General features: G+C 46.2%; 5 protein-coding genes and 1 long non-coding RNA gene across 10 annotated transcripts in view; 5 read left to right on the top strand and 1 right to left on the bottom strand.

The window, feature by feature from the left end:
* PSMB4 (proteasome 20S subunit beta 4) overlaps window positions 1-646 on the top strand; it is a 5,507-nt gene extending 4,861 nt beyond the window's left edge. Inside the window, exon 7 of the mRNA XM_035097987.2 lies at window positions 492-646. Coding sequence (XP_034953878.2) covers window positions 492-504 — 13 coding nt within the window. The 3' untranslated portion in view covers window positions 505-646. The remainder of the gene's footprint in view (window positions 1-491) is intronic.
* Window positions 647-707: 61 nt separating this feature from the next.
* Window positions 708-45,200, bottom strand: POGZ (pogo transposable element derived with ZNF domain). Of its 4 annotated transcripts, none has more exons than XM_060269599.1 (20): window positions 45,069-45,129; window positions 27,493-27,873; window positions 24,031-24,155; window positions 20,259-20,417; window positions 19,068-19,243; window positions 18,082-18,190; window positions 16,404-16,706; window positions 14,841-15,035; window positions 14,317-14,426; window positions 13,625-13,959; window positions 12,863-13,017; window positions 12,208-12,308; window positions 11,470-11,616; window positions 10,647-10,781; window positions 9,939-10,111; window positions 9,122-9,262; window positions 8,813-8,872; window positions 7,148-7,260; window positions 5,843-5,867; window positions 708-5,379 (listed from the first exon to the last, which is right to left on the bottom strand). In XM_060269599.1, exons 2-20 carry the CDS (start codon window positions 27,840-27,842, stop codon window positions 3,747-3,749), a joined length of 4,545 nt encoding a protein of 1,514 aa, XP_060125582.1. In that variant the 5' UTR covers window positions 27,843-27,873; window positions 45,069-45,129; the 3' UTR covers window positions 708-3,746. The 4 variants fall into 4 exon arrangements, with proteins under 4 accessions (XP_060125582.1, XP_034953875.2, XP_060125584.1 ...); XM_035097984.2 differs by having other exon boundaries at window positions 16,527-16,706; XM_060269601.1 differs by lacking the exon at window positions 27,493-27,873 and having other exon boundaries at window positions 45,069-45,200.
* A 157-nt stretch (window positions 45,201-45,357) lies between these two features.
* On the top strand, window positions 45,358-49,570 carry LOC132591339 (uncharacterized). Its single transcript, XR_009556916.1, has 4 exons — window positions 45,358-45,460; window positions 45,733-45,914; window positions 47,273-47,484; window positions 48,453-49,570. It is a non-coding gene; the product is annotated as an uncharacterized LOC132591339 (long non-coding RNA).
* Window positions 49,571-53,504: 3,934 nt separating this feature from the next.
* Window positions 53,505-81,298, top strand: LOC118076253 (methanethiol oxidase). Its single transcript, XM_035098885.2, has 12 exons — window positions 53,505-53,802; window positions 58,908-58,961; window positions 62,126-62,238; window positions 64,115-64,300; window positions 65,061-65,181; window positions 71,361-71,543; window positions 74,142-74,320; window positions 76,991-77,069; window positions 77,383-77,504; window positions 78,500-78,592; window positions 79,373-79,491; window positions 80,420-81,298. The coding sequence occupies exons 1-12, from the start codon at window positions 53,799-53,801 to the stop codon at window positions 80,580-80,582; spliced, it is 1,416 nt and encodes a 471-aa protein (XP_034954776.1). The 5' UTR covers window positions 53,505-53,798; the 3' UTR covers window positions 80,583-81,298.
* A 9,201-nt stretch (window positions 81,299-90,499) lies between these two features.
* Window positions 90,500-114,510, top strand: LOC118076033 (methanethiol oxidase-like). 2 transcript variants are annotated; one of them, XM_060269523.1, is made up of 12 exons: window positions 90,500-91,357; window positions 97,272-97,331; window positions 100,345-100,492; window positions 103,121-103,306; window positions 106,423-106,543; window positions 108,382-108,564; window positions 109,171-109,349; window positions 110,861-110,939; window positions 111,396-111,517; window positions 112,373-112,465; window positions 112,554-112,672; window positions 114,013-114,510. In XM_060269523.1, the coding sequence occupies exons 2-12, from the start codon at window positions 97,288-97,290 to the stop codon at window positions 114,173-114,175; spliced, it is 1,437 nt and encodes a 478-aa protein (XP_060125506.1). In that variant the 5' UTR covers window positions 90,500-91,357; window positions 97,272-97,287; the 3' UTR covers window positions 114,176-114,510. The 2 variants fall into 2 exon arrangements, with proteins under 2 accessions (XP_060125506.1, XP_034954422.2); XM_035098531.2 differs by having other exon boundaries at window positions 90,501-91,357; window positions 100,380-100,492.
* Window positions 114,511-120,496: 5,986 nt separating this feature from the next.
* On the top strand, window positions 120,497-138,237 carry RFX5 (regulatory factor X5). Its single transcript, XM_035098527.2, has 11 exons — window positions 120,497-120,859; window positions 122,445-122,512; window positions 125,989-126,125; window positions 127,458-127,491; window positions 129,408-129,490; window positions 130,460-130,579; window positions 132,108-132,224; window positions 132,701-132,782; window positions 134,043-134,241; window positions 135,183-135,262; window positions 136,312-138,237. The coding sequence occupies exons 3-11, from the start codon at window positions 126,001-126,003 to the stop codon at window positions 137,548-137,550; spliced, it is 2,079 nt and encodes a 692-aa protein (XP_034954418.2). The 5' UTR covers window positions 120,497-120,859; window positions 122,445-122,512; window positions 125,989-126,000; the 3' UTR covers window positions 137,551-138,237.
* The last annotated feature ends 3,998 nt before the right edge of the window (window positions 138,238-142,235 follow it).

Raw genomic sequence — 142,235 nt, 5'->3', positions numbered from 1 at the left:
CACTTGGATAGATGGGCCATTGGCCTGATCCAGCAGGCTCTTCTTAGCTTCTTGCATGTGCCCTCAAGTGTGTTTTCCTGGCCAAAAGCCATCCCTGAACTGTAATGAGCCCCTAAAGCTCCCCACAAGGGAATGTGGCCCCCTGCCTCATACCCTCCAGATTAGCTAGGTTTTGGGTGTTTATAAATAAACCTTGAAAGGAATATGCAGGTTTTTAGATGGAATGACTGGCTCCTAGCAAGAGGCACGCACACTTCTGCGACCAGACTTCCTCGTAAGCAACGTTCTGAACATGGTTAAATGTCTTATCTAGTATCCCTGGACCCAAAGGCTATAGTAATTCCATATTCATTCCCCAAAATACTGTGCTTCATTTTGTCTTAAAAACGGTTTCCTGCTCTGCAACCATTTCTAGACATCATGCAACTCTTGCCTCCTGCTAATTTGGGTACTGCCAACCTAATTTTTCCCCATTCCTCCCCTCTCCGCAGCGGTTTTGAATGAAGCTCAAGAGCTCGTGGGCAGTCTCTGTTCCTGTTGAGAGATAATCCCAAATCCCTTGCAATGCTGTTTGATGCCTAACATTTCGGCAGCAACTCAGACGTTTTCTTTTTTTGTAAACAGAATAAATGAGGTTTAGACTCTCTGCCTGTATGTACATGTCATGATTCTTATACTTGAAACATTCGCTGTAACTTTCCATTTTTCTCTGCTATCAGCTTCGTGTTGACCTGAATCGGGCATTCCTGATACTGTGTCATCTTAAAGCATTGCTGGCTTCTCCCCTTGCTGAGCTTGTCAGACTAATCTTGTGATGAGGCTGTTTGTGTGTGTCGGGGGTGGGGACTGACACAATTAAAGAAAGTAGGGTGGGAGGTGCATTTTTTTTTATAAAAAAAGCTTCTCCATCTACAAAAAGCTCCCAGAAAATTTCCTGCATTGTAGAAAGCTGGCACATCAAGGAAGAAGCCTGCAGTCCAGCCTTTCTTGACATTCTGATTTTCTACCACCAGGGTAATGTATTATTTGATGTAGGGGGAATTGATCAGACTCGGGCTGAGGGCTAAACTGAATGTGCCGTATCAGTCATGCAGTTAGTGACTGTGTGAATGGGTCCGTCCTTTAAGGGGAAATTAACGTAATCACTAATGAATGGTGCTGTTTGGGCCTGTGTGGTTCAGTTCCAACACAGATCCAGAGAATGCACATGGACACTTCGCTTGCCAAGTGGAAGAAAAAAGGGGCAGGAATTGGCAGCCCACTTTCTGCAGTTTGACAGGCAGATACAGGCTCAGAGTTTGCCACCCCTGCCCTCGGTGTACCCGACGCCCCTGCTGTTACCAATCTCATTCTTAAACCCCTGATGCGCTCAGGAGCAGCAAGTACAACTACCAACGCATGGGACCACTGAGAGCCAGGCGTTCAAAACATCTGAACAAGCACCATGTTGGCTATCTAATTTTCAAAGCACCCCGGCACCAAGTTTGAGAGCTGCTTACAGTCTTGAGGGGAGGGTGGGATAAGGGGGCATGACACTGTCTGCAGAGAAGGAGGAAGAGCAAGAGAGGAAGAAATGTCAGCTAAAGTGGTTGGCACTGGGGTGGGAATGAGGAGGAAGATGAGCCCCTTGGACTGGAAAGGGAAAAGATGATGGAATGGCAAGATCCACTTTGTGCAGGGGCTGGGGTGGTAATCTGTGCGTCCAAGGAAGGAAGGAAGGGATTCTAGTGTTGTTTAACAGAGAGAAACACTCTCCATTTGCTCCAGACCATGCTAATTTTATGCTTGTCTACAAGGCCACCTCTTGGTGGACCTTTTCTGAACCTCTTCCGACTCTATAATATCCTTTTTGAGATGTGGCAACCAAAACTACACAGCATTCCAAAGGCACAGAAGAGAAAAGTCTCTTTGGGGATCTGGCCCAAATAACACTTTCCTCCGGACCCCACAACTGAAAATGCAGTTGAGTGCTCCCTTCACCAACTTGCTTGACCACAGCTGCTTTACGTTCTGTCAGCACCCACCAGCTGACACAGACCCCCCCCCGCCGCTGACCTCAGCATCAAACAGCTGTGCTACCTTGGGCTGATAGAAGATGAAGTACAAAACACCTGGATGGAGGACACCAGGTTGTATCGGGTATCCTGCCTGAAGCGCCTGTTAATTTACAATAGGCACAAAACTTCTCCCCTCCCTGTCCAGCTGTCATTCTCTGTAATAAAAACACAGCGTTTATAAATCCATTTCCCTGGCTTTATTAAATGTTCCACGTATGTACATTTTAGAGATTAATCATTTACAGGTCAGCCCACCCTGTTTCCTTCTTCCCTTGAGTCACTGGGGTGGGGAGTGGGGTGGGCATATTGGGGGCTTCGAGGGAAGGGAGGGAAGGCGTCGGCCACAGAGGCGAGTCTTAAAACTTCAACGGAAAAAAGCAAAACCAGAAGTGGCATGAAGGGTGGGGGAGGGAGGAGGCTCCCACGTTTTTTCGTCATGTCAAAATGCTTTTCATTGTTCAGAGCATAATACGTTACGATTTTTAAAAAACTCTCAAACATGCAAACAGTAGAAAAAACACCTCTTTTTGTCTTTCTTTTGTCTCTGTTTTTTACGCTGGCAGTGAAAAATAAAAACAAGTTCTCCCTTGTTTTTGTGTGTGCAGCTGGGTTCAACTGAAGCAGCAAATTTGGGGGACGTAGTGTGTATTGGCGCCGTCAGAGAAAGCAGGATTCAGTAGCTATCGATAGTTTTCAGAAGATTTAAAGTCAATGGTCCAGGAGAGGATTAGCTTGCAACCAACAAGCCAACCAGAAAGGATGTTGCCAACTTGAACGGAGCTGTCAAAAGGCTTGAAGCTTCCACAGTTTATACTCTTGCTAGGAATCAGAAGGAGCAGGTGTCCAGTAGTTTAGCCAACGGACGAGAAAGTGAGGAAGTTACGGCAGCTGCCTGGAAGTCCAGGTAACTCTCGACCAAAGTGGATCATCAGTCAACCCAAAGCATGGCACTTATATGTCTATAAAGATCCATTTGCTGGTGACCAACAGGTGGGATCAACCCCTTTCCTGTCCCTAAACAATGATGTCGGCCTTTAATTGCTGTCCTCTTTGTTAATAAGGAAACCTCAAATTTTCAAAGGGTGGCTATAGAGCTTTCAATGTGTTAAAGAAAACATTCATACCTTAAAAGAAAGAAAAGATGTTATCACCTTGAAATCAACATTTCTGAATCCACGTGTTAAAATGGGGAGGGTGGGGGAGGTCTGTGTTATGACATTTTTTTAAAAAAAAAAGTGTGGGGGGGTGTAGAGATTTTCATTCTTTAGCTACATATTGGTGTTCCTTGGTTTTTCCAAAAGAAAAAAGGTCACATTGATGATGTGGTTTAATTAAAAACTTTGTTTGCACAGTATAAAACAAACACAACCCAGAAACTATAATACAGTGAGGTAAAGAAAATGAAAAGCAAAAAATAATTCACCCACAATATATCTTCAGAAAAGAGCAACACAGTGATTTAAGAAAAAACAAAAACAAATTAAGCACATTTTTTCTTTTTAAAGAAATGAACAGACAGCATAAAATGGCTATTAGTCTGCATGTTCACCTACTAATCTCCTGTACCCACAGATCCACAGGGAAGTGAAAATGGTCTCATCCAACATTGATTTTCTTTTATATATATATCTATATATATATAAAAGAGAGAGGAAAAGAACTCTTTCTCTGGATCAAGTGGGAAAGCACTCAGACTTCCATCAGATCCAAGTCAGCATCCTCAAAGCCGTAGAACGATTCTGTCTCGCTCTCCCCTTCAAAGAGCTGGTGGAGGATCTCGGGGTTGGTGGATTCCTCGGCTGGCGCAACCGATGCCCCGTCCTGCAGCTCTGCCTCCTCCTCCTCCTCCTCCTCCTGGGGCTCGTTGTTGAGCTTCAGCTGTTCCTCCAGCGAGGCAATGAGCTCCTCCTGCATGTCAGCATTGCGGGTGGGTGTGTTGGCCGTGCCATCGGGGCCTGGGAGCACACTGGCCACCAGGAAGGACTGCTGGACCAGTTCGGGGCAGTCGCTGATGACCTCGAGCGCCTCGGCCAGCCAGCACAGGACCAGCTGGAGGAGGATGTCCGAGTCGCATGTGGAGTCAGCCATCTCCTTGGCCTGCTCCTTCCACTTTTTGTGCAAGAAGTTTTTCACGGTCCTTTTGATGCAAACATCCAGCGGCTGGTTTTTGGAGCTGCAGCCGGCGGGGACAACCGCCGGCAGCGTGTTGGAGGAGCTCAGCACGGAGAGGACCTCTTCAGAGAGGTGCGTCCGGTGGCAATCCAGGACCAGCATGCCTTTGCTGTTCTGGCTCTTTATGTGCTTGTGCCACACCGTGGAGGACCATGACTCCATGATTTCATCGTCGCTGTAGCCGCCCTCCTTCACCTCCAGGACAATCGTCTCCGGGACATTGGCGGCCTGCTCCACCCGGCCCCGGTAGAAGACGAGGGTGGGCAGCACGCTCCCGTCAGCCAAGATGGCCAGGACAACGTCACACCAGGGCTCCCCCGTCCCCACTGTCTGCAAGGCGTTCTCCTTCCGGTCATCGCTGCAGAGCACTTCCACGTCCAGGAAGAGGGAGATCTCGTCGATGGCGGCTATCATGGATAGAGGCAGGTCCTGGGTGTGGATCTGCCGCTGCACGAACTCAATGAAGCAGCTGGCACTGCCCTCGACGTCCTTGGGGAGAGTGTGGGCCACCGCCCGGCGGTTGTGTGTGCTGAGGTTGTGCCGGAGCATGAAGCGGACGGCCCACTCATAGGAGATCTTGAAGCCGCCTTCCAAGGACCGCCCAATCTTCGTGGCCTTCTGGAAGAGGGTCTCCTCGTTGACCGGCAACTGCTGCTCCCGCTGGGTGAGCACCCACTCTGCCAGCTTCTCCTCCGCCTCGAAGCTCAGGTACTTCCCCTCTGACAGGGAGGCCACATTCTCTTCCTGGAAAGCCTGGAACCGCCGAAGCCAGCGCCGGATCCGCCGCGGGGGGTTCTTGAAGTGCTCCGCCGCCTGCTCTGTGTTGCAGCACAGAGCGAAGAGGACCACCCGTAGCTTCTTCACTGAGAGCTGTTCCTTTCGGCTTGCCGGCTCAGGTGCTTCCTTCACCGGCGGCTCCTTGTCCTCATCTTCCACGTTCAAGCACTCGTCTTCATCCTCCTGGATAGTGGCGGGAGCTGGAGTGGGAGCGACGACAGGGGGTCTGTTGCCAGCTTCAGGTGCTTCCTTCTCTTTCTCTTTCTCTTTCTCGTCCTCAGGCAGAGGCGAGGCCGTGTTCACGGTAGCAGCTTTGATTGGCGGGTAGGTGGAGCTGGGGGCATTCACGCCTCTGTCAAAGGGCTGGGCAGGCCTGAAGGGTGGGAGAAAAAGAGAAAGAAAGACCAGGAAGGTCCCTGAGTATTTCTTTCTTTATCTCATCAAGCTTAACGGGGGGGGGGGGGTCCTCAAAAGCAGTTTACAAAGAGAATAAAGCAATAAAATTATCAGTAAAAACCATGCAAAACAACTCACAAGACGATTCAAAAGAGAAAAATCACAGCATTAACTAAAAGCAGATTAAAACATGCATCTACATTCTGCACGTCTGGGGAGGCAGCAAGAAGAGTACAGTGAAGTCACCTTCCCTGTCAATACACAGGGAGTCTTGGAGTGTGGGTGCTGCCACAATAAAATATTTCTTACAAATGTGGAATGGGTATGATGTGGCACTTGTAACAGGGCCAGTTTTGCAGTAAAAGAAAGATCCCTCACACGGGGTGAGGGGCAGAAGAAGAGAATCTGCCCAGATGGGAGGAAAATTGGGAAAACTTTACCTTGAATGCGAACTCCAGGTGGAACCTGTTAGAAAAAAGAGGAAATAAAAGTATTGAGAGGCTGAGCTTGCCCCCAGGCGGCTTGTTAATAAGGGACACACAAAGGGACTGGACAGCCAGCCAGGGTCACTGGCAACAGGTGGAATCACAGCACAGGGGCAGAGGAAAATTCAGGGGCATTCTGGGAACTATTAGCCATACCCTGAGTCTGCACAGCAATCCATCACTACCCTTTCCTATCAGCATATAAACTGCCTCTTAGGAAGCCAAAGGAGAACCAGCTGCAAGCAGCTCACAGACGCCATGCCATGCTTTGCCGCTCCCTGGTTCCCATACGCACCAGACTAGCTCCCCCATCCTCTCCCTGCCTATTCTGCCTTCCTGAAACTGGCCTTGGTCTCCTGATGGCACCTTCCTGTTCAAGCCTGCAAATCTGTCTAGCCCCTCAGTCAAGTACCGCTGTGGCCTGGTGATCTTCCTGGAAGAGTTCTGGACCTTTCTGTACTTATCTAGTGGGCGACACCATTGCCTTCCCTTTATTTCCTCATCCCTTGTTGATACCCCAATGTGTGTGGTCTCAAGGACAAGTTCTGTGCACACGTTCTGAGCATTAAACACAGATCCATTGCTTTTTGAACCCAGTGTCTCCTAGGCAGCTGCTCCCAAGGGCTTCCATCGTAGTCTCTGAGCTTGTCGAGAAAGGAAGAGCAAAAAGGCAGGAAGTACCAAGGCAAAGGGAATGGTGGGGTCAGGAGAGGGAGTAGAACTGCAGCAAGGGCAAGAGTGAAGTGCTCAAACAGGCTTGCAATAAAATAAGAGAGGAAATGCCTCTCTCTCTCCCAAAAGAGAGTCTCAGTTTGAAACCAAGGGAAGCAGCTACTAGTCAGTGTGGGCAATACTGAGATGGACCAGTATAAGGCAGTTTCCTAGGTTATAATTACAGGTAGGTAGCCGTGTTGGTCTGCCATAGTCGAAACAAAACAAAAAAATTCCTTCCAGTAGCACCTTAGAGACCAACTAAGTTTGTCATTGGTATGAGCTTTCGTGTGCATGCACTTCTTCAGATACCTGGGGAAGTGAAGAAGTGTGCATGCACATGAAAGCTCATACCAATGACAAACTTAGTTGGTCTCTAAGGTGCTACTGGAAGGAATTTTTTTTATTTTTTAGGTTTTAAGACACATGTGGTGGTGATGATTCTTTTAGGTGAGGAACTCTGTTTGAATGTGCAAATGCTAGGAATGGAGGACTTGGGAGGAGCCATGCGACATCACCCGATTTCCACCTGCCCCCTCCAGCCCTCACCTCGTAGGAGTACGTTGCTGAATTCGTGCGAGGGGTTGAAGACAAGGTGCTTGGCCATCGCGTCGCCTTCTGATGTGGCAAAGAGACAAGCCGAGCAAGCCAATCGCACCCCACTGTGAGGGAGAAATGAAAAGAAGGAAGGTTATCCCTTGTGGTAAGATCTTGCCACCAGCAAGCATACAGTCATAGCGCGGTTTAAGTACGCTTCAGTTTGAGTACTTTCAGTTTAAGTACTCCACAGTCCCGTCTGGAACGGATTAATCCACTTTCCATTACTTTCAATGGGAAGGTTCGCTTCAGGTTAAGAACGCTTCAGGTTAAGTACTCCGTGGACCGTCTGGAACAGATTAATCCACTTTCCATTACTTCCAATGGGAAAGTTCGCTTCAGGTTAAGTACTCTTCAGGTTAAGTACAGACTTCCAGAGCCAATTGTGTACTTAAACCGAGGTACCACTGTATTTGATTCCCAAACATCTTCCCTTGTAGACAAACAACAACACACACACACCCCTGCCCTGGCATTGTACATCTTGATTTAGCTGTTCAAAAGATAAATCACATCAGGGTAGGGAACTTGAAGCCCCTTGATGTGATCCTTTGGGGATCTTGTTATAAGTGCCGAGAATTCCAACACATTCATTACACACAAACACACAGGAAAACTGTCTACGCCTCACTGATGAAGCATGTCAGAAAACAAGGTTTTTAAAACAACCACAGACCTTGGAGGGCTGGTTTAAAAAGTTATTAATTCAATGTTTGAAGAGCCAACCCCACAAAGTGCTCTCTCCACTAAGGCTGGAGTCAAGTGAACACATTTTGAGCTGAGGTTCTACAGCAGGCATGTCCAACAGGTAGATTGTGATCTACTGGTAGATCACTGGTAGATCACCGGCTCCCCCTAAAGAAGCTCAGCAACTTTGGCTCCCTCTACATCTTTGCCCTGAAGCCCCCAAAACAGGGCTTCCTTCCTAAAAAAAGCTCAACAACCTCGACCTGAACCCTCCTAAAGGTGGTAGATCACTGTCAGTTTTTAACTCTGTGAGTAGATCACAGTCTCTTGGAAGCTGGCCACCCCTGTTCTACAGCATTCGTCCTCCAGACCCCAGGAACTGCCATTTGCGATAAGCACAAAAGTGATGAGATAAATCACACACAGGAAAGCTCATGGGGCAAATCTACACTACAAAAATACAAGTAGTAACACCAGCTCAGCTCACAGACTGAAAATAGTCTAAACCAGCATTTCCCAACCTGAGGCCCTCCAGCAGAGGCTTCAGGTGACTGATTCATGGTTTGCTTCTCTCCAAACAAACCACATGCATGCGGGCAGAGCAAAGTCCTCATTGTCATTGCCATCACTTTCTTTAACATAGCGAGGTTAACCTTGCACATGAACCGAATCTCTCTCGTTTTAATTGTCATAGCTCCAGCCACCCTGCAAGGAATTCTGGGAACTGTAGATTGCTGAAGAGGCTGAGAATGCATTCTTGGCTTGACTACCCCCAACTGGGCCAGAGTTACAAATATTAGGTGTGAGAGAAGGATTATTAAGGCAGGTTTAGGTCCATAGTGTAGACGAACAACACATCAGAACATAAAAAAGGTGCTAGCTAGCAGGTCAAGAAAGGAAATTATCTTTCCAGGAAAATTTCTGCCTTACCAAGCAGTGTAGTTTTTGAACAAGGCCAAGTACTTCGGACTCTTGCGAGGAACGTGGTTGCTGGTAAAAAGAGAGCAAGCAAACAAACAAATGAGGAAAGAGAGCAACTCTTATGGACTCCCACAAGCCACCCACTTCCTTAACCAGGCCCAGCAAATACTTCAGCCCACCAAAAGTGGGTGCACAGGCCACAGAAAGAGAAGAGCAGGCACACTCTTGCCCCCTCCCGCTTCAGCCGGAAGGGAAGAGTTAGCTGCTGCACCAAAAGATCAGAAGAGAAGGAAGAGAAAACTGCCTGGCCTGACTTACTTGATCATGTGGTTAGCATAGGCGCGGGAGCAGCAGGTGCTGTAGCGGCATAGCGAGCAGTGGACATAGGTGGGGAAGTGGTTTGGGAAATCCGGGATTTCGAAGCTGCACTCCAGACACGTTTGCCGACCAAGGACGCTCCTACAGAGAGAAAGGGGGCAGCTGGTCAGGGACTGGGTTCCAACAAATGATGCGGCTTTCGCTAAGAGGGTTGCAAGATGCTTTGGCAGGAGTTGGACCATGGTTTACGAAGCAGCAGACTAGAGCCGCAACTGTGGACTCCTTCCTGGCTTGTTGTCCTGTATCGCCTTAATCCATAAGGACCAGACAATTGGGTTAAGAGAAAAACCTTGAAAATGGAGTCCTATTGCTTTAACACCACCAAATTAAATGAGCAATTATGTAAAGGACGTTTGGGTTATTGTGCACCCAAGTCAAAGTGCAGGATTTGGATTTTGTAGCTGGAATCCCACAACTAGCCAGGCGTTCAGCTCATAGCAGAGAAGGTTTCCTCCTTGCTTTCCTGGCTAGGACAGTGCAGGGAAGCATCTATACCAGAGGTTGGGAGGAACCTCAGGCCGAAGGGCCAAATGCGGCTCCCAAAACTCCCTCCAGGAACCGTTCTTTCCAAGCTGCCCCTGCCTCCATGTCAAGTCACTTTCCTCACAAAAGTGATGTAAAGCAACAGCTGTTGAATGTAAGGAGGAAGCTGCAGAATCTGAACCACTGAACTGTACAATTTCCCCCACCCATCCGCCACAGATTGTTATTATTTCTAAGGGATATTTTAGTGGGAAATTAAGTAATGAGCTCTGACATCTTCCTGACGGCTTTCTTTTGGATGTTCCTCTGGTAAGGTGGGCACAGGAAGTTGGGCTGGGGGTCCGCTGAGGCTGAGAGCAAGGTGGTGTCTTGCAGGAGGCCTGGGGGCATGTCGTTGGCAGACAAGGGCACAGTCCGCGGCTGCCCTCGGGAGGCCCTGATGGTGACCTGTGGCACAGAGGAGAGAGACTGCAATGAAAACACTTGAGTGCTATACAGATACAGATGGGGTTTCAAAAAGAAAAAAAATCTCCAAATGATGCCTGTACCTCATTTGCATAACCCCACCCCTGGGAAAAGTAGGAGGGGTTACCCACTCCCAAGTAACCGGCCAGGATCACATCTAGTGAGCTTCATGGCTGAAGGGGGAGCGGGAGGTGGAGAGAATTTGAATCCTGCTCTCTCTCAGGACCAACTCCAGCGCTCTACCCACTACAGGCAGGTGTGGAGCCCAGGGAAACTATGCAAACAAGTCCACGCAAGTTTCTGGTCCACAAACATTTCAACCAGCCTGCCTGTTGCTTTGTTTGTGCCTTGAAAAGAAAGTGGCGTGGGGAACCACATAGACGGGGAACTTTAGTAATGTCTGCCTGCTAGATTGTGCAGTGAGGACTGCATGTCTGTTTCTGAGGCCTGGCTTGATTTAAAAGAGAGGCACAGCTGCTTCTGCCCCCCTCTCTCCCCCAGGTGTCCCCATCTGTACCTTGGTGCCTGGTTTTAGCCCTTCCAGCTGCTTGGGCTTGCGGAAGGTTTTGTGGTGCTGCAGCTTGTGCTCAATCTTGTCCTTGGCAAAGAGGAACTGCAGCCGGCACTTGTTGCAGTGATAGATGCTCTTCTTCTGCGGGAGGAATTGGAGTGGCATGGAAGCGGCGTTGACACAGCAGCAGGCAGTGGCTTTTGTTGTAAAGGGAGGGTGGGGAACCCACGGCCCCTCCAGATGTCGCTGACATGGCCAGTGTGGTCACCACTTGGCTGGTGTTCTTACCCACCATTAAATACCCACAACAATCCTGTGAGGTAGGTTAGGCGAAGAGGCAGTGACCGGCCCAAGGTCACCCACAGGGAGCGCCATATGGCCAAGCAGGGATTTGAACCCTGGTTTCTTCCAGGTCCTAGGTTGACATTCTAACCCATGGGTAGGCAGCCTAAGGCCGGCGGGCCAGATCTGGCCCAATCGCCTTCTCAATCTGGTCCGTGGACGGTCCAGGAATCAGCGAGGTTTTACATGAGTAGAATGAGTCCTTTTATTTAAAATGCATCTCTGGGTTATTTGTGGGGCATAGGGATTCATTTACTCCCCCCCCCACTAAAAAAATATAGTCCGGCCCCTCACAAGGTCTGAGGGACAGTGGACCGGCCCCTTGGTTTTTACTTTTTGTTACATTCTCCAACTACCTCTATGGCCTGAGGGGTTGAGCTGAGGAGGAGGAGGGCTCAGAGGAAGCCCAGAGAATTTAGCTGGCCTGCATGACATTCCCAGTCACCAAGGGGACCAGGTGAGCGCTTCACCTGCAAGACGAATTTACCTGGTGCCTCATGAAATGCTGCTGGAAGGCGTTGCCGTTCTTGAAGACCTTGAGGCAGTAAGGGCAGAGGAGGTGCCGCGTGTCCTCGTGGACCATTCGGAAATGGCTGTCTACTTCAGAGTAGAGTGACGAGCGGTACTGGCAGACCTGGAGGGAGCCATGAGCACAGAAGCATGGATAGACGTTTTTGTTTTCTATTGCAGATTGCAGTACAGTAAAAAACAACAACAGCAATGCTGAAATGAACCGTCACAGATTTCTCATATGTCACTGTTACAGCATGTTTTTGGAAAGAAGTGATAAGCATTAAAATCAGGTGAGCAATAAGTAAAGTAACTATCTGATACAAGCCCTCCAAATTCCAGCACGGGTAGCTGGAGGCTGTGAACTCTCAAGAGAAGGATCGGACCATTCTTGTCTGGCATTTTGCCTTCAGCAATGGGTTAATGTGGGAAGCTCATAATTATTTTCGTAAACAACTTTGAGGCTGTTGGTTTTTTAAAAAATAATAATTAAGTGATATATAAATAAATAAGGAGCGTGCGAAGGCCATGGCTCTCCCATATCACTTTCTCCCCCTGCACAGAAACTCCCATACATCAGAAACTGGTATTCAGGGGTGGACTGCCTCTGTGCATGGAAGTTCTATTCCCAATACAATGTAGCTAACCAAGGGGAGAGCAAGCTGGCCAGACCCAGTGTGAATTCTCAGTTTGTTGAGGAGGGTGTTCTCCATACCTGGCAAACGTAGGGCATCTCCCCTGGCTTGTGAGTGTCCTTCATGTGCTGCAAGAACATGGGCTCACTCTCGAAAGCCCATTCACAGATCTTGCATTTCGCTGTAATGCAAGAGGGAGTCTGTCAAAAAGGGGGATGCCAGGAGGATTCAGATGCCACCCCAAACTGCAGAAGGCTTGCAGAGCCTGGCCCGGGAACAAAGTCTGGATTGAACCTCAGATTACCATCCCCACGCCTTATTAAGGGTCTCTGTTGGTCATGAAACAAAATCAGGCAAAGCAAAAATGTGTCTGCAAAATAATTTAGTTTTAGTTTTAGCTTCCCATTCTCCTGGAACCAACTAATTACATGCATCTCAAAAATGCAAATCCTTCCCCTTTCCTGCAACCCCCTTGGGGCAGGGAGCAGCTCCTGGTACTCTGCAAAGTCAAGTGGTCACCCTATAAATAATGCCACTGTTTCCTGCCCCTGTCCCTGGTGAGCAGAGCGGACAGTCCTCCTCTGCACCAAAGGAAGCGGGAACCTCTGAAGGAAGCCATTTTTCCAGTGCAGGATGTGACCATCGTGGAGACCCTTCCCATCTCCCCCTGCTGAGATGTTTCGTGGTGGGCGGACGGACGGACAGACGGGGGAGACACTTTGGGGTAGAGCTTACTGGTTGATTCGTAGGGGCTGTGTACATTCTCCAAGTGGCACTGAAGCTGGAAGGGCGTAGAAAACTGCCGGTAACAATGCTGGCAGATGGTGTGGACGTCCACCTCACCGTTCTGCTGATCCAGCTCAACATGGTGCTTCATGTGGTTCATAAACCTGGAAGGGGGGGGGGAGGAGAAGACATTTCTGTGGTTACTTCAGGGCGGCGGCGGCGGGGGATGACGACGACGACAAATCTCTTCCTGCCTGTTTCCCCTTGCTGCTCACTGCAGACAGCAGCTCCGAGTGCGAAATGTGCCTCTCTGAATATTGGTTGTTAGGGAATGGTGGCACTGGGCTTGTGTCCTGCTCGTGGGCTTCCTGGAAGAGGCACCCTGGTTGGCCACTGTGGGAAAGGGGATGCTGGAAGGAGATAGGCCCCCTTTGGCCTTTGCAAATCCTCAAACGGGACCCGAGCACAAGAGCCTTCTTCCCTCCTGCAGTTCCCAGCAACTGGAATCCAGAAACATTACTGGCTCTGTCTGTGGAGACAGAGCATGCCCATCAAGGCTAGCAGACAAACACAACAGATAAACCTCCTTAAATTGGGCTGGCTCTATCTAAGACCAGAGGGGGGAGTCTGTGGCTCTCCAGCTGATGCTGGAGTCCCACGACACACACACCCCAGCACCTTCCAGAGGGCTACACCTCCTCCTCTGGCTGGCTTTGCAGCAGCCCTTCCTTCCTCCCCTCCCTGACAATGCTTCACCCATCACCATTTTACCGGATGTTGTTCTTGAGCCTCTTGGTGCAGTGCGGGCAGCGGAAGGACGTTGGCACCTTGGGGAAGTTGAGCAGCTGGTTCACCTTCCCGCCGTCCCGGCCGTAGTAGAAGTCGTCCACCAGCATTATCAGCTTGCTCTGCGCCCCGTCGCCCGTGCCGTCGCTGTGCTCAGAGACTTTGGCTGGCGGCGAGAGGGCGGGGATGGGGGTGGAGGAGGGGGGCGAAGCGACGGCGGCTGCTTTCTCCGGGGAAGGGGGCTTGGGGGCTTGGATATTTGGTTCAGACTCCAGGGGCTTCCCTTTCTTCAGGAACTCCACCATTTCAGGGCAGCAGTACTGAGGAAATAAGGAGGAGGTCCTTGAGTTAAGGTTAATATATGAATGTAAGCCCAGCATCCTGTTCTCACAGTGGCCAACCAGATGGGAAACCCATCCATTCCAGCAACTAGTATTCAGAAGCATCCCTGCCTCCAACTGTGAATTTGCTTAAACAAAGGTCCTTTCTCCTTTCAGTCCTGAATCTCACTGCCTATCAACTTTGCAGCGTGACATCACCACAGCCCCACTCCCTGAGCTCCCAGTTTTTTAGCAACAGCCATCTACCTGAGCTTCTGCTCTGGGCAGACAGCATAGACCTTTGTCTGTTTATTCTCAGCTGCCTTGATCTCATAATTCAGGAAGGGGGTTACTTACACACATATGGCCTCTTAAAGCTTCAGTGACTCTAAACTGGGCATTGCACCGGGGACAGACTTTCCGCCCGCTGTCCTGCAGGTCGAAGGCGGGGATGGGGGAGGAGCTGACTGTAATGGGAAGAAAAAAGGAGAAAAGGTCATGGCTGGCATCCAGAAGCCCTGCAACTCTCCACTACCTTTTTGAACTTCTCGCTTGGGCTGGTCACATTTTTCCTTTCCTTTCCCCTGGATCTCCCTTCCCACCCTACGTAACAATGGAGAAAAGAGCTGTCCAGGCTGGTCTGCCAACCCTCCCATAGTGCACCCCTATCTCTTTCATGCGCATAGGAGAGGAATTGGGAGGGCATATTTGCATGACACCACCTCCAGAGTGAGTGGGAGGAGTCACACACCTAATACCCTCCTCTGTCACTAGGGAATTCCTGTTTTCTGTGCAATGGGCGCAAGTGAAGCTTGATGCTGTGATTTGGGACAAGGCTACAGCCGGAATCTGCCCAAGCCCAGGCTGCTGGCAGAGCTTACCTTTCTGCGACGAAGACTCCGAGATGCCTGCTCTCTGAGAGACATGGGCCGGGCTGTTGTTGGAGACCACAATGGGGCCCGAGCTCTGGCCAAGGGAAGGGACCGTGTTCAAGGTGTTCACCAGCTTTGCCACCTCATTGCTGTTCTCCCCCGTCACCCCGGGCCTTTTCACTGTCACGAAACTTGCAATGCTCACTGTCAGGGAAACAAGGATTTTTAAGTTGAAGAACAGGGAGATGGAGCAGAATGTTTTTATTATTATTGTTAGATAGAGAAAGCAGGAGAGGGCTGGCAAGCTTTCAAGGCATGTTATAGGGCAGACAAAGCAGTTAATAGAAAAACACACATTCCCTTTGGAAATATAGACCCAAGCAATTTCTGCGTTTTGGTGTGCATTCCTTACACACACACACCCTTTCAAAAGAGATGAATCAGTAGACAGAGCATCTGTTTTGCAGGCAGGTCGCAGGTGCAACCCCAGGCATCTCCAGGCTGAGCTGGGAAAAAGACTCCCATCTGAAACCCTGGAGAGCTGCTGCCCATTCTGAGATAGGTGGAGCAATATAAAGCATATCCTATAGGTGGAGCAATATAAAGCATATCCTAAGTTTTTTAGAATGAAAGACAGATAAAGGCCTGCAAGAGTGAGACACGTATCCTGTAAGTCTGCTGGAAATGGCAGGGACAGGAAAGCTGTGGTCTATCCCTTCCCTCTTGTAGACTGGATTTTAATATCACTTTATTTCCCTCCTTTGACTTGACATCTAAGGACTAGTAATAAGCAACTGAAGAACATGGAGCCCATTGGTCATCGGCCTTCAAATGGATTGACTTTTGTATATATGGATTGACTTTTGTATATACCTTTTGTATATATATGTAAGCAAGGTGTTATTAACAGGGATGCTACAAGGACAATGTCAGAGACTGTATCATTTAATAAGCAGGAGATACTGGGCTGGGGTGCCCCAGGTTCAAATCCTTGCTTACTGGGTGACTGTGGCCCAATCTTTTCTCAGCTTGAATGATCTCACAGGTTTATTGTGTGAGGGATGAAATGGTGGCAGTGGGATCATGTATGGTATCCTGAGTTCTTCAGTGGAAGGTTTTCTTCTTCCTGCCCCATCCCTTTTTCCTTTTGTGCTATACCTTTTCAGATTGTAAACCTGAGAAGCAGGGATTGTGGCATTTTTTTAAAAAAAAATTGTCACCTGTTCCAATTGAAGAGTAAATGCAGAGATGCTTTGAATAATTAAAAAAATGTAATTAACAAATAGTCTTGTAATGCACTGGTTAAAATTAATCATTAATCGACACAAGCTGTTCTTCTTATCTTTGCATACATTCACATTTTGCCCTTCCCTGGAGTAGAGCGGGAGTGTTTTTCCTTAGCCCACCTCCCAATCAGATGGACCAAAGGAGGGCATTTGCTGTGCCATGAGCCCCACATAATGCAGGGGCTGCAGCAAAACCCAGGGGCCACAATGTTTCCCAGCTCCTCCAGACAAATGAGGTTTTTCTTTTTCTTTCATTTTTAGTTTCCCTCTCCACGGGAAGTCTTACCTAATTTGGGGTTAGTAGCTTGAGTGGACTGCCCTGGCTGCTGTACAGTTAACTGTCCCAGTGCGGTTGGCTGTGCTGGAGTAGGAGTGGTGGTGGTGGAGGAGGTGCTGGGAGAGGACTTACTTTGCGGTTGGACCTGCGACTGTGGTACCGTGCTCCGGATGGTAAGGGTGGCTGGAATGACCGTCGTGAACGTGTTGGAAGATGGCCGGACCGGCATGGCCGGACCAGGTCTCACCTGGGCCATTTGCGAGAAAACCTGAGGGACGCCGACTGCAGGCTTCACAAACTGAGTGCCTGGGGCTGCAAAGGAAAGGAGGGCACCATTACCGTCCCATCGATCCTTGAGACTCTCCTAAAACAAAACTATTAAGGAGGTGCCATTCCTCCGACGGATCAAATCAGTCAGCTTGTTCATTTCCATTACTTCTAGTAATTCTAATCAGTCCTTGAGACTCTCCTGGAAAAATTATTACTGCTGTTATAATGAAGTGCCCTTTCGCTTATGGGGCAAATCAGTCAACTAGCCCATTTATGCTAACTCAAGGCACTTTTGAGCCATCTCCATATAGATGGAACAGGAGTCTCTCAATTTCTGGCTGCGATTAACCAGGGTTTTTGTTTTGTGTGTTGTTGTTTTTTATTAAATGCATCTATCCTGCAAACATATCTTCCTCGATCCAATACGTTACAGACATTGGTTGAGAGATGGCCATACTTCGTAGATCATTCCAACAGGAATCTAGGAAATATTAAGCTTGGAAGACATTTATTACCTGCCCTTCACCCTAAGGTCCAAGGGCGGGTTACAACACTAAAACACAATATTAAAAACAGTTTAAAACAACTCGCTCATATTTGCATAAACATGATTTGTACAATTCTCTAAAACAATTACATATTGGGCTGTTGATGTTTGATAGATTTAAAAATGGATTTTAATGATCTTATTTTTAATGTCTGTATGACACAAACTTCACAGGCCGCAACCAGGGGTGGGGGGAGATGGCCTGTGGTCCTCTAACTGCTGTTGGACCACAACTTCCAGCAGTGAGAATGGCCATTGGGCAGGGATGAGGGGTTGGGAGTCCAGCAACATTTGGAGGGCCACAGATTTTCCCCACCCATAATCCAAAAGAAGGCAGTCTTTCCTACCCCCAGCATGGAAAATGCCCTTTCTCTTGCTTTTAACAGAAGTACACAGGAAAAAAACCCTGCAGACTTTAAGCCATGACTTTGGTAAGTCATGAATCCTGGTTTACCATGCAGTGCAAACTGGTTTTGTGGCTGAGACCTGGTGCGGCTCCACTGTCCTCCACCTCCTGTTACCCTCCTTCTGCTCCTGCACTTTTTGTCCTGCCTTTGATAAGCCTTTGTCTTGCCTTTGATAAGCTGCATTTTTGGTAAACCCAAATGAGGCAGAAAGATGCTAGATAAGCGAACCTCTAGGATTATATATATGAAGATAATATAGCCATCACACTGTCTTTGGCTAGAGAGAGACAGGTGCATAGGAGCTCTGTACCTTCAAAGTGAAGCTTTTTGCATAGCCCTGCCTCTGCAGCCCATACTCTGGTGCTGGAGGGAAATTTCCTGGGCCTCTTTTCTTCCCTTTTGACACCTACTGGCCCAACAGCCTGACCCCTCCTCACTTTCACAGTTCCAGCCTCTGCCTTACCTGGGACAAGGGTAATGGGCCGCACTGTCTGGCCTTGCTGTACATTCAGGACAATCCCAACCTGGTTCATCGCGTTCTGCACAGGCCGGACGTTCCGCACGGGGAAACCCTGCAACGTGCATGCAAAAAGAAGTGGCTTTACAGGCTTATCTCAGCAGCAGACTTGGGTGCAGACAATGAGAACTGTTGCATGCTGCAATTCCACAGGAACTAAGGGACCTGGGTAGACTTGTCTAAACACAAATGTTTTTAGCAGTTAAATGGAATACAAATTGTACAAATAAATAGTGCAGAAATGTTTAAACACAGCATTGTGCTGACTGGCACAGAGGTTTCAGAATTATTATTACAAAGAGTAAAAAGTGTACACAGCTCTGGGGATGAGTGGCTTCTCTTAGCATTTCAGTCAGCTCATTGATCAAGGTGTCATCCTGCTATCCCAATCCAAGTCTACCATGGAACACAGTGACAGGCCAATGGTACCATCCACCAGCTCCAAATGTGAAAAAGAAATAAATTAACTACACACCTGCATATAAACAAACCAGGAATAGGCCAGGTACTCATAGAGAGTTATCAACAGAAGAAGAGCTCTGTTGGATCCTCAATGTGGCAACATGCAGAGTGCTCCAACAGTCTACTGCTTTAGAATCCACTTTCTTTGTTCTTGATTCAAGTTCGCTGTCATCATTCACAATAACAGTATAATAATCCTTTTATCTGACTCCACTATTCTTTCCAACTGCCAGCCTGAAATTTAACTGCCACTTTGTTGTGTGTCAGCGATGTGTACCCATATAATCTCTTGTGATGAATTTCACTGATTCAACTGTATACCTACTTTGCGGCCACCCTGTATTTCCTGCAAGAGCCAATGAGATGCCTTTGGAAAACCCATAAGCTGGGCAAGAAGGGGGGTATACCCTGTTGACTGCCCCCACAGCAACTGGAATCAAGAGGTAGAAGAGATGCTGCCCCTCCCTCACCTGAGTCGTGATGAAGATGGGCTGACTGGTTACCGGGGAATTGGTCACATGGTTGGCGTTCTGCATGACCTGCACAGGCCGGAGGACTGGTTGGGTCATCACCGTGCTGAGGCCAGAGCCTGGGTTCTGTGTGAGGATCAGAGGCTGCCCGCCTTGCTGAACAAGAGGAGTGCCAGCTGGACAAAAGAGAAGGACAATTGGGCAAAATCATCACTGTCACTTGCCCTACAACTTCCAGCTCTTGTGGGATCAGCTTTGTCACTCCAGGGCCAAACAGTGGCTTGGAGGACTGGAAGTGGAGTCAGATGCAAAATGGCGCTCCAGCAGGGATTCCCAGGATTATTTGAGGGAAACCAGAACTGCTTAAAGTGGCATCATAGCATGAATGTGACAAATGGGAAAGTGAGTCATTTACTTAATTGGCGGGATTTGTACTGGCAACAGAATCCCATTTTCCTTGGCAAAGTACCGTATTTTTCGCTTCATGAGATGCACTTTTTTCCTCCTAAAAAGTAAGCGGACATGTCTATGTGTCTTATGGAGTGAATGCATGGTCCCTGGAGCCGAATTGCCCAGAGGCAAAAGGCAGATTTTGATATATATATATAGCTAAAGGCTAACAAGAGGGAAAGGGAGTATTGAAAGGACCTGCTCAGCATCTGATTGCAATAGATCGGGGAGGGAGATAAGGGAGCTATCTCTCTTCCAGCCCCTTGCCCAGGCCTGTTGTCTGCAGAGAGGCTGCTTGTTTCCCCAGTGACATGTGACTAGCTGATTAGATTATCTGTCTGGAAACTGTAGAAATGGGTCCTTTTCCTTTCCTAGAGAAGCTGAAGAACTGTGAGTTGAACCCCATAAAAACAGGATTTTTTCCCTTTGCAAGGTAAGCTTAACAACTTTGAGCTGATCCTCAAAAATGGAGCTTTCCCCCTTTGCAAAAAAGCTGCACAACTGTGAGCTGACAATTGGGGGAGGGGAAGGCACCTAGGCCTCTAGGAGTTGGCTGCTATGACTAGGACAATTTAAGAAAGCAAGATTTTTTTTCTTGTTTTCCTACTCTAAAAACTAGGTGCATCCTATGGAGTGAAAAATACGGTATTTGGGTGAGTGGGATGTCTGAAGTGTGTGGCCTGCAGATCCTAACACTTGCCCCCAAACCAAGATTCTCCCTTCCAAAGCCTCTCCCCTTACCGCTGTTGTTTGCAAAAAGTGTCACCAGCGTCTTCTTTGTGCTGTCGCTGTTGGGTCCCCCGCTGCCGCTGACAGATGTGGAGGTTGTGAGGCCGCCACCAATGGATGCGTGAGCAACGATCGGCATTGGGGTGGCAACTGGCTGCACGCTCACCGAAACTGCCGGGAAGGAAACGCAAAATGGTTTACTGCCTGCAGGTACGAACAGAGAGGATATCCACATGGCTTAGCTCCTCGTGCAGTGACTAATTGACACCAGGAAGGCACCTTCACTCTATTCCTTTCGGCACCTGCTAAAGCAACCATTTTTGTTTATGCAAAGCCTATCTAGACATCTGGTATTTAGCTTGTCATTGATTCTAATTACAGTGGTCCCTCGACTTATGAATTACTTGACATCCGAAGTTTTCGACTTACAAATGGGACAAATGGCCGCACGCTTACGAATTTTTCTACATCTGAACGGAAACCATTGGCGGTTTTAAATGCGGTTTCCTCGACTTACGAATTTTTAAATGTGGTTTCCTTGACTTACGAATTTTTCCGAATATTTTTTTCCTATGGGAATCCGCTTTTCGACTTACAAAATTTTCGCCCTACGAATGTGCATTCGGAACGGATTAAGTTTGTAAGTCGAGAGACCACTGTATTGTTTTAATGTTTTAAACAGTTCCCTTTAACTATTCTTACTGATAATTTCATTGTTTTATTATTTCTGTAAACCAGTTTGAGATTTTTTGTTCTTTCTTACAATGAAGCAGTACATAAATTTTGTGAAAAGTATTTGCCAACAATGAAAGGCTCTGGATCTGAAAATCAGTGCAGCAGCACTGCAAGGGAACTAACAGGATGGAATGATCCTCCATACCAAAGCAATAAATAAATAAATAAATAAATAAATTTACTGAAAATAAAATAAAAATCCCTGCAGTCAGAAAATCAGTATATGATGGAGCCTTATCTCACCCTTTTATACTAGTTGCCTATATGCAAGGATTCATTCTTTATTAGAGGAGAATCCAATCAGATGAATGAATCCCCACCTTCAGCATGAAGAGTGATCCTCCACTGAAAGTAAACAAACCAATAATCCCAGCGCAGAGAAAATTAACATGTCATGGCTGAGGGTGAAAGGTGATAGCTTTCTACGTGCAGGGACATATTGGGTTTCCTGTGCAGAAGCAGGATGGGAATGTCCCTACCTGAAACTCTGGAGAGCTGCTGCCAGTTGGCGTAGATAATACTAAGCTAGATGGACAAATGGTCTGGTTTGGTATAGGGCAGCTTCCTATTGACCTTTCCAGAACCATGGGGTTTGGAATCTTGCTATTATTTTTAAGGGAAGGTCCATAGTTTGGTGGTGGGTCATCTGCTTTGCATGCAGAAAGTCCTAGGTTCAAACTTCCGCATGTTCAGGTAAGGCTGGGAAAGGCATATTGTCTGAAACTCTGGAGAACTGAAACAGTCAGTGTAGATGATACTGAGCTAGATGGGCCCAAAGGTTTAGAGAATAGCTTCTCTCTCTCTCTCTCTCTCTCTCTCTCTCTCTCTCTCTCTCTCTCTCTCTCTCTCTCTCTCATAGCCTTAGAACTTGGGGATATCCAACGAGTCAAACACTGGACAGATAAAAGAAAGTACTTCTTCATGCAGTGCATAGACTATGGAACTCGCTCCCACAGCAGGCAATGATAGCCACCAAGATGGATGGCTTTAAGAGAGGTCTGGACAAATTCTTGAAGGACAAGGACATCAATGGTTACCAGCCACAATGACTAGGCTCTGCCTGCACAGACAGAAGCAGCAATGCTTCTTGAATACCAGTTCCTGGAAGCCACAGGAGGGGAGAAGACTCTTGTGTTTGAGTCTTGCTTGCAGGTTTCCCATAGGAATCCAGTTAGGCACCGTGAGAACAGGCCATTGGCCTGATCTAGCAGGGTTGTTCTTATGTACCTGCAATCATACAGCCCAGAAAAAGATCAAACATCTCATCAGCTGCTTCTCAGAATCTAAGACCTAAGTCTCACATATCAATCTCAAATTGAAGCTATTCTTTATATCAGCCAGAAGGCAGGGAAGGAGCAAATCAGAACAGCCAGACAAGAAGACAAGCTATTAAATGTGCCAATCTGTTACACCCACAAGGACATTAATAGCTAGGGAAGGAATAATGGGTTGTTGTTTTTTGTCTTTGCATGTAAGACTAAAGAACAGAGACTGAATTCCATTGGTAAAGGGGTTGAAGATAAAACTACCAATATCATAGCATTCTTAAACAAATCTATAATGGAACCACACTGGAAACACTGTGAAACAGTTCTGGTTAGTTACCACACCTCAAAAAGGATATTGTAGAGCCAGAAAAGGGCAAGCAAAATGGCCAGGACTATGTGTGCAATACTGGACAACTCTCTTTCCAGGAAAGGTTATAACATTTAAGGTTTTTTAAGTTGAGAAAAAGGGTGAATAAGGGGCATGATACAAGCTGCATAAAACAATACATGCTGTGGAGAAGGGTAAGTTTTTCTTGATATCTCATAATACTGAAACTCAGGGCCATCCAAGGAAGCTGCATTGGGGGAAGGTTAAGGACAGACAAAAGGAACGACTTCTTCAAACAGCACATAGTTTAACTGTAGAGTTCACTACCACAAGAAGGGGTGATGGCCACCAACTTAAGACAGCCTTAAAAGGGGACTGGCCAAATTCATGGAAGAATAATGCTATCAAAGGCCCGCTAACCACAACAGCTTTGTACAACTACCCTCCACTGCTGGAAGACAGGATGCCGTTGAATACCAGCTGTTGGAAGTTATAAATGGGGAGAGGTGCTGTCACACTCAGGTGCTGCTTGTGGGCTTCTCAAGGGCACCTGGCTATGGCTATTATTTATTAACTGTGTGCATTGCTCCCACCAAAGTCTTTAAGGTGAATTACAAGATACAAAATAGGAAATACAATTTAAAAATCCATAAATACAACCACATAGCCATTTTATGTGGTTTTTATGTGGTTATAGCCATTTTATGTAGCCATTTTATCAACAGCCATTTTACAAAGCTGTGCGAAAAGGGTTCCCATAAACAACATTAAAATCTGTCAGCAGAAGAAAGATGATAACTCCCCAAACCCTTAAAACCACATCACTGTTGAAATTAATAGAATTGCTAACATTTAGTAAAAAGCCTGGTCGGAGAAGAGTACTGGAACTCTCTGCTTCGTCAAGACTTGAGAAGTCTTTTGCTAGTAATAAGGATAATTCGGGAAGGACCACAGCTTAGTGGTATAACATCTGCTTTGCATGCAGAAGGTCCCAGGTTCAATCCCACCCCCACCATCTCCAGGTAGGGCTGGGAATGTCCCATCTGAAACCCTGCAGAGCAACTAGAGTCAGTGTGGAGTTGGAGTTATACAGATCAATTCTGTCTGGGTATAAGGCAGCTGCCCATGTTTCTCTTATGAATTAATTGTCAAATTCCAGGAAACTCTTGTTCCATGCCCACCTGCAAGGGACATACATAAAGGCTCAATTCCTGTATTATGAAAATGGCAAAACACAGAAACAAAAAAAAGCAAGATTTCTTTTTTAAGCATTTGGAAAATGAATGCTGCAGTACATCAGATTGGAAGGCAGATGAATTATTTAAAATGGGTATGGATGGCATACCACCCGAAATGAAAACTGCCATAAACGTAATGAAGAATTTGTGTATCATCTTACACGAGTTTTGTTTGATTTGGTTTTTTAAAAGAAGGAAAGGAAGAGGATCATTACCTGTAGCAGTTCTGTCAACTGAATTGTAATCTTCAACCACAGAGTCCTCGATCACATCGCTGATCTTCTGCCACGGCTCCAGCTCCTCCTCCTCACATTCCATAAATAGGTCTGTGTCTGCCATCCTGGGGGTGGGGGAGAAGAAAAGAGAATTTGTCAAACTGTATTTTGTGCGGAAATGAAGAACTGAGGCCTAAGCCAGGAAAATATATGCTATTGGTCCAATCTCAAACTTCCTCCCCTCTGGGAACTCTCTCCACATTCAATAAATGTAAGAAGAGCCCTGCTGGATCATCGTGGTGGCAAACCAGATGCATGTAAGAAGCCTGCAAGTGGACATGAGCACAAGGACACTCTTCCCTCCACCCACCCCCACCCCCGTTTCCAGCAACTGACAGGCATAATGCCTCTGACAGTAGTGGTTTCCTTATGCATTCTAGCGGCCCCCACTCCTTGATCATGCTTGGAAGTGTTCAACACCTGCCTAAGGCTGGTCAAATACCAGCCCTGCCTGTGTACCGAGATTGGAAGGTTCTCTTCTCTGCATTCTACCGCTGTGGGAACGTGGCTATGTGGTAGTGCATGGCAGGGCCTTCAATGTGGTGACTTCCCAAATGGGGACAGCCCTTCCCTTACAGGTACAGCCAGTTCCAAGAGCATTATCATTTCACCCAGGCCTTTCAAGTTTTGTAAAGTTGATGGTTGTTTTAACCTGCTCTAATGTTCAATGGTGTATTTCAACATGATGTTTATTATTTGTTTGTTTTTATCTGTGTCCTAACTGAGAACAGATGAGAGGACAGATGATAAATATTATTTAATAACTAAAGTAAAGAGTAAATATTGTCAGATCTTCCACAAAGCCATGATGCTGAATGTGTTTGAGGAATTGGCCCACTGCCTATTTAGAACAACTGCTAAATTGAAAGTTTAAAAACTGGTTTGTTTGTTTGAAACACTTGCTATTACTTTGCTTTTCTTCAGTCATTTAAATTGTAACTGTACGTTGGCTGTGATACATGCTATCATATTTATACAGTATTGCTTTGAAAGAATTATTGCTAGTACTTCATTTCATGAAGATTACAACAAAATACACATCAAACCAAATTATGACACTGTGGGAACTCTTTAACTGGTGCCATTATAACATTCCTTCTATCTAGTTCTTATTTTCAACAAATGAGTACAGAAAAGAAGAAATGTTCCTAAAATGACACTTTGAAAGAGCGAAGGTGATCAAGGAAACACAAGGATTTCACAGCTTCCCCCCCCCCCAATCTCTAGCCAGTATAACAGAAATTGTGACTGAGGTGTACTCCTTTAGCAATGAGAGTGAGAAGTTCAACACTGAAGGAGCAGCACCGTAACCGCTGAACCGAATTGCATCAAATTTGGACACATCGTTCCATGCCCATCAGGGAGGGATCTGGCATAAATAATTTTTCAGAAAACCACACCTAACATAATGATTAAACACAAAAAAGTGGCGCACCTATTAGACGTCAGCAGCAAAAGCTCTGAAGACTCCAGCAGCATCCAATAGAAAGAAGCTGCGTCTTTGAGGGCAGGACGACGTCACACACCCCACGACAAGCTATAACCGCCAAAACGGCCGTTACCTCTAAAAGTCAGACGGCGGGAGATACGCCGAGTCCAACAAACGCCCGCAAACACCCCACTAGCCAACCAACAACTCTGGCACCACCCCCACAAACCTGACCTCCGCTGCAAACCCCCCACTAAACAACCCCCCCTTGCCACCCCCACAAACCGCACCTCGCCTTCCAAACAAAAATTCTGCAAGGCAGGCCAAACCCCCATGGCCCCCGCTGCTGCTGACACAGCCCTCCCTACAGACCACAGACCAACCCCACGGCACTTGCTGGTGGTGGCGTCTGGTGGTGGCAGCGGCTGCTGCGCTGAGAAGGAGGAAGGTCGCCCAGCCGGCACCGCGGAGAGAGAGGGAAGGAGAGCTGCAAGCGCCGCCACCGCCGTGCAGCGAAACGCCTCGCCAAGCCTCTCACTGCTGTTGCTGCTGCTGCTGCTGGGAGCCCTTTTCTAAGCGCGCTGTAAGAGCTTCCAAAGGGAAACCCCCCCGGTTTCCCGCGCTGTTCTCAGCCGCCTTAAATGAGACGCGGCCGCAGCGCAGGGCACTTGCATGGGGGAAAGGCTTCTTTCCGCACAGTTTGCCTCCGTGAAGGCATCGGAGCGCTTCCGATGCCTCCATGGAGGCCTTCATGGGCCTCGGAAACCTCGGGTTACTTACTTCCGGGTTTTGATGGTTCGTAAACCGAGGTGTTCGTAAACCGAGGTACCACTGTATATATAAATAAAAATGTAAATATTCGTTTGTTCAAAATCTTAATCGCCAAAAGTTCTTCACCAATTGCTTTGAAATTTTGACACAACGTTGCAATCGAATACGTGCATGTTTTTATATACCTATATTATATAGATGTCATACCTGTGACAGGTAAAAACATGCTGTTTTGAAAAACAGTGCCATCTGTTGGATGTCAAAGCAACACATGCTATACTAAATATTTTACTCCCAGGATGCCTTGGGGCACAGGGTGGCGTCCTTCCAGCACGAGTGCGCAGAGGCTGCTGGGAGCGGCTGGCTGGCGGCTCCTTCTGGGAGGGTGGGGGCCGGATCCTGCCCCTTCGCCACCGACGCCTCGCCCCTCCCTGCCGCCCTTGCCATGTCCGCCTTGGAGAAGCAGCTGCAGCTGGGCCACCTGCCCCCTCGCCCGCTAGGACCCGCTGGGGGAAGCGGCCAGGCCCTCTCCAAGATGTGCATGAGGTATGCGAGGGGGAGAGAGAGAGGGGTCGAGGTGGCGGGTGATGTCACGTGGGACGTCACACGGTGGGGGGACCAGAGAGAGGGGTGTTGTGACATCATGCGGCTGGGGAACAGGGGCGCTGAGTGGAGGAGGGGCATGGCTTTGGGGAGGATGAATTGGGCGGGGCGGGGCTTGTCCATGGTTTATTTTGGAGGTGAGTGGGGTGGGGAGCTTTTCCATAACGCGTGGGTGGGGGAGTCTTTTGGGGGGGGGGAATGATTGTCTGCAAAATGAAGGGGAATTCTGAGGGTGGGGGGGAGGGGCAGTGTGTGTGTGTCTTATCTATCAACAAACCTCAGGGCCAATCTTTGGAATTGAACGGTTTGGAATGGATCTAGACACGGATTACTTCTCACATGGACAATTCTATGTTCCCTGTTCTAAAATCAGCAAACCAGACAATCTCTATATCTCCACAGACAATTCAACAACAAAAAATATTGTATACCCACAACCATTGTGAAATTAAACATATTAGAAATGTGTACTTTCTCTTTTCTTTCTTTTCCATTTAACCGACTGAGTCATGCTCAGAGCCTTGCAATAAGGATACACTTCAGTCATAGTGCTGATGAGAAACTGCTAGCTCAAACTATAATCATCAGCTGGGTTGTACCAGAACGCAAAGCGATTGTAATCCCGTGATTGCTGAGCACGGAGTTGTGTTTGACGCTGATCTGCTGTTTCTCGTTGACGTCTTTCAGCCACTCTCAGTCTGTTGCGTTCATTCTGTTGATAACGAAGCAGTTTTGAAGCTGCAGAACGCACTCGCCGTGTTCGCAACCGTGCATCCTCAAGTCTGGCTGCACGTCGCTCTGCTGATTCTTCGGCACGTCTTTGAGCCTTTCTTCGTCTGTTTCGCTCATTCGCTGATGCCCGTTCTTCCTCAGTTTGATTTGCAATTACTCGTCGCTTTGCTTCCGCTCTGCGAGTACGACGACCTAAGTCTGATCTTCTGCGAGGCATTATTTTGATGAACTAAAGCAGACTGATTGCACTGAAAAAGAAAATAAGAATGTAACTGTTCATTTGCTCAAAATCTTAAATATCCGAAAGTTCTTCACCGATTGCTTTGAAATTTTGACAGGCTGCATTCGAATACACGCGTTTTTATATACCTACTCGAATACGTGCGTGTTTTTATATACCTACTATTATATAGATGTCACACCTGTGATAGGTAAAAACATGCTTTTTTGAAAAAAGCGCCATCTATTGGAAGTAAAAGCAACACACGCTATACTAAATATTTACCGATTCCTATTCAATGTTTCTGATTTACGATGCATTTACGATTTCCAAATTTTTAATTTTACGATTCCATGTTTTCGATTGCATTAAATTGAATTTTCATAATTTTGATTATTTTAATTTTGATTTAATTATTTCGTGTGACATTGCGTTGGAATTGAGCTGTGTCGTTTACGATACCGTTCATTTCGTTAGTATAGATTATATTTATATTTTTTCATTGTTTTTCATTTCTATTTAAACTGTTTTTCTTATTTTTCAGTGCAATTGGTGGTGAAACTGAGCTGTGTCGATTGATCTGGTTTGAATTGAAATATTTCGTTAGCATTTTTTTAGTTCATGTTTTTTCCTTTTTTAATGTTTTGCAATTTTATATGTTTTTGTTATAGCTTTCTTTCTTCTTTTTCTGTTCAATCGATCTGCTTTAGTTTATCAAAATAAAGCCTCGCAGAAGATCAAACTTAGGTCGTTGTACTTGCAGAGCGGAAGCAGTGCGACGAGTAATTGCAAATCAAACTGAAGAAGAACGGGCATCAGCGAATGAGCGAAACAGATGAAGAATGGCTCAAATACGTGCCGAAGAATCAGCAGAGCCACATGCAGCTAGACTTGAGGATGCACGCTTGCAAGCATGGCGAGCGCGTTCTGCAGCTTCAGATCTGCTTCGTTATCAGCAGAATGAATGTGACAGGCTGAGAGTGACTGAAAGACGTCAACAAGAAACAGCAGATTAGCAGCAAACATGACTCCGTGCTCCGCAATCACAGGATTATATCTTAAAATATTCTTAAAATTCTATCCTTTACTATTAATTCCTCACATCTTAACATTAGCGATTATCTTATTTAATCTAAACTATCACCTCTAACCCTACATCCTATATCCACCTCCACTGATATCCATAATTCCAATATTTCCATATTTTAAAATTTACTTATTCAAATTTTCTTGCAATTCCACTTCAAATTGGCTCATTCCATAAAAATTAACATGTTTAAACATACTTATATCTATAACCATCCAATCAGTTTTCAATCCAAATTTATCCTTTAGAAAAAAGAAAATAACATAATTTTAATTTCAGCCCACTCTCAGTCTAAAATGTTTTCCAACCCAAAAATCAGCCTTTCCCCCCTGCTGCCCCCAAACACCACCAGTTCCTTGTTCATCCCGCCTCTGCTAGTAACCTTTTCAATTTCAAAGTCCAAACTCCATCTCAGATATACTCCTTGCTCTCTCTTCTGGGTGAAACCAAAGTCCTTTGCTGCTTTTTGGCAGATTTTTCTCACATCCCAATCTTCTCCTTCTTCATAAATTGTTACTTTCTCAGCAACACTTAAATCCTCAATTTTCATCTCCTTTTTCTTCATTGCTCCATTTTGCATTCCTTTTTCTGAGTCCTCAAAGCAGTCCTTAAACTTTTGATTCTCCTCTTTAAATGCTTTCACCTCCTTTTTGATTTCCAGCAACAAACTGATAACTGTCTCATGAAAGTCCGATGTTGTGTTATTTGTTAGCATCTCTCCGTATTAGAGGACACAGGAGGGTTTAAAAAACAGGGAATGGTGAAGCTTGTATTTCCCAACTTGAAAAATGAAAGTTAAGTATCAGTTCCAGTCTCCACAATAGCATCAAAACCTCCACCCAGGAAACGAAAGTTAACAGTATCCCTCTATTGTGATGTCACAATGGCCTCTCGCTGATCTGAATAGGGTACCGCTTTCAGTCCAAATTTCATAACTTCGCAGGGATTTAAATGAATTTAACCTGTTCCCCCTTACCCTGCCTCACGGGGGAAATTTAACGTTCAATATTAGGAGGTTTAATTGCTTCTAAATCTTTTTTTTCTGGCTTCGGTACACGCAACTACCTTTTAATTGTTTCAGTGGATAGGGATCAACTTCTGTTTTTAAATCCCTCTCCCGTGGCCAGATTTTTACAATTTAATCCAGTAACCAAAAGGTACAGTCCTTATTTTGATATTCAAATTAGAAGAATTGACTGATGTTGCCATTCAAGCCTGCAGCTTAGTGTCATCAAAGGGAGTGTTGTATCCAATGCACTGCGGCTCAGACCGCCTCGCTCTCGGGGCTCAAAACAGAGCTTGCCGGGGAGGGGGGAGCTCGCTTCTTGTGCCCGCCGGATCCCAAGTCCCCAAAACGCCCGATTTGGGGTTCTTTTGGTGGTCCGCTGCGCTGTAGCATTTCCCCCTGCCTTTGATGCATCGCAGTCCCTTCAGCTGAAGGGATCTCTGCCTGAAATGGCCGCACGGTCAACTCGAAGTCCTGAACCGGCATGTTCCTATCGACACTATGAGTGTGTCCTTATTGCAAGGCTCTGAAATTTAATGGAGAAGCAAAAGGAATGTGTTGCCTTGCCAGAAAAATTAAACTGCCTAAACTTAGAGAACTGCCAGAGCCATTAAAAACTTTGCTTGCCGGATATACCGCCAAATCAAAGCATTTCCAATCTAACATCAGGAAATACTGTACAACTCATGCTTCCAAATGACGTCGTTCGGCGCAGAAATCGTAACAGCTCAATTCATGCCAACTTTCAAAGTGAAAGGACAAATTTATCATAAAGCCGGCTCCCTGCTTCCGTTCCCAGAATGTCAACATAAATTCCTACAAATGTATTTCATTGGTGGTGGCAATGATGAATTGAATGTGCGCTGCGGAATTTCTACCAGCATAAAAAGGTCCATCGTTTCCCAACTACAAGAACTTATTCACACACAAAAAACAATTTAGTGCATTTTGAACAAACAGCAATTGACATGATGCCATCTGATATACACAAGATTGTTATTCATGCTGACAAAACACCTGATGGAGAACATGTGCGAAGATTCAATGCTCCAACTATAGACGAAGTGCCAATTGTTATAGTCGGAGATCAATTCCAACCTAGAGATATTGTTCTTCATCAGAGAAACGATCAATTGAAAAAGTTCCAGAAACTCATCGATGCTACGATGCACTGCAATATCCAATCATTTTTTGGGATGGTGCAGGTGGCTATCACTTCAACATTAAGATGATAAATCCAGTCAGTGGCCAAGAAACAAATATGAAATGCTGCGCAATGAACTATTATTCATACCGATTAATGATTCGAGAGAATGAAGACAATCACATTTTGAAATGCCGTCAATTGTTTCACCAATACATCATAGATATGTATGCAATAATAGAAACAGAACGTTTGATATTAATCCGTTTGAATCAGACCAAGCTTCGCTCTGAAGAATACGTTCATTTGCGAGATGCAGTTGTAAATGACGGTAATACAAGTTGGAAGACTAACGATTTTGCCATCTTCATATATAGGCAGTCCATGTCATATGCATGTGTACGCTCAAGATGCAATTGCATATGTTCGTCACTACAGTCATCCAGACCTAGTCATTACATTCACATGCAATCCAGCTTGAGACGATATACAACAGCTCTTACTTCCTGGACAATCGCCGGCGGATAGGCATGAAATCACAGCACGTGTTTTCAGACAGAATCTGAACATATTAGAAACGTGCGCTTTCTCCTTTCTTTTCCATTTTACAGACTGAGCCACAGCAACGCGTGGCCAGGTACAGTTAGTTTTAAATAAAAGGACACATTCTACTCATGTAAAAACACACTGATTCCTGGACTGTCTGCGGGCCAGATTGAGAAGACGATTGGGCTGCATCCGGCCCCTGGGCCTTAGGTTGTCTAAGTAAAGACTTTAAAGCTCAACAACTTTCAGCGTGTCCTGGTTTTTTGTTTTTGAAATATGGTAACCCTAGTAGTCTCAATTTTAATGGGTTGTCTGCAACCAAATTTTACCCAAAGTAGACCTACTGAAATTAATGGACCTAAGTTAGTCATGTCCATTAATTTCAATGCGTCTACTACTCTATTGTTATATTATTTCAACAATTTGCATACCGCTTAATCACAGTCATCTCTAAGCAACGTGCAAGAGAATTTGAATGGACTGTTTCCATTTTAGCTGGTTGTGTTAGTTTGCATGATTCATTTTATTATTCCTACTAGCTGACCCGGCCACGCGTTGCTGTGGGTTTTGAGAAATGTTGGAGGGTATGGACCCAGCCAGATGGGTGGGGTAATAATAATAGTCGTTGTCCCCCGTAAATATAAAGAAGTATAGAAAAAATAGACTTCCCCCCTGAAAATATAAAGCAGTATAGAAATAATAATAATAATAATAATAATAATAATAATAATAATAATAATAATTTTTCCTTTAAATTTTAAAGCGGTATAGAAATGAAATGAATTATAATAATGAAATGGGACATCCCTATTTTCAATGGAGAAATGTTGGAGGGTATAGATCCAGGCAGATGGGCGGGGTAATAATAATAATAATAATAATAATAATAATAATAATAATAATGTTTCCCTTGAAAATATGAAGTGGTATAATAATAATAATAATAGGGTTTTGCCAGCTGTTCGCCCGTCTGGCTTCCTCTGCCGGAGCCTGTTGTTAATAAAGCAGCCGCTTTATTTTATTTTCCTTTCTTTTATTTGGCCCCTTTTGATTACCCCTGGAAGAGAGAGAGGAGGAGGGGAGTGAGGGAAGGGGAGGCGCCACGGCCGGCCATCGCTGCCGCCTCCGAGGAAGAAGGCATTTCCCAGCCCTGCATCCTCCTCAGGAGCCCAGGAAGGAGCAGAATTAAGGGGGGGCATAAATATCTAAATAATAAACCAGAGAGAGAAACAGAAATATCTTTTCTTCCCCCCTCCCCGCCCTCCAGGCTCCCGGGGAGGGCGAAGGAGAAGGGCAGGCTCCCTAGGCTGGGTGAGTGGGTGATGGATCGATTACCTCTTGATCGATATCAGGGGGGGAGAGGAGGTGGTGTAGGTCCCCGTGGGGTCGGAGACGGCCGCTCCCTACCCTCAGAGGAGTCCTATCTGCGCGCTCACCTTCCTCCGCTTTCCCGGGGCCAAAATGGCAGCGGCGGCCCTGAGGGGAAAAGGGGAGAGAGAGGAAGGCGCAAAGGGAAGTAAGTAAGGAAGGAGCAGCTCCTGCAGTGTGAGGGCACAAATGGGTCCTGGCCTGCCGCAGGGTTGGTGGTTTGGCGGTGAGGTCCGGCTTATGGCGGCGGCGGGCACAGGTCCTGGCCTGCCTTGGGGTTGTTGCTTTGAAGGCGAGGTCCTGCTTCAAGCCACGGTGGTGGCGGCGGAGGGTCCTGCCCTGGCTGACGTTATTTTTTCAGCAGTGGCGAGGTGGGTTTTTTAGCGGCGTCGGCAAGCGCCGTGGGGTTGGTCTGTGGTCTGTAGGGAGGGCTGTGTCAACAGCAGCGGGGGCCATGGGGGTCTGGCCTGCCTTGCAGAATTTTTGTTTGGAAGGCGAGGTGCGGTTTGTGGGGGTGGCAAGGGGGGGTTGTTTAGTGGGGGGTTTGCAGCGGAGGTCAGGTTTGTGGGGGTGGTGCCAGAGTTGTTGGTTGGCTAGTGGGGTGTTTGCGGGCGTTTGTTGGACTCGCGTATCTCCCGCCGTCTGACTTTTAGAGGTAACGGCCGTTTTGGCGGTTATAGCTTGTCGTGGGGGGTGTGACGTCGTCCTGCCCTCAAAGACGCAGCTTCTTTCTATTGGATGCTGCTGGAGTCTTCAGAGCTTTTGCTGCTGACGTCTAATAGGTGCGCCACTTTTTTGTGTTTAATCATTATGTTAGGTGTGGTTTTCTGAAAAATTATTTATGCCAGATCCCTCCCTGATGGGCATGGAACGATGTGTCCAAATTTGATGCAATTCGGTTCAGCGGTTACGGTGCAAGGCTGGGGCATCCACGCATGCAGTGGGAACATTTTTATTTATATAGATATGCTTTTCACCAGCTCGAAACTGACCTGAAAGTCGCCACTGCAGATGCTGCTTGGTTGGAAAGATGTTGTAGCAAGCAACTAAAAGTGAATACAGAGACTTTTGCCATTCGGCCTCCTGCCTTTCAACTCTTCAGATAACACCTCTTGGCTTAAATCCATCTTCTTGCGGATGATTCCATTTCCTACCTCATTAAACTTTTATTCTCTGTCCATTGTGCTATTTGCCATCAACTTCTTGGTCACCTTCTGAAAACGCCCTTTGACTTCCCATCATGACTGATCCTCTTTTCCTCACAACCCCCGTGGGTCCCCTAAAAAAAAGCTCAACATTTTACCTTCCCTGGAAAAACCCAACAACTTTCAGTGGGTCTGCTCTGAGCAGAAAGCTGGATGCTGCTGGGTCCACATTGATCAAAGCCACAGGCCTGGAAACCAAATACAGCTCTCCAAGCCTCTCTGTCTGACCCTCAATATTCTCTCCAGGCCACACACCTCCACCAGCCTTACTTAATAGCCTACTTGAGTCTTTTTGCTTGGTTGGGATGTCCCATTGAACTCTGATAATTCTCTTGGTTGTCTGCATCAACATCTTTGAAGATTGAGAACAAACATAGCCTGGCATCAAGATTCACTGGTCTACCTACAACCCCAGCACATTATTTTAAACCTCCAGAACTCTTCAAGAACTGTAAAGAGACAAATTATAAGCAGGCCACTGTGTCCAGCCTCAAGCACAAATTTGTACCACTTCCACACACCAGTTCAACTAAGTAGAAATCTTCCCCATTTCTTCTTCCCTTCAGTCTTCCTCCCAAAGCCTTTGCTGTACATCATTTTGAGACCCTAAGGCTTCCCTGATTCAATCCAATGATTTAATCCATGTGATAAATAATGCTAACATTTTGCTTTCTGCCACCTCACAGGCAGATGCTCATTCGCAAACATGGACCCAGAATGTGCTAAATATATCATGAGATGTCTGTTTCTTTTCTTCCCTAAACCACATTCGAACATATTAGAGGTTTGTTCTATTAAAATAGACCTTTGTGGGCACTAAGTAATTAAGTTACTTAGTGTACTGTAGTTAATTGATTATACAACCTGGCACAAATAATACCATAATAAAAAATGCAGACCACTTCCTTAACTTAAGCAGCCAAACCAGTTTTAAATTTTCTTACAACAAGGAAAGGAATCATTCAATTATTTTCAAACTGAGTGCCATGAAAAATGAAAACAGTACAATAAAATCTTTATCAAGTGATTTGTAAAACAAATATATAAACAATATCCATACATAAACACAGTACTCACGTAAATGAAATCGGGGAGCACTACAAGGCAGCACAACGTAACATTTCAACCAGCTAAGACACATTGTTCATACACCCACTCACTTGGTCCACTCACCTTCCATGAAACCACCGCACTCCTTCACTACCTCAACCAACCATTCATACATAAAGCACTCATACTCAATATTACAATACTATAACCCACATACAAAGGATATGATGGATGTACCCACTAACCAAGCCTTCACCAATCTGGAACCCTCCAGATCTGGATGGCTGTGGATGATGGAAGTTATAGTTCAAAACATCTAGAGCAGGCATGTCCAACAGGTAGATTGTGATCTACTGGTAGATCACTGGTAGATCATTGGCTGGACAACTGTGGCTCCCCTAAAAAAAAGCTCAACATTTTACCTTCCCTGAAAAAAACCAACAACTTTGACCCGAACCCCACAAAAAGGGGGTAGATCACTGCCAGTTTTTAACTCTGTGAGTAGATCGTAGTCTCTTGGGAGTTGGCCACCCCTGATCTAGAGGATAGCACATTGGTGAGGTTTCTGCTAATCTATATCCCTTGAAGGAGGGAGGCCATGGAGTGTTGATCAAAGAGGATTGGACAAATCCCTGGAGCAGGCTATCAATGGATACTAGCCACGGTGGCTATGCTCTGCCTCCACAGCTGGAGGCAGTAATGCTTCCAAATACCAGTTGCTAGAAAACCACAGAGGGGGAGAAGGTTCTTGAGCTCAGATCCCTCTTGCAGGTTTCCCACAGGCATCTGGTCAGCTACTGCGAGTACGGGATCCTGGACTAAATGGGCCACTGGCCTGATCCAGCAGGCTCTTAATGTGTTCTTAATCCCACTCTGCTAATATAGACAGGTGCTATGACCCTGAAAGAGGAAGGACACACAGGCTGACTCAGTTCACCTTACAACTGTCAGGTGTATGTGTGTATTGGGGGGTGTATCCCTGAAGCATCTGACGCTGACTGATGCTCCCTTGTTCCTTTCACATCAACACTATTAGGTGAAGTTCATTAACTGCATTTCTATTTTATTTTCCAACCTGCAGCATCAAACCCTGTGTGCCACTGTTAGCAAATCATACAAGATTAACAGAGTTAATACCCTGTTTCTCCAAAAAAAATAAGACGTAGCCATAAAATACGCCATAGCAGGATTTTTAAGCATTCAAGGAATAAAAGCCATACCCTGAAAATGAGCCATAGTGACAGGCAGTTTAACCTTGTAGGTGGGTGGGTTAAACTGTACCATACTTAATTTTTTTTAAAAAAAGACATCCTCTGAAAATAAGCCATAGTGGGGGTTTTAAAGGAAAAATACATATAAGACGGTGTCTTATTTTCGGAGAAACACGGTATGCCCACATAATATAAGTGCTATGGTCCATGGGGTCACGAAGAGTTGGACACGACTAAACAACAACAACAAATATAAGAAAAGTCCCCAAGCGTTACAACGCTCCGCGCCCCGCCCCCCCAAAAAGAATGACTGAAAAATTGCTGAGGAAAATGAGAGGTTAAAACCATCATACTCATATTTAGGTTATTGATTTGGTCCTGAACTTTTTTTAATTAAAAAAGCAAGGTTCACATGGAGATGAATCTCCTTCACCATGGGCGATCAGATGTGTGGCTATTTAAAAGCCTGTGTAGAATTACAATTACATTGTAATGATTGCAACTGGAATAAACACATATTATTCCGCTCCTTGCCAACACACACACACACACACACACACACACACACACACACTTCCCATTTAACTAATTTTAGAACACAGTAGATGCTTGGGTTGCGAACGTGATCTGTGCAGGAGGTACGTGCGCAACCCACAGCGCTGTGTCTGCGCATGCACAGGTCGTGATTCAGCGCTTCTGTGCATAGAGATATTTAGTTCTTCTGCACATGCGCTGAAACCCGGAAATAACCCGTTCCAGTACTTCCGGGTTCAGTGCGGTGCGCAACCCGAAAACGCACAACCTGAAGCGTCTGTAACCTGAGGTATGACTGTATAAGTCCCCTTGGGACAGCCACCTCACCTTTTATCTAGAAAGAAATGCATATTCTTCCTGTAGTTACTCTGCTGCTTTCTTCTTCCTTTTATTGCTCTCCTCCTTTTGTTGCCTCTTCCACCAGGGTTGGCCCCAGTGGTTGAAATGGTTGGGAATTTGCTGGGGGCCCACACTCTGGTGAAGCATGTGTGTGTGTGTGTCTGTGTGTGTAGCAACAGCACCTCCCCGCAAGACCTGCTCCTCCTCCTCTCCACCATTGCAACCTGCTTGCTTGTTTATCAGCCTCTTCACTCTGGTCCAGAAAGTGTTAGTGGTGAGAAAGTGGATCAGAAATGACACTCTCGGGTCTTATTCGTTCTCTGCTTGTCAAGCAAGCAGCCCAGTTGCCATGAAGAGGAAGAGAAGGAGATAGTGATGATGGTGGAAAGGAGGTAGATTCGCTGAGGGGAGGAGGTTCTCTGAAACCTGAAGCCAACACTATCTCCCATGTTAAATTTCACACTGGACCTCTTGTACATCATAAAGCATCATGCACATTGACAATGCTACTAGCAAGTAAATACCCAGAGATTGCTACGGTGTCACCTCTCTCAGAAACCCAGTGCACTCAACAGCCAGTATTTAACAGAGACCTCACAACACCCACACAGGCTGGCAAGGATACACACTTGATCAACAGTAACAGAAGCACGGGGGGAGGCTGCACAGGGACTGTGCTCCAATAAGAAGCAACTCAGGAGCAGCCAGCCAGCCAGCCACTCTGTCTAGGAAACCGGTCTTCCTCTTCCAACCAGGAGCACATAGTGCCAATCTGCTTCTAGCATATTAAAAGTCAGGATGATGAAAACAGATTATGCCTGGGTGAAACACAGTGAGTGGCTTGTTTACTGATGGTTGTTATCAAGGGGTACCACGGCCATAACCATACAGTCAACGGTTGTGGATATTTTGACAGAAATTGTTGTTGTTTAGTCGTGTCCGACTCTTCGTGACCCCATGGACCATAGCACGCCAGAAAAGCAGTATGTAAAAGATACAAAGTGTGTAAAAACCCTAGATGCTGCAAAGCAGCCTGAGAACAGAGGATAGAATGAATTTGTTTACAGCAAAGGTGGATAAAGCTTTGCCCCCCCCAGGAGTTGTTGGACTCCAACTTCTATCAGTCCCCACCTAGCATGGCCAGCCAATGGTCAGGGAGGTTGGGAACTTAAGTCTAGAGATATCTGTAATGCAGACACCTGCATTACAGCAATCACAAAACTTTTCAGACCTTTAACCCTAACACACAACACAGGACCAATCCGCTTAATAAAAACACCCTGCACACACTTGTTGTTGTTGTCCCCCCCCCTGCTTTTCTCTCTACTTCCTGCCTTTTTCTAAACATTTCCCCTTCTCTTAAAAAAAATCCAAGAAGAAAATATAGTGATGTCACAGTTGTGCATTCTAGCCCACTAGTTGAATCCAACAATTAATTAGACCAGGGCTGGGAAAACTTTGCCCCCCCCCCCAGATGTTGTCTGGCTCAAACTTCCATCAGCCCTAACCATCATGGCCAATAATCAGGGACAGTGGGAACTGTAGTTCAGCAACATCTTGAGAGCCACAGGTTACCCATCCCTGAAACAGAATTAGGCTTACAATTCCAGAGGGCTGACCACATTTTTTAAGACTAAAAAACCAAGGATCCAGTGGCACCTGAAAGATTATCACGTTTCTCGTGCTATAAGGTTTCTTGGGCTAGAGACCACTTTTTCAAATCTGACCAAGTGGCCTGTGGTCCTCTGACATGAGAGTCTTTTAAGATGCCACAGGACTGTTTGAAGGTACAGGGTGGTTAAAGGGGGAGCTTATTTTTAGCAGAAAAGAAGAAAGGGAGGTATTGTCCTGGGATTGGCCGGTGTGGAATTTCCAGGCTGCACATCACTGACAAATTTGGTTATAGTGCTCCCAAAATCAATTAACTGATTGTTAAATTTATTGCCTACTCTTCACCAGCAGGTCCCAGGATGTGGTTCCAACAATTTACAAATGGCACCTAGGAACATGTAAGATTCCCCCCTGCCCTCACCCCAGCAGCAGCTTGGAATATTGAAGGTGTACATGGCACAGAAAGCTGCCTGATATTGAATCAGATCCTTGATTCATCTAGCTCAGTACTGTCCACACTGACTGGCAGTGGCTCTCATGGAAGTGCAGGGAGTTGAACCTCGGACCTTTTACATGCAAACTATGTGCTCTAAGTAAAATAAAAAAATTCCTTCAGTAGCACCTTAAAGACCAACTAAGTTTTTATTTTGGTATGAGCTTTCGTGTGCATGCACACTTCTTCAGATACCTGAAGTATCTGAAGAAGTGGTATCTGAAGAAGTGTGCATGCACACGAAAGCTCATACCAAAATAAAAACTTAGTTGGTCTTTAAGGTGCTACTGAAGGAATTTTTTTATTTTACTTCGATCCAGACCAACACGGCTACCTACCTGTAACCAGAACTATGTGCTCTAAAACAGAGCTGTGGTCCTTGCCTCAAAAATAAAGCAAGATTCCAGTCCTCGGGATTCTGAATGATCAGCTGATTTGAACAGGTGCATAGGAAGCTGCTGTACTGAGTCAGACAGTATTATCTGCACTGACTGGAAGCAGTTCTCCCAAGATTTTAGGCAGGAGTTCTTCACAGCCCTAGGTGGAGATGCTGGGGATTGAACTCAATATCTCCTGCATGCAAAGCAGCTGCTCTACCACTGAGCTTCAGTTCCTCCCCTCACATTTTCATCAGCACATTATTCTTATTATTTTTTAAGGGTATGTTAATAATGTCGTACTGGCCAGAGGGATTAAGGCAGGATGGTTCTGGAATGCAACAAAGCAGTCCCAGATCCAATTTCTCGTGACACATTTTTCACGCCAAAGAGTCTATGACTTCCTCAAAGTACAGTTAAGAGAAGAGAAGCTTTCCAACTCAAAAGGTCCATTTTCCTAGCAGGAGATTCTGATTCAACAAGAAGCATGGTACCTGGGAGAACTCCTGGGAAGAGTGGGGTAGAAACAGTCACCTGACAGACAGTAGAACTGGTTTAAAACACACACTCAAAGGTTAGTATTGAAGGAACTGACAAGATACTACACATTGTTCAATTACATGCATGTTTGCAGAGAAATTCAGTCAGACTGCAACCTTAAACAGAACAGGATTCTGCAGAGGTGAGATTTAGGGTCATGCACTATTCAAAATCCACATTAATTACATAAACTAGGGGTAGAGACTTTTTCAGCTTGAGACGAGCATTCCCTTTCAGGCATACTTTTGAGGGTGACATGCCTGCAGTGGGCAGGGCCAGAGGGGAAAATGAGAGGAGCAACAAACACCAATTTTACCTATATAAGTAAGTTAGTTTCTACACACACTCACACACCATTCTGTATCCTCTATCCAGACAAGCAAGAGGCATTATCAGACTTCAACAACACATTCCAGTCAGGCAAAAGCACTGGGGGTGTAAAGCAGGGCTACTGAGGAGTGTTGCTTGGGAAGCAGGGTGTGTAATCTCAAGAAAGTTTATGAGGGCCAGAAAGAGAGGACTGGAGGGCTACTTTCACCTCCTGTACTTGAGGTTCCCCGCCCCTGACATACATGCTTATGAAAATGAGACAAAAGTAGGAGGAAGTGCAACCATTTCTGAGGATACATGAAAAATTAAAAATGATCTGAAACAAAGGAGAAATGAAGTTGCAATTGAATGGAAGTAGAAGTTAATTGTCACACAGAAGGTTATCGAATACGTTAACTTTGTGGCGGGGCAAAACTCACTAGCTACTCACACTTCAAAAAGAAGATTCAGGAATTACAGTGCAACAAAGTGGACATGAGATTAAGCCAACAATAGGTTGCTATGATACAGAAGGATGTTGCATCAATGAAATATCATAGCCAAGATTCTGGAAGCAATGGAACTGGTCTCTTTAGGATCAGTAAAGCGTCTCTTGGGCAACCCAAAGAAGTTGGAAAATAGTCAGGAAGAGAGTCTGAGAAATGTCTGAAGACACAGGGTGCATTTAGCATAAATTAAGGAAGAATAACAGGGCTGGCTTACTGTTCGTGTTTTCAGATAGATAAAATGATAGATACAGTAGATGGATAGATAGATAGATAGATAGATAGATAGATAGATAGATAGATCTGAAGAAAGTGAATGGATGGTCACCCTTCAAAGCATGTTCAAATCCCAGCTTAGTGAAGAAATTCACTGGGTGATGTTGGGCTACTCTCAGTCTTTCTCTCTTTACAGAGTTGTGAACACTAAGTAGCTAAACTCTGTGCACACTTTCCTAAGCACATTGGGAAATGGTATACTAAAAATGTGTCGAAATTAAATGCTGACTAATTTAAGTGATAGTTCAGAGCATGGTATATTTAGAACCAGCTGACCAATTCAACAGTTTATTTATTTATTTATTTATTTATTTATTTATTTGTTGTTGTTGTTAAACAATGTGGCAGAGTCCTACCTGGACAATACCATCCTACATTGAAGAAGAGGGTGTCCTTCTTCCTCACAGAAGTAGGATTGCCAACTTTTGAAAGAGCCTGTGTATCTATGACCTCAGTAGCAATTTGAGCTGCAGTTAGCAGCAAGTACATTAACACTCATCTCAATGAGTTTCCTATGCAGAGAGTGCTTTGTTTGTTTTAAAAAAATACAGCCTTGACATTGAAAACCTCCGCTAAATATGTAGATAATTTAATCCATTATGGTGCTCATGCTGGTGTCTTATATTACAACAGGAACAAGTGCTAGAAGAACAGTGATATATGGCATTCAAATAAAAACAACCTCCTTAAAGGACTACAGTATTTTGTTCTAGGCACATAAAGGTAGGGGGCACTGAGAGATTGTGTCCTAAATTTATGCAAACTATTATCCTAAATTTATCACCAAATTTATTTATTTTTCTTATAGACCTGGGTGGACTGCTTGGATTATTCCCCCAGACCTTGTAACTAACAAAGGATGCCCAAATCCTGTGTTTCTAAGAACTCACTTATTAGGGGACAAATCCCACAGAATACACTAGGATTTACTTCAAAAGGAAAACACTTAGAAATACAGGAGCCTTCTAGTATATCAAATCTGGGGACGTTCATCACCTTTCCACAGTAGGGTTTACACATCACAATCGTTAAAAGGTACTACCATTTCAACTGTTTGACACTTTGCAAAATCCCTACACAGCAGGCAATTCCTTCACAGAATTTGCCACCATGTATACAGGTGCCAATTTGCACTGTGATCCGTGAGCTATAAGTTTATACCACCTGCCATGAATTCACTGGATGCCCTAACAGCAACAAATATGTCTGTCTCAATGCCCACCTGTAATTTGGAGTTAAGAAAAATGGGCCAACTTACTGTCTTGTTATATAAGCACATGGAGATAATGGCCCGGTTCACACTTAACTTGGTTCGTTTAAGCCACAGTTTAACAAGCGATGAGTTGCCCCACAGACAATCAAAGAAGCCATGGTTTTTCTCCAGCGTTTGGTTTGTTTCCCAGCTGCTCTTGCCTAGTGCCTTTGTGGGTTACTGAGCATCTGAGGATGGGTGGCCAAACAAACCATTATTATTATTTATTAAATTTATATACCATCCTTCATCAAAAGATCTTAGGCATGGTTCACAGAGAATTAACACATAGTACCCAAGATATGGTTAAAGCAAACCAAGTTTTGCAAGCCATCAACAAATCAGGGTTTCAGATCACTTGTTGGGCAGTAAACAAACCACAGTTAAGCAACTGGCCTTTGCATGCAACGCTAAGCCATGGTTTAATAAACCATAGTTTAAGCACGTAAGAGTCTAGACCAGCATGCTATTCTTGCAGGGGGTCAACCAAATCCCTCTGGAAACCACACGCTGGACCTGGGCACAACAGCACTCTTCCCTTCTGGTATAAAGAGGCATACTGCTTCTGACAGTGGATAACACAGCCATCATGCCTTGTAGCCACTGATACCCTAATCCCCCATGCTCATGCCATTTATTAAAACCAGGCCACTGTATACAAATGTGACATATCCCTGAAGCCATAAAAGTCTCAACCCACCAGTTTCCTTGCTACACGGATGCAGAGTTGGGAAATGGTGGCTTTCCTACCCACGTTGAGCGGACGGTCATTATGTTATAATGCACAGAGAAAAATTAATGGGAACCTCACCTGTAGCTCCTAGCCCAACAGCTGAACGGAAGCACAGGGGAAGTGGGAAGCCCCGGCCGCGACTGTCACATGGCCGCAAACTCCCTGTGTAAGACTTTGGCAGTGAACAAAAACAGCCCTCAGTGTGAATTAGTATGGAAAGGGTGGGTTCCCCCTTGCAACTCTTACAGAACTCACATCGGCAACGGCAAATGCGGAATTCTATTTAATGCAGAATAAAAGGAGCTGTGTTGCCTTGAGGTGGTTGACATGACAACAAAGTCAGGTCAAGGGATGAAGCTTCCTTTCTTAATTCTGATGAGGGGGGTGGAGATGGAGGGGGTTGTCAGAATATTCTTTAAAAAACCAGCGAACATATTCTTTATTCTGTTCTAATTAGTGAGGGGGAGGGAAGTGGTTTCTGAAGTGAAGCATCTCCCTTACTCTTTTTTTAACTCTCAAAGTGAAGGAAATTCAAAACCAGCTAGTTCCCACTGAAGAGGACCCCAACAAAATATCATTATTCCTCCCAATATGAATTTAAAAATCACCTTAGAAAAGCACAAAACCTCATGCTTTAGTGGGGGGGGGGGGAGAGAAAAATAATCCCTTTGCCCAACATGGCCGCCCACCCAGTAACTGAGTTGCAGCTTGGGAAGGATAGGTGCATTAGATTAATATATTAATAAATTGGTACTATATGTGTGTGTGTGTGCGTGGATGGTGTGTAGATACATGGAGCCCATAGGTTTATTCTGATTTTACACCGTGTAGTGTGTATTTATGATTCTACTTAGTACCTCAAACGAGACTTGGGGGGTTTACGGTAGCAGGGAGGAAGAAACGGGTTCTGTTTGAGGGACGAAGATTTGGAGTGGGCGGAGGGAGTCAAGGCCACCTCACTCCTTTTTTCCCTCTCTTTCTCGTCCCGCCCCTCAGGACGAAATAGTCCGATATCACTCCGCGCGCTCCACACACAGAGAAGAGCGAAGGAGGGCGGAGGGACAGGAGGGGGAAAGTAACAAGGCCCCCAACCCAAGCGCGAGCCGAGGTATGCCGCCGCCTAGCGGGGCGAAGGGAAAAGAGCGAAGCCCCGCCCCTTCCTCCCCCTCTAGAGCGAAGCCCCGCCCTCTCCCCACCTCCCTCCAATCGCCGGCATTCGCTTCGTCCCTCGCGCCGCCTCGCCTGCCCTCCCCCTCCGCGACCCCTCCCCCCACGGAACGTCTCGCTTTGTGTACGGCGCGCGCGCACTCGCTCGCGCTCTTTCTCACTCGTTGCCCCCCCCCATACGCGGCTGAGGTAAAAAAAAAAAAGCAGGCCGGTTGGGGGGGGCTGAGAGAGACGAATTAGGGGAGGGAGACCCGGGCGGTTCGAACCGGTTTCCAACGGTTTCCAACCGCCACCTGCGTTCCGTTGGCTGGCGCCCGCGCGCCGCCACCGTCATGGCGCACGCGCGCTCCCCACACCACACACACACATTCTCTTCCTTCTTGCGCTGCCTCTCCCCTCCCCCACCGCAAGCGGGTTGACTTCTGCTGCGTCCGCCTCTCCCCTACATAACGGAATGGCGCCAACTCACCTTCCAGTCTCTGGCCGCGGCTACCGCCGCCACCGCCGCTGCTGTGCCTCCTGTCTCCCTCCTCAGCCTCGGAGGCTTGGCGCGTACACACTCTTAAAGAGACACACACCCCTCCTACTCCGGCGCCTCAGAGTAGAGCGACGCGAGCGGACTTGCATGAGCTTCCACACACACACACCTCCCTCAACCTCTGATTTATTTTATTTTTTGTAAAAAAAAAAAATTAAAAAAAATGGTTGCGGGCTGATACAGAAGGAACAACACACACAAAAAAAAGGGGTCCTGGCTGGCGGATGGATACGGTGACGTCATTTCCTCCGTCCCGCAAACCGAGAGGCTGATTGGCTGGGGAGTGACGTCACTGGCAGACTGGCACACCCTAACCCAACCTGGTAAAGTTTGTCTGAGGCATAAATTATTTTGGGTGATTCCCCCCCCCCTCTGGTTCCTCCCAGTGTTTGGGGGTGTGTCCTTTTTTAAAAGGTATTTTCAAGCTAGAAAGGGAACAACAGGTGGTGGGAGAAACATGGGGTCAAGGTTGGCCATGCCCCATTCAAGCAGACATTGTGGTGTTAGCGCATAAAACCAAATATTCTGCTATTGTTGCAGTTACTCTGAAATATGTTACTAATTTTTAATTTCATTTTTTCCTCTTTTCCAACAGATGCAAAAGTTCTGGAGGTTTAATTTGGCTCCGCTGTTGGGAACTCTTTGGTACTCAAGTAGAAGCATGGAAGGCCGCACCATTCCATCAAACAAACCAGTGTTAAAAAGAAGCGAGTCATCAGAAATAATCCTGCCACTGGGATTTTGAAGACTGATTATTTAAATTATGCATACATACATGTAATTTTTTTTATAAGCATTTGAGATTACTCAACTACACCGAAGTCCCCATGGATTTCAACCTGTTATGTGGGCAGTCTTACTTTTCCCCGCTAGACGATCAGTTGTCTATTGGGACATTTAATTAATTAATAACTTATTTAATAATTATGTAATAACATTCCAATAATGCCTTTGCACTCAATGAACTTATAAGACAGCTCACATCCATAACTTTTCATAACAGGATCGCCTAAAAAAACTGCAGATCACAATAAAATCATCATTCCAGTTGAAACCAGGTCCAAACAAAGCATGTGTTAAACAGCCCGCCCACCCCCACCCCGAAAAAAATAATGTCCAAATGGCCTGGTGGAGACAAAAGTGTTCTAAAAGTCAAAAAGAAGACCCTAATAGCATAGTTATCAACGAGAACAGCATTTGATACAATGTGATCAGGAAAAATAAAACATGCTCCGTCACATCAAGCCAAAATAGTTGATGGCTACATTAACCTTGACTATAATGAAGGATTATGTAGGGTTTTGGAGGATTAAAAAAAATATCAGTCATTAGTTTACTTCATCATTGGGATTGACCCAAACACTTAAAGTCATCAAAATGGACTGAGGCCTAAGACTTCCCAGTGACTTGGGCAGAAAATCAAAATGGCACCCTCTGCTACTGCAGAGGCGGACTTAGGGGAGCACCACGGGTTCGGTCGCCCTGGGCATGGAGCGTTGGGGGCACCTCAACTAGGAGGTAGAATGGAAGGTGAGATGCACTGAAGGGGGGCACTGAATTTTGGCATTGTACAGAGTGCCTCAGAAATTTGAGGCTCCCAAGTTCTGCCACTGGCTACAGTAAGTATATAATAAATGAAATACTGTAGTTGATGATTGGCTGACTTTTTCCAGAATCTGTCTTCTTGGAACTGGGGTCACTATGCTTAATGATAGGACTTGATGGTAGAAATCAAAATGAGGAACATCCCTTTGTAAATAGTTTGTGGCTCCTGGGATTCTTCCTCTGAATTAATACGGTACCTATAATTTCCACTGTCTTGTTGACAAGTCACTGAACACAGTTGTTCCTGTTGTATACATAGAGCAAGTGCCCAGAGGCTCCTACTTCACTAAGCGTTTTAACACTCAAGGTCTTTAGCTAGTAGTTAATTACAGCTGGATATGTAGGTGGCAAAGTGTGCTGGCTTAACACCCGTGTCTCATAACGACTTAATGGTCCCCTAGTGCAATATTACTTGGGCTGCTTTGCCACAACAGATTCTGTTAGTTGGAAATTATGAATGTAGGGCCAACAAATTTCTGTAGCTCTGGGCATTATAAAGGTGTTAAAGGTGTTTTATTATGTTTCCACAGCCAGTGGGCAATGCCACAAAGTCAACAAGTCAGCAAATTCCAGTGGATACCCAAAGTTTTATTTAAAAGCAACAACTTCCCAGCATGTTTCAAGCAGAAGTTACACTGTATCTGGAAATTCTTCTCCGGTTTCCCCTCAAACTAGATGGATCAGAATCACAACTCGTTTTGATAAAGATGTTGCATTGCCAAGACCTGAATTGCAGCCAAAGGTAATGCCAGCTGGCAGCAGGATTACATTATTTATCATATTGATTGCAATATGTGTAGCCCTTTATGAAAATGGCAAGAAGTTATTGGCAGCTTTAGGAGAGGCAATAAGTATTCATCAGAACAGATAAATATTGGTTCCTTTAAAAGATACTATTTCAAAAGCCAGATTCCAACCTCCTGTCATGCTGTCATGTGACCAACAGAATTCAAGATGAATTCAAATGAAGGGGCAGTCTTGATTCTTAATAGATGGTGTCACATAAGCCGTCTCACTTACCACATCCATCAAAATGATAGCATTGTGCTAGTTAAGCAAAATATGTCCCCTGATACACACATAATAAATTTATTTTAAAAACATTTTTCCTGACAGGCCACTAAGAAATAATTCAGAGGAAACAGTATCCTGTAATGTGCTTCAATTAAAATAATTGTTAACAACACACAATCAGAAGCAAATAATAACATACAGAATTTTACAATTAATTTATATTTATTTGCTTAAGTTGCAAACTGTCCTTCGGTAACAGGACTTCTGGGGGGCAGAGAATTTAAAAATTTTTTAGCTAATTTATTTTAAATTTGTTTAATTAACTAAAATAAGCTACCCATAGCTGAAGGCTTTGACTATTGAAATGGTTCCCCAAATTTATACTGTATATCCTATAGTGGGTAACAGATTTATTTAGTTCAACAACAACAACAGCTTTGTTCCTGAATGCTTCAGGTGAGATAATAATATTTATGAAAGTGATATTGTTTCTGATATCCGTCTGTCGCGGGAGACAATGCTGGAGAGTTGCAGCGCCTACTGTGGCTGTATAGACCAATGCGGGAGAAAGATGTTTTATTGCCGATAGGGCTGCTGCAGATGCACCATGACATTACTTCTCTCTGCCTCCCAGTGCTCGTTCCTCCTCTGGGTCACTGCTGTAGCTACACAACCTGTCTGTCTGTCTGTCTCCAGGCACTGCAATCGCCTGCAAGAGCTTCCCATACGGCAGGGTTAATGTGGGTTGCCCATGACTCACTTCCATAAAGCAGTGTGCTCAACATGCAAGCCTGGCAGACCTTCTTCATGGTACTGGTGGTTGTGATGATGATGATGAGTTGTAGCAATATTTATTTATTTATGCCCTTACATTTAGGAGAAGCCTTCATAATGCAGCTTACAATAAAATTGTTAGAATGATTGGCTAAACATATAACAAAAAAACAGCATAAGATAAAATTGTATATGGTGCCAGCAATAAAATCAATTAACAGCTTGGTGGATTTTTAAAAAAGCATTTAGAAGTCATAGTAAAGGGGTCCAGATGAAACTCCCGGGGGATGAAATGCCTCACAGTATGTTAAAGTTACATATAACTAATATCTAAAATAAAACAGTAGACCAGGCACCCCCAAACTGCAGCCCTCCAGATGTTTTGGCCTACAACTCCCATGATCCCTAGCTAACAGGACCAGTGGTCAGGGATGATGGGAATTGTAGTTCAAAACATCTGGAGGGCCGAAGTTTGGGGATGCCTGCAGTAGACCATAGTATAGATCTGGGTTGGCTAACATTGCCCTCCATATATTATTGGACTCCAACTCCCATCAGCCCCAGAAAGCATGATCAACAGTCAAGGGTGATGTGAGTTGTAGTCCAGCAACATCTGGAAGGACACAGGTTCACCATCTCCTGGTCTAGATTGGTCTAGAAATAGCACAGTTTTGTATTTGATGTTTGTATCTGATTGAAATCAGTGGGGGGGTGTGCTCTCAGCTATAAAATACACTTTACTGAAAATAATTTTACCTATTCAACATATGGATCTACTAGCTTCTAGTTGGGAAGGTAACAACCTTAAGTATGCCTAATTGTAAACTGCAGCCATCATGAAATATAAATGTATTTAGTTAGTGCTCCTGCCTGCTCATCATTGATGATGCAATGTCTGCTGAAAGTGAAAGATCTCTGGAACTGACTGGCTGACTTACTGATTGATTGAATTTCTTCCCCACTTTTCACTGTGAGGTCTCAGGGTGGTTTACAGCAAAAAACATGCCATGACTTATTTTGGTGTGACTGCCAGCCCTTGGTTACCTAGCTGAGCTTGCAAATGGAGCAAATGTGTAGGATCTAGGGTTGCCAGACTCAATAGAGGACAGGACTTCTGTGCCTTTAATTGCCCTGCTCTCTTTTGAGTCTGGAAACCTTAAAGAGAAACCAGCAGACCCTTTGCTTGGAAATTAAACAAAGGGTCTGCTGGTTTCTCTTTAAGGTTTCCAGACTCAAAGAGAGCAGGGGAATTAGAGGCACAGAAGTCCTGTCCTCTATTGAGTCTGGCAACCCTAGTGGGATCTACAATGAAATGTCATGGTGTACCCACACTCACAGTAACAGGAGTGCAAACCTCTGGAGCAGGGGTAGCTACCGTATTGGCCCGAATATAAGCTGCACCCGACTATAAGCCGCACCTTTAAAATTGGAGGGTGGGGGGAGAGAGAAAAAGAAAAAAATACCCCAATATAAGCTGCTTCATTCCTCATTGCTCCTGGCTGCATACTAGGTGGGAGGGGGAGCCGCGCTGCAATGCCGGCAGCCTTTCCCTTTCCTCGCTCTCTCCCTTCCCAGCCTTGAGGGCATGGGGCAGGCGCCGCTTTGCTTTGCGTGCTCCTGGCGCTGTTTGCCCCATGTTCCTGGCTGCATACTGTAACATCGCGAATATAAGCTGCACTTTAACTTTTCACAGTTGGAATTTGGGGGGGAAGTGAGGCTTATATACAGGCCAATAGGATAATTTGTGACCCTCCAGGTGTTTTTGGATTCCCATCTCCCATCACCCAAGATCATTGGCCACACTGGTTGGGGCTGAAAGGAGCTGGAGTCCAACAGCATCTAGAGGAAAAAGTAACAGAACGAAAGAGCAATGTCTGGGAATACTTACAAAGTGATGGAACTCTCTTTTTTAGCACACTGTGAGTCATATGATTTCTGTTTGATGCTGGGGATCACTGCGGGCATAACAAGTAGTGTGTTCACTTACCACTTTAATGCATAATACAGTCATAATTAATGTTTTTAAACTAAATTAAATGAAACACAAATCATCTTTTTATTCACACATATGCCTAAAGCATTATGACACATCTTTCAGGTTCATGAAGTGTAGGCAAATAAATCCCATTCACATAATTTTGATAATGTTGATGTTATTTGTCGGAAACAAATGTTTCCAGGAATTTTCTTCTACAGTATCAACCCAGCACATAGCTATCTAGTAGTGTACAATAGAATAGCCACAAATCAGTGCACAGTTAGGCATGCTTGTCCCATGGAAGGGAAGATTAATCCAATAAAACTGATGTATGAAAAGATGTCCAGCATCAATTGGATAATAGTACAGTAATAATAATAATAATAAAGACAGGAGTGTCTGGCATGCTCTGGACCATGGGGTCATGAAGAGTCGGACATGGCTAATGACTAAACAACAACAACAACAACAACAACAACAATAATAGTAATGATGTTGAGGTAAGTATATAGACTAGTAGAGAGAGGCTGGGCAACTCAGCTAGTTTGAGTGAGAGATTTGCAGCAATACATTTCCTAGAATCTTTTTCATTCCATTTTTCATTTCATTGTTATAAGAATTTTGTGACTAAGGACTAGTGTCTGAGTTTACTTTCTTCTTTTCTACCAGTGCCTTTTCTTCCTGTGTTGTATCTTTCAAATGGTAAGCTTAAAACAACGACTATCTTATTTCCAATCTTTGTAAGTCACCCTGGGTGCCACTTTCAGTCGAAAAGTGGAATATGAATGCTTTAATTAATTATAAAAACAACAGATAGCAAACATGATCTTTTCTGCCATGCAGGAGGGTATATCTCTTCTAAGAGTTTGCCTTCAACACATACCGTACTCTGATAGTGATACAAAATAAGCTTTCTGCTGTAGATCAGCAATGGATTAAAGAAGCCTGTAAAATTAGAAGCCTTTATAATGTATATCCCCTTCTACAAGCTTCCCTCAGTCAAAGGCCCTGTTCGCAGATCACCTAGAATCCACCACGTGTTCCCATGGTTTCCCCTAGAAAAATAGGTGCTTGATGGGATGCCTTTCTTGCTTTTTGGGGACTCTGGTATTTTCTAGCTTATTTTTAATTGTTTTCCAAATTTAAGCCTAAACCCCACAACAAATTCTATTATGTGCTATAGTCCAATTTATTCCCAATCTTAAAACTGCAAAAAAACCAACAACCATAAAACATGGAATGATTAAGTAGTTCCAATTTTTTTACATACATTTTAAAATTGATTTCAAATATTTTTGATTATCTAAAGTAAAAATTGGCACTTTTAAAAATATATCAGAAGGGCATTCAGAGCTGTTGTTGTTGTTGTTTAGTTGTTTAGTCGTGTCCGACTCTCTTTGTGACCCCATGGACCAGAGCACGCCATGGACTGCTAAAGCCATTAAATAAGTGCACTTGTATGAGCATTTACCACCACAAAGCATTTAGGTTTTTGTAAATGGAATAGAAAACAAGACCCCAGAAGATGACAGTTAACAACAGAGAGATTAATAAAATGTGTATCACATATTCTTGCCTTTAAAAATTAACATAAGAAATGAAGAGATGCATGAAAGAAGACATGACAAATAAAAGGATAATATTATTCCTTCTTTTAGGTGTGAAATCCTAGAGGACATTTGTTCCTCGGCCACTCGAATCCAGAGATAACCAAATAGTTGTGTTTTGTGCACAACGTTTGTCATGGACATATTTAACAGGATTTCCTTTGTTAAATAGAAAAATTGTTAAATAAGAAGAGCAGGCTAGGTCAGGCCAGTGGTGGCCTATGTAGTCCAGCATCCTGTTCTCACAGGGGCCAGCCAGGTGCCAAGGGGAAACCCAAAAGCAGGACCTGAGCACAACAACACTCTCTCTCCTCCTGTGGGTTTCCAGAAACTGGCATTCAGAGATGTATTGCCTCTGACGGGGAGAGAGAGCCTAGCCATTGGGGTTAATAACCATTGATAGCTTTACCCTCCATGAATTTGTCTAGCCCTCTTTTAAAGCCATGGCTCACTTGGTAGAGCATGAGACACTTCATCTCAGGGTCATAGGTTCGGAGCCCCACGTTGGGCAAAAGATTCCACGTTGCAGGGGGTTGAACTAGATGACCCTCGTGGATCCTTCCATCTCTACCATTCTAGGATTCTAAATTGGTGCCCACCAGTATCTCTGGTGGGAGCATATTCCATAGTTTAACCATGAAGTGTGTGAAGAAGTGCTTCCTTCTGTCTATTCTGAAATTGTCTTGACATTCAGATTCATTTGATGTCTAGAGCTTTGAGAGAGGAAGAAAAACCACCCGTTCACTTTTTCCATGCCATGCGGAATTTTATATACACCTGTCATGCTGCCCCCTCCTTGCCTTTTCTCTAATCTAAGAAGTCCCTCCACCAAGTTGTCACTTTGCCTCTCTGGGGAGTTGCTCCACCTCCTTGATGGTTTTAGGTTGCCTTTTTCAGAAACTTTTCCCAAATCTGCAATGTTCTTTCTCAGGTGAGGCAGCCAGAACTGTACACACCAAGAGCACATCATAGATTTCTATTGTTATGAATTCAGGGAACCCCTGGAATCTTGCACCGCTCGGAGACTGGGGTGGCACGCAACCATATGTTGTATTGAGGCAGAACTAGGCATCCTTTGCGCTTCTTGGCACAACTCACAACTTGGCTGCAATCGCAACCCCTCTGGAGCCTGCCAGCAGCTGCTTTGCACCTGACATGCAAGCAAAATGGTTTAAAGAAAAAACAAACAAAAAAACAACTACCCTGTTTGCCTGTTAGTTTCAAAGCTGCGCTGTCAGCTCATGCATGCGCTGGCTGGCGGGCTGCATTTTGCAACACCACCTCGAGCCAAGAGTTTTTGCTAAACTCCACTTGCTTCCTTTCCTCTCCAGCCCAGGAACCCAAGGTGTTTCTCTGCCTTCTGAAGCTAGAGTTGGATCTCATCCTGAACTGCATTTGTGTGTGGGAAATAAACACAATCCAAGCCAGAGAACAACTCTGTCCTTTGTGGCTTACTGAAAATGAGGGAAACCACTGGATTTTGACCCTGAATCCCTCCTCCCACTTCAGCCTCTCCTCCTTCCAGTTGCTTCCTCTAACAGCTTCTTTCACTCAACACGCCCCCTCTCCGCCCATTCAGCTGGTATATATAGCCCTTGAGAGCAGACCTCAGAGTCTGTACGCCTCCTTTTTGCTGCTGAATTCATCAGAATCTGGAAAAAGGGAGAAGCAGAGGACTCCAGTATGGGTAAGAGAATAACCACCTTTCCCTGCTTTTCACCCCGCTGTGTGCTCTGTAGGAAAGCTGAGCTTGCCCTCCTCCTCCTTATGTAGCTTCCTGCTCTAACATGCTCTGATTTTTACGTTTTTTGCTCTGCAATCCTGTACACACAACCCACATGCCTCCAAGTTTACATCTCGGAGAGTTGAAAGCCTGTGTGTGTGTATGTATGTTCCTTTTCTTTTGCAGCTTAACCAGCCAAGCTTATGGCTTCTATCGCAAAACCTTTCCATGTGGTCTCTGCTTTGGGTTGCAAGTTAATGCATGTTTCCTTGGGAGTAAATCCTCATGGAACTCCAAGAGAGGTTTGCTTTTAGGTAAATGTGCCCGTCTAAGCGGGCTGTGCAACTTTTATCCCTTTAGGGGCAGTCTGGAGAGTACAGTACATTCCATAGAAATCCATGGGGCTTCCAGGAAAATATGCTGTCCAAGTACTGTAATTTATTATAAATATACAACCTCATTATTTAATATGCTGATGACAGGAAATTAGCTGAAAGGCTAGTGATTACCTTAAAGGAACTGATTTAGCAGGTTTTTTGGCATCCGTCTGTCTCAGGAGACAGCGGAAGAGTGACCATCAGGGTGAAGTCAAATTGTTGGAGAGTTACAGCGCTTGCTGTGACTGTAGAGAACAATACAGGAGAGACATGTTTTATTGCAGCTGGGGCAGATGAAGGCACCCAGTTTAGGTGCACCATGGCATTTATTCTCTCTGCGCTCCTCCCAGTGGTCATTCTCTGGTCACTGCTGTGGATTCAGCAAGTTTACTCTTATGGATTCTAACCTCACAGATACAGAATCAGAGGCTTGAAAGAGACCCATGAATATCATTTAGCAGGTTTCCCCAAATTTAATAATAATAATAATAATAATAATTTTTATTTATACCCCGCCCTTCCCAGTCAAGACCGGGCTCAGGGCGGCTAACAACAAATAATATCAACACAAATATAAAAGAAACATTTCAGTTAAAACAACAGAATAATACAATGTTAAAATTCAATTTTAAAATTAAAAATCTACGAATAAGATAAAACCATTATAAATAAAACCTTAGGGGAGGGTAACCGTGGGGTCAGACTGCGTCAGTCCGAAGGCCAAACGAAACAGCTCTGTCTTGCAGGCCCTACGAAAAGATGACAAATCCCGCAGGGCCCTAGTCTCCTGGGACAGAGCGTTCCACCAGGTCGGGGCCAGTACTGAGAAGGCCCTGGTCCTGGTCGAGGCCAGCCTAGCCACCTTGTGACTCGGGATCTCCAATATGTTATTATTTGTGGACCGTAATGTCCTCTGTGGGTCATACCGGGAGAGGCGGTCCCAGATGTTTTTGGGTCTCCAGATGTTTTTGGACTACAGTTCCCATAATCCCTGACTACTGGTCCTTCTAGCTGGGGATGAGGGGAGTTGTAGTACACAAACAGCAGGAAACTCAAATGTGGGAAACTCTGGTCTAGACCGATCCACCAGAACCTATGACATTTTAACTTTAACATAAGTGTGTGTGTGTACACAAACACACACACATCTTCACACATGTAGGTTAAATAAAACATGTTTCCTCAAAAATACATTTTTTTGTTGTTTTTGTTTTACTGAGACTTACTGAGTGCGCAACCCCAGAGTCGGTCACGACTGGACCTAATGGTCAGGGGTACCTTTACCTTTACCTATTTACTTCCAAGTAAGTATGTTTAGGGTTGAGCTTTAATATTTTTCATAGCCTGTGAGCAGTAATTCCACTTTGAAACTCCTGCCCAATCTTGTGCATGTTTACATGGAGATAAAGTTTCAGTGTGTTCTCCTTTTTTGCTTCTATCTTGCATAAAGAGAACTATGGGCAAATCTGCATAAGTAGTGAGATTTTAGGTCCAGCAAATGAATTGTGCAAGGTGCCAGTAGAATGGAGAGACGGGCCTTTTGAAAGTCCAAATACAAAATCTGGAAGATCTGGAAAGTGCAGACTGGTCATGCACCATTATCTTTTTGTACTCTGCTTTTCCAAAAGCCAGCCTAAAACACCCAACAACACGATATAAAATTGTATTCAACAATATCAAAAGAGAATCAAACAATCTGAAAAGTTAATAAAAGTGATACAGTAAGCCTATAAACAATTCACAGACTCACAACAGTGGAGGGGACCTTAAAGTTAACCTTGTCCAACCCCAGCCTGACTTTTTGATACTGGGAAAGATGGCAAAACAGGTTATAAATGACCAGTTTGTTCATGCTTGATTAGTAGGAGCAAGCATGGATTTCTTAGGAATAAATCCTGGCTGATTAATCTTGTCTCTCTCTTTTCAAAAATCAGGTTATTGTACGAATGCATCAATAACCTGATTAGTGTATTGTGGGAAGGCTGTGGACATAATTTATCTATGCTTCAGCAAAGCATTTGACTAAGACCACCATAATATTTTGTTTAGCAGACTGGTTAAATGTGGGCTAGATGGCTGTGCTCATCAGTGCTTCTTCATCAAACTGGAGGGAGGTTTTGACTGAGAGTGCCCAGGGCCGGCTCTAGGGGAAGGCTGGGTGGTGCGGGGCAAGCAACGGGGCGGGGTGGGGGCGCCGGAGCGATCTCCGCACCACAGCGCTAGGGCGCCGGACATGCTTAAGACAGCCCTGGGAGTGCCACACAACTGTCCTGGGCCCAGTACTTGTTAACATTTTTGTTAGTGACTTAGATGAAAGGGTGAAGGGAATATTTATCAAATCTGTAGATGACACAAAGGAGTAGTGAATGCTGGGATAAAATTCTGGTATTACTGTACTTTGATAGAATGGAAATTCAGCAGTAGTAGATGCATTTAGGCAAAAGCCAAACAAGCAAGTATACAATGAAAGATACCTGGCTTGGAAGCAGTACATGTGAAAATGATCTTGGGACTGTAATCAATCGCAACCTGAGCCAGCCATGTAACGCTGCAGCAAAAAAGGCAAATTCCATTTTAAGCTACATTGATAGAATCATAGTTTCCAAGGCACAGAAAGTAATCACTCCACTTTAGTCTATGCGACTGGAGGGTTGTGTCTTTTTATAGGCAATTAAAATATATCCAAACTTAAAAGTGAGTTCCTGCAATTGGGATATATCGCTTTAGTTTATTGCTATGATAAGGCCACATGACACCAATCATCTCCTCTTTGTCTTCTTTTGCTTAATCTGTTACTTATTAAATCAAATATGCTGCTGTGGGACTGGTTCAGCCCAAATTCCAGTTGAGCCCAAATTTCAGCTCCACTGGCCTGCTGCAGAAAATCCAACTCAAAAAGCGTCTTTTACAGGACAGTTCTAGACATGCCTACTTTGAGTTCAGCCCCACTGAGTTCAATGGGGCTTACTTCCAGGTAAATGTGTGTAGGCTTGCAGCCTTGAATACTTAAAGATAAGCAAAAAAGACAGAGAAAAGCCTGCCTGGTTTTTGCAATAGATATGCAGCAGCTCATAAAACTTGATAAGCTGAGATGAAGCAAACACATTACAAGGCAACATGTTTTTATGTATCATAAAAAAGCATTGACTGCACTAGGGAGTTTTGAAATCTTGAAGAAACCCAAGAGGGAAAGAATGTTGTGATACCGGTATTTGGGGCAAAATGTTGACAGACCCAAGGCCAAAACGATGGGCACGTTTACCCACTTCTTAGCCTCATGTTTAACTGTGACCAATGGCCATTAACCAAGATGTGTAGCCACCCACCATATTTTTATTTATATTTTGCAACAATTTCCATGCATTAATTTGGTGTTGGGTGAAAAAAAAATCCATCCTTTGTTTGTCCAGAATCTGTTGCAAGTTAATTTTGTAGACTTCTGGAGTCAGGTAGTACCTTGGCAATCATCTGGTCTAAACCTCTGTTTAAGGCAAGATCTGAAATGCAGGTTCTCACAATGCTGGCAGCAGGGGCAGGACATTTTTGAAAACTCTTATCTTTGAATAGCTTCCCCACCCTGACGACCCCCAGATACTGTTTTGCTGCAACTACAGCCGCCACCCTAACCATTGGCCATGCTGGCTGGGGCTGATGGAGTTCATCACCATCTGGAGGGCACAACGTTGGGGAAGGCTGGCCTAGGATGTTTTACAATGACCCCGGGTCAGGCTCTTTGGGTCGGCGCCTGATCTCTTGCGTGACAGCAGCTGCCTAGGAGGCTTAACAGGAGGGAAACTCCTAAAAAATACAATTTACAGTGTGGGGCGTGTTTAGCACGAGTAGCTGTTGGGTGCCAAAAATTCCATTTTCACTCCAGTGCTAAGTTTGTCCATTCCAGAGCTTCATATTGTTTACGCCCATTTCTTGGATCTCAACCAACCTTAAAAGTGGAACTGCTGTGTGGATCTACCCTAGCTGTGAGCCTACAGCCCTGTCTTGGCAGCTTTCTCCAATGTAGCTGTGCAGAGGGCTAGCAAGAAGAACCTCACTAGGTCAGGCCCAAGGTTCATAGAGTGGCCTAGTGTCCTCTTTCCCACAGCGGGGTATTCCCAGTAGCCAGACCTTCCATTACAGTGTGAGAGGCGGAAGATTCTCAGGGAAGGTGGGAGTAAGAGCTCCATCATGCTTACTGATCAACCTAATCTAGTGTTTCTGCTTAAAGTCATAGAATCATAGAGTTGGAAGGGACCCCGAGGATCATCTAGTCCAATGCCCTGCAATGCAAGAATATACCATTGTCCCATACAGGGATCGAACCTACAACCTTGACATTATCGGCAGCATGTTCTAACCAGCTGAGCTATCCAGCCTTAGCACTGAAGGAAGGTTCAGCTGCATGTGCAAAGGGGTGGGAAAGCTAGTTGATACAAACTTTGGAGGATCCTAATGGCTACAGTCCTGAGAACTAGAAGCATGGTTTTCTAATTTTAAAAGAGAGATAGTTGAGGTGCACAAGAAACTGAATTCTGCACTGGGAGTCATTCTTTACTCCCTGCATCCCCCTGTCTCAAGATAGCAAACTAAAGACTTTCAATCAAAAACATTGGGAGTATACCCAGGAAAAGCTTCTGCAGCCATGCTGGGACCAGCAAAACTGTCACCTGCTGATCTTTCAATCATTTCAATTTGCAGCAGAATGCGGAGAGTGTGGCCCTGGATACAAAACACCATTGGATGCTATGAAAGGTAAGTAGGGGGTCTTTGTGGCATGAATCCCATGCCACTTTTTATTCCTTTTGTTTACAATCATGTCTGTATCTTGCCAACTTACCCGATCAGCACAAGGGACCCACAATTATTATTATTATTTTGCCAGTCCCAGTTGCTGTTTGTGTTTGCCACCAACCCTGTACTGGGGAAAAACAGTGCCTTGTCTGTGACATCGAACTGAGAATTGAAGGTAGTGCTTGCTCTACTTCCGCACTGCCTTTTCCTTTTCTGTAGTTCTGTAGTTCTTATTCTAGGTTGTAAGTCTGTGCGCTGGGATCCCCTTGTTTATAACTTGTGTGCAGCTCAGTAACTGTTTCTAAATGAGAAACAAGAGCCTTTTGAAATGCCTTTTGCCCAATCTGCCCATTGAGTTCAGTGATGTTTATATGCTGATTGACAGTGGCTCTCCAGAGATTCAGCTGGGAATATTTCTCTTTTATATATAGTCTTTTTATTGATACTTGTACAAAAATGCATACCTATCACAAAAATATCTTTTTATAATACACCGAAATAATCTAAAAAAGAACAGAGGCAGGAAGAATATTAAAAAGAAGAAAAAGAGAGTCAGAAAGGAAAAGCATGGGAAAAGAGAAAAGAAACAAATATATAAAAAGATTTCTAGTTCTCTGTCCTGCAGCTAAACATATTATTCGCTCATTCTGTCATCTATAAACCAGTACTTTTTCAATCTTCAAATCCAGATATTACAAGTTCATTTTCTCTTTCATGCAAAAAGTCCATAAGAAGTTTCCAGTCCTGAGTAAATGTCAATAATGATTTTTTCTCTTAATTAAACACATTAACTTTGCCATCTCAGCCAAGTCCAATAGTTTTATCAGCCATTCATCTATAGTGGGTAGGGCTGTATCTGTCCATCTTTGTGCATATAACAATCTCGCCTCTGTAATCTTACATTGGCGTGAACTTCCATCCTTTTCCAGTTGTGTCTTCATTAAGCCTCAAAGAAAGAGTTTTGGCTTCAACTGAATATTAAGCTTTAAAATCTGCTGCATCTGTGTATGTATTTGTATCCATTTTATTTAGCCTTTTTTCATGTCTACCAAGCATGATAAAACGTCCCTTCGCGTTCTGGGCATTTCCATTAAACATTTGAAACACCTTTATGTATCTGAAGAATTCTGCATGCACACAAAAGCTCATACCAAGAACAAACTTAGTTGGTCTCTAAGCTGCAACTGGACAATTTTTTTTCCTTCTGCATGAGACCAACATGGCTACCTACCTGAATCTGAAACACCTTTATACATTCTAAATAGTTTATTGAGAGTTACATACCAATGGTCAGCCAGGAGACCTACCTGCAGACCTTCTGAGACTCCAGAGTCCTGGGACCTATGCATTGCAAAGCAAGCACTGTACCATTGAAGTGGGCATGATGATCAGATTGCCTCTGAAGCCATGCACAGCATAGGAAGGACAAAGGAAGCTTCCTTGATCCATCTAACTCAGTATTGTCCACATTGGCTGGCAGTGGCTCTTCAGGGTGCCAGGCATGGGACATTCCCAGCCCCATCTGGAGGTGCCAGGGTTTGAACCTGGGACTCCGCATGCGAAGCAGCTCCTCAACCACTGAACTACGGCCCTGCTCTCTCTTGGGACTGGTTGCTTACTAATGTTTCAGTTTTCATTTTTGCACAGAAAACCCTTGCCCTGTTTGACTTGAATACATTTAAGAAATTTAATGAAATTTGCACACACCCTCCCAGGGTTTCCTGAACTGCAGTCGCAGCCTCCATCAGGGAGTGGCAACTGTGTCCTAACACTCAGGAGAAGCACCAGGAATAGTGAGGAAACGCTTTCAAGCTAAAGAAACTCCCTCTTTCATTTTTCATCCATTTCTGGGCACTCTAGATAACAGGCTGTGGTTTTTGAAATGATCCTGGACTGCTCTCTTCTGCAGTCTTCAGGCCTTCATACCCACCAGTATGTGATATGTTAAAAGAAATATAGACGTTTTCATGTAGGTTTTTACATTATGTAGGGCTGTCACTTTCCCCCACCCCAAATCTATTTTTATTGAGTTTTTTACAGTACAGTAATTGAGTTTTACAGTACAGGAGTCCTGTAGTGACTTCATGCTCTTTATTGCAGCTTGTAAAACAGTGAATGAATTGCCCCCTTCCCCCCCAAAAAACTCAGGCTTTTATATACCTATTTACACAATGAGTCCCATCTGATTGGCTGATTCTGCTTCCCTCCTGGGGCGTGATTGGTCTTTTCCTGCAGGCCAATCAGTTGTTGAATTCTACAATCCTACCAGCCTAATAGGCTGATTAACTTCTTCCTGGAGCCTGATTGGTCTTCTCCTGCAAGCCAATCAGTTGTTGTATTCTAGGATCCTACTTGCCTATTGTTCTAGGATCCAAGCTTAGTACATAACATAGGGGTTGCGGGAAGAAGACCTCTTCATAATATGGTTTTCCCTCCAGTGTGTGAGTGAAGGTGGAAGACCTCTTAGAGGAGGCATGAGGAGAGATAACTCATCTCAAATAGCATTAGAAAGGGCATTCCCTCTCATGAGAGAGAATGCCTCTTCTCAGACGATACTAGAAGAAGCACTCCCTCCTGTGTGTGAAAGAAGAGGGGACACCTCTTTTTAAATGAGGTACAAGAAGGGGAGGAATGGCACAAGATGAGTCATTGCCTTCTTGTATGCCTCTTCCAAAACTACCCCTGTTGTGATGAACACCCGCATCACCAAAAAGCAAAATTTCTTCCCTTCTACCCTTTATAACTATTTCTCCCCCATGTGCAAATTCATGCATAAATTAATAAACTAAGCTTTTTAAAAATTGGCCTCATTTCATGGCAAATCAGGGATGGCCAGCTTGTGGCTCACATGAGGGATTTGCCCCCAGGCGATATTATCTCACGTTGTCCCCCACCCCTTTGACCTTGCCAAAGTCTAATGGAAGTCTTGCCCAGCATTTCATTCATGAGCAAAGCAGAGATGTTCCAAGAAAGACACTGTTTGCATTGTTCGTCACATCCAAATGCAGCGGTGAAAGTGTGAGCTTTTCTCCTTTCTTGATCTGGCTCCCCTTAATACTTCCCTGTGTTTGCTTCCCTGTCCCTTGGCTCCCAATGGCTCATGCAAGGTTTTTGCTTTTTGGCAGGCCCCCGGGAAGAGATTGTATACCTGCCCTGCATCTACAGGAACACTGGAATAAAGAAACCAGACTACCTGGCCACTGTGGATGTGGACCCCAAATCTCCAACCTATTGCCAAGTAAGTGTCCTTCAGCGTGCGAAGGCTGGTCATGCAACAAGGCTTGGCGTACACTGATAACTTCAGGGTCATATTATTGCACCACAATTGTGTGAGAAGTCCTGTTGACTTTCCAAGGATAATTCTAAGTTGTATCTTGTAAAAAAAAACCAAAACAACCCTGACACATCCCCATAGCAACACCCCACCCTACAAACATTTTTAAAAGTGTAAACATCTCACTCCGCCTCATTCAGGCTGTTGCAGAAGTCATTTGTGACAGCTGCACACTTTAAAACTGGAGAGTGCAATCTTGCAGAACATAAGTGTGGGTGTGGTGGTTTTTCCAAAGACTTCCCTGTTAATTCTCAAATGGTTCAAATTGCTAAATCTTTTGTTTGCTTTTGTACAGTTAGCCACACACTTTGTGGGGCAGTTGATCTGGTCCAGCAAGATATCTTGTCAAAGTTTGTTCATTTCATTTTATTGTATATTTTCAAAGACCTTAAATTGTAAATAAATGTTGCAAGTTGCCACATTAGTCTATGAGAGGGGTGGGGTGGTGGGAAACCTCAGAGTGATAGTTGTGTTCAAATTTCTAAACAACTAAGGGTCCAGATATCTGAGAGACCGCCTCCCCCTCCTTCCCTACAGACACTCCCAGGTGTTAAGATTGACAGAGGTGACCCTCTTGAGAGTTCTGCCACTCTCAGAAGTACAGTATAGGGAATAGCCACCCAGGAGAGGGCATACTCTGCAGCAGCCCCTAAATGAAGGAAGCTCCCTTCCTGCAGAGAGGCGTGAAGCATCTTCATTGTACAGCTTTCACCGCACACCAAAGGCACACCTCTTTACACCTGAGATATATTTTTATTTAACAAAATTGTATGCACCTCTAAGTCTACAAGAAATGTGAATATCAATAAAAACAGTTAAAAGCAGATAATTAAAAGCATGTAAAAGATAATTAAAGTTAAGCAGTTACAGATTAAAGATCAACATGTTGGGAGAGGTTTGCTTAAACCAAAAAATGTTTTAAACTGGCACCAAACAGAACAATAGAATCATATAACTGTAGAGTTGGAAGCGATAGTAAAGATCATCTAGTCCAACTCCCTGCAATGCAGAAATATGCAGCTGTCCCGTACAGGGATCGAACCTGCAACCTTGGTGTTATCAGCACCACGCTCTAACCAATTGATCTAGTACAGCAAAAGCACTTGCCCAATGTCATAAGGCATACACACACACACACACACACACACAGAGAGAGAGAGAGATTGTAAATTGTTTTAACTTATTTTAATATTGTCATTTTATATGGTTGTAGCCAATTTAATTTTCCTTTCAATCCACTGATCTAAAACAAAACATTCCTTTAAAGCCAGTTGACATCACATTTGAGATCATGTGGCTTGACCAAAATGGTCTCCTGGGCCACATGGGGGGGCCTGGTGGGTCTAAGTTCATGTTGAAATGGAATGGTATGTAAATAATAGCAGCAGCAGCAGCAACAACAACAAATGATAAAGACCAGAGGCTTCCCACCTCCAGGTTAGAGGTTTCTACACCTACACTCAAAAACATATATCTCTCCATCAAGCAGGCAGCATTACCATTATCCCAAGGACATATTGGGATAGCTCAGTTGTTAGAGCACGAGACTCTTAATTTCATGGTCATGGGTCTGAGCCCCACGTTGGACAAAAGATTCCTGCATTGCAGGGGGTTGGACTAGATGGCCCTTGTGATCTCTTCCAACTCTATGATTCTATGAAAAGTCCTTGAGGAGGAGCAGGGCCAGTGAGTGTTGGGGTCTGGGGAGAGACCTAGAGATAGTCTGGAGGGTCTGAGGTTTCCCACCTCTGTCTTCACCTGCCCCTCTTCTCTTTCATAGGTCATCCATCGCCTGCCCATGCCAAATGTCAACGATGAGCTCCACCACACTGGGTGGAACGCCTGCAGCAGCTGTTTTGGGGACACGACCAAGAAGCGAAACAGGCTCATCCTTCCCAGCTTGATCTCTTCCAGGATTTATGTGGTTGATACAGGCACTGACCTGCGAGCTCCCCGCCTCCATAAGGTACAGGCTTTTCTGGGGCTCACCAGAAACCACTCCCTCCGTTTTGCAAGTTCCTGTGTTGCTCAATGAATCAGAAGCCCTACCAGAGTGGCTTGCAGTGGGTCTTCACTGTACAGTAGTATTTACAAGGCCATCAGCATTGAGGTTTCTTTGCAGCAGAACCAGTCCCTCACAAAACAGGTAATAATGTTAGCACTGTGGATGGGGGATCAAATCGGTTTAGTTTTGCATTTGAATGCAAGCCAAATGGATTCTAACTTTCCAAGTCCAATGCATGAACCGAAATGCCACTACCCTCCAAAATTCACACACTTCTCTGAACTTTGGGACGCAGTTCTCCAACAATGCGTACAAGAATGCAAATGTTAGGTGAAAGTGTGCCTAAAAATGCATATATTAGATAAAACAGCACACAGGAGTGCATTATATTAGGGGAAATTGCTTGCAAAGATTAATACAAAAAGAAATGGCATTTAAAGAGTAGCATAGGAGAAATGTATGCTAAAAATATTCCCTTTATGGCAGTTTCTCTTCTCCTTCATTGATGGAGAATGGTTAGGCAGTGAGGAAAACATGCACAGATCATTTTCAGGACAACACTAGCATTACTTTCTCTGTGCAGAAGAAGGCATGATTCACACAATTTCTGTCGGTACTGTACCTTTGGAGTCATAAGAGCTAGCAACTTAAAAAGCACACACAGGAGAATTTTTTAACACAGCACTAACCTTAGCTTTCACTGTGCCACCTTTTCCCTTAGGCTGTTGAGCCCATTGATTTGTACTGGAAGTGCAACCTGGCTAATCCTCACACCACTCACTGCTTGGGCAATGGTGAAATCATGATCAGCACCATGGGCGACCCGTCCGGCAATGGAAAAGGTGTTTGTTTTGGGCTGGGCAGGCAAGGCAGCAGGCAAAGGAGGTGGTCTGGGCTGGGTTAACAAGAACACTAAGTCCTTTGTGAAGTGAGTCCCAGTCCAGATTTTGAACGGAGAAAATTTCTGTTCTTCCACATGTACGTTTTTTTAAAAAGCAGATTTGCAGCATGTCTTCTATTTTGTATAATTTATTCCAATATTGATGGCTCTGAAGCAGTTCTCCCCTACCACCAAGCTCCTGGGTGTATTCATCTGCTTGTTGGGTTTCAACAGGCATGACTCACAAGGACTACAAACTTAACTTTAAAAAGGGGGGGGGGAGAAAAAGGCTAGGGTGGGGGGGTGGAAGGAAGCAGAGATAATTGGGAAACTGAAATGTTAGGACTATAGAATCATAGAATCATAGAATCATAGAGTTGGAAGAGACCACAAGGGCCATCCAGTCCAACCCCCTGCCAAGCAGGAAACACCATCAAAGCATTCCTGACAGATGGCTGTCAAGCCTCTGCTTAAAGACCTCCAAAGAAGGAGACTCCACCACACTCCTTGGCAGCAAATTCCACTGCCGAACAGCTCTCACTGTCAGGAAGTTCTTCCTAATGTTTAGGTGGAATTTTCTTTCTTGTAGTTTGAATCCGTTGCTCCGTGTCCGCTTCTCTGGAGCAGCAGAAAACAACCTTTCTCCCTCCTTTATATGACATCCTTTTATATATTTGAACATGGTTATCATATCACCCCTTAACCTTCTCTTCTCCAGGCTAAACATACCCAGCTCCCTAAGCCGTTCCTCATAAGGCATCGTTTCCAGGCCTTTGACCATTTTGGTTGCCCTCTTCTGGACACGTTCCAGCTTATCAGTATCCTTCTTGAACTGTGGTGCCCAGAACTGGACACAATACTCCAGGTGAGGTCTGACCAGAGCAGAATACAGTGGTACTATTACTTCCCTTGATCTAGATGCTATACTCCTATTGATGCAGCCCAGAATTGCATTGGCTTTTTTAGCTGCTGCATCACACTGCTGACTCATGTCAAGTTTGTGGTCAACCAAAACTCCTAGATCCTTTTCACATGTACTGCTCTCAAGCCAGGTGTCTCCCATCCTGTATTTGTGCCTTTCATTTTTTTTGCCCAAGTGTAGTACTTTACATTTCTCCTTGTTAAAATTCATCTTGTTTGCTTTGGCCCAGTTGTCTAATCTGTTAAGGTCATTCTGAAGTGTGATCCTGTCCTCTGGGGTGTTAGCCACCCCTCCCAACTTGGTGTCATCTGCAAACTTGCTCAGGATTCCCTCAAGCCCATCATCCAAGTCATTGATAAAGATGTTGAACAAGACTGGGCCCAAGACAGAACCCTGTGGCACCCCACTAGTCACTACTCTCCAGGATGAGGAGGAGCCATTGATGAGCACCCTTTGGGTTCGGTCAGTAAGCCAGCTACAAATCCACTGAATGGTAGCATTGTCTAGCCCACATTTTACCAGCTTCTTTACAAGAATATCATGGGGCACCTTGTCAAAGGCCTTGCTGAAATCAAGATAGGCTACATCCACAGCGTTCCCTTCATCTACCAGGCTTGTAATTCTGTCAAAAAATGAGATCAGATTAGTCTGACATGACTTATTTTTCAGGAACCCATGCTGACTTTTAGTGATCACAGAGTTTCTTTCTAGGTGCTCACAGACTGTTTGCTTAATGATCTGCTCTAGAATCTTTCCTGGTATTGATGTCAGGCTGACTGGGCGGTAATTGTTTGGGTCGTCTCTTTTCCCCTTTTTGAAAATAGGGACAACATTTGCCCTCCTCCAGTCTGCTGGAACTTCGCCTGTTCTCCAGGAATTTTCAAAGATTATTGCCAGTGGTTCTGAAATCACCTCTGCCAGTTCTTTTAATACTCTTGGATGTAGTTCATCTGGCCCTGGAGACTTGAATACATCTAAACTAGCCAAGTATTCTTGTACTACCTCCTTACTTATTCTGGGCTGTGTTTCCCCTGCTGAATCATCTGCTCCATATTCTTCAGGTCGGGCGTTGTTTTCTTTCTTGGAGAAGACTGAGGCAAAGAAGGCATTGAGGAGTTCTGCCCTTTCTCTGTCCCCTGTTTGCATTTCACCATCTTCTCCTCTGAGTGACCCCACTGTTTCCTTGTTTTTCCTTTTGCTACGGACATACCCATAAAAGCCCTTTTTGTTGCTTTTAACCTCTCTGGCGAGCCTGAGTTCATTCTGTGCTTTAGCTTTTCTGACTTTGTCTCTACACGTGCTGGCTATATGTTTGAATTCCTCTCTGGAGATTTCCCCCCTTTTCCATTTTTTGTACATATCCCTTTTAAATCTTAACTCAGTCAAGAGTTCTTTAGATAGCCAGCCTGGCTTCTTTAGGCACCTTCCATGTTTCCGTCTCATTGGTATTGCCTGAAGTTGTGCTTTTAATATCTCCCTTTTAACAAACTCCCAACCATCATGAACTCCCTTCCCTTTTAGTATTACTGTCCATGGGATTTCACCCAGCGTTTCCCTAAGTTTTCTGAAGTCGGCTTTCTTAAAGTCTAGAATTTGGACCTTAGTATGCTTGGTTGCTCCTTTCCGCTGGATAATAAACTCCAGAAGAGCATGGTCACTCCCACCTAATGATCCTGCCACTTCTACCCCACCAACCAAGTCATCACTATTGGTTAGGACCAGATCTAAAATGGCTGATCCTCTTGTTGCTTCTCCCACTTTCTGGACAATGAAGTTGTCTGCAAGGCCAGTGAGGAATCTGTTCGACCTTATGCTCTTGGCTGAGTTTGACATCCAACAAATATCAGGATAGTTGAAATCCCCCATTACTACTATCTCACTTCCTTTGGAATGCTTGGCCATCTGTTCCAGGAAGGCATCATCTGTGTCCTCAGTTTGGCTTGGGGATCTATAGTAAACTCCCACAATGAGATCACTGTTGTTTTTCTCTCCCTTAATTTTGACCCAGATACTCTCAATTTGGCTTTGAAGTTTTAAATCCTGGATCTCTTCACAGGTATACATATCCCTAACATATAAAGCTACTCCTCCTCCTTTCCTGTTTGGTCTATTTCTCTTAAATAGATTGTATCCCTCTATTACTACATTCCAGTCATGAGACTCATCCCACCAGGTTTCAGTGATGCCTATTATGTCATATTTAGTTTGCTGTACCAAGAGCTCAAGTTCATCTTGTTTATTTCCCATGCTTTGTGCATTAGTATACAGACATTGAAGACCGTTGATCATTCCCCCATGTCTCTTATTTAAGGATATTTTCGTCCCACCACTAGGTCTGCATGCTGCTTGCTCCATTTGGTCCTTGACATTTGGATGATCATCTTCAGCATTTGATAGACTCCTACCTTCAGGACCACTGTCTCCCTCCCCCACATAAGTCAGTTTAAAGCCCTCCTGATGAGGTTTTTGAGTTTTGTGGCAAAAACATTCCTCCCAACTTTTGTGAGGTGCAGTCCATCACTTGCCAGAAGTCCATCTTCAAGAAACTGCAGGCCGTGATCTAGGAATCCAAACCGTTCCTGTTTGCACCATTTGCGAAGCCAGTTGTTCACTTCCCCTATTTTTCCCTCTCTCCCTGGGCCATGTCGTTCAACTGGGAGGACAGAAGAGATGACAATTTGTGCATCTAATTGCTTCAACTTCCTGCCCAGAGCCTCATAATCATTTTTGATCTTCTGTAAGCTATGGCTTGCAGTGTCATTGGTTCCCACATGCACCAAAAGGAAGGGGTATTTGTCGGTGGGTTTTATGATTCCTTGCAGCCGTTCTGTTACATCTTTGATCTTGGCCCCAGGTAGACAGCACACCTCTCGAGACATCTTGTCAGGCCCACAGATCACTGCTTCTGTACCCCTCAGTAGGGAATCCCCAATCACCACTACACGCCTCTTCATAGGCTTGGTTGGGATTCTTCTATGTGCTGTCCCTTCCAAGGTTACCTGCATATTTCCAGAGGACTGACTTGGTTGCTCGTCTTCATATTCCTCATCAACTGTGATGAGGGAGAGATCCTCAGGTGGAGTCTGTTCCTCGTCTTCCATGAGCACTTCAAAACGGTTGTGTAATTCTAAGCACTCAGAGCGATCCCTGGGCCTTCTACTTCTATGAGTCACGTTCCTCCATACATCTGGCTGCTGTGTTGGGGAACTGACCTCCTCCTCAGGGAGATCCCCTGTCTCCTCCTTGGTGCAGACAGTGTGCTCTGCTGCATCCAAGAAAAGCTCCAGCTCTTTAATTCTCTGGAGCGTAGATACACGCCCCTGAAGCTGCTGCACCTTCTCTTCCAGAAGGGCAACCTTGTTTTCTAGTAGGGCAACCAACTTGCAATTGTTGCAGGTGTAGCTACCCACATCCTTTGGCAAGAAAACAAACATTGCACAGGAATTGCAGGTGACAATGGTTGTTCCCTCCACCTCCATCTTGAAAACCTTGAGGTCAAGGGGGAAAGAGGAAGAGGCCTAGGTCCCCCCTAACAAACGTATGAGACTTGCTGCCCTAGGTCAAAAAGATGGGTCAAACTGCGCGCGCCGCTAGGCGCACGCCGCTGCAATCCAAGCTCTGACTAGCTCCGCCCACAGCTAATCACCTGAACTTCCTGACTCACACTTCTAGGTGAAAGGTCACAGCCAGAAACAAACAAGGTCACAGCCAGAAACAAACACCCACACAAGCCTGGACAGTCACCCAAATCCAAGAGGCAGCAGCCCTTCTGCTCCTTCCTCAGTCGCTGCACTCCAAGCTCTGACTAGCTCCGCCCACAGCTAATCACCTGAACTTCCTGACTCACACTTCTAGGTGAAAGGTCACAGCCAGAAACAAACAAGGTCACAGCCAGAAACAAACACCCACACAAGCCTGGACAGTCACCCAAATCCAAGAGGCAGCAGCCCTAGAAAACCAGCACAAGCACACAAACAAGTAAGAAAACAAATAAGCACACAAACTTACTCACACACAGCCCCAAAAGACAAAACCACAAAACCTACAGAGTGTCTCCCAAGCTCAGCTCACCTTCGACTATTGTGGGCCAGCTACATTTATTTGTTACATTTGTTAGTTTCTTTATCTTACTTAGGCCAAAGTGATTTACAACCAAGTTACAGCAACATGCAAACATACTCTATAGGAGAGGTATTACTTTCTCTGTGCAGAAGAAGGCGTGATTCACACAATTTCTCTCAGTACTGTACCTAGCAACTCTTCCTATTTATTTATTTATTACAAACATAACAAAAAGAAAGAAAATAAAGGAATAGCATCAGCTCACATTAATATTAAAAATAATCCACCAATCCTGACTTAATCCACACACACACACACACACACACTATATACAGTGTTACCTTGGTTTAAGAACAGTCCAGTTTAAGAACAATTTGGTTTACAAACTCAGCAAAACCGGAAATAGTGTCTTGGTTTGAGAACTTTACCTCAGTCTAAGAATGGAATCCAAACGGTGGAAGGGCACCGGCGGCAGGAGGCCTCATTAGGGAAAGCGTGCCTCGGTTTAAGAGCGGTTTCGGTGTAAGAACGGACTTCTGGAACGGATTAAGTTCGTAAACCGAGGTACCACTGTATGTGTGTGTATGTATGTATATATACACACACACACACACACACACACACACACCCTGGGCGCCTTCTTCTGCAACAAAACATGTCTATCCTATATTGGTTTCTACAACCTTCCAACAGTTTGACTTCACTCCAAAAGACACACTCCTCCATTGACAGACAGATGGCCAACCAACCATTAATAATCTACATTCAAATGTAGAAAGGGCAGCGTGAACTTCAGACCACTGAGTAGTGGATGGTGCATGTTTACCCTTCAAACCTATAAGTATAAGCCTTTTTGCAACACGCACACACACCAGCTGGGATATATCAAATACCTTTGGGGATTTAGAAAAATGCATCTGGTTGATGGCAACGATTGTAGCTTACAGGCAGAGCATCTCCCTTGCATGGATAAAACCCCAGGTTCAATCCCTGGCATCTCCAGGTGGGGCTGATAGAGAGAGCCCTTTTGAATCCCCGAAGAGCTTTTGCCAGTAGGCAGTACTGCCTTAGGTGGACCGACGTGGCCTGACTCAGTATAAGGCAGCTTCCTATGTTCCTACGACATTCCTAATGATGGTTTTTTTTTGTAATGTCAGGTGGTTTCGTGCTGCTGGACGGGGAGACTTTTGAGGTGAAGGGAAACTGGGAAAAAGGGTCCAAGGTCCCTAAGCTGGGCTACGATTTCTGGTACCAGCCGAGGCATAACGTCCTGATGAGCACAGAATGGGGAGTGCCCAAGTGCCTGGCATATGGGTTTAATCCAGCTGATCTGGAAAAAGGTGAGTGCATTATTCTGCACATAAGCGCTATTGAAGCAGGAAGTAGGGCAGGCATCCCCAAACTTTGGCCCTCCAGATGTTTTGGACTACAATTCCCATCTTCCCCGACCACTGGTCCTGTTAGCTAGGGATCATGGGAGTTGTAGTCTAAAACATCTGGAGGGCCGCAGTTTGGGGATGCCTGAAGTAGGGAATGATAATTGTAATAGTGATTTTATTATTTATACTCCACCCTTCTGTGGCCCTCCAAATGCTGTTGGACTGCAGTCGGACCAGGATCGGTGTAATATGCTCAAACCGCCTTGCTCCGTTGAGCAACCTGGCCGCAGAATTCTGCATTAGCTGAAGTTTCTGAACCGTCTTCAGAGGCAGCCCTATGTATAACATGTTGCAGTAATAATAATAATAATAATAATAATAATTTTTATTTATACCCCGCCCATCTGGCTGGGTTTCCCCAGCCACTCTGGGCGGCTTCCAACAGAAAAATACAATACAATAATGGATTAAACATTAAAAGCCTCCCTAAACAGGGCTGCCTTCAGATGTCTTCTAAAAGTCTGGTAGTTGTTTTTTCTCTTTGACATTTGATGGGAGGGCGTTGCACAGGGCAGGCGCCACTACCGAGAAGGCCCTCTGCCTAGTTCCCTGCAACTTGGCTTCTCGCAACGAGGGAACCGCCAGAAGGCCCTCGGTGCTGGACCTCAGTGTCCGGGCAAAACGATGGGGGTGGAGACGCTCCTTCAGGTTTAGGGCTTTAAAGGTCAGCACCAACACTTTGAACTGTGCTCGAAAACGTATTGGGAGCCAATGTAGATCTTTCAAGACCTATGTGGTCTCGGTGGCCGCTCCCAGTCACTACTCTAGCTGCCGCATTCTGGATTAATTGTAGTTTCCAGATCACCTTCAAAGGTAGCCCCACGTAGAGCGCATTGCAGTAGTCCAAGCGGGAGATAACCAGAGCATGCACCACTCTTGCTAGACAGTCTGCAGGCAGGTAGGGTCTCAGCCTGCGTACAAGATGGAGCTGATAGACAGCTGCCCTGGACACAGAATTGACCTGCGCCTCCATGGACAGCTGTGAGTCCAGAATGACTCCCAGGCTGCGCACCTGGTCCTTCAGGGGCACAGTTACCCCATTCAGAACCAGGGAATCCTCCACACCTGCCCGCCTCCTGTCCCCCACGAACAGTACTTCTGTCTTGTCAGGATTCAACCTCAATCAGTTAGCCACCATCCATCCTCCAACCGCCTCCAGGCCCTCACTGCCTTCACTGGCTCTGATTTGAAAGAGAGGTAGAGCTGGGTATCAACCGCATACTGATGAACACCCAGCCCAAACCCCCTGATGATCTCTCCCAGCAGCTGCATGTAGATGTTAAAAAGCATGGGGGAGAGGACAGAGCCCTGAGGCACCCCACAAGTGAGAGCCCAGGGGGTCTGAACACTTATCCCCCACCACCACTTTCTGAACACGGCCCAGGAGGAAGGAGCGGAACCACTGTATGACAGTGCCCCCAGCTCCCAACCCCTCTAGACGGTCCAGAAGGATGTTATGGTTGATGGTGTCAAAAGCCGCTGAGAGATCCAGCAGAACTAGGAAACAGCTCTCACCTTTGTCCCTAGCCTGCTGGAGATCATCAACCAGTGCGACCAAAGGCAGTTTCAGTCCCATGATGAGACCTGAATCCTGACTGGAAGGGATCCAAATGGTCCGCTTCTTCCAGGCATGCCTGGAGTTGTTCAGCAACCACCCGCTCAATCACCTTGTCCAAGAATGGAAGATGTGAGATTGGGCGAAAGTAATCTAACCTTGAGGTTATACAAATAAGACATTCTTTAAGGCAATCTCCCCCACTCCCTGCAACTGTAGCATATGGACACATTTGTGACAATGAGTAATAGAGACCAAACATGGCAAGTATTTATACCTTGAAATGAACTGGTTGTATGTGTCTCCTCTGACGACATCTCACAAGGTTGTTGCGAAGATTCTGTCTCTGTTTTCCGTTAAGAAAACTGTCAACATGCTTGGTGGTTTTGCAAGGCCCCCTGAGACATTTGTTCTATTTCACAATGCAGCATTCCTCTGTGATATTATGAAGAGCGGAATGCTGAAGAGTTGAGAGTGGCGAAAGGAAGGATTTCTTCACACAGTGCATACCGGTAGTTAAAATGATGGAAATTGCTTCCTGTGAGAAGTAGCGATGACCGCCAACTTGGATGGCTTTACAAGAGGTTTAGACAAATTCACGGAGGACAATAAGGCTATATTCTGAATGCCACTTGCTGGGAATTGCAAGTGGGGAGAATGGCTGTTGCCCTCAGGTCTTGCTTGTGGGCTTTCATCAAGAGCATCTGATTGACTACTGTGGATTGGAAACAGGTTGCTAGACTAGATGGGCCATCGCCCTGATCCAGCAGAGCTCTTCTTACATTGTTAGATGGGAGGGATTTTGTGCATAAAAGAATGTCTTTCACAGGCAGCACTCCTCACACACCATTGCTGGGGGAAATCGAAAAAGTGACCTCTCAATAAGCTTTACTTTTCTGCTCTTTATTTACTCTACTTTCTCCACAACCACTGCATCTTTGAAGGCTGCTATGGTGGCAACATTAATGTGTGGGACTGGACCACCCATGAACTCATCCAGTCGATCAACGTGGGGAAGAATTCCATCCCTCTTGAAATCCGCTTTCTCCACAACCCTGATGCGGCAGAAGGGTTCATTGGCTGTGCCCTCACCAGTGCGATTCATCGTTTCTACAAGACTGCGGTAACAAAAAGGAGTAACGTTTTTTGTAATACTTGAGAAAAGGCTATGGCTCTCTGGCAGAAGATCCTCACAAGCACCTCCAATTAGAAAAGGCCATTTCTCTGTGGTCTTGGAGGAGACATTAAATTCAGTTCATGTCGGAAGGTCAATGTACTCAGTTTGCACTTTCTGAAACAATGCATGAACTAAAACACAGCCTTCCTTTGAAATCAGCAGTTTTCCAAATTTTGCAATGCAGTTCTCCATCCAAGTATTGTGTACAAAAATGCATATACCGGGAGAAAGTGTAGATAGAAATGCATATGTTCAGGAAGGTAACACACAAAAATGCTTTATACTGGGGGAAATCGATTTAGGTGACATTTCATACAAAAATGTGTTTGGGAGAAATTCGCACTAAAGTGCTGATGAGTTTTCATGAGGACTTTAAAAAAAAATCCAAACTGATGTGGGGATGTGGAGAACTGAACTTAAGATGGGGGAAGGGGAGAAAAACAGAGAATCCGAAATTGACAGATGCCTAGTTGGATATGGGCTTGGGGAGCGTTCTCTGTTGGACTGCTCTCTTTTGCAAAAAAATTATTGGTGTATTTGAGCGTATGTGGTGCCTATGGTAGGGCCTCTGTTGAGGCTCTGCACCCTAACAGGGGCCCCATTAACAACAGCCTGGCCCCCAACGCAGACCTTCTCTTCGTCTCCACCGTGGCAACCTGCCTGCTTGTTCACCCACCTCTTGCTCTGGCGCAGACATTGGTGATGGTGAAAAGGAAGAGCAGGGATACCCCTCTCTGCTTCCTCATTCCTTCTCTGCCTGTCAAGCAAGCAGGTCAGTAGTGGTGAGGAGGAAGAGGAGCTGGTGGTGGTGAGGAGGGGAACTCACAGAGGGTGTTTTGTCCAAGGGAGCCAGCATTGGGGGGGGGATGCACCCACACACCTCCTCTGCAGTTTGCAGAGGAGATGGTGGGTAAAAGGGAAGTATTTGCAGGCAAAATAAAGTTTTACCAATAGGGGCATCCAAAAGGGATTTCCCCACTCCAACTCAGTGCAAAAGATCTTTGCGCGCAGCAAAGCAAACTGAGACAAAGAGCCAACAGTCCAATTCCCTTTGAAAATGTAAAAAGCCAACAGTCAGGGCCGGCTGTAGGTAGAGTCCCAGTGGTGCAGGGCGCCGGGCCGGTAGTTAGGGCGCTGCGCGGCGAAGCGATCCCAACAGTTGTCTGACGGAGGCCCAGATCTGCAAGCCGTTCCCTCCCCACCCCTCTATGCGCAGTTATCGCCTTTGCATCTCAGTGAGTGAATTATTGATCTTTGGCATAATGGGACAGCACAATCATTAACCCGCCTGGCTTACCATAGGTGGTTTCATTGAGCTGTCTCTCCCATTGTAACGGCTGTTTGCTCAGGTCTTGTGTCACCTCTGCATACGTTGAGCTGTGTACATGTGATTGTGTGGCAGTTCAAGCCATTAAGCTTTCTCTTGTCTACATAAGATAGTCGCCTGTGATACCGTACAAGAGATGTTTATTCTGCAGTAGGTTGTGGAGTGACCAAGAGACAGTGGTGACGGAGGAAGTCTCAGCATTCAGAGTTTTCGCCTCTGCCCTGGTCTCACTCTCTCCTGCTGCCTCAGCCCCTCCATCTGTAAAATGGGATTAATAATGTTTGGCATGCCTTGTGACAGAGCCAGGCACACTTCAGGTTTGCAGGAACTGCTCTGAGCAGTCCTCATTGCCCCCTTTCCCCTCCCCCTGAGATCCACTAAGTAGAACCAGATGCAAAATAGTGGCTGGAGTGGGGTGGGGTGGGGAGCATAAGTGGATTATTCCAACAGCTGGCTTGGAAGCACCCATTCTCTAAGAATCAAATAACAAAATGCCTCTGAGCACCTGCTCGGCACCATAATTTCTTTTCCACACTTGTCTCACAAAAGTCCACGCCTAGACCCCCCCAAAAAATTCTCTCTTCCCCTCCCAGCAGCCTGATTTAGAAAAAAGGGTAGGTGGGTGGGATCCGTCTTTGATGCCCCTATTGGTAAAACAACTGGGTGTCATGTGTTGCTGGCATTAAATGCTTCAAACAATTATCGAACAATTGCTGGCATATTGCATATCACTCCGAGGGATCAGCTGATCTTCCTTAAGTCTTTTGTGGTGGCCACATTCTCACCATACATTTTAAGCATTACTATTAAACTGTTTTAACAGTAGTTACTTCCCTCCCCCACCAAGAATCATGGGAATTGTAGTTTGTTCAGGGTGCTGAGAGTTGTTAGGACACACACACACACACACCCATCCATTTTCAATTCCCTTCACAGAACTGCAGTTCTCAGAGTAGCTTAATGGTCAAACCCCCTATCCAAGGCCTGGGGATCTCCTAACAACGTTTGGTACCCTTGGCAAACCACAACTCCCATAATTATTTGGAGGAAGCCATGAATGTTAAATGTGGTCAGTGCATCCCTCAACCTGAGAAGGGTTAGATATGGCCTCCCTCTCTCTTTCTCACTCTCTCTGTGCACACTCATCATGCCAGAGTTGGTGTCACCTGATGAAACCAAAGAACTACCCCCTGGGTGTGAACTACACCAGTTAAGAATATATTCATCTGTGCTGAGCGCGACAATGGCGTTCCTGTGATTAACCTCCACTGTGGTTACCCTTTCGGCAGAATGGGACATGGGCAGCCAAGCAAGTGATCCAGGTCCCCAGCAAGAAGGTGGAAGGGTGGCTTCTTCCCGACATGCCAGGTCAGTTCCAGTGTGGTTTCAGGTTTGGGCCACAAGTAGGATTTATATTGTTGTTTCGAGCAGTTTCCCCACCCCACCCACCAGGCCCCTAGAGGCAAGAATTTCAGGGCAGCTTAAGGTAGTTAGTTTGCTGGAATGTTTTAAACATTAGAGATGTGTGGTATCTTTGTAGCACCCAGTATGTTTGTTGGTTGGTTGGTTGGTTGGTTGGTTTCTCTCTCTCTCTCTGCCCACACATATACACACAAACAGCTGACTCACAAGAGTTTTAACACTGTGGCTTCTTTTATTACTCTCCAATATTCTCCTTAAGGTCTCATCACAGACATCCTCATCTCCTTGGATGATAGATTTCTGTATTTTAGCGACTGGCTTCATGGAGACATCCGTCAGTATGACATCACCAACACCCAGCAGCCCAAACTGGTGGGACAGGTAAAGGCCAGCTTTGAATAAATGACCAGAGTGAATATTTAAAAAAAAAAACCAAAAAAAACCCCACAGCAACAATATTTACAAATAATAATTTACCGATAAGAAAATGAACAACTTTAAGAAAAAAATTGTTCGACTTTATTGCATACACACTTACAAAAGAAAAAGGCTTTCAACCACCAGCAACACCTGGTATGCTATAGAAAGATAATTGTTTTTGAAATGGAATGCAAAGTTAATAAACTATTTTGTTTGATTAATGCTGAAACATACTGGCGGGGAGGGAATTATTTGTTGTTTATTTATAAATTGTATTATCTGCAAAACAAAATAAACATTTAGAATTATTGATTGATTGATTATATGTATGTTCAGGCTTCCAGAAAGTGTAAAGTGTAAATGAAGTGATAATTAATACCTGACAAAGTCATCAATATATGCATGTGTTTAACATCATACTCTGTTTATCTGCATCAGTCAGGAAATACATATATCAACCAAAAAAATGTATTAAAATGAAGGACCTTGCCACACAGCACATAGTTAAAACTATGGAGTTTGCTCCCACAAAATGTGATGGTGAGCAATTTGGATGGCTTTTAAAGAAGATTAGACAAATTTGTAGATAAGGCTATCAATAGCTACTAGCAATGCTGACTATGTTCTACTTTCCCTGTTGGAGGCAATGTGCTTCTGAATGCCAGTTGCTAGCAGCTGCATTTTGCACTAACCAAAAGGGTGAACTGTCTCCAAGGGGCAGCCCAACGTAGATCCCTTTGCAGTAGTCAATATCTTACCTATAATCAGATGCAGAGGTCACATACCTAGGAAGGAAAACTAGCTGGCAACTAACCAGTCAGATTTTTTAATTTACACAATTCTGCCGGGTGGCCAGTACGGTAGGGAGATTGCTGGCTGTACTATTTGCCCCAGTAAGCTGACGACACTGCAAGCATGATTCTGTTCTGTCCTGAGTCTGATCTATTTCCTGGCAGGTTTTTGTTGGAGGCAGCATTGTCAAAGGTGGGCCAGTCACGGTGATTGAGGACCAAGAGCTAGACTGCCAACCAGATCCATTTATCATCAAGGTGCATGAGAACCACCACATCCCCCCCATTTATTGTTTATCGCATTTTATATCATGCCTTTAACCCAAGGCACTCAAGAAACACTCCTTCCTTCCTCCCCTTCTGTTTTTGCCCTTGTCACTACCAGCATGAAATTAGCAGCCCTCGGGCTCCAGGTTTTCCACCCTGTTCTTACCATTTCTCCCCTAAGCTTGTCTTGCCTCTAAACAAAAACCAAACAACAAAACAACCAAATGCTTTATCCCAGAGGTTGGAAGGGGTCCTGTAGCCCATCAGATGTTTGCTGTCCCTAACCCTTGAACATGCTGGTTTGTTGGGGCTGAGGGGAGTCCAACAAAACAGCACATTGTTAAACAGTGGAACTCACTGCCACTGGAAGCAGCGATGACCACCAACTTGGATGGCTTTAAAAGAGGACTGGACATACTCATGAAGGCTGTGGATGGCTACTAGTCATGATGTCTCTTCTCTTGCCTCCACAGCTGCAGGCATTAATACAAATGGCTGGAAACCACAGGAAGGGAGAGGGCTGCTCTTGTGATCATATCCTGCACCCTGGTTTCCCAGAAGAGGCACCTGCTTGGCCACTGTGAGAACAGGATGCTGGACTAGATGGGCCATTGGCCTGATCCAGGAGGTTCTTCTTACCTTCTTAAAATCTGGAGGGGCACAGATGTACTGCATCCCTGCTTCACTCTTTGCTGTTGCTCCTTCCACATACGCCAAGCAACACAGGATCCTCTGGAGTGTGATAACATATCCGTTTTCCCCCCTTTTCAGGGAAAGAGGGTTCAAGGCGGTCCTCAAATGATCCAGCTAAGCTTGGACGGCAAGCGACTGTACGTCAGTACTTCCCTCTACAGCGGCTGGGACAAGCAGTTCTACCCAGCCATGGTCAAGTAAGACACCTTTCGCCTGGATATTATTTTTAATCAGGGCTGTAGCCCAGTGGCAGAACACCTGCTTTGCGTGCAGAAGGCTCCAGGTTCAATCTCCACACTGGGTCGATAAAGACCCCTCCCTAAAACCCTGGAGAGCCTCTGCTACTCTGCTCAAAGCATCTTCTTCACACAGCACCCAGTTAAACTATGGAATTGGCTCCCTTAAGGCCATAAAGGCAAAGGTAAAGGGACCCCTGACCATTAGGTCCAGTCATGACCAACTCTGGGGTTGCGGCGCTCATCTCACGTTATTGGCCGAGGGAGCTGGTGTACAGCTTCCAGGTCATGTGGCCAGCATGACAAAGCTGCTTCTGGCTAACAGGAGCAGCACACAGAAACACCGTTTACCTTCCCGCCAGAGCGGTACCTATTTATCTACTTGCACTTTAAGGTGCTTTCAAACTGCTAGGTTGGCAGGAGCAGGGACCGAGTAACGGGAGCTCACCCCATCGCGGGGATTCGAACCTCCGACCTTCTGATCAGCAAGCCCTAGGCTCTGCGGTTTAACCCACAGCGCCACTCGCCTCCCTTCCTTAAGGCCATGGATGCCTTTAAAAAAGGATTAGGCAAGTTTGTGGAGGGATAAGGCTTTCCATGACTACTATGCTCTGACTTCATGGTTGGGAGTCCAGTGATGCTTCTGAATCCCAGTTGCTGGAAACTGCAGGAGGGGAGATGGGGCTCCTGTGCTTGAATCCTGCTTGTGGGTTCCCCTTGAGGCATCTGGTCAGCTGCTGTGAGAACAGGATGCTGAACCGGATGGGCCACTGGCGTGATTCAGCTACTACAGGGCTCTTCCCTTTTGTTCTCGAAAAGAAATGATTCTTGCATTATTTCTGCCTTCCCTCACGACATTTTTTCCCATTTCCCCTCATCTTCACTTTAGGGAAGGCTCTGTCATGTTACAAATCGATGTGGACACCAAGAAAGGTGGCTTGAAAGTGAATAAAAAATTCCTCGTGGATTTTGGGAAAGAGCCAGAGGGCCCAGCTCTCGCCCACGAGATCCGCTACCCAGGTGGAGACTGTACCTCCGATATCTGGATCTGAGGAAAGCTCCCAGCAGGGCAGAGTTCCAGTTGGGCTCTGGATGTTGACCCTGTGTCATTTCTTTGTTTCACATATAAAAATTGATCTCGGTGTGGCCTCTAACCAGATTTCCATGTTCTTGCAGACAGGCAGCCAGTTTATAGTCTGCGGAACTGAACAGTATAGCTTTTCCTGGACTGTACCGCTTCAGGCAGTAAGCAGGGGTATAGCACGTTGGGTAAAAAAACCTCTGCACATAGAAAACTAGTACGTTACGGTAGCAGTAAGGCTTATGATCAGCTTTCTCTATGTATAGGGAGTCTAGGGAGTCTGGGGGGAGTGGGAGGGCAAGTATTCCAACATGTAACTCCCCCTTCCTGAAGGCTGAAGTGGAACCATCCATAGCTCAGTCAGTAGATTACGAGAATCTCTGTAACAATTGTATTACCTGATGCTTTTAATGATACCAAACTCCTGGGTGTTTACTGGCTGCCTCTCTCTCTCTCTCTCTCTCTCTCTCTCTCTCTCTCTCTCTTGCAAACTGTAGTCTTGCTCATACGATTTATTCTGCCCCCAGAAATGCATGGGATAGATCATCGTACTAGGCCGTGAAGCAGAATGTGGGAAGATTCAGGGCAGACAAAAGAAAGTTCACACAGTGCTTTAAGAGTTTTCTTTTACAACCAATCAGTGTATAAATCTTGTGAAATAAAGAAACAAATAGCTAAACTGTGGAATGTGGTCCCCACTGGTTGTATCGATGGTTTTTTAAAAAGTGTTAGACAAATTCAAGGAGGAGAAGGCTACCAATACCTAGTAACTTTGATGCTGGAGGCAGTAATGTTTCTGAATACCAGTTTCTGGGACTTTCTGGTGGGGAGAGCCCTGCTGTGCTCAGATCCTGCTTCCCATTGAGGCATCTGGCTACCCAGAGTGAGAATAGGATACTGTACTAGAAGGGCTCCCCAGCTATTGTGGCTAGCAGCAAGGCTCTGGACCCAGGCATTAGCTTTCCCCTCTAAAACTACTACCTTCCTGCCGCCTACTTGGATTTCAATGCCCCATCTTTAAAAGTGTCAACAGGACCCAAAGGCTAATGGGTTTTTGAATGTATAAGGTTCGGACCTGAGCACAATTTGTTTCTCATCCTTCATCATTACCGAATGATGAAAATGTGTTAAATACCCACAGTCTACAGCAGGCTTTCCTCAAGATGCTGTTGGACTACAACTCGCGTCATCCCTAGCTGGCAGAACCTTTGGTCAGGGATGATTGGAGTTGTAGCCCAACAACATCTGGGGACCCAAGCTTCAGAATGGCTGGTCTGCAGTGAGATCTGAAATTACACTGCCTGGCCAAAAATGAATGGTTCGTTCTTTGATTGGTAACTACCACTTTCTGCCACAAGAGGTCACATTTGCAGAATTGATGCTTGCGGGGGGGGGGGGAGATTTCTGAAAGGCAGTGCTTTTTCCTGAATCTTAGACATATAAAAGCTAAACAATCTGGGGGGTTTCCTAAAAGAAGCTCCAATTGTGTAATAAAATACCTTCCTCAACACACCTTAACTGGATTCTGACCTGTCACCTACCTTCCCTGGAAGGGACTCGCATGCCTTTCTAGATGCTGGTCCCTTCTGTTACTTGTTAAAACACTTTATAAATTTCTCCAAAACATGCGCTCAATTTCCACGGGAATGGTGTACTCTGCTTCAGTGCCTGCAGCTTACTCTGTCATGAAAAGATTCTCTTTATTAGAGGATTTCAAGCTGGAAGTTACAGGACATGCAATGACTGGAACCGCAGCTGTATGTCCTCTCCAAAACCTTTGTAGGTGGAAACAGAATTGTGCATAACCGCCTCAGTATTATCATAAGTGTTATGTACTGAGCTGAATCCTAGAACAATAGGATTCAGAATCAGCAGTCTGATTGGTCAGCAGGAGCTACCCAATCCAACTCCAGGTGGAAGTGAATCCACAACCTGATTGGCCTGCAGGAGTAGCCAATCAGGCGGCTGGTAGAAGTGAATCTGCAACCTGATTGGCCTGTAGGAGCAGCCAATCAGGCTGCAGGCAGAAGTCAATCCACAACCTGATTGGCCCACAGTTGTATCCCTGAAGTAGCCAATCACGCAAGGCCCATTGTGTAAATAATGTATATAAGCAGATGGTTTTGGGAAAAGAGCCATTCTTCTTCTCTTCTTCTCCTGGATGACTATGAGCTGAATAAAGAGCATGAAATTCACTCTCGACTCCGAGTATATTTCACTGGCGACGAGGATGGGATCCTGCTGAGCTGACTGCCACCACGCACTGCACCGCAGCACTGCCACCTGCCGCACCGCTGCATCGCACCGTGCATCCAGGCTTCAGCTCCAGGACCCAAGGGACCCAGAATGGCAACCAACAGCAGCTTCTCGCCATTCAACCCAGCATCGGGAGACTGTTTCAACTTCCTCCTGCAAGCGAAAGAAGTCACCAACGATGCCATGAAGAGGGCGACATTCTTCAGCGTCTGTGGAGAGGAGACGTTCGAAATCGCCCAGGCTCTCCTTGCACCTAGAGATGTCGCTACCATCTCCTACAAAACAATAATGGATCAGCTGAAGGAGCACTTCTCGCCACAGCCCTCAGTGGTAGCTTGCCGAAATGCCTTCTACGCAAAGCGTCAAGCCCCGGGGGAGACCATAACTGGGTTTGTGACCTCCCTCCGCCAAGCCGCCCGGTTATGCAACTTCTCAGAGTTGGAAAACATGCTTCGTGACCACCTCGTCGGTGGCCTGAGGGACGAGATGTTGCAACGACGCCTCTATGCCAAAAAGGACCTCACGTTCCAGGTTGCTTTGGAGGAAGCCCTGGCAACCGAAGCCGCCAAGAGGTCAACGCAAGAGGCACGACCGGCCCCACCATCCCAACTGAGGGTCCACCACGAAGACCTCACCGACGACTCAGAATCTGACAGGGAGGAAGTACACCGAGTACAGCGGCGCACTCAAGCAGCACACACACCACAGCAGCCTCGACGAGAAGGAAGGAACTGTGCAAGCTGTGGGGAGAACCACGAGAGGAGGACCTGCCGTTTCCGCAACGCAGAGTGCAGGCAGTGCAGAAAATTGGGACACATAGCCCGGGTGTGTCGGGCTCGGCTCACCCGTCGACAAGTATCAGATGACCGACCCAGGAGCCCCAGGTCACACGGCACCATGCACCAAGGCAACTCAACGGAGATCACGGACTACCAGGTATTCCAGTTGCCCCATCCCAACACAGATAAAATTTATGTAGAGGTACAGATAGAGGGAGCCCCATGCCGCATGGAGCTGGACACGGGTTCAACTCTATCCATAATCTCGGCCCGAACATTAAGGGAACTGTGCCCTAATGGGGGTCCCAAACTAAGGCCGGCCCCATTCACCCTCTGGGACTTCCAGAAACGTAAGGTCCCCACAATGGGGGTGGGGACCTTCAGGGTGCAATATCGAGGGCGAAAGCAACAACTGGACTTGCTGGTAGTTAAGGGCCCCTACGTTAGCTTACTGGGACTGGCATGGTTTGGACCACTGGGGCTAGCCGTTACTGGGGTGAACCACAATAGCTTACAAGTGGACGTGGACGCCATATGCAAAGAGTTTCCGGGGGTTTTCGACGGGGCATTGGGACGATATACAGGGCCCCCCATTGCCCTACAGCTAGACCCCGCGGTACGACCCATCAGGCACAAGGCCCATTGGGTCCCGTTCGCCCTGAAACCCCGCATAGACGAAGAATTGGACCGGCTCGTGGAGCAAGGAGTGCTGGAGCCAGTGCCTAATGCACCCTGGGAAACACCGATCGTCACACCCGTCAAGCCTAACTGTTCGGTCCGCATCTGTGCAGACTACAAATGCACCATAAACAAGGCTCTCACAGCCCATGCATACCCAGTGCCAGTGGTCAGCCATGTCCTCGCCACCCTGGCTGGGTCAAAAATCTTTGGCAAACTGGACTTGGCCCAAGCGTATCAACAGTTGCCTGTGGACGAAGCCACAGCAGAGGCTCAGACGATCGTGACGCACAGAGGGGCATTCAGAGTAAAGCGGCTGCAATTTGGCATTAGTGTGGCACCAGGCATATTCCAGAATCTAATGGACTCTCTCCTTAAAGGGATTCCTGGCGTCACCCCCTTCTTCGATGATGTACTGATCGCCGGGCCCACACCAGAGGAATTTGAGGACCGCCTCCGCTCCGTCCTGCACCGTTTCCAGACGGCGGGCCTCAAGGTGAAGCGGGAAAAGTGTTTACTAGGAGTGCCGCAGGTGGACTTTCTGGGATTTAAGGTGGACGCAGAAGGGGTCCATCCAACCGGTGACAAGGTACGGGCCATTTGTGAGGCCCCAGCGCCCAAGAGCAAGCCCGAACTTCAGTCATTCTTGGGACTATTGAACTTTTACCATGCCTTCCTTCCCCATAAGGCAGCGGTAGCAGAGCCCCTACACAGACTCCTAGATAAAAGGGCCCCTTGAGTGTGGGGCCAGCGACAAAGGGCCGCATTCCAGGCAGTCAAGGACTTGCTCGTCTCGAACTCGGTCTTGGCACACTTCGACGAGAGGCTGCCAGTGGTGCTGGCATGTGACGCCTCTCCCTATGGCATCGGCGCTGTCCTGGGACACCAACTCCCGGATGGAAGAGAGGTGCCGGTGGCATACTTCTCCCAGACGCTTGCTGCAGCCGAACGAAACTACTCACAGATTGACAAGGAGGGTCTGGCAATCGTGAAGGGCGTAAAAAAATTCCATGATTTCTTGTACGGGCGGCCCTTTACCATAGTGACTGACCACAAGCCATTGCTTGGCCTGTTTGCCCCCGAGAAGCAGACCCCCCAAGTGTTGTCTCCCCGCGTCCTCAGGTGGTCAATTTTTCTTGCCGGCTACCAGTATGCACTAATCCACCGCCCTGGGAAGGCGATGGGACACGCAGATGCTCTCAGCAGGCTACCACTACCAGAAACAGGCCCCGACCCAGCACCTGCGCAAGAGGTTATGACCCTGGAGCTGCTTCCCGACCGACCCATTCAGGCACAAGAAGTCGCACACCATTCCACAAAAGATAGGGTCATCTCCCGGGTCCTGGACTGGGTGTGGCGAGGATGGCCCAGCAGCAGCCCTGGGCCAGAATTCACTGGCTACGCAACCCGCAAACATGAACTGTCGGCCCATAAGGGGTGCCTGTTATGGGGAAGCAGGGTCGTTGTTCCCCAGCTCCTCCGCAAAAGGGTCCTCACAGCCCTACACGAGACACACCCAGGGGTAGTGAGGATGAAGGCCCTTGCCAGGAGTTATGTGTGGTGGCCGGGGATTGACAGAGAGATAGAGGCCTGGGTCCAACACTGCCAGACCTGCCAAGAATCCCGCCCGGATCCCCCAAGGGCCCCAGTCCAACCCTGGGAGTCCGCCCGAGATCCATGGCCACGCTTGCACGTGGACTTCGCTGGCCCCTTCCAGGGAAAAACATTCTTCATAGTGGTGGATTCCTACACCAAATGGCTGGAGGTCACACTGGTACCGTCCACTTCTACGGCGGCAGCCATCCGGGTACTACGTAAGCTGTTTGCAACCCACGGGCTCCCTGACACCCTCGTCTCGGACAATGGAACCGCATTTACGTCAGAGGAGTTCCAGACCTTCACAGCGCAGAACGCCATCCGCCACATCCGCTCAGCACCATTCCACCCTGCCACCAATGGCCAATGGCATGGTGCGGACCACCAAGGACAGCCTCTGCCGCATGACACAAGGGGACTGGGAATACCGCCTTGCTGCATTCCTTCTAGCACAGCACAGCACCCCCAGCACAACGACGGGCCGGAGCCCAGCTGAACTACTAATGGGCCTTGCAACTACTAATGGGCCTTGCAACTAGACTGGACCGACTTCACCCCGACAGAGCTCAGGATGAGGTAGTGGTGGGGAAAGGCAGGAACCCCCGGACATTCGTGGCCCAGGACCCAGTGTACGCGAAGAATTTTGGGGCAGGCCCAGCATGGGTACCCGCCACAGTCACCAAGGTGACCGGTCCCGTGTCGTACGAGGTACTTACGGAAGGAGGGCAATGTTGGCGCCGCCACTGCGACCAGCTACAGTGACAATTCCCAGGAGGAACCCGGGAGGAGAGCGGGACAGAGGGGTCCCAAGGGGACAGCGGGGCAGTGAGGCCTGTAGAGCGACAGGGCTGGGCAGGGGAAGCAGAAGCAGTAGGCACAGAGGGGCGCCCCAAGGCTGGAAGGACACCGGAACCAGAGCCACAACCTAGTGGGTCAGTGGCGCCAGACCAGACAGCCCCGGCACAGCCAGCAGCCTCGGAACACGAGCCAGAACCAGAACCCCTGACCAAGGAACACCCCAGGCCACAACGCACACGGAGGCGGCCAGCAGACCTTGGGGACTACGAATGCAACTTCCCGGGCAGGACTAGAACTTAGAGGGGAGGGGTGTTATGTACTGAGCTGAATCCTAGAACAATAGGATTCAGAATCAGCAGTCTGATTGGTCAGCAGGAGCTACCCAATCCAACTCCAGGTGGAAGTGAATCCACAACCTGATTGGCCTGCAGGAGTAGCCAATCAGGCGGCTGGTAGAAGTGAATCTGCAACCTGATTGGCCTGTAGGAGCAGCCAATCAGGCTGCAGGCAGAAGTCAATCCACAACCTGATTGGCCCACAGTTGTATCCCTGAAATAGCCAATCACGCAAGGCCCATTGTGTAAATAATGTATATAAGCAGATGGTTTTGGGAAAAGAGCCATTCTTCTTCTCTTCTTCTCCTGGATGACTATGAGCTGAATAAAGAGCATGAAATTCACTCTCGACTCCGAATATATTTCAATAAGCATGGATAATCATAAGCATTATAAAAAGGATGTCTGAGGGAGGCCTTAAACCAATTTGAAACCTCTCCCTGGGGATTTTAGCCTCACTACAAATTCCAATACTTTTTGGTAAAGACCACCTTCCTCAGATTTGTTGGTCATGATAACACAGTTGAACTTATCATCAAGTTGGTTTTTTAAAGCAGTAATATGCAGTATTGATGCAGGCAGAGCCCCTAGTTATATAACTTTTTACATAATTTTTATTGAAGTGTTTATGCACTGATTTTTTTTAATGAATAGTGGCATATAAATATTTTTTTATAAAAAAAATAAGAACCTAACTTTCATGTAGTGTCAAGAGCTGCTTTGGCCTCAGCAGCCGATTGACCAATGGCCTCTCCCATTCTCTATCACATCCCCCACCCCAGCACATCTGAAAACGCTGAGCTCGTATCAGCGAGTTGGGTCACATGGTGTAGATCTCAAATGTTCTCAACCCCAGACGCCCAGCGGGGCTTTCCGAATTGCGTTTCTTGATCGCCAGGCTCCCTCCTTCCAGCCCCCCAACACGTCGGCTCACGTCTTAAGCTCGGGGTGATTTCAGAAGCAGCGATATGGCGACAGGGTGGTTCAAAGACAAGTAAGTACTAATGAACTGCAGAGCATACAAATATGCTTGCAGGCACACCGTGCTGCTTCCTGGACCCCAGCCACGCGCTTGAACAAGTCAGCCAAAACATTTATGGGAACTTTTTGCTGCGTCATGCTCGTTGATAAAGGCAGAGTCGTGTGTAGCTCACCCTCAGTTGCAATTAATTCCGGGCGCCGGGCAGAATCCGTGCCACCTGTCTTACAACTAGTGCCAAACAACACAAGACGGAAAAGAGGGTGTGATAATGAACTGTTTGCAATGATGAACTGGGTGGGGGAACACAAAAGCAATGCCATGGGTGTAGCCGGGATTTATGTTAGGGGTGCCCGACACCCACCTGTCTTCTTCCTCTGTCTGGCTCTGTCTGGCAGATTCGGGGTGGAATGTCTCAACACCAGTTGTCTTCAATTACTTTCTTTTGACCCCAAGTGCCCAGAAAAACCTGTCAAAATCTCCAGTCATTTGAAAACTAGGAAGTTAAGCAAAAAATAAACACCAGGGAGTACTTTCCATGCTGTTTACAAGCATATTTTGCACAATTACAAAAAGTCTTTGTGATTTTACATTTTGTTTTTAAAAAATCTGAGCTAAAACAAGTTTTCTTGGATTTGCTGAAAAACTTTTCAGCACTTTCTTCTCAAATAACTCCCCCCCCTCCAGCAGTTTTTCTGTGCAAGCTCAGTAAGCAAAGCCCATGGAGACACTCTCCTGTCAGCCAGGTCTTTACTCTCAAACCCCTGTGTTGCAAAATATGACTCAGCAATATCAAAAGCAACACGATGGCCAAAAACAATAACAATGTGAAACTTTATGGAATAATTCAAAACAAAAAGATTAGCAAACTAAAGTCCCTGAACAGGGGCGTACCCAGGATCAAAACTAGGGGGGGGGGAGCCATGGTCATTCAGGGGCGGGGGCACGAAGTGGGAACGTGGGCGGGGCTACAGGGCCAGCGGGCCCGACGACATTGCGGTGGCGGCAGCCACCTTGTGCCTCTGGGGCTGGCAGCGGCGGCAGCTACTCTGCTTGGCTGGAGAGGATGGGAGGGTCGGCAGGCGAGAGGGGGTGGTAGGGCGGGCGAGGCAAGGCACGGCCGCAATCACAACAGCTCCGAGGCGTTGCGGCATATCAGCAAAATATTTCAACCATGTTGTGGGTTCAAGCTCCACCTTGGGAAAAAATTCCTGCATTGCAGGGGGTTGGACTAGATGACCCTTGTGGTCCCTTCTGACTACAATTCTATGATTCTATTGATATATTACCATAGCATATGCATCATTCTGCTTTCTTTAATTGTCCTAGGCATAACAGCCAACTCCTAGAGGCCTAGGTTCCCCCCCCCAATTACTGGTAAATACCGTATTTGAAAGAGTCATCCCCCCATGTTGATGGGCTTTCTATGTGGGGCTTACCTGCCCCCCCCCAGTATTTTGTTAAAGATGGAAGAGGGAGGGAAGGAAGAAATAGAGAGAGGGATAACTCACATTTGTGGGTGCCTCTGGGTGACGCTGTGATGCTGGAACTCTGCAGCAAGAGGAAGATACCGGTACGCCTGTACAGGAGCCTTGTAAGCAGCTTTCTCTCTGCTTGATTTACAGCAGGCACATCCAACAGGTAGATTGTGATCTACTAGTAGATCACTGGATGTCTGTGGTAGATCACTGCTAGATCACTGCCCCCCCCAAAAAGCTCACCCAAAAATTTCCTCCTCCCTAAAAAAAGCTGAACTATGACCTGAAGCCCTAAACAAAAATGGGCCTCCCTCCCTCCTAAAAGAAGCTCAACAAGTTTGACCTAAACCCCCCAAAACAGGGCTTCCCTTCCTTAAAAAAACTCAACAGCTTTGACCTGAACCCCCCAAAAGGGGGTAGATCACTCCCAGTTTTTAACTCTGAGTAGATCAGAGTTGGCCACCCCTGATTTACAGTATACAGATGCAGGAGGAGGGGCAGACTGGAACACCACTGCTTTTTTTGATAGACACTGTGTCTATCCAAGCTACAGCCGCCCACCTTTTCTTATTCACTTCCTTTTAGCCTTGCAGAGCCACCTCAGTCAAATTGAATCCTCTGCACCCTCATTAAATTGCCAATAGAACTCTTAATGTGATCCTTGAATGCTCATTAACAACTCCCACTGAAGAACAATAGGGTGAAGTGGTGAGTTATCAAATCTTGCCTGAAAGGGGATGTCTGCTCCATTGTCTTAACTGCTTAACTACCGGTAGCCACTTTGCTTTATTTATTTGATGTGTTTTTGTTACAGCTGTGTTCCTGCCTCCCCCAGCAAGCGGAGACCGGGCGGTCCTCGCTAAAGGAAAGCACGTCTCCCGTTTGCCCTTTTCCACTTCAGTTTTTGGAGGGGAAAAGTGCTGGTTATGGTCTGTAAAATACGTTATTTTTTTCTTGGGGGGGGGCAGCTGCCCCGCCTCTCCCCCCCAGGTACGCCTATGTCTCTGAAAGTACTGAATGAATCACGGTGCCAGACTTTACCCGGTGGAGAAAAAGCTGTGAAGCTTTGTAATCGGCAATGTCCAATTCTGATGTCCAACTGAACTCTGCTGAACAGTGTTTCCGGATAGCAACTACTGTTTCGTTGAATTCTTCATCGGCCAATTAGTTCAACAAACAAGTAGATAAATAGGTACCACTCCCGCGGGAAGGTAAACGATGTTTCCATGCACTGCTCTGGTTTGCCAGAAGCGGCTTAGTCATGTTGGCCACATGACCCGTAAGCTGTACGCTGGCTCCCTTGGCCAGTAAAGCAAGATGAGTGCCGTAACCCCGGAGTCATCCGCGACTGGACCTAAGGGTCAGGGGTCCCTTTACGTTTTTAAAAGGCCCCCAAATTGACTAAAGAGAGAGAAATGAGGGCTTCAAATAAACAGGCACAGTTAGAGATCATGCCATCCCAACATATGCTTTCATTAAAGCCCTTGTGAGAAGAGGAACTGGACCAACCGGAATCCGAATCTTCTGCGACTGTCTCCTCCTGAGCTCTGTGATCTCCAAAGGGCATGTGATCACCTGGCTACAGGTGGATGGGGTGGGCGGGCCAGGAAAGTGCTCCACTTTCTTGGGAGTCAGCTTTTCCCTTAACTAGTTCCTTTACAAGACCACGCCTTCCTCACCCACCTTTTTGGTATCCTCTGAGGTGTGTGTGCACACTTATATATTTAGAGGATCCCTCTGGGTATAAGCAGATCTTGAGCAGCTTCTTACCACCGTCAGGTGCACAGAGAAAATGTATCAGACAAAAGGAGGGGTTGTCCCGGAACAAGAGGAGCCCAACAAAGGAGGTAAGAAATGACCCTCTCTGTCTTTGGCTGCCTGGAGCAATAATTAGCATTCTCTTTTATTTTATTATTACGGTATTGTTTATATATACAGTATATAGTTTTTATTAAATTTTCTGTTTTACAATTTAAAATACTCATCTTAACATCCTTAAAATAGAAATGACTTCCCTTCTTCCCTTTCCCTGGTTCATTTTGCATATCATAAATCCCTGCATATTTTATATAAACTAAACCATTCAGTATTCCCTTATTACATCCATCAAAACTTATCTACACTGTTGAATTTATCTTAATGGTGCCAACGTTTTCAAGTGTACACAATTCCCATCCCCATGTATTCAATAAACGTTTTCCAATCTTCTTTAAACGTATGTTCTTCTTGTTTTCTTATTCTATATGGTAAGTCTGCGAGCGGCGCATATTCTTTCAACTTGAGTTGCCATTCTTCTTTGGTTGCGTCCTCGCTCGTTTTCCATTTTGGGGCTAACAAAATACTGGCTGCAGTAGTAGCATACATCAATAACCTTTTTTGACACCTGGGAATTTCAATCTGAATTATCCCCAACAGAAAGGACTCTGTTTTTTGGGGGGTGGGAGTGGGAAGTACTTTTAAACATTTTTTTCAATTCATTATGGATCATTTCCCAATACCCTTTTACAAGTCCACCACATGTGAAAGAACGTTCCCTCCACCTCTTTGCATCTCCAGCACTTATCTCATTCAGTCCTGTACATCTTAGCAAGCCTACTTGGAGTTAGCATTCCCTTTTAGTTCATTCATTCATTCAGGATCTCTCCAGACTGGTGAGGCTTTTCTGTACGGGCATTGATGCAATAATAGTGCATCAGTGCTGGATTGATACCAGACCATCCACACAGGATTCCATTTCCATTAGTTCATTTTCTGCGATGCTTCCCCAACGTTACTGCACAATTGCCCTCGGGAGGGGGCACTTTTGCAAAACGAAAGCAGGACGAAAAATAAAGGGGAATGTTTGTGGCAGGATTTCGGTAGGACGTTAAGGGAAATGCTCTGATTGGAAATGAAGCCATATGCCCTTCCTTGAACTTTTGAAGGCAAGATCGTGTATAAGGGCCCTGAGACCATCATGAGTGCAAATCGTCATGAATGCACAATTAAAAGCATGACGAGGAGTGCTGTGAGGCACCAGCTGGGGAACCCTTGAAGGAGACACACACATCCCCAGAGGAAGAAGGCTCAGAGCCCAGAGATTGGTGGTGGGACCCTGAGGATTGGGATTGGGAGATTGGGAGGAGGGGCTGACTGCTGAAGGGGCCACAGGGTTTGGTCAGCAGAAGCCATAGCTAAATAATATCTTACAGGTGGCCATCCAACTTCTGCTTAAAAACCTCCAATGAAGGAGAGCCCAAAACCCCTTGAGGCGGTTCATTCCATGGTCGATCACCTCTTACTGTCAGAAAGTTCTTCCTGATGCATAGCTGCCAAGTTTTCCCTTCTCTCGCGAGGAAGCCTATTCAGCATAAGGGAAAATCCCTGTAAAAAAGGGATAACTTGGCAGCTATGCCCTGATGTTTGGTTGGAATCTCCTTTCTTATAACTCGCAGTCATTGGTTCGGGTCCTACCTTCCAGAGCAGGAGAAAACAAGCTTGCTCCATCTTCCATGTGACAGGCCTTTGGATATTTGAAGATGGCTGTCATATCTCCTCTTTACCATTCCTAATAAGACTTGGCTTGCACACCCTTGATCATGTCTTGGTCACCCTCCTCTCCACACATTCCAGCTGGTCAATAATCTTCTTAAACTATGGCACCCAGAACTGGACACAATATTCCAGGTGTGGTCTGACCAGTTTTGAGGCCTGCACCCATGCAAATGTTATTGAGTTGGAAGGGAATAAACAACAATGATTGATGCGGACAGGGGAGTTTCCATTCAAGGGTGCACAGTCATCTACCAGGAGCTAATTGCTGGTGGAATCTAGCTAGATTAAATGGCCTAAATTACTCATGTTGATTAGTTTCTATTGATCTAATCTGAGTAGGACTAACATTGGCTAGAACCTTGTGGGTGGGCAGTATGAAGGCATTTCCTGTTCTCCCTTCTTACTGTATCTTACTTCATCTTTAAATCAGACCTGGACTAGATACAGGGTGGCCATATTCCCAAAAGTGAAAATCCAGAGAAATTTATAGAGCTTTTTTGGTCATAAAATAAAAGTATTGGGCTTTTTTTGAATTTTTAAATGATTTTATAAAAAACATTAACTATATGTCTAGGTTTTCCCAGACATTTTGCCAATTTGCCAAAAATCTGCCGAGACCCCATTTTTGGGCTGAATGCCCGGATGTGTTTGGGAAAACCTGGACATACGGCAGCCCTACTAGATAGCCCATCAAATAGGCCACCATCTTCTGTAAAGCCGGCCACACACCCTCAAAACTAGTTTGGAGTGCATTAATTAATGGGCAGCACATGAAGATATTGATCATGATTTGTGGTATCGTGAAGCAAACACCTTATGTGTGCATTACAGTGACAAACTAAACATTCTCTAGAATTATTATTTTTAAAAAGCTTTATTATAGGGTTGTAGCCAGTGTTACACTATCTCCACATTCCTTACAAATTCTGAGGGTTATGTCTAACGTTAGTCCAAGTGCACCCACTAAGAATAAATAATCCGGCAAATTTAGGTCTATTCATTTGAATGGGTCTGCCGACAATATAATGTACTTGGATCCAACCCATAATATTCCCTGACATTCTCATAATACTGTGGTCAGAAGCAGTGTCTGGCCAGAAATCGGCCAGAAAACATCCAGGAAGATTCAGATGTATGGCAAGCCAATAATCTTTAAAAATAACTCAAAAATTTTGGGGGGGCCCCTCAACTTTTGTGTCTGGATTTTTTGAAATATGGTAACCCTTTAAGCAGAAAAGCTTGTAGCCAAGCTTCAGCCCTACTCACAGGAGACCTATTGAAATGACGAACTAATTTTAATCCATCCAATTTCAATGGCATTAGTCTGAGTATCTTATTAAAATTAATATTTAATCATGAATAATTTTGATTTATGAATTGCATTTATATGCTGCCTTTCTGCAACAGCTGTTTACACTGTTAAAGCACTGAAACAAACGATATAACTTGTAAAGTTGGCCGGGCCGGTGGGTGGGGAGTGTTGAACACAACCCTAACTACATTTTTTTAAAAATATATATCTTTATTTTACCTTTTAATCTCTCCTAAAAATTACATTTCTTTTTTCCTTTTTTTTTTAAAAACCCTCTGTTATTTGGGTATTATCATAGTGAACTTGGAAGACCAAAGCTCTTTCTTTGTTTTCTTTTTTAAAATAAATTTATTTATTTGGCTTTTCAGATTGAAATTTTACAATCACATATATCGAACATATAACGTAAAAACAAGATTCCAAAGAAACTCTTGGACTTCCCTCCTCCTCTACTGTTAATCATTTCCTCCTGCATCTTTTATGATAATCCAAATCTTTTACATCTCCATTGTGTCCAAAATTCACCATTAAGCTGCCAATGATATTCCAATGTCCTACTAACAGTTTTAACTGTTTACAATGTTTTTCTTTTAAGATAGGTTATAAATTTCCCCCATTCCTTATTGAAATTTTGGGTCTACCTGATTTCTGACCCTTCCGGTCATTTTAGCCATTTCTGCATAATCCATCAGTGGGATCTGCCCTTCTTTCTACATGAGACTCTGGGAACAAAGCCTTCCTCTAGTGGTCCGTCCCCTATTAATGCCCCCCAGCCTTGACTCGTCCGTCCTTTATTGCGCTCCCCCCTCTGCCTTTGCCACCCACCTGTCTTCAAAAGACCGCAAGGGCCGTTGCACAGAGATTGTGGGAATGGCTATACGAGTGTACAGCTCAACTCTTTCTCAACTCAAACTGCAAGCAGGTGCAAAGACTGGATCCTGAGGAGGAGGAGGAGGAGAAGGAAGAAGAAGAAGAAGCCAAGAGGCTTCTTGCTCTCAAGATTAGGTCTAGCGGGCTCAGGATAGAAGATTTCGGTTGAATATTGAGGGGCGGAGGGTGTCTTCTTGGTGGTGGCATACATTTTAAATGTTATGATGCCATGTCCCGTCCATTTCCCCCAAGTATCCCGGAAGTTGTAGTTTTTTTAAGGGTGCTGTGGACAGTTGTACACACAGGGCCGGATTTAGGTTTGATGAGGCCCTAAGCTACTGAAGCTAACAGGGCCCTTTATATGTCCAGCTGTCCTTTGTCAACAACAATTATTTGCTGTTTTTCGTGTTGAATATATGCTATATGGTAATTTATGGACCTAATAGGGACCTAGAGCCATTTGCACATCACAAAATATGTATTTCATCAAAATAATTGTTGAACTGAAATACAATTAAGAAAAAGTATATTAATAGTGAAATAATTATTAAGCTCTAACTTAAAATGATTTTTTATTCATAACAAACTTAGTAATGCAAACACATTGGCATCTGGCAATAACAGGTTCCTTTAGAAACACAATTTACAAAGACTCAGAATCTAGTCTCTTGTTGTTGTTTAGTCGTTTAGTTGTGTCCGACTCTTCGTGACCCCATGGACCAGAGCACATTTCGTGACCCCATGGACCAGAGCACGCCAGAGCACATTTCTAGTCTCTAGAAACTTGCTATATCATGAAATAATAATAGCAAACCAGTGATATTTTAGGGAGCAGGCTATCAGGCGGGGCCCCATGATTTACATCATAGGAGCCTACACAACACAAAACCCTGTTGCTGAGTGTAGGTTTTATTTTATTTGTTTTTTATCTTATATTTTAGAAATGTACATCGTTTTTCCCCTTTAAATATTTTTTGGGGCCCCCGAGAGAGTGAGACCCTAAACTATAGCTTGTTTAGCTTATACGTAAATCTGGCACCGGGGTTGGGTGGGGGTGCGCGGGGTCCTCCTAAAATGCTCAGCAGCACTACAGTTCCCAGGGTCCTTTGCAGGGCAGAGCCACGACTGTTTACAGTGGTATTCTAGTGCTTTGAATTAAGTGGATGTGGCCACCAGAAGACAATGGACCAGGCCAGGCCTGCCATGATGCAGCAGGAATTAATTGGCCTAAGGCAGGCAACATCCACAGTGCACTTTTGAAAGAGCCATGATACCGCTTTAAACAGTCACGGCTCCTATGGGAGCTGTAGTTTGTCATGGGTGCTGGGAGTTGATAGGAGGAAAACCCAGTTCCCCTCTCAGGATTACAGTTCTCAGAGTGGTTTACCATCCAAACCCTTTCCCCTAAGGAACTCTGGGAATTGTAGCTCTGTGAGGGGAATAGGGGGTCTTCTCCTAACAAATCTCGGCACACTTGACAAACTACAACTCTCAGAATTATTTTGGGGAAGCCATGGGTGTTTAAAGTTGGTATCACCGTGCTTTAAATGTGTGACGTGAACATGGCCTTAGCCGTGTCCATTAACTTAATCGGGACTATTTTGAGTAAGACTAGAATTGAAGACAGCCCTATGCAGTGCTTCCCCCCCCCAAAAAAAAACTTGTTTAGGGATACGCTCATTTTCCTACTCATATTGAAATACTGCCCCTCAATGAGGACAAACTTAGATTCACAAAATGTTTAGGGGTATGTGTACCCCTGCATCCCTCCAGAAAAAAGCACTGGCTCTATGATTGCATCCTTTACTTGTCAGTCTCTCATTAGAAGTAAATAATTTAAAGTATCTGCTGGACTCCCTCAGTGGGTGGGATATTTGTTTCAGTCCTGCCTTTTTAAAAACATGAATAAGTTTGACATCTTTCTCTGTTTTTTAATGCTGGTTTTAATGTATGTGCTTTTATTGCTGTAAGATAATAATAATAATAATAATAATAATAATAATAATGTGGATATACTGACGCTTTCCTTCTCCCTCTTCCAAAAGCTACAGAGCAGTGTGGATGTCATGGCCCAGGTTATGCGACACCTCTGGATGCTATGAGAGGTAAGTCTCACATGGATTCCACCACTGGCCAGAAATCGAGACCTTATTTCAACCCACACGACAATCAGGTTTACCGGTAGCAATCAAGATTGCTCAGGAGGAAGATTAAGGGATTAGGCACAAGTACAGAGGAGGTGTGGTTTATCAGTGGCTAATAATTATGGCAAAACTTCCAGGTAAAGGAGCAGGATACATTGAAAGACCAGTTGTTGAGGGTGTAAGAGAGGATGTGCTGTTCTGTTTGTGCCCTTCTTCTGGTCTTCCTAGGGACATCCAGTTAGCTGCTGTGGGAGGAAGGGTGTGGGGACTGCTCTGTTCCAGAAGGGCTCAGGTTTTTTAATTTTTATTATAAGAAAATTTACAAACAATCTCTAGCTATAGCTATTTAATAGTGGTGTTGTACAATAAAAGCATCAAAACTTCATAAACTATAAAATGCAGAAGGATCTAATTCATTCTCGGAAAATGCTTGGCGAAACAGGAACATTTTCGGCAGGTGACAAAATGTCAGGATTGTTGGGGCCTGTCTGATTTCAGTAGGAACAGCATTCCAAATTGTGGAGGCCACCACACTAGAAGCCTTGGCTTGTGAAGAAGCTTATGCCACATTTGCACTGTTTATTTAAAGTGGTGTGATACCGCTTTAGGCAGTCATGGTTTCCCCTAAAGAATCTTGGGAGCTGTACTTTGTTAAGAGTGCTGAGAGATGTTGAGAGGCCCCTGTTGCAGAGGTACAATTCTCAGAGTGGTTTAACAATCAGAATTGCTCTCCACAGGGAACTCTGTGAATTGTAACTCTGGGAGGGGAACAGGGGCCTCTTAACATCTCTTCTAAGAACTCGCACCTGCCCTGTGGAACATCCTTCCACCAGATATCAAAGAGATAAGTAACGATATGACCTTCGTAACCCGAAAGTTACGTATCCAGAGCGGTACATAACTAGAGGGTCCACTGTACATGAAAACCATAGGACAGTCAGGAGGGCATCTCCAGATGATCACAATGATCTGGGAATAAGGAATAAAAAATATCTCTTCAGGTAACCTGGTCCATTTAGGGATTTCTACACTAACTAACAGAACTTAGCTCAGTAATATACCAGTAGCCACTGCAAAGCTTTCAGTTTTGGAGTAATGCACTCATTGTGTGCTGGTACACCCGGCACTTTTATCAAGATATGAGTGCCGGCACCTCCTTTTTTTCACACACAAAAAGTACTGAATGCACCGGTGCAGAACTGTTCCAGCCAAAAGTCAATACATTCTGCACTAGCTGCAGTTTCCAAACCAATGTCAAGGGTGGCCCCACATGGAGCGCATTGCAGTAGTCCAACCTGGTAGTTACCTGGGCCTGCATCATTATGGCCAGGTGATATGAATGCCACTTCATTGTCTGCATTCAAATACCCTTTCTGAAATGTATAAGAAACTGCACCCAGAGCAGTGTAGCGGTTAGAGCACTGGGTTGACATCAAAGAGGCCTGGATTAAATTCCCCACTAAACACACATTAAGCCAGGCATCACCTGCCTTGATGAAGCGGTAGCAGGGACATTTACGCTGCCCTGAGGTCCTCGGATGAAGGGTGAAATAAGAATTAATAACCACACTCAAAGTCTTTTGAGCCTTCTATATTAACCTTCCATGCCTCTTAACAGCACCACATATTACACTCAGCACAATAAAGGAAAGTTGTCCAAGCTGGCACATAACAAATTACTTTCAATTAATCAAAGCTTTCTCCTTTGAAGGTGTGAAAGTAATAAACGAAGACATTCTACTCTGCCAGCTTATTAAAATTTCCCTGGGCATCTGAATTCAGAAAATGCAGAGTCACTGGGAATTGTGAATCAGATGATGCTTCTAGGCGGCCTGTTGACTGAGCATTTATCTTAGGCTGTGGTGCGCACAATACTTTTAAAGCTCCTCCGAAGCCCCTTCTCCCCCCTCAAGGAATTCTGGGCACTGTAGTTCATTGCTGGGAATTATAACTCTTGTGTGAGGTAAACTGCAGTGTCCTTTGAGGGAAAGAATGTGTTTTGAATGTGCATCAGAGGTAAAGCTTTGGTTTCCTCCTTGCAGGGAGACCTTAGACGATGATGGCTATTTAAAGAGCCTTCATTCTGATTTCACTTCCACAATTTCCAGGCACTTTTTTTGTCACATAAAGTCTAATATTTTGTGGACGCAAGACCTGCCAACCATCTTTTAATTGTGCCACCTGCATCTGAGTCGGAGCCCAGTGACATCTGGAGGCCCACAAATTCCACCTCCCTTCCCTAAAACAACTTAGCAGCTCTTATAATCTTCCACTGAAATATTAGGAACATAAGGAGAGTCTGCTGGATCTGGCCAATGGCCCATCCAGTCCAGCGTCCTGTTCTCACAGTAGCCAACCTGATCCCTCAAGCAGGATTTTCAGTTTTAGGATTTGGTGTAAGCATCCCAGCTTCCGTGTATTGGATCATGACACACTAACAGAGGACTGGACAAATTTGTGGAGGATAAAGCTATCCATGACTATTAGCCAGTATGGCGATGTCATACCCGCCAAGTGTCCTGGGAAAAACGGGACACCCCATTTTCTCACACGAGATCACAGTGGCCATTTTGGGTGCCACAATCTTGTCCCTGAAAAAGCTTTTTTTTCGGGGCGATATCACAACACAGGTCACGTGACTCGTCTGGGAGGGCACCCCGGAAGACTCCCATCCAGGTTTTTGATCTGAAAAAGTTGGGTGGTATGTGATGTTCTCCCTCCATTGTTGGAGGCAGGGTGCCTTTGAATGCCTGTTCCTGGGATTTCTCTTGTGCTCAGTCTCACTAAGTAACCTTAGGGAAATCACATTCAGTATGTCATATTGGGACAGATTGTTGCACATCCTACAGGAATCGTTGAGACAAGGTGATATTGAAAGACTGTTAGGATGGCATTAGAGACAGGTAAGCTTTGCAAAAAGATTTCTCTAAGCTTGGGCTGAGTGGCTCAGAGCTCATCCCTTTCCTCACTCAAGACAGATCCCTAAATATGGACTTTCCCCCCCTGAAGGTCCACGAGAGAAGCTGATCTACGTGCCCTGCATCTTAACTGGGACCGGAACACAGCAGCCTGATTACCTTGCTACGGTGGATGTGGATCCGGAATCTCCCTGCTATTGCCAGGTATCACATTAGATCCGCCTTCTCTCACCTGGTGCCCCTTCTGGCTGCTTCGGACTACAACTCCCATCGGCCCCAGCTAGCGCAGGTGGGGCTGATGGGAGCTGTAGTTCAAAGCAGCTGGAGAAGGCGTCAGACTTGGGAAAGCTGGCTTTAGGAATCTTTACCACACAGTCGAAAGCCTGTCTTTGGGGACTGTAGCCTCACGAAAGATTCACCTCCAAGAATGGTTGATAAAGATCCACAGTTCTCAGGTTGGAAAGTATCATGTAGGAAAGAAATGGTTTAGCAGCCAAACTATCTAGCCAGGGAAGAGAGCCTTACTTCAGCGAGGCAGCATTCGAATTCAGAACCCACGGTGCAAAGTGGGGCAGGAGAGGCATGTAAATGTGAACTCTGACTCCTTTGTGTATTGCTGCCAACGGTTAATTACGCTTTCTGCCACTAGCTGATTTATAGCCTGGGAATCTTAGCAAGGTGAACATCGGCGCCTGGCATTCTAGGGGAACTGCCAGGGGCCTTGGCACTTGGATGGCATCGACTGCTAATGTGAGCCCTGAGCACCTCCCTTCCAGTAAGTGTAGCCACCATTTAAATTTCCTACTGTTCCCCCCCTACCTGGCCTTGCTCTGGGTGTCTGTGAGAAATGTTACTGTGATAGAACCAGAGACTTGTCCAACTCCCTGCACTGCAGGAATATGCTAGTGGCATTATCAGCTCCTCACTCTAACCAACTGCATTTATACCCTGACTTTTCTTCCAAGGAGGTGGCGTACATGGTTCTTTCCCTCCTCAGTTAATCCCCACAAGAACCCCATGAGATTACGTTAGGCCGAGAGAGATATTGGCTGCCCCAAGCTCACCCCAGATGAGCTTTGTGGCCAAGTGGGGATTTAAACCCTGCTCTCTCCCAGAGGTCCAAGTCCGGCACTCTAACCACTGCACCACGCTGCCTGTGTGGCAGAGATGGCGGCTGAACCCAAGCACCCAAGGCTGCTCTGAGGGGTGCTGCTTTGCCCCCCACCCAAATGGCAGAGGGTGTCTGCCCCAGGGCGATTTACCAGGCTCCCATTGGACCTGAGCTTGGGTTATTCCCTTGTTCCACCTGCCACATTGCACAGGGTTTTATTTTCTTTCATTGTGGAGATGCAGAGCTAGACGTTTATAAATAGCGGCGGCAGGCAACCTCGATTAGAATCGTCTGGAAAGACAACCCCCGGGGGGAAGATGAAAGAGAGCTCAAACCTAAGGAGTGGGGGGAGACTAATTTCTGGGGAAGCATCTCTACCTTAAAAGTCCTCTTATGGGTTCATTATTCGACACTCCCCATTCCCTGAAACCAAAGGCCTCTGCAGAAACTGGCTGCCGAAAAGCTGAAAGGCGGAATCAGCAAAAGGCAGATCTTCTTTGCACAGTGGAGATTCTGTCCTGAATCTTCCAGCATTCAGCTTCATTGGATGAGTTCAATGCCCATGAAATTCTAGGGCTATGAGAGAAGGAGGGGGGGGGGAGAATTCCATCCACTTTCACCATTCCATGCTTAATTTTATATGGCTCTATCATGTCCCTTCTGTCTTGTGGGACATCTTGTAGGAAGGAGTTCCAGAGTTTAACTATGCACTGTCTGAAAAGGAACTTTAGATTGCCTCTCCTGATCCCAACCTAATCTAGCAGAGCTCTCCTTACCTCCTTGGTTCATTCATTTTTTGAACAGCCATGCCTAAACCTGGCTAGCTCAGTTGGTTAAGAGCATGGTTCTGATAATGCCAAGGTTGCAGGTCCAATCCTGTATGGGACGGCTGCATATTCCTGCATTGCAGGGTCCCTTTGTATGTGCCCTGAGTTATTTCCACCCTCTGTCCCCTTTAAGAAATATCAGGAAGGCCTTTGCTGACAAATTCCAAGATACATTTTGCTAACGACTGGAAAGGCGAAGACGAAGCAACTTAATAAGACCTGAGGACAATTAACATGCGGCAAATTAATAGAACAGTTTCTTCCAGATTGGGCAGAGCTGTGCACCTGCAGTTCATTTGCATGAACTGCACCCCAGGGGCAAAATCGGCCTTTTTTCATATCGCTGGAATCACCACTTTAAGTGCTAAGTGATAACTTGCTCAGGTTCCTCAAATAAACACACCCTTAAATGAATGCACATGACGCTGGCATCACTTCTCTGGGAAATGTCACCAGCCCCAGAGCAACTAATTTAGGCCCATTAATTCCATCGTATACGGCCTGATATTTGCTAATGTACATTTTAGCATTATTCGTTGTATAAGCACCTCGTGTATACTGTATTTTCCTTTTCAGTATTCAAAGCCTAGGTGAGGCTCTTGTAAAAGAAAAACAAAGACGTTTCCATTTTTTAATCAGAAGAGGCAGGGGCCGACCCGATTGTTAGGCAAAGTGAGCCACCTACCTCAGGCGGCAGCGAGGGCACGGCTATGCAATGAGCAAGAGTGGAAGGAAAAATGAATTCAGTTCACATTTCAAGGGGAACCTATTCAGTTTGCACGTTTGGTAATGAGACGCACATGGAAGCACTTTGGACAGAGGGGTGGACATCTCCCCCTCCCCACCTCGCCCAGAAGTGTGACGTCTTACCTTCCTCTCCCGTCTTCCCAATAGGTGATCCATCGCCTTCCCATGCCGTATGTCGACGATGAGCTGCATCACACGGGGTGGAATGCCTGCAGCAGCTGCTTCGGGGACACCAGCAAGAAGCGTAACCGCCTGGTCCTCCCCAGCCTGGGGTCTTCCCGCATTTACATAGTGGATACAGGGACGGACCTGCGAGCCCCCAGGATGTTTAAAGTATGTCTTCCCTCAAAGGAGTGGGGGGAGGGTGGATGTAGCTGAAGGGTCCTGAATATATCGTTCATTTATTTCATAAAATTTAGGTACATTTTGATTGTAAAAAGAATTAAAAAAACCCACCTCCCAAGCGGTTCCCTAAGAAGAAAAGAAAAAAAACACCAATGAAAAACAGTTAAAAACAAATATTTAAAACAGTGGTTCTCAAACTTTTCTCTCTAGGCCACACTTTCAGAAATTCGCTGGCAGCACAACGAATTTTTTCCTGATAAGAAATGCATTGGAAAACAAAAAGAAACAACTCCTGGCTGTGCTTGATTCATAGCATAGAAGAGCAAAACTACCGTGTGTGTAATATGATCAGCACAGCAGCCACCGAAGAACATTTGAATCATTCCCAAAATGTAACACTGATTGTCCTAGAATATTCCTGCCACACTTACCATCCTCTCCTGCCACACCAGCGTGGCCCGCCCTTTGAGAACCACTGATTTAAAACACTTTCTTTTTAAAAATTACATTCAATGCTAAGCTAAAAACTCACATGTCAACACCCTGCGTGTCTGGGGGGAAATGTTCTTAACAGACGCCGATAAGGGGGCAGCGAAAGCCCCTCTCTGACATCCATAGGAAGGGAGTTCCGAAGTGTGGGTGCTGCCACATTTATGGCATCCGTGATGTGTGTTGAAATGTTCTGAGGGTGACAGGTTTATAACACAGGGATGGTGAATGCTGGGGTGGAAGCCAGATGCGGCCCTCCAGACCTCTCTGTCTGGCTCTCAGGACTCTCTCCAGGCAACGCCCCTCCTAAACCACACCCCTTCTTCTCAGGTCACACCTCTTACTCGCCCTCCTTTGCATCCTCCTTGAGTTTTTGCCTGGCTGGGATGGATCCCTGGACCCTGATGAGGCGTCGAATCACAGAATCATTGAATTTTGGAGTTGGAAGGGACCCTGGGGGTCATCTAGCTCCACCCCTGCAATGCAGAAATCTTTCGCCCCATGACATGGGGCTTGAACCCTGATATTAAACCCTGATATTAAAAGTCTCATGCTCTACCGGCTGAGCACCTTGCTTGTCTGGATGGAGAAGGGCAAAGTATCAGACTCTTTCTGGGCAACCCTCCCGTGGGCAGTGTGCCAGCGATGGGCGGGGTCAGAGGCAAAAGTGGGAGGAGCAACCGATGCAAATTATAGATCTGTAAAGTAGGTTGATTCCTGCACATGCCCCTCTCTGTCCTCCATTCAGGCCTGGCCAGGGTTCAAGGACACATTGCAGTCAAGGGGAAAGCATTCAAGAAGGATGTGGGTCAGGGTCAGTAGGGGTTTTGGCCTGGGGAGACTTCTGAGGGCCAAATTGTGGGAATGTTCAGGGAGGCAGGAGAGGATATATTGTTTATTAATATCCTTTCTAACGTGCACTAGCAAGTTCTATAACTTAGAAGAGTTTTACATCCCCCTTTAAACGCACAGCAGATAGCTTGTTGCAGGCTTGTGTAAGCCTCTCAATATCATACAATTCAGTATTGAATTGTATATTCCTGGTAAGTCCCCTTTATATCCCTCTTAAAAGAATACACGCCACAATCTCGTTTAAAGTATATGTAAAAGAAGTTTACTCACATCATCAGTTCACAGTTGGATCCCTGAAGACAGACTTAGTTGTACATGTGGATCTACCCCATATGGGGCGTTAATCCCAGTGACTGCAGGCTGGCAGTCACTGCAGTTCACACGATGAAAGGAAGATGGAGAAGAAGGGAGGGGGGCTGCGTGCCTTGTGCTTTTGTTACCTGCACAGGTAAGGTCACACCCACCTCTAGTCACATGCAAAAGGAAAGATGCTCCAGCCCAGGAGGAAACAGGAAGTTTTTGACTGGCTGGAACAAACATCCCCTTTGCATGTCCACTCTAGGCAAACAAGGAATGTTGTACTTGACTGCTACTTATGTATCACATCCCACACAAATAGAGTGTCTGGAGGGCCGCATTATTCTCCCGAGGTTCCTATCCCTGAATGATCCAGTTATTACGCCCCACGTCAAAGAGGCTAAAATGGAAACGAGCACTTAAGACAGGACCGCTTTTAATGAGACCAAACAAGGGGAACAAGAACCCACCCTTGTGATTTGGTTGCTGATGAGGAGAAGAGTAGAAATTAGGGGAGGTGTATAGGTAATATTTTGCTGACCCAGAAAAACACCTTCGGCTCACTCCATTATTGGCTGGAATAAAAAAAAAGTTTGTTGCGTTGCAGAAGCCGACAATAGGCTTCGGAGGAGGAGGAGAATGATACATAATTCATACAAAAGCAATTACACCCGTAAACTGTAATTAGAGTAGATGATATTGAGCCATGATCACCGGAGGCGGGTCCCCTCCCATCAAAAGTGCTGGCTTTGGCAGGGGTTGTTAAAATGTTTTCAGAGGATGCAGTTGAGATTGTGAGAGCAGAAATAGATTGGACATTAAAAGTAAACATGCCCAGGAAGGGGTATATTGATATGGTTTTCCTGGTGATACAGACCAAGAAAACAAAGAGCAGACAGAAAGCTGATGAACGTGTATCCATGCAGCTAAAGTAGCGAAAGATGAAAGATCTAGAAGAGAAATGAGACAGGTTTTATAAGGAGAAAAGAACCATCAACAGGAGAATAAGTTTCTCTGAGAAAAAACATATCTCCATAGAACATGGAGCAATTAAGAACTGGTGAGTTCAGCAAAACCCGCATGATCCACTGAGGAAGATCATTTTAATCACATCACAGCTCTTGTTGGTGACAGCCTTTGGAGTTTGATCTGTGGGTGCTGAATCCTAGATTTTAAGAAAAAAGTGCTTTTGTGTAAAGAACAGGAAGAATAATCACATCAGAAGCTTACAGTGGTACCTCTGGTTACGAACTTAATTCGTTCCAGAGGTCTGTTCTTAAGCTGGGGTGCCCTTTTGCTAATGGGGCCTCCTGCTGCAAGCGTACGCGCCTCTGAATGATTTCTGTTCGCATCCTGAGGTGAAGTTCGCAACCAGGAGCAGCTACTTCCGGGTTAGCAGAGCTCGTAACCTGAAGCGTTCGTAACCAGAGGTACCACTCTATTTCTCTCCCTGACTCTCCTCGCAGGTTATTGAGCCCAGGGAAGTCTTTGAGAAGTGCAACTTGACTTTCCCACACACATCCCACTGCCTGGGTAGCGGAGAGGTGATGATCAGCGCTTTGGCCGACACGCTTGGCAACGGGAAAGGTATGGCCAGCTGTGTTTGTGTGTCACTTACACACTTCTCTGTGGGAAGCAGAGACCCATGGTGCAAAATGTGTATGCAATTGGCATATGCTACTACAATCGTACCTTGGCTGTCGGACTTAATCCATTCTGGAAGTCCGTTCGACTCCCAAAACCATTTGAAAACCATGACGCAGCTTCCGATTGGCTGCAGGAGCTTCTTGCATTCAAGCAGAAGCCACGTTGGACGTTCAGCTTCCAAAAAATGTTCGCAAACTGAAACACTCACTTCCGGGTTTGCAGCGCTCAGGAGCCAAAACGTCCGAGTATCAAGGTGTTCGAGAACCAAGGTACGACTGTATATGTTTATAGATGCCTCTGGGCAAATATTTAGATCGCGAGTGGCTGGGGCCTCGCCAGCACTGCATTCTGCACCCAGAGACCCTGTAAGAATAGTTTAGAAACATGAGGATAGCCCTGCCGCTGGATCAGGCCAAAGCGGGGCTCATCCAGTCTAGCATTCTCTTCTCACAGTGGCCAGGGCTGGATTAACCATTCAGCAAAATAAGGGCATCGAGGGGAGGGGGGAACCACAGAAATTTTCCATTGGCGGATTTACTATGGACCATATTGTGAATCAGGTTCCACACAAAAAAAAAACCTGCCACAATAAAAGAAAAAAATCACACACACACAAAACATTAATTCTTTATTTTATGGTTTACTGTATTATGGTTTATATTTTGAATTAGAGATATATATGGAGGCACCAAGTGTTTGGGGCCTCTAACGGTCTTAATGCAGGCCTCCCAGAGATACCCCCATGGAAAACCCAAAAGCAGGAGCTGAGCACAAGAACCCTCTCTCCACCTGTGATTCCCAGCACTGGACCCAATGGGTTCCCTTTGGCTTGACCCTGCAGGGCTTTCCTGATGTTAACTCCCATAGCCCCCAGCCACCGTTGATCAGGAAGGATGATGGGAGTTGAAAACTAGCCATATCTGGAGGGCCACAGGCTCCCCAATGTGGGATACTTACAGTGCATCCTATATTATTTAAACTAAAAGCCTAAAACCAGCCTATCTAAGCTCCCCTTTTAAGCTGCAAAGGGATGCACTCTGCTGAACAACAGACATGAGGGAGGAAGGATAATAACAGCTAGACTGGGGACTGGGAGCAGCCATCAATACCATATAACACCAGTCCTGAAAGACCTACATTGGCTCCCAGTACATTTCTGAGCACAATTCAAAGTGTTGGTGCTGACCTTGAAAGCCCTAAACGGCCTCGGCCCAGCATACCTGAAGGAGCGTCTCCACCCCCATCGTTCAGCCCAGACACTGAGGTCCAGCGCCGAGGGCCTTCTGGCAGTTCCCTCACTGCAAAAAGCAAAGCTACAGGGAACCAGGCAGAGGGCCTTCTCAGTAGTGGTGCCTGCCCTGTGGAATGCCCTCCCATCAGATGTCAAGGAAATAAACAACTACCTGACTTTTACAAGACATCTGAAGGCAGCTCTGTTTAGGGAAGTTTTCAATGTCTGATGTTTTATCCTGTTTTTAATATTCTGTTGGGAGCCACCCAACAGCGTGGCAAGATGGGCAGGGTATAAATATATTGTTATCATTATCATGATCATTATTATATCTATTAATATCTAATAAATATATTGTCTCCTGGCATCTATTCACATCCTTGCACCGTAACCCAGGCTTCACATACACAAAAATGTGTGCCTCCCCATGCCTGTTTGAATTAATTTGCACCCCCGCCCCCCGCAACAGCCTCAACCCAAATCGTAAGTTCACGCTTATCTCTGTAAATAGGTCGCTTTCTGATAACAGTTGTTGTTGTGACTCCAGGTGGGTTCATCCTTATTGACGCGGAGACCTGGGAAGTGAAAGGGACCTGGGAGCGGCCGGGGGACGAGCCCCCACAAGGCTACGACTTCTGGTACCAGCCGAGGCACAATGTCATGATCAGCACCGAGTGGGGAGTGCCCAAGTACTTTGCGAACGGTTTCAACCCGGAGGATCTGAAGAAAGGTACACCCTTCGTTCGAGACGAGTGCGGGGGGGGGGGGAACCTGCCGTTGAGGCGGTCGATTTCGGGCCACCTTCAGATCCCAGTGGTTTTTTGACCCATAACACTTGTGGACTGGTTGAACGCAGAGGAATGGTGGGGGGAACCAGCTAGGAAGGAGGCTCAGAGCTGTTAAGTGTCATGGGTGTCTCCCCCTCCTCCCCCTGGTCTCCTCCCCAAGTCCTCCTCCCCCCTGGTCTCCCAGAACCAGAAGAGGCATGAAAAGAGCAGAGGAGAAGTTAGCTTTGCAGAGGCACAGTCTCTGATTGCTTGGAAAAAGCCCTGGAGGGTAGGGGAATTAGACGGCTGTGTGGAGGCAGGGATCTTCAGTCTCGGCAAGTGCTTCCCGGGGGCCAGACCTACCAGAGATGAGCTAGGCCTGAGATTCCGTCGCATATTGCGTTTTTGCTAATTGAGAGTTAACTCCAACTTGCACAGTGTGATTTATTGCTGGCTCGCTCCTGACACTCCGGGCTAAAATCCCCGAGTAGCCTGTTTCCTTGGGTGTTGCAGGATCGTGACCAGGGTCCCTCTGTGGTTGATGTTGTCCTTGTTTTGCTCCTCTGCAGAGCGCTATGGGCGTCGCCTGAACGTCTGGGACTGGACGACCCACTGCCTCATCCAGCAGATTGATGTTGGGGAAGATTCCGCCCCGCTGGAGATCCGTTTCCTACATAACCCCAACGCCGCGCACGGAATGGTGGGCTGCACACTGCAGAGTTCCATTCATCATTTCTTCAAGACAGAGGTTAGAATGAAGGGGGGGCAGGGGAGCCCACAGGAGTTTTGGGGCCCAGTAAGCAGTTGGTGGATCGGGCCCTCTGACTCACTTGGGAAAGAGGACGCAGATTTGCATAAAATCTGGGCATTCCATTTGGGGTAGGGATTCTGCAACCTCCACCTGCACTTCTCGTGTAGCAGTACTTGGAGAAATTAACCTCTAGGGAGTACCTGATCTCAGATGAACCCACCATAGGAAGGATGTTTCCTGGTTGCTAGGGAAAAAAGGAAGGACAAACTACAGAGATTCCAAGGGCCAGAAAATGAGACAGGAGCAATAAAATATCCCTATTTTCTTATCACTTGATGCCTGAACAACCCATTTGTCAGTCACAGCTCCAACCTCACTCATTGGCTAAAAACGCTGAAAGGCAGGAACAGCCAGCCTCGCTCATCTCACAGAAACTGCTTCAAAGGGTACCAGGACATTTTGATCGGTAACTAACTTTCTAGGAGGGCTGCAGACTGACTCTGAAAAGCAGAAACAAACTCTGGGTCTGAAGACCCTGCTTGCCGTGGACCCAGCACATCAGTATTCCTGGTACCTGCCTCTTGGCAGCCCTGAGTTTCAGGAAGAGAGAGAGAAATTAAATGGACCCCAATTTTATGGATCTGTTGCATGGGGAACGGGTTACAGATTAGCATGCTAAGTTCCAGGTTCAGTTCCTGGCATCCCTGGATATCAGATCTCAAGAAGTATCTGCCAACCCAGGCTAACAGCATGGAGCAAGATGGACCAACGTGTCCTTCTCTTTCCAGTGCCCAGTGTGTGTGTGTAACGTTCCTTTATTGACAAGCTGGAATGTGGAGGGCAGCCAAGATGATCAAGGGTTTGGAAACCGAGCCTTATGGGGAGTGCTTGAAGGAGCTGGGTATGTTTAGCCTGGAAAAAGAGGAGACTGAGAGGAGATATGATCGCCATTTTCAGATATCTCAAGTGCTGAGGAGGGAACAAGCTCATTTTCTGCTGGTCTGGAGGGTAGAACCCGAAACACTGGATTAAAGTTGCAAGAAAGGGGATTCCGACTAAAAATATGGAAAAACTTTCAGACCGTGAGAGCTATTAAACAGTGGAACAGTCTCCCTCGGGATGTTGTGGGCTCCCCTTCCTTGGAGGTTTTTAAGCAGAGGTTGGATGGCCATCTGTCAGGGTTGGACTAGATGACCCTTAGGTCCCTTCCAACTCTATACGATTCTATGATTCTATCCCTTGCACAAGAGGGATAAAAATGGAACTGCCCATGATTTAACAGCTTCAGAGGAAGCCCCAAAGTTTGTAGGAGTACAGACCTTCCTCCATGGTGAATCCCCGGAAGGGAACCCCAAAACATAGCCCACAGAGAGCCCACAGATTGGTCGAGGAATGCTGACTGATGGTTGAGCGGGGGAAACTGAAAGCCAGGGGTTGGGGAGGAACGCCGTGGTCTGTCTGGGCTCTTCAGCAGAGATCCCCCTTCTCAACATGCTTTTCTGCTGCAGGATGGGGACTGGGCAGCCGAAAAGGTGATCCAGATTCCAAACAAGAAGGTGTCAGGCTGGTACTTTCCCGAAATGCCAGGTGAGTAAAGAACAAGAAATGGGCGGCCGGTGGCTTGCTTTCCACGTTCCTTTCAACTGAATCCAGCAGCCACTGTTCCTGGAGTAAAACCTAGCGTCGGATTTGGTCGATAGGGCAGCTAGCGCCACTTTCTGGAAGACAGAGAACCGGTCGCTGTTGTTCCGTGCCTTGGCAACCCCTAGATTAGACTACTGCAATGTGCTCCACGTAGGGCCGCCCTTGAAGACGGCCTGGAATTGTAGTTCTGAGTTGGGAGCTTCCTGACGACTCTCAGCACCCTGCACAAGCTATAGTTCCCAGAATCCTTTGGGGGCTAAAGGAAGCCATGACTGCTTAAAGTGGCGCCAAAGTGCTTTCAACGAATGGTGTGATCTTTGAATCTGTGTGGCAGAAAATAACTTGGTGAGCCCGAGGAATAAAAGAAAGCGGATGCTGACCTGCCCTCTCCTATTTCAGGTTTCGTCACTGACATCCTCATTTCGATGGACGACCGGTTCCTGTACTTGAGCAACTGGCTGCATGGCGACCTCCGCCAGTACGACATCACCAACCCGTTCTGCCCTAAACTGGTTGGCCAGGTAAAAGAGCGCCACCACCCCTTGCCAGACTTGGTGGGGTTCCCAGAAGCTTCTGGCTGACCACGGTTGGAAACAGGATACTGGGCTAAATGACCGCAGAATTCTCATCACATCCACACTCTTGGTTCAGTTCCACCTCAGGGCTGGCCTCATGGGCCACATTCAACACCCATCTGTCAATCCCTGGACATCACGATGACGACTGGGGATTTAAAAGAACCTCGCAGGCAACAAAAGACGGTTAAAATGGAGGAAGAAGGCTCTGTTTTAGCAAGGGGTTCAATGTTACTGGAACTCCCCACTACTGATCTAACACCATTAATATTATTATTATTATTATTATTATTATTATTATTATTATTATTATTATTATTATACCGCCCTATATCCAGGGGTCTCAGGGTGGTTCACATTTAAAAAATCACAGTATATAAAATAAAAATAAAAGCAATAACCCAATAATACACCCCCCCCCGAAAGAGCCATATTTTAAAAGGGTATGGGATGTTGATCAGGCCAACTAAAGGCCTGGTTAAAAATGAATGTTTTTGCCTGGTGCCTAAAGGTGTATAATGAAGGCGCCAGGCAAACTTCCCTGCTTCCCCCAAGGAATCCTGGGAACTGTAGTCCCCCCCCCCCGTGGTGCTAGAACTCCCAGCCCTCCACAAACTATTCTTTGCAGGGAAAGCCACGTTTTAAAAGTGTAGGCATGGATATGACCTTGTCAAGCCAAAATCTCACAGGCAGCTCCTTGGAAGATGCTGTTGCTCATGAGCTCAGCTGACCGTCTCTCTCTCTCTCTTTCTCTCTCTCTCTCTCTCTCGGGGTTTCGGGGGACTTGTTTTGCGCTCCCAGGTGTTTGTTGGTGGGAACATTTACAAAGGCGGCGTGGTGACCGTCTTGGAAGACTATGAGCTGGACTGCCAGCCTGACCCGTTTATGATCCAGGTGAGTGAGGTTGGAGCAGCAAGGGTGGCGAGGGAGGGGGAGGAATCCAAAATGAACCTTCCTCACCCCGCATTTTCTCTGCCTTTAGGGAAAGAGGGTCTATGGGGGACCTCAAATGATTCAACTCAGCTTGGATGGTAAGAGGCTGTATACAACTACCTCTTTGTACACACCTTGGGACAAGCAGTTTTACCCTCAGATGGTCAGGTAAGAAAATCAAGCAGTTAACTGGCCGATTCCTCCCCTTCTTCCCCGGCTCTGTACTGAAATCTGGTATGTGTGTATCATAAGTTCAGGGGGTTGGACTAGATGACCCTCGGGGGTACCATTCAATGCTACAATTCTATGATTCTTTAAGTGTCACAGCCTCCCTGCCAGGGAGATGCTAGGGAATGAACCTGGCACCTTCTGCAGGCAAAGCAAGTGCTAATGCACTGAGCTATGCCCCTTCCCTTAAATATAATAGCAAGATTCCAGTCCTCATGGTTCTTTTCTTTTTTTAAGATTTATTAAAGCTTTTTCATAATGCAATACAATAAAACAATCTAAATAAGAACAAAGAGATAAAGAGAAAACACCAAAGGAAAACAAAAAAAGAGAAGGAGAAAGACAAAAGAAAAATGAAAAGGGTTTCTGATTTTTCCATCAGTCAGTTATATAAAAGAAATGATTCAAAATATTCACTGATCTACTTTCTGTTCTGTTTTCCCAGATAGATTAATTTATTTTCCCTTTTATGTAAAAAGTCCAAAAGGGGACCTCTGATTATTATAATTAATGAATGCCAGCAATGGTTTTCCTCTAATCAAACCAATCAGCTTTGTCTCCCATAACTTCAGTGAGCCTTCCTCCATATTAGACAGCAACAAGTCTTTCCATCTTGGTCCACACAAGAGTCTCTCCACTGTGATCATACAGGTGAAACTCGGAAAATTAGAATATCGTCAAAAAGTGCATTTATTTCAGTAATGCAACTTCTTATGTTTTATTTTTCTTTTAATTTTTACAGATGCTTTCTTTTGGAAATTCCACAGGAATAAAACAAATAGTTACCATAATACAAAAAAAACCATCGCTATGACATTTCATTAATTACATTCCATTTATAATTTACCCGCCTAATGACAAATAATTACAATTTCAACAAATAAAGGCTTGACATATCTTGCTTTGCATGCCATGCATCTATCTCATATTTTGGTTTCACCTTTTAAGTTGCGTTACTGAAATAAATGCACTTTTTGACGATATTCTAATTTTCCAAGTTTCACCTGTATATTAAAATAGTAATCCCATAGTTCTTTGCTTATTGTGCATACGGTCCTCGTGGTTCTGATGAACGGTCTGGTTTAAGCAGGAACACAGGGATCTGCCTTGTACATCTGGTCCTGTCTGCACTGGCCGGCAGCACACACACACACACACCCCCGCTTCCAGGCACAGAGTCTTTCCCAGCTGTACCTCGAGAAGCTGGGGAATTGAACCTTCTGCATGCCAAGCGAAGGATCTGCCAGCCGCTAAGCTCCCTTTGCCTTTGCCTTTTGCAGGGAAGGGTCAGTCATGCTGCAGATCGACGTGAACACCGAGCGCGGCGGCCTCAGTGTGAACCCGAACTTCCTGGTGGATTTCGGGAAGGAGCCCTACGGTCCCGCTCGCGCCCACGAGATGCGCTACCCCGGGGGAGATTGCACCTCGGACATCTGGGTCTAGGTGGTCTGGGCAGGCATCTCTCTCCCATCCTTCTTCCCGCTGAGCTAACTTTACGGGAGCGCGTCCGAGGGTCTCTTCGTCACAGGTTTTCATCCTTTAAAAATGTCTGTATGCACATGCTGAGTCATGGGATGGCATTGTCCCTCACTCTCCTGAGTCAGCAGTTTTCTTCCCCGCCCACCCCCAAAGTATTTTTTTCTTATATTTCGTACAACAATAAACCAATCTAAAGGGGGGGGGGTGGCATAGGGTGGTTTTGGCACTCAACTCATTGCATGACAAGACTGTTGAAAACAGAACTGCAGAAAATGAATAAACATTTTTTTAAAATCTCATATGCTTGAGACATGGCCCCTTCATTAATGGGTGGTCTGATTGTCTGATTTATTTACATAACTGAAAATGTGAAACTAGGAGGTATCAAATGGACCACATTTAATCTTCCCTTGCACCTCACATCTATACTGTGCTAAATGCTCAGAGAGCATTTTTTATTATTATATTTATTTATATTCCACTTTCCCCCCAGACCAGGAGGACTCAAGGCAGCTTTACAGAAATCAAAGCAACACAGTTAAAACACAGAAAGATAAAAAATATATAAAATGTAATAGTTAAAATGTAATTAAACTGTGCAGTAATAGAATTAAAACAATATATAATGTTCCTCATAAGGCTGTTTCCAGACCCCTGATCATCTCAGTCACCCTCCTCTGCACACCTTCCAGCTTGTCAACATCCTTCTTAAATTGTGGCGCCCAGAACTGGACACCGTATTCCAGGTGTGCTCTGACCAAGGCAGAATAGGACTATAACTTCCCTCGATCTGGACTCTAGACTTCTGTCAGGAAACCTGTTGATGGGTTTACCTGGCTTTTAATGGGTTTAATGGGGAGCCTGGTTATTCCTTTGTGATGGTAAATACTTAATTCCTGAGTCCAGGTCACAGGCTCACCCTTTTCATACCCAAATGTGGCCTTAAGGCAAGATTTGTGAGCACAGAGACAATGGGGAGGTTTTCGCATTTCCTTCCTCCTTGCAGAGAAGCGTTTGAGGTCAATTTGGGAGAGTCAAAATGGTTTCAGGACTCCTCTCCTGCACTGTTTCAGACATGCGGCCTATTGGTTTGTTTGTTTATCTATTTATGTGTTTGCCTGGTACATTTATTTTTTTATCTTAGACCTTGTTGTTGTTGTTGTTGTTTAGTCGTTTAGTCATGTCCGACTCTTCGTGACCCCATGGACCATAGCACGCCAGGCACTCCTGTCTTGCACTGCCTCCCGTAGTTTGGTCAAACTCATGTTCGTAGCTTCGAGAACACTGTCCAACCATCTTGTCCTCTGTCGTCCCCTTCTCCTAGTGCCCTCAATCTTTCCCAACATCAGGGTCTTTTCCAAGGATTCTTCTCTTCTCATGAGGTGGCCAAAGTATTGGAGCCTCAGCTTCACGATCTGTCCTTCCAGGGAGCACTCAGGGCTGATTTCCTTAAGAATTGATAGGTTTGATCTTCTAGCAGTCCATGGGACTCTCAAGAGTCTCCTCCAGCACCATAATTCAAAAGCATCAATTCTTCGGCGATCAGCCTTCTTTATGGTCCAGCTCTCACTTCCATACATCACTACTGGGAAAACCATAGCTTTAACTATACGTACCTTTGTAGGCAAGGTGATGTCTCTGCTTTTTAAGATGCTGTCTAGGTTTGTCATTGCTTTTCTCCCAAGAAGCAGGCGTCTTTTAATTTCGTGACTGCTGTCACCATCTGCAGTGATCAAGGAGCCCAAGAAAGTAAAATCTCTCACTGCCTCCATTTCTTCCCCTTCTATTTGCCAGGAGGTGATGGGACCAGTGGCCATGATCTTGGTTTTTTTGATGTTGAGCTTCAGACCATATTTTGCGCTCTCCTCTTTCACCCTCATTAAAAGGTTCTTTAATTCCTCCTCACTTTCTGCCATCAAGGTTGTGTCATCTGCATATCTGAGGTTGTTGATATTTCTTTCGGCAATCTTAATTCCTGCTTGGGATTCATCTAGTCCAGCCTTTCGCATGATGAATTCTGCATATAAGTTAAATAAGCAGGGAGACAATATACAACCTTGTCGTACTCCTTTCCCAATTTTGAACCAATCAGTTGTTCCATATCCAGTTCTAACTGTAGCTTCTTGTCCCACATAGAGATATCTCAGGAGATAGATGAGGTGATCAGGCACTCCCATTTCTTTAAGAACTTGCCATAGTTTGCTGTGGTCGACACAGTCAAAGGCTTTTGCATAGTCAATGAAGCAGAAGTAGACGTTTTTCTGGAACTCTCTAGCTTTCTCCATAATCCAGCGCATGTTTGCTATTTGGTCTCTGGTTCCTCTGCCCTTTCGAAATCCAGCTTGCACTTCTGGGAGTTCTCGGTCCACATACTGCCTAAGCCTGCCTTGTAGAATTTTAAGCATAACCTTGCTAGCGTGTGAAATGAGCGCAATTGTGCGGTAGTTGGAGCATTCTTTGGCACTGCCCTTCTTTGGAATTGGGATGTAGACTGATCTTCTCCAATCCTCTGGCCATTGCTGAGTTTTCCAAACTTGCTGGCATATTGGGTGTAGCACCTTAACAGCATCATCTTTTAAAATTTTAAATAGTTCAGCTGGAATATCATCACTTCCACTGGCTTTGTTATTAGCAGTGCTTTCTAAGGCCCATTTGACTTCACTCTCCAAGATGTCTGGCTCAAGGTCAGCAACCACACTACCTGGGTTGTACGAGACCTCCATATCTTTCTGGTATAATTCCTCTGTGTATTCTTGCCACCTCTTCTTGATGTCTTCTGCTTCTGTTAGGTCCTTACCACTTTTGTCCTTGATTATGGTAATCTTTGTACGAAATGTTCCTTTCATATCTCCAATTTTCTTGAACAGATCTCTGGTTTTCCCCATTCTATTGTTTTCCTCTATTTCTTTGCATTGCTCATTTAAGAAGACCCTCTTATCTCTCCTTGCTGTTTTTTGGAAATCTGCATTCAGTTTCCTGTATCTTTCCCTATCTCCCTTGCATTTTGCTTGCCTCCTCTCCTCCGCTATTTGTAAGGCCTCGTTGGACAGCCATTTTGCCTTCTTGCATTTCCTTTTCCTTGGGATGGTTTTCGTTGCTGCCTCCTGTATAATGTTACGAGCCTCCATCCATAGTTCTTCAGGCACTCTGTCCACCAAATCTAAATCCTTAAACCTGTTCCTCACTTCCACTGTGTATTCATAAGGGATTTGATTCAGATTGTATCTTACTGGCCCAGTGGTTTTTCCTACTTTCTTCAGTTTAAGCTGGAATTTTGCTATAAGAAGCTGATGATCTGAGTTACAGTCAGCTCCAGGTCTTGTTTTTGCTGACTGTATAGAGCTTCTCCATCTTTGGCTGCAGAGAATATAATCAATCTGATTTCGATGCTGCCCATTTGGTGATATCCATGTGTAGAGTCGTCTCTTGTGTTGTTGGAAGAGAGTGTTTGTGATGACCAGCTTGTTCTCTTGACAGAACTCTATTAGCCTTTGCCCTGCTTCATTTTGAACTCCAAGGCCAAACTTGCCAGTTGTTCCTTTTATCTCTTGATTCCCTACTTTAGCATTCCAATCCCCTGTAATGAGAAGAACATCCTTCTTTGGTGTCATTTCTAGAAGGTGTTGTAGGTCTTCATAGAATTGGTCAATTTCACTTTCTTCAGCACCGGTAGTTGGTGCATAAACTTGGATTACTGTGATGTTAAAAGGTCTGCCTTGGATTCGTATCGAGATCATTCTGTCATTTTTGAGATTGCATCCCATTACAGCTTTTGCCACTCTTTTGTTGACTATGAGGGCCACTCCATTTCTTCTACAGGATTCTTGCCCACAGTAGTAGATATGATAGTCACCCGAACTGAATTCACCCATTCCCTTCCATTTTAGTTCACTGATGCCCAGGATGTCGATATTTATTCTTGTCATCTCATTTTTGACCACATCCAGCTTACCTCTATTCATGGTTCTTACATTCCAGGTTCCTATGCAATATTTTTCTTTACAGCATCGGACTTTCCTTTCGCTTCCAGGCATATCCGCAACTGAGCGTCCTTTCGGCTTTGGCCCAGCCGCTTCATCAGCTCTGAATCTCTGAATCTAATTCTCATAACACTGTGGTCTTGATTCAGGCTGAGGTTTGGGGTTTTGGTATTTTTTTTGAATGGGAGAGAATGATCCCCTGCAAAGTAGAGGGGACAATATGTTTGTGTGCGAAGAACCGGTCGTTTTGAAACAATTACGAGACACACAACTTTCTGCCCTGTGGTTGAGTACCCGTTTCCCATGCAGAAGTTCCCAAGTTCGATCCCTGGCATCTCCAAATATGGGGCTGCGATGCTCCCTGCCTGAAACCCGGGAGACCTGCCCTCCCCATGCCTCCAAAAACACCCTCCAGACCCAGACAAATGGGTGAGAGTGACCCACAGTTTCTGCAAACTCATTCATTCCTGGGGCTGCAGCGTCACCTGGTGGTCAAACAGCCACATAGCAATTTAAACGGCATCCTTCCTGGAACAAAAAGCCCACCCAGATCCCTTGCAGGTATAGGGATCCAGTATAGTAGAGGGCCTAGCCCTCTGGCACCCTAGATTGTCTACCTCCATTATTGTCGAAAGCCAGGGGAGACTGTCCTTAAACCACTTCTAGTTCTTGACGGAAGCAAATAGCTGTGCGTAATAAATTTTGACCCAGCCTGCATTTAAAGATAAACCCCATGTAATTTGTACTTTCTGAAGCAATCTGTGAACAGCCACACTGCAGAACACGCCCTTTTCTTAATTTAGCAAAGTAGTTAGGGGTAGTTGTTTTTTTTCTTTAAAAATGTTTAGGGGTACTCTCCTTTGGACTTGAGAAAAATCACCATTTTATCGTTCAAACTGGGGAAAATAAATACAGTAAATGGACCAAAGTACAAAGATTCACAAAATGTTTTGTGATATGCGTACCCGTGTCCCTCTAGGGGGGAAAAGCACTGCAAAAATGGATATGCAAAGGTTGTATGAGGAAAGGATGTGTGTTTCAGCAAAATGAACAGGCAATAACCATTAAGCCGCTTTGCAAGGGTTATTTTTATTATTATTTATTGCCTCCATATTCCATTCCTCTTCCCGGAGCTCAAGGTGGCTAGTTTAATCCCTACAACCACCCTGTGAGGTAGGTTAGGAACCACTACACCACACCTCTCTTTGTCAAAAATCACATAGAAAAATATTTAGATGAGGGGTAAACTGAAATTATTGGGATTATTTGGTGCTCTAGATGTGCTTCAAGTGTATCACAGGATCGTAGAGTTGGAAGGGACCCTGAGGATCATTCTAGTGTCTAGTCCAACCCTCTGCAATGCAGTTTTGCTCAACATGGGGCTTGAACCCACAACACTGAGATTAAGAATCTCACGCTCTACCAACTGAGCTAAGGTAAGTTTACAGGGCCTAAGAGTGCTTTAGATGACTGGTCTTCACTGGGTAGGTCAAGAGGACCGCTTAGTGGGTCTCAGCCTGATCCAAAGTGGGTCACAGCAGGAGTACTACGGCCACACAGATAGATGGCAATAAGTTAAGAAATAGGCCTCTATATGCATGTTTGGCTTCAAAGCGGGGTCCTGAATCTAAAAAGTTGGTGATCCCTGGTTTAGACGTATGATGTGGCTGTGTGCTGGCCTCCGGTCTATGCCTATAAGGAAAGGATGTGGGAGCAAATAAAGGACTGAAAAAAGTGGATGGCGGTGGGCGCTACAATTCCCAGCACCCTTGAACTACAATTCCCAGTCTTAGTATGTGATGGGGAGTCCCGTGCATTAAATGTATGGACACCTCAGCCGAGGTGCCTCCCCCCCCCCCAAAAAAGTATGATTTTTGAGAAAAAGGAGCAAGGGGAAATGGCAATAAATAGAAGGCAGTTTGAAAAGGACTTTTTGTGGCCCTGGGTTTTGGTGAGCCTGAGACCTTTGCATCCTAGCGACCCTCGGGGGTTAACGTGACCCTACTACAGCCTGTCCAGCCCTTGCAAAAAAAAGGGGGGGCGAATAAATTAAATATAAACATCAATGCAACCCTGCGCGCCTTGTTTGCGCGCCCCTTTCCCTAGTCCGCTCCTGAACTGGCAGAGCTCGCGCCAACCAGAACCGCGTTGCTAGGCAGACTTCCCGACCCCGCTGGCCAATCCGGAGCCGAGCCCGAGTTGTATCCGGGTGGAAAGCAAAAAAACCACGCGGCAGCCATTTGCATTAAAGAATAGCGCCGTATCCGGGCAGACCAGAGCCGGGAGGACCAATCAAAGAAAAACAAAACCCCGCCAGCCCCGCCCACTCCCCTCCTCCCTCTGGGGGTAGTTTCTTTTTCCCTTTTATTTTTGCAAGCGAAAGTGCTCGGATGCGCGTAAACTGCAAGAGGGTCGCTGTTAGCACGGGGCGGGTCCTTTTGCAAGCAGAGTAGGAAATCCGCATTGGGGGAAAGAGCCAGGAAGACCCAGGAAATATTATATTTTTGGGGGGGGGGGAGGGAAGGAATCTATTAACTCTTTGGGGCAGGGAGAAGTTTGGGGCTTGGAGCGATGTTTGCTGCTGCTGCTGAGTTTCTGAGCCTTTTTGCAAAACGCGGCCCGGGTCTTAGAAAACTGCAGAACGAGGAATCTCAGCCTGAAATAAAAGGTAAGTGCCATGTGACCCTCTCCCCCCAAATATACATATATATAGACTAGAGAGAGAGAGAGGCGTGGGGGGGGGAGTTTACAATTCTGGGAGTTTCCCGGGAAAACCTTAGATTAAGGAAACGGATCGAATTGGGTATGTTAAAGGGAGATCTTGGAAGGAAGGGATCCGTTTCCAAAAAGAGGGCATGGATCAAGACAGAGGCTGCCCCCCTTTTGTTTTTTAAAAAATATGTATCTGGGCTGATGGAGGAACTTTGCTAAAAGGCGCCTGTGTTGCTGTTTTTTAATGGCGAGTTTTTGGATTGAGATGCATGCATCTTAGAAGCAGGGGAGAGTAGAAACAGACTCCAGAAAAAATGAGGGTCTCTGAAAATCCTGTCTGGGTAGGAGGATGGGGAAGAAGAGGTGGTTTGTGATCTCAAGCGACGAAGAGGTTGCCCCAATCTCTCTCCCTTTGCAAAAGGAGGTTTCGGGTTTTCCACATTTATCACTGCAGGAATTCGAATTTCCCTCCTCCTGGAATTTAAATACGTGGTGCAGCTGCTAGGCTGGCAGGGAGGAGATCAACTTAAGTTTCCCGCCCAAGGAATATGTGTGTTTATTATGGGGTGTTTAGATTTTAATCTGGATCCAACAGAGGGAATCCAATTGGAGTAGCAATCTTGGTGAGTTAATCCCCCCCCCCTGGCAAGGCAGAAATGTACAGTCAGCAGAGACAGATTGTCTTATCAGGGATATATTTTGTATATTTATAAAAAGCACCTAGCAGCCCTTCACATGCGCTCTCCCTGGAACCCTTTTGGGGGCTGCTTAAAAGCCAAAATAATAGATAGGGTACTGTGATGAACAACAGCTATTTCATCCTCTGTAATGCACACGTCTAGATTTGCACAGCTGCTGAAAACCTGACACGAGGATGCTTAGCCGAACTTCTGAGTCAGCTTGGCGTGGGATGCAGGAATTTAAAATTAAAAGCCTGATCTTTAACGTCTAAAATGTACGCTGAGGGGGTGGCTGGCCTTCTGCGATCAATCCAGAGCTCAGCGCTTAGAACAGTCCCCAGCTTTCTCTCCCCACACATGCCTTTAGTTGTGGGCACAGGTCTCTGCCCCCAAGGAGCTTACATTTGTTTGAAAACTGAGTTTAATGCATTGTTCAATGCCACAGGTGCCTTTTGTCAAAATACCAAAAAAAGAGGCAAAACTCTGTATACACTCTGCAGAACAGGGGTCATACACATATGTTCCGCAGAGTGTATACAAATACTAAGTTAAAAAACTGAAGAAGACCAAACCGAAACAGTATGATTACCTTGGATCATTGTCATCGCATGTCGTTATAGTTTATAAAGATAAAAATAGATACATATTTCGCCCGTTGGAATTGGTCGACATGTTGCCTCTTTTTTTGGTATTTTGACTCAAGTCTGCAACACAGAGGTTGTTTCATTAGCACAGGTGCCTTTGTCGGCTGACCGGCAGAAATGAAGAATGAAAAAATGTTTAAAATAAATTCATAAGATAAAAAGTAAAACCTTTTTTAAAATGAATGTATTAACTTATGTGTGTGTCTCTTTCCCTCAGGGAACTGAAGGGGGCATACATGTTGCTGTCTTCCCCTCTCCATTTTATCGTCACAACAACCCTGTGAGGTAGGTAAGGCTTGATGTTTGCGACTTCAGGGTCACACCTGAGAATCCCGGGAACTGCAGTTTGCTAAGGGTGTTTGGAATTGTGACTCTGGCGAGTAAACTACATTTCCCATGATTCTCTTGGAACGATGTGGTTTAAATTTTTGAGTCCAAATCTCTCTGCCAAAGCATCTGCTGAGTTTCTGTTTGTTGTTAAAGGCTCAGGAGCCTTGGCAGCAAAAGAGTTGGCGACTTAACTGTGATGGGCAGTTTGACAAGAGTCAGACAGAACTTTCAACTGAAATTACTCTTAACTTGTTTACATATTAGCAATGTACAGGGCTGTTTATGGTCAGGAGAAAGTTCCCTGCCCCAAAGAGCTTACAGGTTTAAATCACCCGGGCTCTGCTCTGAATACCGTGAAGCCTCTGTCAAGAGGTGGGTGCCTAGATACGCACAGAGTGCCTAGATATTCACATCAGGTTGCAAAACAGCTGGCTTTCAGGCTGATGTGGGATCTAATTTTTTTTTAAAAAAGAGAATTACAGGGCCATGCTTAAGGGAGCACGGACAGGATCACATCCCACAATTATGTTGAGAAATAGTGGGTGGGGGAGAGCAGGTTTGACGGCCTATAGTTAGGAAACGTTTCAAAGCAAGGGCTTGAAACTTGGCAGCGTAGGGGAGGAAGGCTTGAGAACAGCCCCTGCTGAATTTGGGGTGGAAAGGGTGAGAAATGGCTGAGTTTGAGCAAGTTAACAAGAGGCTGTGGCACACTGGCAGGTGATGTGTGTTTTTCATCCATGGACTTTGCAGGGCTGTTTCTCCCCAGGAAGATTGTATTCTGTGCTTTGGGGGGAAACGGGTTGTTGTTGTTTTAGGTCAAGGGGAACAGGATGTACTTTGACTCCTGTTTGTAGTTTTTTATTTAAAAGGCTTCTTTTTCTCCCCCTGGCCAGTGTTAAGTCAGTGGACTTGCTCGTCTTGCTGTTGCCATGGTTTCTGACCAATCTCAGCCTCCAGAAGTGGAGGAGCTCGCTGTTGCTAGGCAGGATTCTCTCACAAGGCCACGGACCTTGGAAGAGTTTGCAGTTCAGGTGAAGGTTAGAAGGGAGGTGTGGAGAAGAAATATCTCCTGGGAGATGAGTCTGAATTTGTTTCAGAGGCATTGGGGGGGTGGGAGGAAGAGAAATCTATCTGAGGTCCACACAGGCTTGGATTTATGGCGGGCAGCTTCTGAAAGCGTGGAAGAAACTGCGGAACTCACTGCCACAGGAGGAAGTGAGGACCGCCAGCTGGGATGGCTTTAAAAGAGGACTTGACAAATTCAGGAGTGATCGTGTTGCTGCTGGGTGTTTTTCAGCCAAATTTCCTCTTTTCCTGTTGCAACCTCTAAAGGTTATTTTTTATATATATAACCGTTTTTATTATTTTTTCAGTTTATACATCTCAAAATAAACATTTTACATAATACCATGTAACAATTGATTTCCCACCTTCCCCTTTCATGGTTTATTTTACGTACTTATCTTTCCTGCATATTTTACTATAACCAATCTAATTGTTTCTCCGTTTTACAATCCTTCAAATATTTACCATGCTGTTGAATTTATCTAAATGTTACCAGCATTTTCAGTTGCACAAAGCTATTTTCTAAATATTCAGCACTTCTCTTCGAATAAGGATTCTTCTTGCTCACTTATTCTGTAAATTAAATCTGCTTCCTCCACAAATTCTACCATCTTAAGTTGCCAATCTTCCTAACTAGGGATCTCACTCACATTCGATCTTTGGGCTAGCAAAATGTGAGCTGCTGTGGTTGCGTACATATATAACTTTTTCTGACAACTGGGAACTTCAGACTGAACTATTCCTAACAAAAAGGCCTCAGGTTTTTTTTGGGGGGGGGATGTTGTTTTAAACATGTTATTTAACTCATTGTAGATCATTTCCCAATAGCTTTTAACCTTTTTACATGTCCACCACATGTGAAAAAATGTTCCTTCCATTCTTCTGCATTTCCAATGCAGATCCGATCCTACTTTGGACGTCTTAACCAACCTACCTGTGGTTAAATACCATCTGGTATCATTTTCATATAATTCTCTTTCAAAGTATAACACGTGGTAAATTTCAGAACATTCTTCCAGAGTTTCTCCCAGAGGTTTAGGTCTATGTTATGCCCTGTATCCGTTGCCCGGTGCGTCTTTGAAGCTTTGACTAACTGGTCTTCTGTTTCCCATTCTAATAATAAGCTATACATTTCTGACAATAATTTATCCTTATTCCATAACAGTTCTCTTTCAAACCGTGAGCTTTGATCCGGAAACCCATTTTTAAAAATCTAATTTAAATGTATCATATATCTGATGATACTGCAACCAATCCGTAATTTGGCTCCTTACTTCTTCTTCCATTGGTGCAACCTCAGAAGGTTAGGCTTGCCAGCTGACCTGGAAATCCCCAGCCAGGCTTGCTCCTGTGCCTTTTAGCATCCATAGGACATGGAGAAATCTGCTCTGCTCAGAAAGACGCCTGCTCAGAAAGACGCCTGTCCCCATCCCTCCACAGAAGACCAGTTCAATTTCCAGTTCTGCAAAGGGAGTGAAGACTTAACATGGAGGCCAGAATTTACACGCCGTGATTCACCAGTTGTCGTTCGTACACACCAAATAGTCAATCTGAGCAAATGAGGCTGCGAGTTCCGACCAGAGTGTTGCATCCCATTCAGTTCTGCTCACAGTAGAGGCATCGAAATAAATGAACTTAAGTTACTGTTCCTTTCAGTGGGTCTACTCTTGAGTAGGGCCAGCCCTGGGTGTAACATAGGGTCAGGGCCGGATTTAGGTTTGATGAGGCCCTAAGCTACTGGAGGTAATGGGGCCCTTTATATGTCCAGCTGTCCTTTGCCAACAACAAACTGTTGCTGTTTTTTGTGTTGGATATATGCTATATGGTAACTGATGGACCTAATAGGTATCAAAAGCCATTTTCCCATGTTGCCCTGCAACCAGTCCCTGCAGAATGTAGGCACCCTATGTATAGAAATGAGCAAAGCAGTGATATTTTAGGGAGCAGGCGGGGCCCATGACTTACATGTTTAATGTTTAATTGTTTTATTTCATTTTTCTGTTGTAAGCCGCCCAGAGTGGGGAAACCCAGCCAGATGGGCGGGGTATAAATAATAAATTATTATTAAATTATTATTATTCTTATTACATCCTAGGAGCCTACACAACACAAAACACTTGCTGTATGTAGGTTTTATTTTATTTGTTTTTTATCTTATACTTTGGAAATTTACATCCAGGGTTTTTTTTCCCCTTTAATTTTTTGTGGGGCCCCAAGAGGCCCTAAGCTATAGCTTGTTTAGCTTTTACGTAAATCCGGCACTGTGACAGGGTTGTTTTTCTCTGGGGTGGTGGGCATGCGCCATGTCCACAAGCACGCTGCCCTGGACTAAGGCGTTGGGGTCCTCTTTCTCTCTTTGAACCAAGGAACCGGGTGCCATGGCGGAAGACAACGGACTTTATACGAAGATCGAGGAAAACGTGAGCGAAAGCTTAGAGGCGGATTCGCAGGGCATCTCCGTGGAGTCAAGTACCTTGCTGCAGAAACTGAGAGGAACTATTTCGTAAGGGAGACACTTCTTATTCCTTTCACCTTCCTTCCTTCCTTCCTTAGGCCCCCTTTGCACCAGACATACCAGTTCCACATTTGCAAGAAATTCTGTCTTTTAGTGTGGCAGCACTTCGGAACTCCCTGCCTATTGACATATTCCTGTACTTTTTTAGGCCCCTGCTAGAAACATCTTTGCTTAGGTACAGCCTGCATCCAGACATGTAGAAAGTTGGCATGCATTTTGGTTTCCAGCTTATTGCTGGTTTTAATTAATTCTGGATGTTTAGAAAGAGTCGTTTTAAACTGCTTTTTTACTGGTAACATCACCGGTTTCTTTTGTTTGTTTTAAAATCAGGCGGTATGTGAGTTGTTGTCAGGCGGTTGTTGCGGCTACTCTCGAGTAAAGATGCTCCAGTCCGCTCTGTCTTTAAGAGCTTTATTGTGCATACTATTTACAGTGCAGAGATATCAGAAAACATGACTGCCTAGTCCGATTCAGAACCCGGCAATGGCGCTTGTCTGCTTTTGCGCCAGCATAATAGTCTGGGAACCCCAAAATGCCACCCCCTTGCCCTGCGTCTGGAACTGGGCGCCGGAAGGGGCTGCGTTCCTTCTCCTGTCCCTTGGCTGGAGCATTGCAGAGGCTCCGACACCATTCTGCGCTGCCCTTCCTCCTCTGCCAGCTGGGTCGGTGTCGAGGCTCCAATACGTCTGAGAGCCCCCTCTCCATTCCACTCCATTCCTCATTTCCTCCTCCTGACTCGCTGCTTGCGCTGTCACTGGGTGAAGTGCTGGTCAGGATGACCGGGGGAGGGTCCCTGTAGGGAGTCCCCCTGACAGTTGTGAATGAATAAATATTTTTTTCCCCACCTGAATAAGAACGATAGGTTTAAAGCAGCCCCATGCCACTTTAAACAGTCGCAGCTTCCGCTAAGGCAGGCACCCCCAAACTTGGCTCTCCAGATGTTTTGGGACTACAACTCCCATCATCCTTAGCTAGCAGGACCAGTGGTCAGGGATGATGGGAATTGTAGTCCCAAAACATCTGGAGGGCTGAGTTTGGGGGGTGTCTGCCCCAAGGAATCCTGGGAACAGTGGTTTCCTCAGGGTGCTGAGAGTGGTGACGACAAGACTTCTGTTCCCCGTCACAGGCCTACCATTCTTGTAGGGGTTTAGCAATCCATCCCTGAGCGGAACAGGGTCTCTTAACCACTCTCAGCACCCTGAACAAGCAACGAGAGAGAGAGAGAGAGAGAGAGAGAGAGAGAGAGAGAGAGAGAGAGAGAGAGAGAGAGACCTGTTTGATGCCTGATCAAGAGAGTAACACATGGTTTTCTTCTTACAGGAAGTCCGTGCAGTGCAAAATCGACTGCATACTGGTGAGTGGCCAGATGGGGCACTTCAAAAGCAGCCGGGGAACTAAAATAACATGCATCTGTCCGTACAATATGTGGCCCATGACTTGCACTTTGGGGAAATATGGTCTGGGTTTTCCCTCCAGTGTCTTAAGAGGCAGAATACCAGCTGCTGGGAGACTGGGAGAGTTGCTTTCGCACTCGGGTCCTGCTTGCCGGGTTCCAAAGAGGCATCTGATAAGCCTCTGTGAGAACAGGATGCTGGGCAGCTTCCGCCTAATGCAGCGATTCTGATATTCTTGTAGCACACCGATCATCACCTGGTCTGGACCCAAGACTGGCTGCCAGCCTGCAACCTGGGACCCACGTCCACATTTTCCCCCTTTCCGATTTATTCTTAGCAATGCTAGCAGTGCACATCATTAATCCTAACACAGAGCTTACTAAAATTAGCATTACTCCTAAATGACAAGCAGCAGTTTTTATGCCTTAGCCGAAAGGCTGAGGAGCTATTGAAAAAACAGTGATCTTCTATTACGTATTATTATTATTTATTTATTTATTTTGGGAGGAGTCTAGAACACCACAGAAATAGACTGGAAAGGGAACTGAGCATCCACGCTCCATACAGAGTTCCCTTTCTTAAAGGCGAGGAAGGTGGGGCAGGTGGTTGGCCAGAAATTTGTATCTTGTAAGAAAAATGGTTTGTGGCTTTCTCATTCCGATTTTGCAGCATTCATGGAAATTGATAGAACGGGTGTCTCGTCAGAAGACTGCATCCTAGCGACCATGACATGGGGGTCTGGTTTTGGTCTGGTCGAGCCTTGGCTGGAGTCAAATGTGGCAGCAATAAAATCTGCCGTGTCCTGTCCGATGTAGCCTCGCGACTCACCTGTGGGTCCCGACCGATGTTGTAGAGGCTTACTATAAGAGGCTAAATACAAAAACATAAATAGAAGCCCTATAATAAGGAGAAAGCAGGAGTTGGCATGTTTCGGTGTAGAATACGCTCGGGTCGGACCTTTAAATAAAGAATTGTTGGGTGCAGGAGTTTCTGGCGAGTGTCTCTAGGTTAAAGGAATTAATAAGAGGAAGGGAGACTGGTGGGCGGGTACCTTATTTACCTGTCTCTTTTTCTGGAAGAGGAAGCTCAGGCAGCGGAAGAGGCTATTGGCAGGGGAAGATGGCATTCAACCAGAAAGGACGTGCCGAAAAATTGGAGGGCAAAAGTCAGTGGGTGGAGGGCAAACGCCAGGTGTATTCTAGAGCATGTCATTGACACGATAATAAGAGTGTTAGCGGTGGATCATTTGGGCAGCTTAAAATGAAAGCGGGAGGAAGGGGGAAAACCCATTCATGCTTCTAAAAGGCAGGAATGAAACATTCCACCCATTGGAAGGGACAGAATAATAGAACTGGAAGGGACCCTGAGGGCCATCTAGTCCAACCAATTGCAGGAATCCTGTCCACAGCCGTCCCTGGGTGGGCTCGAACCACTAACCTTCTGGTTAAGGGCCAGATGCATTGACCCGTTTTGCTGCAGGCGCCACAGATAATTAAAAGCCAATGGCCTGGTGGAAAAGAAATGCTTTTTTGCCTGCTGCCTGAAGATAAGTAACGATGGTGGCACCAGTTAAGCCTCCCTGGGGAGAACGTTTGACAAGCAGGGAGCTACCACTGAAAAGGCCCCGTTCTCATGTCGCTGCCCTCCAGATTCCCCCAACCTGAGAAGGGCCTCAGATGATGATCACAGGGTCTGGGTCGGTTCCTATGGGGAGAGGAAGTCCTTGATGTAACTGGTGCAAAGCTGTGCATTGCAGTAACAGCTGGTCACAAAACATGGCTCCTGTTTACTTCTTTTATATTTGTGAGTGACAGTTGGCAGTTTTCATTTCCTGGTGATCTTCACGTGTCTCTCTTTCCCAACTCTATGAAAACAGCAAGATGTCCAGAGGTTTACTGATCACGCCAAGCTCTATCTCTACCTCCAACTGCCTTCTGGTCCAAGTTCAGGGGAGAAAAAGTGAGTGATCGTGGCCTTGTTTCCCTAATCTTGTTCATTTACTGCTTTATATATACAGGAGGGACGGAAACGGTGTGTGGAAAGGCAAGGAAATTAGAAAGCTGGTTTCTTTAAAATCAAAATCATCCAGGGTTCAGTAACTAGCAGGCTCCGAGCGAATCCAGCCCCATGGGAGATATATTCTGGGCCTGCCCTCATTGCCCACCTAAACAAGTGTAGGAATGAAACTTGGAAGCAAAGTATTGTAGGCAGAGGTGGACCCTACACAGCACCTTAGGGCCTCACTCAGTTGCAGCCTACAACTTAGCCGAACCAGCGAGACTTCCAGCTAGGCCTAAAAATTAGGAATGTTCTGCTGTGGAATTTAAAAACAAAAGGTCAGGTTTCTAGTCCTTACAGATCTGGAGGATGCAGGGGTCTGTGATGTGCAGGCCTGAGAATCAATCCTTGGAATTGCCATTGAAATTCAAGTTGGCGGACCTCATGGTTCCCATGGTAGGCTTTGAATGTGAGAGGGGCAGGGTTTGAAAGATATCAGGTGTCCCCCGAGGGACACTGTGTGCTGGGAAAAGGAAGAGGGTGCTGAATTTACACACATTTTGCCAAAACCAGGGGGAGTGGGGATTACAGTGGAACCTCAGTTTTCGAGCATCTAAGAAGCCAAACGTTTCAGTTTTCAAACACTGAAAATCCGGAAGTAAATGCTTCCGTTTTCGAATGCACGTTTTTCCATTTTCTCCATTGGAATTGCCAACCGCCCTTTGCGCCTCGGTTGTCAAACATTTCGGCAGTCGGAACAGTTTTCTGGAGCGGATTACATTCGACAGCCGAGGTACCACTGTATTGGGCTTTTGTTTTCATTGTGTGCTTTGTGTTTTTATATTGTGCTTTTATGCTGTAGCCACCCCGAGACCTGCAGGCACAGGACAGTATGTTATTATTATTACTTTCCTTTCTCGGGGCCGCCAGCCTGGACCTGACTTCTCTGAGCTCAGCTGAGCACATGCATGCTTGCACCTGGATCCGGGATCACCTCGAGGAATACCCAGACACCTGCTTGCCAAAACAAGATGTCTTTGATGCTTACAAGTGAGTTCTGGTTCTGGTTCCGAAGAGCGGGGACCAGAGGCGTCTCTGCGGGGTGGGGAGAATCAGATGGGGACTGTTTGCCCAGAACCTTTCCCTCTGAAGTCTTCTTCCCTGCATCTCTGAGTTGGACGGGGAAAGACCCTCGGCCCTGGAGAGCTGCTGCCGGTCAGTGGGTGGACCACACTGATCCGGGCAAAACCCCAGTGATGTGCCTCTGCATATGGCAGCTTTCTTGGTTGGATGTGGGAGAGGTGGTGAGTCACAGGATCTCACCGCTGCATTCCTGCATGGACTTGGGAGGGCTGTACCACTCCTACACAACTGGGAAGTTTTTCGTTCACAGGAGGCCCATCTAATGCAGCAGGATAAAAAAAATTATTCAAGAAATCATGGGTTCTTAATCATTATTATTTATTAAATTTGTATAAAGCCCTATTATAGCCACAGGTGTCAGGGCGGTTAGACCATAAAATCGCTTGGTAAAACCACCAAGAAGACCAAAACTTCAATAAAGAATGGGGAAATTTTTATAATCTGTAAGCAGATGGAAACATTAGCTGGATTGCAACAACACTTGCAATGTAGCAAGTACTATGGAGTTAGATAAATCATGGACTATTGAAACGTAGTTAAGGTTTAATAAAGGGGGACCCATGGAGGGGAAGGCGGGAAAACTACTTCAAAACAACAACAACAGAAAATCTAGTTAATCCCCCCTCCCCAACACATTTTAAAAGGGCATTGGATGTCAGCCAGCCGAAGGCCTGGTAAAAGAGGAACGTTTCTTCCTAGCGCCTAAAGATATTTCATAAAGGGGCCAGGGGAACTTCCCTGGGGAGAGGGTTCAACAAACAAGGAGCCACTGCAGAAAAGTCCCCATTCTCATGTTGCCACCCTCCAGACCTCATGAGGAGGAGGCACACAAAGAAGGGCTGGGTGGGACAAGTATTTATCGCAAGCAACTCAAAAAAGGCCAAGGTTGTGGCTATCCTGATACAAAAAGGATTTCTGATAGATGTACAGCAGACTGTCATTGAGGTTAATGGGCACTATTTAATTTTATGTGCTAAAATAGCTGTGGCCAATATGTATGGATGTGTGAAGATTTTAATATTAGACCCCAACATGGAAAATAAAAATAAAAACATCTTTAGTGAGACAAACAAGTATGCGGAAGAATTGAGCTTAATAGATCCATAGCATTTAATGTATCCTTCTAAAAGAGAATATACCACTTATACATGATGGGGGTGTTTTTCATAAACATGTAAACCATAAGCGAGGCAGCAGTGGTGTAGTGGTTAGAGTGTCAAACGTGGGCCCGGGAGAGACACACGAAGCTCCCTGGGGGTGACCTTGGGCTCAGAGCACTGCTTCTCAGCCTAACCTGCCTCGCAGGGTTGTTGGGATTGAACGAGGAGGGGAGGGAACCGTAAATGCCGCCTTGAGCTCCTGGGAGGGGAAGAAGATGGGATCTGAAGGCAACTGATAAATAAACCGGCTTTCCTTTTTGTCCTTCCCCTGGCAGGCGCTATTGCGATAACCTTTGCAGCCGCTCTCTGAGCGCAGCCAACTTCGGCAAGATCATCCGGGAAATCTTCCCGAACATCAAAGCGAGGAGGCTGGGGGGTCGCGGGCAGTCGAAATATCCTTTTTGTGTGTGCGTGCGTTAAAAGCAGGCACCCCCAAACTTCGGCCCTCCAGATGTTTTGGACTACAATTCCCATCTTCCCCGACCACTGGTCCTGTTAGCTAGGGATCATGGGAGTCGTAGGCCAAAACATCTGGAGGGCCGCAGTTTGGGGATGCCTGGTTAAAAGTCTCCAAGCAGCGTGGGTGGCGGACGGGGTGGCAGGGAGGTCAGGGAAAGGCAGCGGCCGCCTGTCTCGCGCTCCCCAAACACACGCAACCACCACCTTCCTGTGCTCAGGAGGGGGTTCAGCTGCATGTCCCCCCTTCACAAAACTGATACCTCCAAACAAAAAACAGGCACAGTGCAGATTCCTCCTGCGGAGGGTACCCCAATACACCTTTGAGCCTCCCCAGCCATGAAATAAATGGATGTGGGCAATGGAAACGCAGCCTTTCGAGTTTCCTCCTTAACTCTGCTCCCCCCCCCACGTATTGCTACAGTGGGATACGGAGGAAGACTGTGGTGAACATGCCCCCGCTTCCCAGCCTCGATCTGAAAGAGACGGAGTCTGTAAGGCCCTCATTATTCTCTTGCATGTGTCTCTGTGTTTTGAAGAGCCCCAAAGGCTCACCTGTGCCAGCGCCCCGTTCCAGGTAGCAAATGACCAGGTATCTGGAAGCCCGCAGAGACTCTGGTGTGACGATGGTGGCCATATCCTGTCGCCTGTCTCCAGCACCTGTTGTTAAGAAGTAGAGTGCCTCTGCACATGGAGGTTTCATTATTTTGCGGCTGCTGCTGCTTCTCACCCAGACAGGGATCTTCATCCTGTTCTTAACACCTCGCGGTCATTAGTAAAGGGATATTAAATGTCACTCATACGGGGTAGCCGGCTCTGTGGTCTGCAGGTGTGGCTGGAACTCCTGGCAGTTAGGTGGTGAGGGGAAGCCCAACAACATCTGTTGTGCCTGGGTGTTTGCCATATTGGGCCCCCCGCCCTGTGATAAGGAATGGTTTTAACGAGGCAAGCCAGTATAGGGAAGTTTTCAGTGTTTGATGTTTTACTGTATTTTTATATCTGTGGGATATAAATATATCTGCCTTCTCGGTAGTGGCACCCACCCTGTGGAATGCCCTCCCACTAGAGGTCAAAGAGAACAATTACCAGACCTTTAGAAGGCATCTCAAGGCAGCCCTGTTTAGGGAAGCTTTTAATGTTTGATGGATTTCTGTATTTTAGAATTTCTGTTTTTTTGGAAGCCGCCCAGAGTGGCTGGGGGAACCCGGCCAGATGGGCGGGGTATAAATAATAAATTATTATTATTATTATTATTAATGGGAAGCAAAATATAGTTGTTAATTTTTCTTGCTGATAATCAAAGCTAGGGTTGCTATATTTCAGAAAGTAAACCGCATTTTTTCCGGTTTATTTGCCAAAGATCCAGGACGACACCGCCGCCTTCTGGAAATTCCCCCTGGACAGGACGTCACTTCCGCCTTTGGAATCCCGGTAATATCCGGGAAGTCCCAGACGTATGGCAGCCCTAATCATAGCTGTTATTTTTTTCCTTGCTGGTTCTTGTTTCAACTTTTTTTGTGTGTGAACTGTTTTGAGGTCTTTCGAGCAGCACTCAAGTCTTCTGTAACACACCAATAAATAAAGCCTTCTGAGCTGAAGACGGGGGCGGCGTTGTGTGATAGCGGAACGGCAGAAGCGTGGCATCTCTGGGCCCAAAGCGGTGCTTCAAAGCCGCTTTTGAGGGCAGGCGGGGGAATGGTGCCAGAGCATGCCTGGCGCTCCTCACTGCTCCTCTTCTTCCTTCCTCTCCGCAGCCGGAGCGGCCAGAGGTGGTTCAGTCCTACAGCGACGAGGTGATGGAAGCGGCCTGCGCCTTGACCTGCGACTGGGCCGAGAAGATCCTCAAGCGCTCGTTCAACAACATTGTGGAGGTGGCCCAGTTCCTCATCCAGCAGCACATTATCAGCTCCCGTTCGCCCCACGTCGACCTCATCATGGCCATGGTGGTCTCAGGTGGGTGACCCCTCCTTACACCTCCATTGCGTTGCCCGCTAGGTTCTTCCTAGAATTGTAGAGTTGGAAGGGACCTCCCAGGGTCATCTAGTCTAACCCACTGCAGTGCAGGAATCCCGGCTAGATCATCCATGGCAGACAGCCACCCAACCTCTGTTTAGAAACCTCCAAGGAAGGGGAGCCCACCACCTCTCCTGGGAGTCTGTCCCACTGCCCAACGGCTCTTACTGTCGGACAGTTCTAACCTGATGTTTAGCCAGAAGCTCATTTCTTGCCACTTGAAGCCCCTGGTTCGAGTCCTGCCCTCCAGAGCAGGAGAAAACAAGCTGGCTGCCTCTTTCCAAGAGTGACAGTCCTTGAGATATTTGAAGATGGCTTTCTTGTTGATATAATTTAATTTGTAAATTGCCACAGGCTTCTGAGCGGCCTGTGAGTATAGATGAGAGTGATGCCCACATTGGAATACAAAATATAAACCTCTTGACTTACGAGATAAAACGGGTGGGGAACTTCTGGATCGCGGGCCACTCTTGGGGGTCCAATTTGGCCCCTGAGAAAGCCTCTTGTCAGTCTGCAGACAACACTGAGCTAGATCGGTGACGCAGTCAAGAGCAGCTCCTGAGTTAAAACGGTCAAAACCATGAGGACTAGAATCTTGCTTTATGTTTACAGCAAGCTCAGGGGTGTAGAGTGTTTGCTTTGCATGCAGAAGGTCCCTGGTTCAATTCTTTATTGGCGTCTTCAGGTAGGGCTGGCGGTGGCCCCTGCCTGGAAAGCCGCTGCTGCCGGCTAGTGTAGACAACACTGAGCTAGATGGACCAATGGGTTGGTTCTGTATAAGGCAGCTGTGTTCCTATCCCTCAGTGATTTCCCCACTTTTTTTGTAACTGGGAGCTTCGTTCAGAGAAGGGTCTCTTGATCTAAATCTTCTCTGGTTGCAGAAATTACCGAGAACCACCGTGACAAACGACCATCCCAAACCTTGAAGGCCTCGGAGAGTTCAGACAATAAGCAGACCCAGGTAGTAGTAGTAGTAGTAGTAGTAACATCATCATTAACAACAACAATTTATTACTTATACCCCACCCATCTGACTGCTTTGCCCCAGCTACTCTGGGTGGCTTCCTGCATAAAAGCTTCCCAAGACAGGGCTGCCTTTAGATGTCTCTGGAAAGTCTGTGGTTGTTTATCCCCTTGACATCTGATGAGAGGGCGTTCCACAGGGTGGGCACCACCACTAAGAAGGCCCTCTGTCTGGTTCCCTGTAACTTTGCTTCTCGTAGTGAGGGAACTGCCAGAAGGCCCTCGGAGCTGGACCTCAGGTCTGGGCAGAACAATGGGGGTGGAGACGCTCCTTCAGGTATACTGGGCCGAGGCCTTTAAGGGCTTTAAAGGTCAGCACCAACACTTTGAACTGTGCTTGGAAATGTACTGGGAGCCAATGTAGGTCTTTCAAGATCGGTGTTACGTGGTCTCAGCGGCCTCTCCCAGCCACCAGTCTAGCTGCCGCATTCTGGATTAGTTGTAGTTTCCCGGTCACCTTCAAAGGTGGCCCTCCGTAGAGCGCATTGCAGTAGCCCAAGTGAGAGATAACTAGAGCATGCACCACTCTGGCGAGACAGTCTGCGGGCAGGTAGGGTCTCAGCCTGCGTACCAGATGGAGCTGGTAGACAGTTGCCCTGGATGCAGAATTGAGCTTATGTAAGCACCTCAGAAGGGCCTTTTAGTTGGACCAGTCCAGCATCATGTTCCCACTGTGCCCAAAAGGCCCTTAGGTGTGATCTGCCTCCAGTCTGGGAAATGCACAACAACACACTGGAAGAAGTCTAAAGACCCAGGTGTGGTGGAGGGTGGGGCACGGAGATTCAAAAGTCGAAATTCAGCTTTGTGAGGGGCAACCAGACCCCCAGTTTGGGCAGGATTCTCAATTTCTGCAGCCCCATCTGCAGTTGACCCATTTTCTCTCTGGCCTTGTAGCTCATCCCTGGGTTTGGGCCTCCAGCCTGCGGCTCACCCGAGGGCCAAAGGGCAGTTGAACCCAACGCTTCTCTTGTCCTTTCCTCTCCTCAGGCCAAAGCAGAAAATGCCGGCAAGCCCTCGGCCGCAGCAAAGAAGCTGGCAGACGCCCCAACGAAGCCCGCCAGCAGCCCGCAGGTCGACGCCTTGGTGGCTCGGCTGCCACTGCTGCTGCCCCGCGTCCAGGTCCAGCCCGGGGACAGGCTGGTGGTGTCTCCTGGTGTGGCGGCCATGCACCCGTCCCCCACCATCTTGGCACCCAAGCTGACGGCCTCGGGGGGGACGGTCAAGATGGCGCTCTCAATGGGTCCGGGGCCGTCCGCTCTGTTGGCCCCTACGGTGAACGGGCCGGCTGGCGTGGTCAGCCCTCCAAGCGCCGTGCCGGTCATCAACATGATGCCGGTCATCAACATGGCGGTGCCCCCCGTGGCCGAAGTCCCGCTGAAGCTCCAGAGCGCCCCTACTGGCGGAGGGGTGAACGGCTGCGAGGCTCGATGGAGCCCCCACGACCCGCAGAGAGCCAAGCCCCCCGCCAAGCGGCCTGCAGAAGCACCCAGGGAGGCGGCGGCAAAGAGGAAGCGGGGTCGGCCCCGCAAGAAAGCGGACCCCTCTTTGCTCGAGAAGAGCACCGCTAAGGAGGGAGCACCCGACGCCGAGGAGGACTCTGACATCATTGTCGTAACTGTGGGTTACGGCGACCAGGCCGGCCGCCCCTCCTCCCTCTCCGGGTCTCGGGAAGAGAGCACGGATGTGGAGGTGGTCCATGTCGGGAAGCCCAAGAGCCCGTTCCCCCAGGAGACGAGTGAAGAGGGACCTTCCCGGGCCGGCAGCCTCATTGTCAGTCCTGCCCCCAAAGCCGCTGTCCTGCCCACCCAGGTGAGCGTCATCAGGGGCCGGAGGTCCGCCATGCCCGTAGCTGTGAAAGAGACAGGCAGTGACTGGAAGGAGACAGGAAGTGGGTCCAAAGAGACAGGAAGTGGGTCCAAAGAGACAGGAAGTGGGTCAAGGGAGCCCCTGCAATTGGCTGAAGGCACAGCAGCGCCAGGGATTGGTACCAGAATCACCGTTGCAAGGGACTGGGAGGATCCGGAGAGTGACAGCTCCTCAGAATGTGACCTCCAACCCACCGATCTTTCCATGCGCAGAGTCACCCCTCCGCCTGCCAAGGGTTGCTTGGAGGCCTGCGGCTTGCGGCCCTCGTCTGTAAACTTGCACAGGGTCAGTGTGGACCAGGGGAAGGCAGCAGAGTCCGTGAATCCGCCAGGGACATCGGCGCAGGCCCCCAGCCGATAACATCACCCCCCCCCCAGCCCTGCTCTGGTGTGCGTCTCCCAATGCCAAGCTCTCCCACGCAAAGGCACCCTGGTTCTGCTTGCTCTTACTAATTTAATGCACGTGTGTAGAGGAAAAAATACACACTGCGGTGTGAGTTTGCAAATGCGACTTTCCATCATACCTCTTCCTTGGCCGTGTACAACGTGCCCCCCCCCCAAGTGGTCCTTTCTCAATGGATGCTGGTCTCTTTGGGCAAAGGAGGCACTTCTTCACCAGCCTGCCAGGCGGGCAGCTCTGCCTGACAGGAGCTCTGGCGCCACCTACTGTTCAGCTCCCTGCTTCCTGGGCCCCCAGCTGCCACTGCAATTTTTCTCGAAAGCCCAAGTGGCCCACCCTTCTCTGATCAGGGGAGTGAAAATGTCGGGAATTAAACGGCGGTCAGCAAAGGTTCTTGCAGAGGTCATTTAGGCAGGCCACATCTGTGAATGGGAATGGGGGAGGGTTGTTTACGGGACCCCCCACCCTGACACCGATCTCTCCCCATCACTCTCCTTGGGACTTAAATGGGCTGGGCAGGGAGAGGAGAATCTTCTCCCGTTTGGAATCTCTGCACAAATGTTTCTCGATCCAAAGGGGGCGAAATTAGTGTTTCGTTCTGAGTGTGGATCCTGACCCAGACCGCCCCCCCCCCCCAAAAAAACCCCTTCTACTCTGAACTTTAAAGACAATCATCTTGCAGCCAACATCCCAAAGAGTTTTGTTCTTCTCCCCTCTCCATTTCCAGCTCAGGGGCTTGGGGCCATTGGTGGGGCAAGGGGGGGTGTCCCTCCAGATGTTGCTGGACTCCCAACTCCCAGCAGCCAGCATGCCTAGTGGTCAGGGAGAGCAGGAGTCGTAGCCTGGCCACAGGCCAGTGGGCAGTTTAAAAAAAGATAATACTAAAAAAAGATAATACTCGGGATTTGCTGCTCCTTTTTTTGTTACTCGTGTGAGTTGTTACTCACCTCTTCTAAGTTCTCCTTTCCCGCCTCTTGTTTCGATTATAAATACCGAAGAAACCATATGAACATTAATTTTTTTAAAATAAAAAAATGGTTGTATATGCTTTGTTAAAAGTTGCTTCATTGCCTCTGCCTCTCTGGACCTTAAAAATGGTGAGATCTACTCTTAAGTAAGACCCGTTGAAATTACTGGATAGGCCTATCTTAAATCCACTACTTTTTTGTGGGTCCATGCTGAACAGAACACAATTGTATCAAACCCTGTGCCCCTTGGACACAAGGATTAAACAAGCTATGGCTTTTTAAACCGCGGAGGAGGTTGCTGTTTTTGTTTGTCACTATATTAAGTATTTTTGTGTTTCTATATTAATAATAATAAATAAATAATTTTTATTTATACCCCGCCCTCCCCGGCCAGGAGCATTGTAAAGCATCCTCTGATCTTCAGATGAAAGGTGGTTAAAATAATTAAATTTTGGTGAAGAAGACCTCAGCCGCTCCTGACAAGAAGCCTCTTTAAAATGCTTTGAAATCACCCCCCCCCCAAAAGACTCCTGGGAGCTGTAGTTTACCCCTCACGGAGCTACGCTTCCCAACTCCCTTAAGAAACTACGCTTCCCAGGATTCCTGGGGTGAGTGGCGTGTGCTTAGTTCTGTGTTATTTATTATTTGATGCAAGTTTCTTGGAGTTAGTTTTTAAAAAGAGGACTAGTAAGTTTACTAAATAATAATTTAAATGTTTGATGCCCATGCAGCTTTAGCCTGGGGAACCTTCGGCCATCTGGCTGTTACTCCCATTGGCCGGCATACTAGCTGGTATTCCCCACTCTGACTGGCAGCGACTCTCCCCATTAAACGACAGAGCGATCTTCTGCAACTGGGAGAATCCAACCGGTTTTGGCAATACTGTAGGGGCTGCCATACACCTTGATTATCCCGGACATTTCTGGGATTTCAAAGGCGGAACTGACGTCCTGGGGGGTTTCTGAAAGGCGCCACTTTGTCTCAGGCAGGTCGAAAAAATCTACAATTTTGAGGTCTCTTCCCCCCCCCCAAAGATTGGGGATTGGAGTCCATCAACTTTTGGAGGGTCACAGGCTCCTTGTCCATGGGCTGGTTGCCCCCCCCCATACCTGGCTCAGGAATCAGCCTGGGACCCCTAGAGAGCGGCTGGCAATCGGGGTCAGCAATACTGAGCTAGATGACGGAGCATAAATCAGCTAGCTTCCTGGGATCCTCAATTTAGGTGCGTCATTTGATCAGTCCTAAAAATGCTTTGCTTCCCCCCCTTTAAACCACTAGGCGGCGCTACCCAACCATCTGAGCATTCGGCCGGAAATGCCAGAGGTAAAGAACTCTCCCTGGGATTACAATGCAATGTGCGATGTGCACAGGCAAAGATAGCTTGACAACAGCCAGAGAGACACAACACAGACTAGGTTTCAAACTGGCGATCAGTTTAGATGTTGTGGGGTGGGGAGAACCAGGGTGAAATCTCTGCCCGGCAATTATTTCTTACTGCGTTTTCTGGAATTCTAGAGTTGGGAGGGATCCCGAGGGCCATTTAGTCCAACCCCCTGCAATGCAGGAATCTCTTTCCCACCGTGGGGCTCGAACTCTGCTTCTGATCTCGAACCCATTCTAGGATTCTTCGTTTGAGGATGACGGCCTCCCTTCGAGGCCTCTGCGTGTCCCCCACTTGCGAGGATTCAACGATGCCATAACCATTTACACCACCCGCTTTTTACTGGGGTCTAGCCATAAAAGGATACGATGGCCACATTTCAAAGATTTAAAGCACTTTAAACCATCATGGCTCCCCCCCAAAGAATTCTGGGAGCTGTAGTTTGTTAAGGGTGGTTCTGAGAGCTGTTAGGAGACTCCCCATTTGCTCACAGACCTACAATTCCCAGAGTTCCCTGGGAAGAGTGATTGCTTCTTAGACCACTGGATATTTTAGCTCTGTGAAGGAAGCGGGAGGCTCTCGTGACAATGCCTAGCACACTTAGCAAACTACACTTCCCAGAACTGTTTAAAACGGTATCATAGTGCTTTAAATGTAGGGTGGGAACGTCGCCTTAGAGATGACCCAATAACATAAAAATCTCTCAGCAGCCAGTGCAGTCAATGCTCATGAATAATGGTGGGAACTGTAGTTTCATAACACCAGCAAGGTGACATTTCCCTATCCCCCTGCTTCAAACTGCGGTTTTAGAACTGATTCCGAGAGCTAGCAGATCCATGCCAAGCACATTTAAGGCGTGCAGCTCCACTGGAGATTTTTATGCAGTGTTTGGGCATCTGTCAGGGGTTCTTTAGCTGTGTTCCCGGCATCGCTGGGGGTTGGACTAGATGACCCTCTGGGGGACCCTTCCAACGCTACAAATCTATGGCTCTGCCTTCCCCCAAAGAATCCTGGGAAGGGTAGTTTCCCACTGCACAGAGCTGCAATTCCAGCCCTCTTAAACTACGGTTTCCAGGATTCTTGGAGGGCAGTAATGTGCTTCAAAATTATGGTGGGGATTTGCCCTTGTGAGTGCGCACAGAGGAATGAATTGCTCCGCAGACTAAGTCTTGCAATATGGCCGGATTCGTGTTTGTTTGGCCGCTGCGCCTGTTTTGAACATTCTGTCCCTGCTGAGAGACATTCCAGAGGTCTGAGTCAGCTCCAGCCTGGCGCAGCCGGTTCCAAGGTAAACAAGCCGGCGGGAAATCGGATTCCATTCCAGCTTGGCGTTTCTGTACCTGAATGTACCCGGTTCAGCGGCAGGGAAAAGGCATGTTCAAACGTGTGGGGATGTGGGGGACCGCTCCGCTGATATATATGTGTCCCTGCATTTATCTTTCTGTTAGATGCTGAACTGCTGTTTTGAAATAACTTTGCCCCCTGTTTATGCACAAATATTTCTGCCAGGGTGGCTTTGAGCATATGCAGAGTGCCCTGTGAGCGAATAACCGTCCTTTTGCGGGCTGGGGATGTACCTACAGATCAAATGCATTTTGGTGTGTTGGGGGGGGGGATATGCTTTTCAAAGCAATGTGCAACTGTTAGTGGAAGATTCAGACGGAAGGAGAAACTTCACACAGTGCACTGTTAAACTGTGGAACTCACTCCTACAAGATGCAGGGATGGCCAGCAACTTGGAGGGCTTTTAAAGAGGGTTAGGCAGATTCGTGGCGCTCGGATACGACACTGATAAGAACAGATAAGTGGCGCTCAGAGTCAGCGTAAGAAAGGCCAAAGCCCGTTCAGTTCAGTGTCCTGCTTTCCCAGGTGGATATGTCAATTTTGGCCTCTGATTTCCTCACTCTTACATTGTTTTCCACAACAGTTTGTGATTTATTTATTTTTTTAAATCCTTCATGAAAATTCACCAGAACTTTAGTGCAAACTTCTCCTAATATTTTCCTGTGCAACTTTTGTCCAATTTCTGCAAAGCAGTTCCCCCTAATATAACAATGACTGCGTGTTAATTTCACTAAAGCTAGCAGAGTCCATCTATTTCCATGACTTAATACCACTGGATAGACCTCTCTCGCACACCCCTCCTGCACAGAATGCTCTCAAACTCTCTGAGCTGCTATATGGAGAACCTTTTCCAGGCCCAGGGCCACACTGTCTTGCAGATGACCTTCCAGGGGCCGTGTGGGCGGAGGAAGAAAATGGATTTTGACCCTTGTTTAGGAGTCTACGTTGCAGCC

Source organism: Zootoca vivipara, chromosome 17 (genome assembly GCF_963506605.1).
Source record: "Zootoca vivipara chromosome 17, rZooViv1.1, whole genome shotgun sequence".
In the NCBI taxonomy this organism is placed as follows: Eukaryota; Metazoa; Chordata; class Lepidosauria; order Squamata; family Lacertidae; genus Zootoca; species Zootoca vivipara.
This window is presented reverse-complemented; position numbering and strand designations above follow the sequence as displayed.

What these genes read in the sequence shown, in the direction of transcription:
- POGZ (XM_060269599.1), bottom strand. Translation starts at nt 27,842, where the DNA reads ATGCCTCGCAGAAGATCAGACTTAGGTCGTCGTACTCGCAGAGCGGAA. An exon ending in TACAATCGCTTTGCGTTCTG is followed by an intron (nt 24,156 to 27,492) that starts GTACAACCCAGC and finishes CCCCACCCCCAG; the next exon opens with GATGGCAGACACAGACCTAT. An exon ending in CCATCTTCATCACGACTCAG is followed by an intron (nt 18,191 to 19,067) that starts GTGAGGGAGGGG and finishes TGCACGTTGCAG; the next exon opens with GGTTTCCCCGTGCGGAACGT.
- LOC118076253 (XM_035098885.2), top strand. An exon ending in GCTTCTTCCCGACATGCCAG is followed by an intron (nt 77,070 to 77,382) that starts GTCAGTTCCAGT and finishes ATTCTCCTTAAG; the next exon opens with GTCTCATCACAGACATCCTC. An exon ending in CAGATCCATTTATCATCAAG is followed by an intron (nt 78,593 to 79,372) that starts GTGCATGAGAAC and finishes CCCCCTTTTCAG; the next exon opens with GGAAAGAGGGTTCAAGGCGG.
- LOC118076033 (XM_035098531.2), top strand. Translation starts at nt 91,303, where the DNA reads ATGTATCAGACAAAAGGAGGGGTTGTCCCGGAACAAGAGGAGCCCAAC. An exon ending in AGAGGAGCCCAACAAAGGAG is followed by an intron (nt 91,358 to 97,271) that starts GTAAGAAATGAC and finishes CTCTTCCAAAAG; the next exon opens with CTACAGAGCAGTGTGGATGT. An exon ending in CACGCTTGGCAACGGGAAAG is followed by an intron (nt 106,544 to 108,381) that starts GTATGGCCAGCT and finishes TTGTGACTCCAG; the next exon opens with GTGGGTTCATCCTTATTGAC.
- RFX5 (XM_035098527.2), top strand. Translation starts at nt 126,001, where the DNA reads ATGGCGGAAGACAACGGACTTTATACGAAGATCGAGGAAAACGTGAGC. An exon ending in ATCTGAAAGAGACGGAGTCT is followed by an intron (nt 132,783 to 134,042) that starts GTAAGGCCCTCA and finishes TCCTCTCCGCAG; the next exon opens with CCGGAGCGGCCAGAGGTGGT. An exon ending in CAGACAATAAGCAGACCCAG is followed by an intron (nt 135,263 to 136,311) that starts GTAGTAGTAGTA and finishes TCCTCTCCTCAG; the next exon opens with GCCAAAGCAGAAAATGCCGG.